The sequence below is a fragment of the Haemorhous mexicanus genome, chromosome 14 (genome assembly GCF_027477595.1).
Source record: "Haemorhous mexicanus isolate bHaeMex1 chromosome 14, bHaeMex1.pri, whole genome shotgun sequence".
In the NCBI taxonomy this organism is placed as follows: Eukaryota; Metazoa; Chordata; class Aves; order Passeriformes; family Fringillidae; genus Haemorhous; species Haemorhous mexicanus.
Genome location: NC_082354.1, coordinates 3,850,030 through 3,956,047, shown reverse-complemented (window position 1 = coordinate 3,956,047; position 106,018 = coordinate 3,850,030). Strand labels below are relative to the sequence as shown.

At 47.5% G+C, this 106,018-nt stretch overlaps 1 protein-coding gene across 3 annotated transcripts; it reads right to left on the bottom strand.

Annotated features, from left to right (window-relative positions):
- Positions 1-50,248: 50,248 nt before the first annotated feature.
- Positions 50,249-102,135, bottom strand: AMOT (angiomotin). Of its 3 annotated transcripts, none has more exons than XM_059858927.1 (13): positions 102,029-102,135; positions 85,374-85,539; positions 83,054-83,972; positions 76,011-76,464; positions 74,454-74,598; positions 73,030-73,122; positions 70,366-70,511; positions 60,730-60,879; positions 59,039-59,229; positions 57,058-57,180; positions 56,194-56,426; positions 55,195-55,419; positions 50,249-54,220 (listed from the first exon to the last, which is right to left on the bottom strand). In XM_059858927.1, the coding sequence occupies exons 3-13, from the start codon at positions 83,923-83,925 to the stop codon at positions 54,120-54,122; spliced, it is 2,733 nt and encodes a 910-aa protein (XP_059714910.1). In that variant the 5' UTR covers positions 83,926-83,972; positions 85,374-85,539; positions 102,029-102,135; the 3' UTR covers positions 50,249-54,119. The 3 variants fall into 3 exon arrangements, with proteins under 3 accessions (XP_059714910.1, XP_059714908.1, XP_059714909.1); XM_059858925.1 differs by lacking the exon at positions 102,029-102,135 and adding an exon at positions 98,670-99,459; XM_059858926.1 differs by lacking the exon at positions 102,029-102,135 and adding an exon at positions 90,280-90,450.
- Between the last annotated feature and the right edge of the window lie 3,883 nt (positions 102,136-106,018).

The following is a 106,018-nucleotide window of genomic DNA, read 5'->3' as shown; positions in this document are numbered from 1 at the left end:
AGAATAATCTCCCATCCACAATATAATTTCTGTGGGAGGGAGACGTCTGCACTGTTAGTTCCATTGAACATCTTCTGCTTTGCCTGCACTCTGCTTTCCAGACTTGAGTCTCAGGAAGATTCCCCTTGGAGAGCATTGAAATGAAAGGCTGAATCAAGAATGAATTAATTGTGCTCAGTAATTGCAGTGCTCACGTTCCCAGGTCCTTGGGAGCAGGGGGAAGAGCAGCTGCTGCTCTGCCCTGGCAGGTGCTGCTCCCTGCAGCCAGGCAAGAGCTGAATGTTGGATTTTATTCCTTACTCCAGCCCCAGCACCTTGGGCAGCACGTTTTGGTGATGCCAAAGTGGGCTCTGCCCTGGGATGAGCCTGGGCAAAATGCAAGGTCCTGCTGAGCTTTGCCAAGGTCTTCTCTGCTGCAGAGGCACTTCACGTTGAGCCAGGAAGGTTCTGGTGAAGGAGCTTCACATACAAACTGGTATTTCAGCATTGACATGCCAGCTTTCAGCCCTTTTCAGCTCTCCAAGTCCCTTCACAGACTGGAGGTCACCCTGGCAGGTTGACCAGGGCTGCCACCTGTGACCTGTTCTACCTTCCCTCTGGTGCCCCTCCCATGCCAGCCTCCCATGGCAGTGAAAGTGGCTTTAATTAAAGGCCCAAGTTGTGCTGTGACAGCTCCACTCTCCCACTGACTATCATCCTGCCCAAGCCCAAGGCTCTTGCCACCAACTGGGGCAATGATTCACCTTTGTTGGACACTTTGGTGTGACCCTTTGGTGTGAGGCAGGCAGCTTCTCCTCTTGAAGCACCATTTGGCTTCCCACACAGCATCCTCTGGGCCTGGTTTGTGGCCAAGAAGCCAGTGGGAATGTCCTGAGTGCATGGTGAGCCCTCCGTGTGCCTTGTGCTGGGGAGAGACTGCAGCGTCCCCTGTCATCAGATGTGGCAGGGAGCACTCTGTAAAACTGGATGGGAAAATAAGAATAGTCCCAAAAGGCATGTGTCAGTGTTCTTGCCCACAGAACCTGCCTGCTTTCACTTTTGGAAGTGTTTCTGCTGTGCTGCTCTGAGCTGATCAGATCTTTCATTCAGCTCTCTGTGACCAGTCCAGAGGTTACTGAGCACTCGGGATGTGCAGTGGGGGAGAAGCCAAGAGAAAAGACATCTGGAACTTGAGTATTCCCTGCACAGAGGTGCTCTTTCTCACCCACAAATCCAGTGCTCTTTGAATCTCCAAGGCTCACCTCCTCTTCCAAAGTGGCACAGAAAATCCCCAAGCCCTCAGAGGAGCCCTATGCCCATGGACCTTACAGCACATTGAGAACAATCCATAAAGAACACAGATTATCCAAAAAGCCTGGGTGAACATTTTTGGCTCTGGATGCAGCAGTGCCAAGTCAGAAGACAAGCAGACACACACAGTTTAACTTTTTTCATAAGAGCACACTTTAAATGGATGTCATCCCTATATATTTTTAGCTATTAATGTGAAATTTCACTACTTTAAAATTAACTTCACTTCTGACATATAATGATGTGATTGTTCATCACATCTTTGATTCTGCATTAGCTGTTGGAATTCAAGACTCTTTTTTCCACTTTTTTGAGTGTGTCTGAAGAACAAAGTTCAGTTTAAAAAAAATAAATAAATTTAAGGTTGTCCTCATATGCATTTCCCATGCGTGTGTAAAACTCACAGGCAGCTTCAGAGCTGCCTCCTGATCTGAAAGCCCTCCATGAGCTTTTATAAACTCCAATCTATTGCTGTCATTTGGTATCTAACAGCAGGTGCTATTAAAGGACATAAAACATGTCAGTGTAACCCTGGAGGAAATGGGAGAGGAGCGTGGTGGTTGCAGAGCTTTGTGTGCAGCAGCAGAGTGACAAGTGGTGGGTGTTTGGTTCTGGCACGTTCCCCTGGCAGGCTCCTTGCCTGGAGGGGTGCAGAGTTACAGCACCACCCATGTGGCACCAGATCTTTACATATGAATTGCAAATTTAGATCCTCCCTCTTTTGGGGGGGAGTTTTTCTCGAGGAAGAAGGCAGGGCACTACTTCTTGTTTAGCAAACAGATCTCCTGATGTTCCCAAAGGGGGAGGGAAAGGAAATCCCTAATGACACAGGAGTCATCAGTCATTGTCACACGGCATCAGCTGGGGTGTCAAGGCATCATTACCATGTCAGTGACACCCCTGGGCTCTGGGGACAGGGTGCTGACACACTCTGGGACAAAGCCAGAGAATCCCAGAGTGGTTTGGGTTGGAAGGGACCTTAAATCTCACCCCATTCCAGCCCCCCTGCCATGGGCAGGCTCTCCTTCCACTAGACCAGGTGGAAGGCCTTGGAAATCACACCAATGGCTTTTACTGCAACCTGGGAAACTTTTCCCAAACTTGGAACAGATAGGAGCAGGAAAGATTCTGAATTTAGATCCCATCTCTGAATTTCACTGGAGCTGATATATCCCCGAGGCTCTGAGCTTGGCAGAGAAGAGGGTGCTGGTATTACCTGCATTTCCTAAGTGCAGGATCTCTCCTCCACAGTTGCACTTCAGACATTCAATGAAAAATATAAAAAACCCATAAAAAACATTTAAAAATTCTCAGTGGTTCTCTACACATGTATGTGTGCTTATACAGATATATATATATAAATATATATTCATATGTGTATATTCATCCCCAGTATGAATCTAGAGCACAATGTCCCTCTAGCCCAAACTGATATAGAGGGCAAAAACCTGGGTTTGGGTTGGAAGAGACCTGAAAGATCTTCTACTTCCAAACCCCCTGCCTTCCCCAAGACCAGGTTGCTCAGAACTCCATCCAGCCTGGCTTTGAACACTTCCAGGGATGGGGAAGTGTTCAAGTGCTCATTTCATCCTGGCAGCATCCAACAACAGAGGCTTTGTGCCTTTAGGAATTTTCTGCTACAGCTGGGCTCTTGCTTGTAAAGCACATGGAATGTGAGCTACAACCTAAAACGCTCGGGGGAATTAAAAGCATAAAGGCTGTGGAGTTGTAAGGTGAAGGAAGGAAAACATTGGTTCACTGGTAAAAAGAAAGGAGGATTTTTTTCCTGTTTCATTCTTATCACATTGTGGATAGTGTCAGTGAAAGCAAAATGCAAATGGCACCAGGGAGAGCAGGAAGCTCCCCTAAATCAGGGTTTCTCACTCATTAGGGGAGAGCAGCCCCCTAAGTGAAACCTGTCATGATTTTAGTACAAGAACAAGGAAGCACAAAGGATGGCAGGAGGTGCTGTGAGCTGCAGAGGGGATGTATGCTCTGAGCCAGAAGGTTGGCAGGAGGCAGGGGTGGGGCCCAGAGGGGCTGCAAACTGCCCAGGGCTGGCAGGAGAACACCTTCCCACCTGCAGGAGAACACCTTCCCACCAGCAGGAGAACACCTTCCCACCAGCAGGAGAGCACCTTCCTGCCTGCAGGAGAACACCTTCCTACCTGCAGGAGAACACCTTCCTGTCTGCAGGAGAACACCTTCCCGCCTGCAGGAGAACACCTTCCTGCCTGCAGGAGAACACCTTCCCACCAGCAGGAGAACACCTTCCCACCAGCAGGAGAGCACCTTCCCACCAGCAGGAGAGCACCTTCCCACCTGCAGGAGAGCACCTTCCCACCTGCAGGAGAGCACCTTCCTGTCTGCAGGAGAACACCTTCCTACCTGCAGGAGAACATCTTCCTGTCTGCAGGAGAACACCTTCCCACCTGCTGTGCATCCTGTCTCCTGTGCCCAGCTTGGAGTGACACTAAGCAGGCTCTGGGGGAGATAAATCACATTATTAGCTGCTTCTCAGCTGCTGCCTCTCTCTGCCTGGAGATTGCTCTCTCCCAAGGACAGGGACTGGGAAGCTGCACCCTGAAAGTGTTGGGACCACAGAGGGTCTGGGGGGTGTGGGTGGCAAAACCCAGCCAGCCTCAATGGCACAACAGTTTAAATGTAAACACACACACACACCGAGGTATTTATGTGCACTTGGGCCTGATAAAATGCAAAAACTAAAAGCTGTTACAGAGCCACCTTTTTGTGGTCTTATGTTCTCAGCATTTTATCGAGGACAACAAAAACAGGGAAGGAATGAACAGTGATTTTTTTGCTCCAAGCAAAATAACTGCAGCTTTTGACATATATTTAGCTGGTAAAAGGCAAAATTATATTAAAGAAAATAATAAGAACAGAAAAGCAAAAGCTCATTTTTCAAGTTAATTAAAGAACCACAGCAGCCCAACTTTTGGTAGACTCCTTTGAGCAGTTATCACTCTGGCTTTAAAGCTGACTGCAAAGCACATCCTTTATCTTTGCTCTCCCAGCCACCTGCTCCCTGCAGATGAGTCCAGCTGCAGTCCAAGGAATTGCAATAAAATGCTGCAAGAGGAGCCAGGCAGAGGAGAGGATGGCTCCATGCACACGTCCAGGGATCTCCTGGCTCAGTGGAAGGAGTCACTCACAGGGTACTGCCACTGACATATTTCAGGAAAAATCCCTTCACCAGGATTTTCCTCCTGAGAAGCTGAGAGGCCTCAGAAATGAAATGTAAGCAATAATGATCTGATTGCTTGGAATGTGGTCTGGAGGTTGCTCACCAACAGGTGCAGCTTGGATTGGTTCCATGTGGATTGTTTTAACTTAATGACCAATCCCAGGCCAGCTGTGTCACTCTCTGGTCAGTCACAAGATTTTATTATTCATTCCTTTCTACCCTTCTGATGTCTCCTTTCTCTTTCTTTAGTATAGTTCTAATATATCATTTTCTTTTAATACAATACATATCATAAAATAATAAATCAGCCTTCTGAAGCATGGAGTCAAGATTCTCATCTCTTCCCTCATCCTGGGGACCCTCAAACACCACCACAGGGTACCCTGGCTGCAGCTGTGTCCTCTGAAAGCCCCAAACATCCCCAGTGAATGTGGCCCTCCAGTAAAAGTTGCCCCGCTGTGCTGGGATGGCTCCAGAGCCTGCTGGGGTGTTCACAAGGGGGAAAAATGGCATTTTCACTGTCATTTACCAAAGCAATCCTGCAGCCTGCTTCATCTGAGGCTCTGCAGCTGCTCCTGCTGTGCATTAATCACTGACAGAAAGCCTGGGGATGGCTGGAGGAGCTGTGTGCTGCTGAGGCAGCCAGAGAGAAGGAGCTGCTGCACTCAGCTGGGAGGGTTTTGGTTTTGCAGCACGGCTTGACTGCAGCCAGGCTGCAATTTTTAATGTGCCTGTCATGGAAGGGCACAGAATTACAGATGGTCTGGGTTGGGAGAGATCTTCAAGATCATCTAGTTTCACCCCAAATAATCTTAGTTCCATGGGCAGGGACACCTCCCACTGTCCCAGGCTGCTCCCAGCCCTGTCCAGCCTGGCCTTGGGCACTGCCAGGGATCCAGGGGCAGCCCCAGCTGCTCTGGGCACCCTGTGCCAGGGCCTGCCCACCCTGCCAGGGGAAAATCTCTTCCTAATATCCAGTGTAACCCTGCTGTTGGTTTGTTTGCAGCAGCTTGCCTCAGGGGGCACTGGGTGACACTGAGATGAGGGTTGGTGGGTGCCCAGCATGTCTGGGGCAGCAGGTTTTGGGGTCCCAAAGGGAGCAGGGGAGCCCCTTTCTCCTCACTGGGAAACAAGACATCTTCATCAAGAGAGAGATTTCTTCCTTTTACTCACAACTTGCAACAGCACTGACAGCCAGGGCAGGGGGCTGGGAGCAGGGAATCATTTGGAGGAGCTCAGGGAAAGCCTGGCAAGGTTGGGGTGCATGCTCTGGCAGGGCTCAGGGCACCCTTGCAAACCCTGCCCTTTGTCCAGGTGGCTGAAACTGCAGCTTGGCAAGACAAAACCTGCATCATCCCACCCCACCAGTTCCATGGAAGGAGGCCAGAGGCTTTCTGGCTGAGTGGATGCACATTGCTGGCCCAGAAAATGTTTTGGGGGAATATGGGCTTTGAGAGTGGTTTTTATCCATGCTGGCAACAGGGTTTTTTTAATAGGGTCACTCCCCAGAATGGCTGTGAGGGTATTTATATTGTAATGTATATTCTGAAGGTGTAATTTGCTGGAATTGTCACATTTATGAGAAAATCAATAACCTTTTGAAAAGCCTTTAATGTTTTATGTCACATGTACTGCTTAAGTGAAATAATGGGCTTCATTCTCATTTAGCAAGAATGATACCTTCATAATGAAAACCAATGTTTTAAAAAATTCATTTCCACATCAGATTTGAAGCTGGGTATTTAATATATAGATATTGGGGGTTTTGATTAATGTCTGAGCTCCCCTGTTCACAGAGCAGTGTTATTAATAATGACAAGCAAAGTGGAAGCATTTCTCATGCAGGTTTTTAATGGAAAATTTCATTTGAAAGTTTATCTTGGAACAACAGGCATTTCATAGGAGAGAAAAAAAACCCCATATTGGTTAGTTTGCAGCCAGTTATCCTACCAAAAATCTCTTGCTCAGAAAAGTCTTGCTGAGCTAAGGGCTATTTCCTTCATCATTTCTCCAAGGAGGCAAGGGCATCTCAGCAAATCCTGCTGAACAGAGCAGTGACAAGAGATGCAGACTGACATCACAGTCGACAAGCAGCTGTCACAGCATGCTCCTCTTATCAAATCTCACCTTTCATTGTCACCAAAACCGAGATGAATTCCTTATGGCCCTCCCTGACACCACTTCTGTATCAAATGGGAGGTTCCTGTTCCCACACCTAATGAGCCCTGGAACCTGCCCATGGCCCCAGGCAGAACAGGGCCCAAGCTGGATTTCAACAACACTGAATTCTGATAGAAATTTTGCTTTTTAAGTGGCAAGAAGGGCACATTTCTGTGAAAAGTGACTTGGCAAAGCTGGGGAGGGAGCTGGGGGCGCTGCTCTGGTGGTCAGAGGAGCATCAGGCACACGTGGCTGTTTAACTGACTGCATAAATAACAAAACAGAGGCTCTGGGAATGCAAACAGCCCAGCTGGGATCTGTGCCTCCCACGGAGCCCATCCCCTCCCAGCCACCCCTCCCCAGACTCCTCCTTCAAAGGTGGCAGAGCCCAAAACCCTCACTTGCCAAAAAAACTTTGAAACTGGCAGGAGCCTCTCTCAAATCCCTTCTCCACAGCTGAATTCCCATCTCCTCCTGCAAGTGCCTCATGTGCTGTGAACATTTTATTGGCTCATTCCCTGGAGCAACCTACACAGGCTCCTGCCCATCCCTGCTGGCTCCTGCCCTGGGGAAATGAGCCTGGGAACTCAGGAGAGCCCTCCCAGGCTCTCAGCCCAGCCACAACAGCAGTGTCCTGTCCACTTCAAGAGAGGAAGGTGAACTTCCATGAGAGTAGAATGGGAAAACAACAGAAAATTGCAAGGAAATTCTAATTTTTCTCTCTCTCTCTCTCTCTCTCTTTTTTTTTTTTTTTTTTTTTTTTTTTTTTTTTTTTTTGTAATTTTTTATTTTGCTTAAAACACATTTCCAGGTCATACTGATTTCTTAAAATGTTTCTATCTCAGATTTTCTCTTGCTGGACCATCCTGGCTTGCTGGACATGCTGCTTGAGCAGCTTCTTCTCAGGGCTGATGCAAGCCCAAACCCCCCCAGCCCATCCTCTCCCTCCTTGGGAGGGATTGAGCAAAATGAGGATTTTCAGCAGCAGGATTGAGTAAAATGAGGATTTTCAGCCACACCAAGGTGATTGCAGCCAGAAGGACCAGAGCAGAGATTTAATCAGGGCAATGTGCTTTTAATTTGGGGTTTTTTTTTCCCTCTTTTTAACAGGCCCACTGAACAGCTTGGCAAGAGGAATAATTAATACATGAGGCCTGAGAGCAGCCTGGGTAGCAACTGCAAAAATTTCATGGAAAGCCAGGTTTAATTGTGCCTGCCAGCTCCCTTCCAGCAAAGTGCTGCCACTCCAAGTGCTTTGCAGGGGAAAGGGGACATTTGCTGAGCAGCTTTGATGTCCTGGCCTCGCTCAGGCTGCCCTGGAGGGCATTTCAGGGAATCACAGGATGGTTTGGGTCGGAAGGAACCTTGAAGATCATCTCATCCTGCCCTCTGCCATGGCAGGGACACCTCCCACTGTCCCAGGCTGCTCCAAGCCCTGTCCAGCCTGGCCTGGGATCCAGGGGCAGCCACAGCTGCTCTGGGAACCTGTGCCAGGGCCTCACCTCCTCCCAGGGAGGGATTTCTTGCTGATATCTGATCTAATTGATGGATTTTTCTCTGCTGGGGAGCCACAGAGAGCTCCAGCTTCTGTGTCTCAGTGTCTGAGATGAAAACTGGGATGAGATGCTGGGGAAGCATCCATGTGAGCTGAACCCAGGGCAGCTCAGAGCTTTAAAGCACAAAGGAAATCATGACCCAAGGCCTAGGGGACAAAGCTGATGCTGCTCTCTTCAGACTTTTTGAAAACTAAACAGGTTTTGTTTTGTTTTCTTTTCTTTTCTGTAGAACAGTGGGATTCTTTTTTGTTGATGAAAATCCAGGAGGTTCTCAACTCCTTCAAAAAACCACAAAATTCTCCTTCTCCCTTTTTGCAAGCCAAAGTTGCTGGATGCACTAAAATGAGATTCACCAACATCAGTCCTCTAATCTGTATTTTATGAAGAATAAACTCACCTTCAAAACTCTCCTGGCTCTAGGCAAACCTGTAGGAAGAAAACCAATGAGAAATTTTTGCCTTCTGATGATTATGCCATCATTGGCACGATATTTTATTAAAATTCTGACCTGCCACAGGTACAGATTGCCCTCCCCCTGCCCCAACAGTGCCTTTCCAGAGCGTGGTGTCAGAGCCCTTAGAAGGGATCTCCCTTTGCCCTGCAAATTCTGCAAGTCTCTGGAGCAGGTAAATGATGAAAGAGAAGAGGGAGGCCAGGGGCTTGTCGTGCTGCACAGAGGATATTGCTTTTCTTTGCACCATTTTCTTCAGATGCCAGGGAAGGCAGTTTTGCTGCCCCTCCACTCCTCGTGTTTCATAAACTCTCTGCAGCTCTGCTGGAACAGAAATCAGCTCCCAGGAGACATTTTGAGAGTAAATGGTCCCAAATTTCCTGGCAGGAGCCTGTTCCCAGCAGCAGAGCAGCTTCTGAGGCCGCAGTGCAGGGTTGCAGCTGTAGCTCGGGTGCAGCAGTGGCTGTGGGTGAGCCCTGGCAGGAGGCACTGCAGGAGCTGCACTCCCCTCTGATCCCACAGGAGAAGCAGAAGCTCCCCCAGGTCCTTAATTAACGCCTGGGTAATGAGAAATCTCAGCGTGGAGACATTGCAGGAGCACAGGGCAGAGCTCACACTCATCTCCCAGTGCTGGATCCTCCAGCCCCAGCCCTGCCTGCTCCTCGGGCACCACAGGAATTGGCACCAAGGAATTCCCAGCCAGGGCATCCCCAGGGCCCTGCTGGTGCCTGGCTCAGGCTCCAGAACTCCCACTGGGAGGGGAAGAGCAGGGCAGAGAGCACCAAGTGTGCTGGCAGCCTGGAGGCAGAGGCAGCATCCAGGGAGGAAACAACCCCCAGTGCTCAGTCTGGGGACATTGTCACTGCAGGACACAAACTGACACGGCATGGACACGCTGCTCTCTCAAGGTAAAAAGAAGCTTTTTAATTTCTGCCTCCAACATTTAGAGATTTCCAAAAGTGACAGTGACAGTGCCACCTCTCCAATGACACTGGACAAACCAGCAGTCCAGCAAATTTCTCCTCCTCCATAAAAGAATGCAAAACAATGAGTTATTTACAGAAAGTGTGTGAGAAAGTTTGCTACAAGAATGTAAACATCAGAAGGCTTAGAAAATCTTAAAAAATCAGGGTGACAGACATGGGTCCAAATTTCTCTGAGCTGCCTGAGCTCAGTAACTGACTGTGACAAATTCCTGGGGGAGCATCAGTTTTTCCCAATTTTGTGAAGCATGCCCTGCTTCAGAGAGAGTGCCCTCATCACTCTGAACAGCTCCTGAGAGGTGCCTGTGCTCAGCTGGGGCTGGGCTCTTCCTCCAGGGACTGACAGACCCAGAGCTCACAGCCTCGAGCTGTGCCCAGGGAAATACAGGCTGGATAGCAGGGAAAGCTTTTCACAGAAAGGTTATAAAGGTCTGGAATGTTCTGCCCGGGGAGGTGGTGGAGTCCCCATCCCTGGGTGTGTTTAACAAAGCCTGGATGTGGCACTGGGGGCCAGGGTTTGGCTGAGGGGCTGGGGCTGGGCTGGACTTGATGGTCTTGGAGGTCTCTTCCAACCCAGGGATTCTGTGATTCTGTGTGAGATGGGCATCAAAACCCAGAGCAGGGCTGGCTATTGGAGGATTCTTCTCTGGAGAGCTGGGAAATTGTAACAGCAAAGGAAGTCACAGCAGAGCCAAAAAAATGCAATTTTTGAGTTGTGACCTGCAAAGCCCAGGTGGGCCCTTCCCTCCCCAGCACTCCCAGTGCAGTGAGCAGCCTCCTGCTGTAGCAGTGCTGTGATTCTGTGTTCAAAGAGACCTTTTTAAAGGAGGAAATCGCTGCTTTCCTCCTTCAGGAGAAGAGGGAGGTCACTTGTGACACGGTGAGGCTTGGCAGGGACAGCAGCAGCTGAGGGCAGTGGGCTGCCAGCTCCCCAGCCAGGCTCTGGGCTCTCCCAGCCAAATTGCTGGTGACTCAGGAATTGTTTTCCATTTCCTTCTGAACCTCCAGCAGTGTGAGCTCTGGGGCTACGGGCAGTGTGACCCCCAGACCCAGAGCCCAAGCAGGTTTCTCAGTTCCTAAATTCTCAGGCAGATTAGAAAGTCATTTCTGTTGTCATATTTAGGTTCATTAGTAGCCTGTCAGATAAATTAGCTCTGATCTGCTGATGGCACTTGGTTGGGCTCCAGCCCCAAGCAAACCACAGCACTGCTGGTGGCTGAGTCTGTTATTCCCAGCCAGTTGTCAGCAGGAGGAGGAAAATCATTACAAATGTTGTCACTTTCATTTGGTCCAGATTGGACAGACTAGGATGGAAACTTTAATGTCTCAGGAAGACAGAGCCACTGACTGTAAGTGGCATTTGCTGGCTTTCCCTCCCTGTGCTCTTTGGATCCATCTCTGACTCGTTTCTGAGCAGCAAGGGATGGAGTTGGAAGGGCAAACGTGATCACCCCTGATCTGGCTGGGGGGGTTCCTGTGAGAAACTGGATTTAAACTACAAGAAAAGAGATTTAGATGGGGAAGGAATTGTTCCCTGTGAGGGTGGGGAGGCCCTGGGACAGCTGTGGCAGGAATTGTGGCTGCCCCTGGATCCCTGGCAGTGCCCAAGGCCAGGCTGGATGGGGTTTGGGACAGTGGGAGGTGTCCCTGCCATGGCAGGGGTGGCACTGGGTGGGCTTTAGAGCCCCTGCCAACCCAAAGCATTCCATGGCTCTGTGATTTAACCATCGATGTGTGCTTGCAGGGAGACAAAATGAGAGTCAGAAATGATCAGCCCCAAAGCCTTCTGCCTTTTAATTTATTTGTGCCCAACGAGTGACTCGTTGTTACAGCCCACTCCCATTTTAAAGAGCATTTTGGCAGATTTCCACCCCCTGATACCATATAGATAATTCTCTCACAATGTACCATAGATAATGCAATTAGCCTAGAGTTTCCATAGACATGTTTTATATTATCTACTTAAAATAATCCTGTTTCCTTGCTGTAATCTAATCCAGCTGTGACTGGGTGTGCCCTAAATAAGATGTATGCTTGAAGACAAGATAGAAATAATTAACAAGGGGAGGACAGGTGCTGTACCCTTGTTTTCCAATTGAGACACCATGGATTCAGAGAAGAGTCAATGCTACATCTGCCTTGGGTGGTACATTTGTGTGGCAGTGAATATTTTAAAGGCATTGCTGATCACAGAACCATAGAAATATGGTTTCTGTGATATTGCAGAGGTTGGAAAAGCCCTCTGTGGTCATCGAGTCCAACCTCTGCCAGCCCAGCACTCAGTCCTGTTCCTGAGCACCACATCCACACATTGAACACTTCCAGGACAGGGATTCAACCACCCCCTGAGCATCCTGCTCCAGTGCCTCACACCCTTTGCTTCTCCAAGCTCAGAAGGATCAGAGCAGGCTGCTGGAGGAGTGTGCCTGAGCCCTTCAGCCAGTGCAGCAGCTCATGGCACTGGAACCTCTGCATCCTGTGAGGAACACTACTCACTTCCAAAAAAAATTAAAGGTTTATTAAAGCCTTATCAAAAATACAACAGAAGGCTGAATAAAGAAAATATTACAGAGCTGGGAGCAGAGAATTTTTCCCACCATGAGCTCATCACCTTTTAACCCTTTAGCGCCTCCCAAAGTTCTGTCCATTGACTCCTTCACTGCCCAGTGGTGGAGATCACTTCTTTAAATCTTGATTGGAGCTCAGGTACTGCCACAGTAACAATCCCACCCTCCCAAATGTCCCAAACCCAGGCCACCCCCTGATAACAACACAAGGGGGCTAAAACACAACTATAAACCTATAAAACTTCTCTTAACTTAAATATCCATGATATTTACCTTTTAATTGTGAGAGTGCACCATCCCATTACTCATCCATCACAGCCTGAAGGGTTATTCCTGCCTCAGAGGACCTGCCAAAATCCATGAGAAAAGGTGGTGAAGCACTGTTCATGGCCCCAGCCATCACTTCTGCCTTCCCCTGGCATCCAGCTGATCCTGCTGGTGCCCAGGGCCTGCAGAGGGGTGAGCACCCTGGGGAGCATCCCTCAGCAGCCCCTTGGCACTGCCAGAACACAGCTTTCCCTTCAGCTCAGCTGGCACCAGGATGAGCCCAGCTCCACTGCCCCCAGAGCACAGGGAGGGCCCAGTGCAAAGCACAACATTAGCAGCTCTTAGTACTGGAATAAGATTTGATTTGATGGTGGCAGGTTGAATAAGGGATTGGTGGGGTTTAGCTGCCAAGCTGGATGTGTTTGCTGTGGGAAACACACATTCCCCCAAATTTCATGTGCTGGAAGTCTGAGTGATCATGTGAAATGTCCTGTGCCATACCCAGGAGTTCCCAAAAATGTGAAGAATTCCCCCATCTGCACCCACAAAATAGGTTTGAGGGGTTTTGTTCCCATATCACCCTCTAATGATCTCTGTGCTGCAAAATTAATTTATGTTTGGCTGAAAACATGGATGGGCCTTCAGTATCCATCAAAACTTCCCAGTCCAACATCTGCCCTCTGCAAGCACAGGCATCCACCCACTTTTTTCCCTCCCTGTCTTCAAAGCATGGGCAGGAAGTGTGGGAAATTCAGATGGTTTATATGGAAAGGAGGAGAAGGAGAAGGAGAAGGAGAGGAGAAGGAGAAGGAGAAGGAGAAGGAGAAGGAGAAGGAGAAGGAGAAGGAGAAGGAGAAGGAGAAGGAGAAGGAGAAGGAGAAGGAGAAGGAGGGAAGGAGAAGGAGAAGGAGAAGGAGAAGGAGAAGGAGAAGGAGGAGAAGGAGAAGGAGAAGGAGAAGGAGAAGGAGAAGGAGAAGGAGAAGGAAAGGAAAGGAAAAGGAAAGGAAAGGAAAGGAAAGGAAAGGAAAGGAAAAGGAAAGGAAAGGAAAGGAAAGGAAAGGAAAGGAAAGGAAAGGAAAGGAAAGGAAAGGAAAGGAAAGGAAAGGAAAGGGAAAGGAAAGGAAAGGAAAGGAAAGGAAAGGAAAGGAAAGGAAAGGAAAGGAAAGGAAAGGAAAGGAAAGGAAAGGAAAGGAAAGGAAAGGAAAGGAAAGGAAAGGAAAGGAAAGGAAAGGAAAGGAAAGGAAAGGAAAGGAAAGGAAAGGAAAGGAAAGGAAAGGAAAGGAAAGAAAGGAAAGGAAAGGAAAGGAAAGGAAAGGAAAGGAAAGGAAAGGAAAGGAAAGGAAAGGAAAGGAAAGGAAAGGAAAGGAAAGGAAAGGGGAAAGGAAAGGAAAGGAAAGGAAAGGAAAGGAAAGGAAAGAAAGGAAAGGAAAGGAAAGGAAGGGAAAGGAAAGGAAAGGAAAGGAAAGGAAAGGAAAGGAAAGGAAAGGAAAGGAAAGGAAAGGAAAGGAAAGGAAAGGAAAGGAAAGGAAAGGAAAGGAAAGGAAAGGAAAGGAAAGGAAAGGAAAGGAAAGGAAAGGAAAGGAGGGAGAGAAAGAAAGAAAAAGAAAGAAAGAAAGAAAGAAAGAAAGAAAGAAAGAAAGAAAGAAAGAGAAAGAAAGAAAGACCCTTGTTAAGATGTCAGAGCAGATTCTGCCTCACATTTTCCTGCACCCTGTGCACCCACTGGGTTACATCAGGCAGGGTCAGTGCCACAGCTCCTGTCCCCAGGGCAGGGACTCCTTTTTGTGCCCAGGGCACTGAGTTCTGTCAGTGAAAATCCTGGGAATGGGCACTCATTCCTCCTGCCCTGAGCCACACCACCTACAAATGAGCTTTCCTTGTAGACATGTATATTTTATAGGCAAACATTCAGCCTGCACACTCCAAACATCCTTTGGAGCTGTTGTTACAGCTGAAAATTCTGATGGATGTGGGAGGGCTTGCAGGTGTAGTACAAGCAGTGGTTTTGCCACAGTTTAAAGTCAGATTAGTCAATATAAATGGAGGGCCTGGTTGTGCTTGTAGCATCAGAGATGCATCATCTGGTCGGGCTTCTGAGGGCCCTGTTCAGCAAGGCACTGGTGTGGGAACCCAGGAAATTCCTCTGGCTGCCCTGCAGGACTCAAGCCCCTGCCCAGGGGCTCAGACACCTCGGCACAGAGCCCAGGACCCCTGTGCCTTTGATGTAGCCCTTGGAAAAAACAATTCCCAACCTTATATGAAAGATTACAAGCCACAAAAGTTTAAGTAGAATGATAGTGAATTTATCACAGGGTGAAAAATAGATTTTTTGGGGTTTTTAGAATGGGGGGTCAGGGGGCAAGATGGAGGAATCTGGGTGTGTCCAGCCTTTCTCCTTCTTCTTCTTCTTCTTGGCCTCCATCTTCTGCTGTGATGGTGGCACTTTTGGGTTGGTTCAGAGTACAAGCTCACTGTCTAACATAGGTGACAGGTATTGGGAAGTTATGGTAAATAATGTACATGTAGTTTTTAGTATAAAAAGATAACACCACCCCGGGGGCAGGCAGAGTGCCTTGGACTGCCCTGCTGAGCAGACCTCGGCTGGACAGGAGAAAAACTTTTATAGATAAGAAACAATAAACAACCTTGAGACTGAGAAATTAGGAGCTCTGACTCCTTCTTCCAGTGCCAGGCTGGGAAAAGAGACTTCCTAACTCATCTTGGGGTCACTCTGAGCAGCTAGAGACCCTGAGACACTGGAGCATGTGCTCAGCTGTGGGAACATGAATCCCATCCCTGCACCCTGTGGGATCCCTGGCTGTGCTTAGAGATAAAATAAAAACACCTCCAGGGTGGCTTCAATACTCCATGAGCAGGGGTGGACTGGCTCTTTAAACAGGCTTGACTTGGGAAATCATACCAGCAAAGGAACATTTCAAGATGTTGTGTTTGAGTAGAGGAGGCTGAGCACCCAGCCCTGCTGTCACCTCAGCGTCTCCAAAAGCCACATTTGTCCCCCTCAGTCTGAGCAGGCTGAGCACCCAGCCCTGCTGTCACCTCAGCATCTCCAAAAGCCACATTTGTCCCCCTCAGTCTGAGCAGGTGACACCTGACAGTGATTTCCACCTGAACCCATTCACTTTGGCTTCCCTGGGCTGCCTGGTCCCAGTCCAAGGGCACAATTCATTCAACTCCCCTCTATTAGAAAGCTGGTTTATCTAGCTCATGGAGATAAAATAATATATACCATAAAAATATTTCCAGATTTAAACTCCTGCATTTATAACATTTCCCATCTCCCTCTCTTTTTTTTTCTTTTTTTTTATTTTTTTTTTTTTCTTTTTTTTTTCTTTCTTTTTGGTTTGTTTTTTCTTTAGAATTACTCCATCACCACTGAACTGCAGTGTGTCTAATCCCTGTGTGGATGAGGATGCAGGAAATCCAAAGCACCTTATTAACACACAGTCATTTCCAAAGCAATCAAAGCAGACAGGTGTTATGGCAGATGCTGTAAAGCAGCAGAAAAACCTAATAGCATGTAAAGGAAGAGAAAACAACTCCAGAAAGCTTTTTCTGAGTTGAAGAACTGTCAGGAAAATTAATCCACAAACACCAGAGGTTTATGTCCAGAAAGGAGACAGAGTCCTTTGGCTTTATTTGAATAAAGGGAGAGGCCATGGGGCATTCCCCTGGGATCTCTCCAATTTTTGGAGGATGCAGCCTCCTTTTTATTCCAATTTCCCAGCCACATTTCCCTTCTCTCTTTCCCCATTTCTGAGGTACTTGAGAGGTACAGACTCCCCAAAACACCTGATCCCAGAGATTCCCCTCTAATGTATAACCCTCCCTTTTCATTTTTAATTCTTACAAAATGTAGGGGTTTTTCTTCCCCATTGTTTCTTTCAATGTCTAATTTCATTTATCAACCAACCTAAAGTTTTTTTGTAAAAGCAAATATCTTTTACCATCCATCAATCAGTGGAACCCTTCCCATTGTTTCTTTTACCTCCCAGTGCTGGTTTTATCCACCAGCAGACCCACAGCTGGTTTGGAAAGGCAAATCCTCTATTCCTCTCAGAAGGATGATGTAAAAGCCAGTGGGCAGCAGCATCTGGAGATGAAAGGGCACACGGAGAGGCTGTGGGGAAACACTGAGAGCATCCCTGTGTGAAAAACACCAGTCACTTGTTTTTAAATTTGAAAAGTTTAATAGTAATAAAATGGTTATAAAAATAGTAATATAATTAGAGTAATATTAATTTGGACAATTTGAATTAGGACAATACGAGACAATAAAAACAAAGAGTTACAGGCAGTCCAGGTACCTTTTCTGGGCAAAATAAGCCTCAAAATGGACACACATTAACAGAGGATTAACCCTTAAAAGCAACAGCCTGTTGCATATTCACACACCTCATGCATGATGCATAAATTCCGTTCAAACACAGGATTCTGTCTGGTCAGTGTCAGCTTCTTCCTCTGAATCCTGACGGCACCTTCGAGGCAGGAAGAAGTTCGTTTCTTCTGATAATGGAGCAATAAATTCTCTTTGTCTGAAAGATTCAGGTGTCCTGTGGCTGCTATCTCGCTGCGAGTCTTTTCCTTAGAAAAAAGTATCCCACATACATAGTTTCTATTTTAACATTTTTTTATAACCTAAAACTATACTTAACACACTACTCAAGAGAATTAATACAGCATACCTTTCTAGCACAACACACATAATATTCATTTTAATATTTGCGAAAAGCCAACATAAAATACACATTTTTCACACCTGGCACGGCTCAGCCACCACTTAATTCCCGGGGAGGGGTGGCTGTGTTCTGGGCTGGGAGAGGGTCCGGGCAGCGCTGATGTCCCGAAGGCAGGCGCTAATGGCAGGATTCATCACTGCCAGCACGCTTCATTTCCCACTGCGGGTGAGTGTTCAGTGGAGCCAGCAGAGCCTCGGCCCCCGGCTGCTGCTCCTGGGCGCTGGGATGGCGCTTTAAGGGTTAATTTAATGAGCCCGGCAGTGCGACAGCGCTGCTTGGCCTCACTCGTCGGGAAAGCAGAGCTGGGGCAGCCCCAGGTGGGATGTGCTGAGCCCCAGAGGGGTGACAGAACCTCAGGTGGGATGGGCAGAACCTCAGAGAAATGGCAACCGCAAGTGGGATGCCCAGAACATGTGATGGCAGAACCCAGGTGGGATGAGCACAGCCCAGGTGGGACGTGCAGAACCTCAGGTGGGATGTGCAGAACCTCAGGTGGGATGTGCAGAACCCAGGTGGGATGTGCAAAACCTCAGGTGGGACGTGCAGAACCTCAGGTGGGATGAGCAGAACCCAGGTGGGATGTGCAGAACCTCAGGTGGGATGAGCAGAACCCAGGTGGGATGTGCAAAACCTCAGGTGGGATGAGCAGAACCGAGGTGGGATGAGCACAGCCCAGGTGGGATGTGCAGAACCTCAGGTGGGATGAGCACAGCCCAGGTGGGATGAGCACAGCCCAGGTGGGACATGCAAAACCTCAGGTGGGATGTGCAAAGCCTCAGGTGGGATGTGCAAAACCTCAGGTGGGATGAGCAGGACCCCAGGTTAGATGAGCAGAACCTCAGCTGGGATGTGAGGTGGGATGAGCACAGCCCCAGGGCAATGACAGCCCCAGGTGGGACATGAAGAACTCTGCAGCAAAGGCAGCAGCCCAGGTGGGATGTGCAGAACCTCAGGTGGGATGTGCAGAACCCAGGTTGGATGAGCAGAACCCAAGTGGGATGTGAGGTTGGATGAACAGAACCTCAGGTGGGATGAGCAGAACCTCAGCTGGGATGTGAGGTGGGATGAGCAGAGCCCCAGAGCAATGACAGCCCCAGGTGGGACATGAAGAACTCTGCAGCAAAGGCAGCAGCCCAGGTGGGATGAGCAGAATCCCCCAGAAATGACAGAATCCCAGCCCAGGATGGGATGCCCAGAGCTCCAGAATGATGGCAGAACCCAGGTGGGATGTGCAGAACCTCAGGTGGGATGTGCAGAACCTCAGGTTGGATGAGCAGAACCTCAGCTGGGATGTGAGGTGGGATGAGCACAGCCCCAGGGCAATGACAGCCCCAGGTGGGACATGAAGAACCCTGCAGCAAAGGCAGCAGCCCAGGTGGGATGAGCAGAATCCCCCAGAAATGACAGAATCCCAGCCCAGGATGGGATGCCCAGAGCTCCAGAGTGATGCAGAACCCAGGTGAGATGTGCAGAACCCCAGGTGGGATGTGCAGAACCTCAGGTGGGATGAGCAGAGCCCCACTGTGATGTCTCATGGCACAAAGGAGGTGAACTCTGGCCCAAAAAGGAGGGAGCAGGAGGCAGACACGGCACCCAGAGCCCCAAGGGACCAGCACAGGGCTCATCCTGCAGGTCCCTCTGCCCCAGCACAAGGGACTGGAGGATTTGTGGCTTCTGCAAGTTCTCTCTGCTCAGGGCAGGTGTATAAGAGTGTGGATAAACATGAGCACTCTGTGATGAGCAAATAATGGAAGTATCTCTGTGAAAAAGGAGAGCAATGTACAAATGGTTGAGCAAGCAATGAGCAGTCTGAAAAAGTAAAGGGTTCAGCCAAAACTCCTGCTGCATGATGGTGTTTCAGATGCTGGTTGTCACACAAGCAACCCAGCCAGGTAATTTGCTGCCTTTAGAACTGAAACAACTTCATTTTTCTTGCTTGAAATGTTTCCTTGGTGCCAACTGCTCTTGTACTGCCTCTGTTGTGCACTGCCTCCCATCAACCATGCTGCTCTGCTGTGGGGAAATGTCAGTTTGAGAGACCCCACCATCTATTACTGCCCCAATTCATCCAAATTCTTCCAGCTACTTCAGTTATGTTATCAAAAAGGGCATAGAGAGCCTCAAATTTAGTATCCAAGTCACATAACACATGTTAAAGAGCTTGGAGAGTTAAGCTTTAGCTACTCTGCTTTAATTTTTTAAATGCCAGAGCTCCCCAGAAAGCATCTTTCAGAGGAGGATACCTACTTAAATCCTAAACACTCTGATAAAAACGTTATTTAAAACATTAGGATATGTGAAAAAGAGGCACTTGAAAGTGAATAAAACATTCAGCAAAGTAATTGTGCACACACATAAAACACTCACCCCTGCACACTCTGCTGGTTTTGCATTCTAAGCTTCAAATGATGGCCCATGAATTAATGCTGGATATAGTGGGAAGGTTGTGGAATGAAATAAAGCACAGTAGCAAAAAACCAAAAAAAACAAACTCTATAAAAAAGCTCTGCCTGCTGTCCTGAGCTGTCCAAACACACGTTCTTGTTCCACCCATGAATTGTATTGCCTGTACACCATCCATCAGGGATTTAATTTCATTATTTCATCAAGAGAAGATCATAAAACCTGATTTTACAGCTACTGTAGAGAGGCTGAAAAGTGCCCAGAGAGGAGATGGAGCACACAGTTATTCCTGATTGACTCGAGCACTCGGATTGATTTCACCATGAGGGGATGGTTATTAATGTCTCCTCAGCCACCAAATAACCAGAGTGATTTAGAGGCTGTGCCTGAGGTACAGGAAGTCACCCCCAGGCCAGCAGCATCCCCTGGACAGGCCTGGGGAGCCTGGGGAGTCCATGTCCCCCTGCAAGGGAGAGATTTTCATCTGGAGCACATTTAGCATTAAATGCTGCTCTATTTCCTGCCCCATCTTTACACTCAGCCTCTTTCAGAGACCACCTTGTGCATAAAATTAACTTCTATTGATGCCTCAGGTTTCAGCTTTTATATTTTTCAGGTTCTGTGCTGTTTTAATGTGTGGGTCTGAGCTTCATATTATGGGATGGTGAGCTCTGTGTACAGAGCAGGGAGACAAAACAATTCCTGCTCCAGCTGGGACCAAGGACAAATGATCCAAATCTGGGCCCAGAAGCACAAACCCCGTGGGCTGGAGAGAGAAAAACAAGGATGGGACTGCCTGGGCTGGAGCTGTAATTGGGCAATGAACTCCAACATGCAAATGGAGCAGAACTGACCAAAGTGAGAGACCCTGTGAGCAGTCAGGGATTTTGGGACCATTTTGGTTCATCCTGGGTGCAGCCCTGGCTGGGCTCTTGTGCTGCCCGAGGTGCATCCATGGAGGAGATCCTTTTAATAAATCCCTACCTTATTCTTTAGCTTTGCCCAGCCTCTGCTCCAGGGCAGCCTTCTCAAGGCATCAGTTCTGGTGACCCAGATGGGACCCAAGGCTCCTGGGAATCCCCTGGAGCAGAGCCAGAGGAACATCCCAGCTGCACCTTCAAACTGGGTGAGTCACCTGGATGGCCTCAGCTCTCATTCCAAAGGCATCTTCATAGAGATACTGAAATAGATGATGAAGAAAAGCCAGCCCAAACCAGCTCTAAATCCAGCTGCTGTCAAACTGCTTGGGAAATGTAACTCAGGAACCTTTATTTTAAAATAAAATCAGACATCTGATTTCTCTCTTCTGAATTTCAGCCTCATGGCCATCCCTTGTGCCTTCCTGCAGGTCCCAGCTCAGATCCCAGAGGTGATGGATTGTCTGTCCCTGCTGAGAAGGGCAGCTCTGCTGCTCTAAACTAGAGCTGTCCAACAGGTTTAAGCTGAACCTTTTTTCCTTTCACCTTTGAAAATATTAAGTCTAATATTAATACAAGGTCTGGTTTTTAGGCTTCTTTTCCCTGCTCCCCAGGTGCAGACTGGGCTGGACCCCATCAGGGGTCAGAGGGGCAGAGCTCAGCTCCCTCTCTTCTCTCAGCCTCCAACACCTCTCCATCTTTGCAGTCTGGATTTTATTCCATGCCAGCTGGCACCTGGCAGCCTGGCTCCTGCAGGGAAGCAGTGAGGAATGTCTGCCCCAGGCCCACAGGGGGTTTTGCCCTGCCCAGCCCTGTCAGTGCCTCAGCTCTGTCCTGGGCTCCTGCCCTGAGCTGAAGGAGGAGTTTCTCTGCTGGAATGGCAGGAGAGGGTTACAGAGACCTCTGATTTCCTTAAGGCCCTCTTTGGGGTGACACTGAGAAGGCAGCAGGGCCACCCCAAGCCCTTTGGTCCAAGCCAAGCCCAGGCACTGCCAGTCCCAGGGATTTCTGTGATGGTTTGTTTGACTCACAGACAGAAACTCTGCCAGGAATCCTGTGGAAAATCCCAACTTTTGTGTCAGAGGTGGAAGCTCAGGGCAGTGTTACCAACCCGACTTTACTTTAGAGCCTCCTGATAAGCTGGTGCCACTTCAGTGACTGAGCTGGAGCTCTGAGGAGGTTCCAGTGCTGCCTGCCCCTGCAGTTCATGTTTGCAAATATTTCTGTATTTCCATCAATCACTGCAAGACTTCTTGTTTCTCTCAGCCTGCCACGTGCTGGAAGCAGCCCCTCAAGGGCTGCCAGGGCCAATTCAGAACCTAATCTTGTAAAGAAAAAGCTTCAAAAGGGCCTCGGCTTTGAATACATTAAAAATGAAGTTAAAATTCCTGTTGGCATTTCAAGGTGCTGAGTTGATCCCTGAGCCACGCTGTGCCCACAGCTCGTCCTGGAACTTCTCCTTTACTTATGGAATCATGGAATGCTTTGGGTTGGAGGGACCTCAAAGCCCACCCAGTGCCACCCCTGCCATGGCAGGGACACCTCCCACTGTCCCAGGCTGCTCCAAGCCCTGTCCAACCTGGCCTTGGATACTTCAGGGATCCAGGGGCAGCCCCAGCTGCTCTGGGCACCTGTGCCAGGGCCTGCCTACCCTGCCAGGGAAGGATTTCTTCTTAAAATCTAATCTAAACCTGCCCTTTTTCATTCCTCCTTGTCCTGTGCCTCCATGCCTTGTCCCAAATCCCTCTCCAGCTCTCCTGGAGCCCTTTACACTCTGGAAGGGGCTCTGGGGTCTCCCTGGAGCCTCCTCCTCTCCAGGGGAGCAGCCCAGAGCAGGGGGGCTCCAGCCCTGGCAGCAGCTCAGTGGAGGTGCAGACCATGGGCTGTAACACTCAAATGAACCCTGAGCTCCAAACATGGACCAGGACCCCCAAGCAAAGTTTCTTATCTGGCTTTGGTGGCTGGCAGCCCAAAGTGCCTCTGCTCTGAAGAGACCACAGCTGGAACTAAGCTGTCAAAGCAGGAAACCAGCTCAGGCTTTCTCTCAGGTTTCCAGCCCTGTCCATCCCAGCCCTGCTGTGGATTCTCCTGGAGGAGGAGATGTATTTTTTTCAGGAATGAACAGTGTTTAGGGACTAGTATCTGGCACAGCCCTTCCCTTGGCAGCAGCACTACACAAAGAAGAGGGATCTGAGGAGAGCTATCAAACCCACGAGGTCAGGGGGGAAGCAGAAGAGCTCAGGTACCCAAAAGCAGCCCAGGGCATGGCTTGCATTGCTGCTAAGATTAAACTGTTCAGAGGAGAACAGCAAAAGCTTGTCTTGTCTTTTTTGTTGTTTTCCCCCCAGTGCTATTCTAATCAGTTTGGCAGGAGAAATGTCTGCAAGGCATCTCTCACCAGTTTCCTTCTTTTACAGGTAAACATGTATGAAATGACAGATTTTCCCGTGGAAACTTCAATCCTGTGGCCACTTGACAAGCTGTAGAAAATGAGGCCAGGGGCTTGTAACAAGTGATGTGCTCATCCTGTGCTGAGAGAGCAGGAAATACCCCCCTGGCTCTGAGAGAGAATCTCTGAGGACAGATGTGCTGGAGCCTGCAAAGCCCCCAGAGATCCAGCAGCAGTGCCAGTGTGTTGTTTGGAGCTGGGCCCTGTTCCCCCTGAGGGAACAGCAGCAAAGCTGGGGCCCAAAGGTGCTTTTCAAGATTTCCAAGCTCCTGACCTTCCTATTTCAGCAATGTTTAGCATTGCACTCACATACACACCCATATAGAAGATTTAATCATTTTTTCCTGGTACTCATGCAGCTGCACTATTCTGGGAATGGCTTTATTGCAGCATTCAGGGGCAAATTAGTCTTGCCAATAACTGCTGAGTGATAAGTGTGTTGTGTTTTCTCCTCCTGGATGTTTCCATCTCTCCCTCCCCTGTATTTAAGCACAGAGCAGCACTTCTCACTTGCTGTGACTCTTGTGTGGCACTGCCAAGGGAGATGGACACCCAGGCTCTCTTCCCCAGTGGGTTTCTGCCAGATTAAAGGATTCCATGACTTGGGATTTGCTTGCTCTGAGATGAGCCTGGTGCCACCTGTTGGAACCCAGGAAACTCCTCTAGCTGCCCTGGAGGACTCCAGACCCTGGCAGGGGGTTCAGAGACCTTGGCACCGAGTCAAAACCACCTGTGCCTTTGATTTTAGCCCTTGGAAACAATTACCAACTTCGTGTGAGGAGTTACAAGCCACAAGAGTTTGAGTAGGATGACAGTGAATTTGTCACAGGGTGAAAAAGTAGAATTTTGGGGATTTAGAATGGGGGTTCAAGAGGCAAGATGGAGGAATCTGGGCGTGTCCTGTCCTGCTTCTCCTTCTCCTTCTCCTTCTCCTTCTCCTTTCTCCTTTCTCCTTTCTCCTTCTCCTTCTCCTTTCTCCTTTCTCCTTTCTCCTTTCTCCTTCTCCTTCTCCTTTCTCCTTTCTCCTTCTCCTTCTCCTTCTCCTCCTTCTCCTTCTCCTTCTCCTTCTCCTTCTCCTTCTCCTTCTCCTTCTCCTTCTCCTTCTCCTTCTCCTTCTCCTTCTCTTTCTCCTTTCTCCTTTCTCCTTCTCCTTCTCCTTCCTCCTTTCTCCTTCTCCTTCTCCTCCTTCTCCTTCTCCTTTCTCCTTCTCCTTCTCCTTCTCCTTCTCCTTCTCCTTCTCCTTCTCCTTCTCCTTCTCCTTCTCCTTCTCCTTCTCCTTCTCCTTCTCCTTCTCCTTTCTCCTTTCTCCTTCTCCTTTCTCCTTCTCCTTCTCCTTCTCCTTCTCCTTCTCCTTCTCCTTGTCCTCCCTCTCCTGCTGTGATGGTGGCACTTCTGGATTGGTTTAGAGTAGAGACAGACTGTCTAACACAGGTGACAGCTATTGGGAAGTTATTGTAAATAAAGCACAGGTAGTTCTTAGTATGAAAAGCCAACACCACCCCAAGGGCAGGGACTGTGCCTCAGCCCGACCTGCTGGACAGAGCTCAGCAGGGCAGAGAAAGAATGGAATAGATAAGGAAAAATAAACAACCTTGAAAAGCAGAACCCACGAATCTCGACCCTTCCCATCGCTCCTAACAGCCAAAAAACTTCCAAAAAGGACTTTAGTGCTTCCTGGAACAGAGCTGGAGCTGTAGTTCTGTGTCATCTTCCCTGGTAATTGTCACTTGTTTGGGCCTGTGGCGGCTTGGCAGCCAGGATGGGTAGGCAATAATGTAGCAGGTTATTAATTATGCTGCTTTATAAACTCTCTATCTTATCTACAAGCAGATCTTTATCTGACAAGGAGCCTGTGCACAGGCACAGCCAGCTACAAGGTGTTATTAATTGTAGCACATGGCTGTTTACAGAGATACAGCCCCACTCCCCCCCTCCAGAGGGATTAAACGAGACCTCGCCCAGAAACGGGGGTGAAAAATGGACCCAAAATGAAATTCTTCACCACGATGCTATTTTTAAGCCGGAATTGCATTTTCACTCTACAGGCACATCAGCCCCGCAGCAGGGGCGTTAGATTAAACTGCAAAATTTAAATAAATGACACTTTAAAAATGCCCTGGAGCCAGGCAGCTCCTGGAGAGGAGATGTCTGCAGGGAGGGAGCAGCAGTGGCTGGGATGGGGGGATCTCTGCTGCTCCTGCTCTGCCCAGCCCAGCTCCCAGAGCCCCCCCAGCCTGGCCAAAGCCTCTCCTGCCCCTCTGCTGTATTTGTGGCGTGCCCTGTGGCAGGGAGGAATGATGAATCTGACTCCATGTTCTCAGAAGGGTAATTTCTTATTTTATGATACTATATTATATTAAAGAATACTATACTAAAGAATGCAGAAAGGATACTTACAGAATGCTAAAAAGATAATAATGAAAACTCGTGACAATAGTGAATAAAAAGATAATAATGGAAGGTAAAAAGATAAATAAATAAAAACATAATAATGAAAACTCTCTCCAGGGTCCAACACAGCTTGGCCCTGGTTGGCCAAAGAGTGAAAACAACTCCCAGCAGAATGCAATGGAACAATCACCTGTGGGTGAACAATCTCCAAACACATTCCACATGAGCACAGCACAGGAGAAGCAAATGAGATCAGAATTGTTTTCCTTTTCTCTGAGGCCTCTCAGCTTCCCAGGAGAAAATCCTGGGCGAAGGGATTTTTCAGAGAATGTGAATGTGACACCCCTGAGCACTGCCCAGGTAACCCTGGCAGGTCACAGAGCACCTGGAAGGGTTGGAAATTCACTTTGAGGTGACCATGGCTCGGTGTGTGCCTGTGGTCAGAAATGCCCCAGCCCAGGAGCTGGCACAGCCCCCTCGGGGCCATTCCCAACCCACTGCCATCGTTTTCCCAACATAAATCCATCTGGGGTTTGACTTCTCCTCTCTTCCACCTGCTGGGTCTTGCACAGGCTCAGAAATTTGGCTGAATACGGGAAAGTCCTTGAGACTCAGAGAATACAACACTGATAAACTTTGTTTATATTAGCATTTTCCCAAGCCATGTTTTGTCCTCTCTGGCACGACAAGTGTCCCCATTTCCCCAAAATACCCAGGCTGTCCTCAGCCCATCCTCCCCTCCTCGAGCTGTTGCGACAACACACACACCCATTTTTACAGAACAGCTCACCCTCACTGATGTCAAATGTTGTTAAAATAATCTTCTTAGAAAGCTGCTTGATTTATGGTTACTCTATACTGCTGGGCTTTTTTTTTTTTTTTTAAGAAAATCAATCCTTTTGTACTTTCCCCTTTGAAAAATTCCTCCAGTAAATTTGCTCCTCGGAACTGCTCTGACAGAAATCACTTCCCTGCCCTTTCTGCTTTTTAAGAAATGGGAAAATCAGAGGCAATAAATGACAAACCCCTGACTCTCATAGACAGAAATGGGATGGTTCTGAAAAACAAACATTATTTATAGTTATCACTATTTCCTAGTTTGTTCCCGTGTTTCTGCTGTGCCTCCTGAGCTGTGCTGCATCTCTGGAGTGGCATTTTTGTCCTTTTTTCTCATGGTATTGGCAGTGACACAGGATGACATCCTTGTGATGGTGTGGCAGCTCAAATCCCTGTGTTTACTGGAGTGCTCCACGGGCTGCTGAAGAATTCCCTGGCTGGGGGATCAGGCAGGTGGAGAACTGGGATCCCCAGCTGCTCCAGGGGCTGCAGGGTGACTCAGTGCCTGCACCAGGCTGTGACAGTTCCATTACCTCTGTCCCTGCAGGAGCCAGCACTCCCAGCCTGGCTGCTGCACGTGACGAGCAGCCCTCAATCCTTTCATGCAAAAGTTCACAGCAGGACACTTTTATTTTTGGACATGGCGATGAGTGGAAGTTTGGCAGAAGGAGGCAGGGTTTGGATGGAGGAAATCAGACAGGGCTCCACCCCACATCTCTCCAGCTTGGGGAATTTGGGGTTTGAGCACTGTGTTTTCTTTGCACACAGCAGAGCTTTGGGACTGGAGCTCCAAAGGAGACATTGGGGAAAAGAACACTTGGGAGGCTTTTGGGAGAGCCATATTTTTTCCAAATCCCCCTCTAACATGTCACTGGGAAGGGACACCAAGTGACCCCTCCTGGAGGAGCACCAAGGACCCCTCTCTGTCTCTCCCAGCTCACACCAAGCCTGAGGTCACCCCAAACCCCACCAACAAAACACCCCTGCAGGAAAAGATTGCAGAACCTCAATCCAGCCAGGAGCTCTGCTGTCATCTCTGCATCCATCAGATGCACCTTGTAGGAGGGGAGGAGGCCTGGGATTAGATTGCACTGCAATCTTCAAGAAAAACTGGTTTTTGATGACAAAAGTGATGAATTGCTGTCTGTTTTGGGAAGATCACATCCGTGTGTGGCACTCAGAGCTGTTCAGTGCTCTGAGGCTGAGGGTGATGAATCAGTGGAGTGGGGCCTGGAACTCATCCAAGGGAGGAAAAAATCTCTGTTTTATATATCTATCTATATATACACCCACATACCTCCACACATGGGGATCTTGGGTCTGAAACCCATTTTCTGCTGCCCAAAGAGCAGGGCTGTTTTCCATTAAACAGCCCAAGATTTCACCCACTGCTGCTCACACCTTTGATTGCAGCCAGGACAGGATGTTATGAGGATGAGGAGGGAAGTTAATGATGCCCCATATAATGAGGTTTCATTAATAAACTCTTTATCTCAGTGACACATTTTTCCCCAGTCTGTGACTGGTCTGGGCTGGACAGGGCTTGGAGCCACCTGGTCTGGTGCCATGTGCCCATGGCAGGGGCTTGGAACACCAGGGGCTTTAAGGCCCTTTGTGATTCTGTGATTCTGTCACTCTGTAATTGTATGAGTTCACAAAAGCAGGTATAAAGCACACAACCCCTTCCCCAGACAGAGCTGTGGTTCAGACAATAATGGAGAAGAAATTGCCAATCTATTAAAAGACATCTGCTTTTAAAGATAAACCCAGCTCACTTTGCTATTTCCAAGGGGACTCTTTTATTCCCAAGCCACCAGCTGAAAACTGCTTGGAGGGAGGCTGGGGGGAAGCAGGGGAGATCATTCCTCCTCTGCCCCTGCCCTGTGGAGCTGCTCCCTGGCCTGGGAGGAAAAGCTGCTGCTCTGGCATCTGCCAAAGCCTGGTGTAGCAGGGTTTAGTGCTGCTCCTCATTTATGGTGGCAAGTCCAGGAGTGGCTCTGGCCACGTGGGAAGGGGTCAGGATGTGCAAAATCTCCTCCAGCACTGCTGCAACAGGTTGTAAAATACTTAGAGCACCTGCAAGCCTGAGATCTGACACGACACCAGCTTTTCTCTTCCCCAAACAGAGGAAAAAAACAACATTTAAAACACTCAGAGCCTGCTAAGGTCTGCTGTCAGGGCCAGATGTCAGGTTTCTAAACATCTTTACAATGGCTTTGAGTGTTGCCTGGAAGTTTTGGGGTTTTTTGAAGCCTGTCTGTGATCCCTTGCACAGAAGTGATCAGGAACATCTCCTGGGGGCACGCTGCAGCCCCACTGGTGGAGGAATCTCCTTCTCTGAACAGCATCCTACAGTGGTTTGTGCTTGGAGGGACCTTAAAGATCATCTTGTTCCACCCCTGCCGTGGCAGGGACACCTCCCACTGTCCCAGGCTGCTCCAAGCCCTGCCCAGCCTGGCCTTGGGCACTGCCAGGGATGGGACAGCCATTCCCTGCCCTGCACCAGGAAATTCAGAGCCTTTGGAATGCAGTAAATCTGGGTACAGGCTGTCTGCAGAAGACGGAGGTTTGGGTGGATAATTTATAAAGGATGGTAATAAAACAGACTGCACAGTTTAGATCTTAATAAAACTGTGATGCCTTTTGTCTGATTTTATGGACAAATTTTATTAACTTAGTACCTTTGTACCAGAGAGGTCTGACAGGTTTCTTATGGCTGAGAGCTTGCCTGAGCAGCAGAAGAAAATCAGAAACCTTTAGTACCCAACAGCAGGAGATCACCAACCCACCCTCCTTGCAAATCCATCCTCCTCAGGTGGGTCAGGGCTGGGAGGGAGCTGCAGGAGAGGGGGAACCACAGAATTATGGAATGGTTTGGGTTGGGATGGAGCTGCAGGAGAGGGGGAACCACAGAATTATGGAATGGTTTGGGTTGAGATGGAGCTGCAGGAGAGGGGGAACCACAGAATTATGGAATGAGTTGGGCTGGGAGGAACCTTCAAGACCATCCTGTTCTACCCCTGCCATGGCAGGGACACCTCTCACTGTCCCAGGCTGCTCCAAGCCCTGTCCAGCCTGGCCTTGGACACTTGACAGATCCAGGGGCAGCCACAGCTCCTCTGGAGGAGCCCCTGGCCTGGAGCCACCCCAGCTGGCAGCCAGGGCTGGCAGCACTCAGGGACAGCTGGTGCCTGGGAGCACCAGGAATTAGGAATGGTTTGCTAACAAATCTCATTCCCAGGCATAATCAGCAGTGCTCAAGCACCCATCCACAGCCTCCCCCACAGCTCACACTGCAGAGGGGTGCCCAGAAATGTGGCTGTGTGCTTGTGACACAGGGATGTCCCTGCTGGAGGGTTCATGGGGATGGGTGTGGGATGAGACCCTGGCAGCCGTGGCTGGGAGGTCCTTGGGGACACCCCAAAACCAGCTCTGCTTGCCCTCCCTGTCCCAGCTCTTCCCTCCAAGGAACAGAGTCCAGTGAGAGCAACAGGTCCCAGTGCACTGCCCTTCCTCATCCCAGTTGGGTCATGGATTGTTTATCTGCTACTAATTATCCACATGATTTGCATCTTCTCTAGGCCTGACCCAGCTCACCTTGGTGAGTGATCCACCAGCCCTTTGTGCCTGCTTCATTAAGTTAATTTAGGTAGATTTCTGAGCTGCTGATTCTAACACTTGTGTGCAAGACTTTGCACCTCCACCATGGCCATGGGATGGGGGGAAATGGCCTTGGGGAGCTTCCCCACCAGGAACAGCCGTGGGATTGATGGTGTTTTCCCTGGAGAGCTTCATCCCCACACATGACACAGCCCTTACAGAGATCATCTGAGTGTTTTTTCTCTGCTCTGCTCTGGCAGGACAATGCCAGCAGACATGGGAGGGTGGTGGGGTTTGATTGGGATCCAGCCCCATCCCAAGGCATCCATGTGCTGAAGGACACAGCCAGCATCCTCCTCCCTTGTACTCCAGGGTTAAAAAAAGGGGTGAAGAAGGGAAGAGAGAGCAGCAGCATTCTCGTTTTGTTGCCATAGCAGCCTTCTGGATTATTTAGACTGATAGCATTTGTAAAAATTCAACAAAGGGTAAAGGATCACTTGGAAATGGGAGCAGATGTAACAGTGCGTGCCATATGCCACTGGGAAAAAAATCCATTGGCAAAGGCAGCATCATCAGAACGAGAGCCTAACCCACATTGTGCCACGGAAAATGTCACTTTCTCTAGATTACAGGGTAGGGTATGAGGCAGAGAAAATTCTGTTCACAGGGATAATTGCTGCAAGGCGTCCCCAGCGCAGAGCCGCGGGGAGCGGGGCTCGCCTCCCCTGCAGCCCTGATCAGCCTCCACGGGACACAAAGGAAAGGTTGTTAACATTAAAAATTAATTAACCCTCACACACAGCCTAATGGCAGTCACTCCTGAGAAAGCCTGTCTGCGCAAGGGGAGAGTTACCAGGGGCTCTGTGAGGAGCAGAACCCGTGGAAAGGCGCTGCCTTTGCAGCCTGAGCTCTGCTGCAGCAGCCCTGCAATGCTGACGGAGCCTCTCAGGGCTCCAGATCAAACCAAGAGCTGCTAAAGGCTCCAGAACACCTGGAGGTGCTCAGGGCTCTTACCTGAGCAGGGGCAGGGTAAAAGCCCCCAGCTCCAGAGAGAGAGCTGGTGAGGAGTGGGAGGCTGTGGGTCAGGGGGAGCTGCTCCCCAGCATCAGCCTTATCCCACTGCTCCTGGAAGGCACAGCCAGAGCTCCTCAGGAACCCAGGTAGCACCAGAGTCCTGCCAGAAAGGCCCTGAGGGATGAACAGAGGCCAGCACATCCAGGATGTGGATGGATGAGGGTGGACAGGGCTTGGAGCAACCTGGAGTAGCGGAAAGTGTCCCACAGAGGGATGGAATGAGTTTAAAGGTTCTTCCCAGCCCAAACTACTCTGTGATTCTCTGGTAATACTTGGCAATGATGAAGCCTGGCAGGGGAAAGCTCAGGTCTCACCCCCAAACTCTTCTGTGGAGTTCCCTACAGTGGGAGGCAGATTGGCAAGAGCTCCCATTACCACTCACCCGGGACTGCATGGGGCTTAAAAGGCTCTTATTTGTCAGATCCTCATGATGAGAGGGGTTATTAAATGCCCAGACCTTCCTACAGCAGCCTGGGCATCAATCCTGGCCATGCCCCCTTGCTTGCTTCTGCTGCTGCAATTTTAAAATAAATAAATAAATCAGAATGGCCGCATAATTATAGGAAATGGAGACACACATTAGGCTGGAGCAGCAGGGAATAATTATTTGCTGTCCTTCAGCAGCCCAAAGCAGACAGGAGGGGAGGGGAGGCTTGCTGTGGGTAGGAGCTCCGTGTTGCCCAGCCTGGCACTGGCACAGGACCAAGCCCTGGCAGCCAGGAGGGGGAAGCAGGCACCAGGGATGGTGTTGGGCACAACCAGGAGAGCCAAAAGCACGTGCAGAAGGGAGGGAAGGACATGGCCAGAGGCACAGCAGGGGTGGGGAGGGGGAATGGAGCAAAACATTCCAAAGTGGAGCACACAGAGCCCCTGAGCCATCCCGAGCAGGGAGCCCCCAGCCCAAGGGCAGTGGGACACAGGGGCCAGCCCCACAGCTCCTGGGTGCCCATGGGAGTGGGACATCACCACAGCCAGCCTTGGGGCCAGCAAAAATCACCTCATCCGCAATTTGCAAGGAAAAAAGTTGCTTTATTACATTACCAGCCTGTGGAAAATGTATATCCTGTTCCTCTCCAGAGGAGAGAGACACATAAAATTTGGGCTGGTTTTGACAAGATACCTTCAGTGAGTGTAAATCACTCATGGGTTGATTAACTCCTCTTCTTAGGCAATTCTGCAAGTTAAATGACAAAGCTTCCTCTCCTCCTGAAGGCCTTCACTGAACTTGTAATGAATCCAGGTACACTAATGTCTTCCTTTTTTATTATTATTACTCTTCCAGAGCCCAGGCAGCGCGGCAGCGTTTCTGCCTGGGAGCTGTTTGTCATTGCACAGGACACCACTCGCTGTTTACCTTGTTTTCTCCTCAAATACCAGCAAATTAAAAACAAAAAGGAAAAAAAAAACAAAAAGGGAAGAGAATTTTGTCAACCATGACAAATGATACCATTTTTTGATGCATATGCAAAACAGCAAATGAGGCATTTGCTGATGCTCTTCCATTTACGACGCAAAAGGGAGTGGATGCTGGATGTGGCCTCTGGGAGCAGCACAGGAGGGAGGGGTGGATGGGGTTGCCAGAACCAAAATATGATAAAAATATTGTAAATCCCCAGAAAACTCAGAAATTCCCCAGTCTGGCCACAGACAGTTTGTATCTGTGATAGCAGTGGCAGAGCAATCCCTCAGGGCTGGGAGCCAGGCAGCCCCTGCCCATGGGATCTTCATCTCCAGGCCCTGTCACGGCTTCTCCCTGCTGAGCTGTTGAGGCACTGAAGGTGAAGGGTTCAGGTTTTCAGGCTGCTCAGGAACTGTTTTAATTCAAAGCAAAATTATGTGAAAGAGCAATTTTGTGCTTGGTGAAGCTCAGAGACACCTCCCAAGTCGTGTCAGGGAGCACTGAGCACCCCGGGTGGCTCCTGTGGCATTGGTGACCACCCCGGTGGCTGGGGGAGTTTTGTTCCCCTCGTGACTGGAGGAGGAGGATGAACACCCCTGTTCCTGGCTCTGCACTCCTTCATCCCCACTGCTGCACCAGGGCTCTCCCCTGGGAAGCTGCCTCCAGGCTGGAGGAACTCATTTCATCTCTCGGCTTCACCTGCAGCATTCTGGCTGTGAAACCACCGCGGCACAACAAAAAACCGTCTTGATGTGTGAGCTCTGCTCATGTCTCAAAGTCTGCACTGTAAAATAGAATCGTTTTTAAGCCCGCTTGCAGCAACATTTCTCTCATGCAGGGCAAAGAGCTGGGGCTGGGGCTGCTCCCCTGCTCCTCCTCCCTGCAGAAATTCAGACAAAAGAGGGAAAAACATCCTGCAGCTTCCTACACCGGGCTCAGGCAGAGCAGGGATGTGCTGTTAACACAAAGGAGCAATCCTGTGAGCTGCTGGAATGTTTTCTTGGATTGACAAATAATAAATACTGATTTCTCTGGGCTCTAATAAGAGCAGGGACTGCGGTGAGGAGGGATGGATGAGCACCACCCCGACAAGGGCAGCTCCTCAGCGAGCCTGCCAAAGCCTCTCACACCTCAGGCAGAAAGTCCAAGTATCTCTGTGATGAGTTTGATAAATGATGGAATACATCCTCAAAAATAAACTCTGTCAAGGAAAGCTGATAGCAATAAAGGAGTTATGAGAGGAGGGGAAATTTGCCATTCAGAGAGAGATAACCTTGCAAATACTCTGTATTCCTGCCACAGAGAGAACGGAGCCGACACGCTCCCTGCTCTCCCGCCTATCCCGAAGAATCCGAGCTTTTCCACAAGCTGTGAAAAGGATCGTGCTTTATCTGCTCCTTCCCAGGTTCAGCTGAGGTTTCAGCAGGAGCTTGCTGAACCATCAGTGCCTGCAATTAACACTTGCAACTATTTTTAAGCGGGATCTGGGCTGGGTGTTGGAGAGCCCCCGGAGAGAGGCTGAGGCTCAGGCGCTGCTGCGGGAGGAGCATCACCCTGACCCCGCAGCTGCTCCCTCCCTTCCCTCCGCACAGCGCTCATGGAAACCTCTAACCTCAGCCTAACCCTTGGGGGGACCCTGCTGGGGACCCTCTGTGTGGTCCCCACTCCCTGCCGGGAGCACGGCCAAGCGCTGCTGCCCCTGAACCTCATCTCCAAACACAGCCTGGGACGTCCAGAGGGTGGGAAATTGCCCCAAAAAGGCTTCCAGTGTTTTTTGGGCTGCGAGGCAGCCAGGCTGGAAGGAAGGGGCTGGAGCCTGAGGGCTCTGCTGCAGGCTGGGGTGGGGGAAGGCTTTGGGCTGTGCAGAGCTGAGCTCTCCTAGCAGGGAGATTGTGGGCAGGATTGCTGAGGGAGGCGAGGAGAACCTGTCCCAGGGTGAGATGCTGGGTGATTTTGCAGCAGAGCAAACCCAGTGTGGCTCCAGGGAGCTCTCCAGCTTTACTCCAGGTCCCTCAGCCAGGACATGCTGCCCACTGCAGGTACAATGGCCTGGCAGACCCTTTCCCTAAGCAGGAACAGCAGCAGGACCTGGAAGCTGTGGATTGTTAAATCTGGAAGTGAATACACAACCCGAGGCCATCCCTGGGGTACCCCAAGGTGCCACGGGGCCGATGGTGAGCACAAAACCAGAGGTGATGTCCAGTGCTGCACCCAGGCTGAGCATGTGAAGAACATTTTATTATTCAGTTCCTGCAGTGACCCAAGTGTAGATGGCAGGTCATGCTGGGGATCACTCACAGCCACAACAATGACATTTTTTGCCTCTTCTTTTGCAGGCTCTGCAGAGCCAGTGGGCACTCACCCTGCCTCAAAGGGCACTTGCTGGAAAGCCATAGGCCTAGCAGGAATAAGTAAAAAAGCTTTCAATACAGTTTTCTTTTTGGTATAAACCCAAGGGAAGCTCCACTGTGAGTGGAAGGAGGCAGGATGGGAGGCACAGAATGGGAGGAAGGTCTCAGAGCTGCCATGGGCATCACTGTCCCACAAGAAAGCTGCAGGCACCACCTCCAACTGATTTAATTTGGGGAGGGAAGGGGCTATATTTGTATTTGTGGCAGTATTTCACACCCCTTTGGTGGCAAGAAGGGGCTCCCTCTCCTCCCTCAGCAGCCTCATTCCCTGGCAGCCACAATCCAATGATTCTCCTTCTTAATCTGCCTGGGAGAAGGGGGATAATTAGTAACGAAGCACACGTGCTAAGAACATGCAATTATAACCATTGGGTTATAATTTATGTCTTATCCTTCTCTGCAAAGTAATTAATATAGTAAAAGATTATTTATACCTAAGTGAGTAGAAGGCAAAGTGAGATCTGCTCAGCAATGGACCCAGCTGAACAGCCTTGCTCAAAAGTGGCTGGGGACTGGAAACCCAGGGAGAGGCAGAGAAGTTCCTGAAGGAAGAGGAACCTTTTGGGAAAGCCTCCTCTTCTGGGCACCTTACAGTGGAGGAAAAGAGAGACCTGGCTCTGCCTTTCCTCTGCTCCCACTGCAGCTCCTCTGTGGGGTGGGTCTGACCCTGATGAGGTTTTGGGCTTTATTTTGGGTTGAGATTTACTAAAGAATAGTTCAGAGTCTTTGCTCCCCACCCAGTAGCCAGCTTTCCTTGTTTTCTGGCCACGAGCCTGGAGCAAGCAAGGCGAGAGCTGGCCCTTCCAGCAGGGAGGGGACAGCAGGGACAGGGGGTCCCAGCCAGCCACCAGTGCCACTGGGAAAGGCAGCTGGGGCCAGGAACCCGCTCTGAATGCAGTCATGCCCCTGCAGCAGTGTCAGCCAGTTAGCAGGGACTGATTTGTGATTGGTTTCTGACCATGCCCAAGCAGTCAGAACTCACTTTGATGAGTTTCTCCCCTCAGCTCTGGCCTGCAGCTGGTCCCCACCAGCATCAGTTCAACATTTTTATTAAAAACCACTGCAAACTCCTGCCAGGTCACAGCAATAGGGAACCATTAACCCTCAGAGTCCCAGGGAAAGCTGGAACATGCCCAGGGAGCCCTGGGATGAGTTTCCCTGCCCTGTCCCTGCTGCCTCTGGAGCTCCAAGCCCCAGGGGCAGAGGGTGCAGGCAGCAGGGGTGAACAAAGCCCCTCTCCTGGCAGGAGCCCTCTGCCCAGGCTCAGAGGCAGATTCTGTGTGCCTTGGCTCTGTTTCCATGGCAATTTGCTTGGGAGCACCTCTGCAGAGGGAGCATCCCCAGGGGATGGGAGCAGAATGGGCTGCAGGGCTGGGTGGTGCTGCTGGGGCACTTGGGCATGGAGAATGTGGGGAAGGAGCAGGCTCTTGGACTTCCACTTCAGTTCTTTACTTCCATTCAACTTCCAAACTGCTGCTTTTCTCCTGTGCTGGTGGGATTTACAGCCCCCTGGCCACCCCACTCCCCCCCAGCTGCTCTCTCCTGTGCCCCACCTGGCTGTGGAGGAGCTCTTTCAGCCAGTAGGTCCCAAAATAAAGGAGCAAACACTGCTGCCAGCCCATGACAGGGACAAACCAGCCAGGCAGGAGCGTGGGGACATTGGCTTGGCCACCAAACCAGCTGAGGGGGTTCACCACTGTCATAACCCATGCCTGTGCAAGGCAAAACCTGCATGCAAATCAAGGTGTGCCAGCAAGCAAAGCTCAGCAGCAGAGCCAGGCTTTAGAGCCAGCAGAGCACCCAGCAGTGATGCAGCTGTGAGGACAGAGCTGAACTGCACTCAGGTGAGCTCCCTCAGCCCAGGGGGTGGTGGGTGTAAGAGCCTGGATGAGGGATGTGGGACTCCAAGCAGCTCTCCAAAATGCAGTTTTTTGTACCCAAGAGTTACAGCAGTCCAGGGCTGTGGGTGACAGAGCTGTGCCCACAGCTGTCAGCTCCAGCTGCAGGCAGGCCTGGAGACCCTTTGGTTTTGGTTACAGTGCATTCTAGACTTTTCTTTGCTGAGCACCTTAATACAGTAGAACCAATCTATACCTCAACTTTTACCTATAGCCTGTCATAACTACTCTAATTACCCAATTCATGTTTCTGTTCTCCAGTCACTCACAGTCAGTACATCACAGTTCAAGCCAGAAGTTGTTTTTCAGTTTTCTTGCAGTAGAAAATTCTGAGACCTTTTTTCTACTTGCCACATGGGCAGGCTTGTCTGCCTGTGCTCTCTTTCTGCTTGGTAAAAACATCTTCTTGTCTGGGGTGGGTTTATCCTTTGCTCTAAGCCATAAAACCCCTTCTAACTAACAGACCCTTTGCCTCCTTGGTTACCCAGTAACACTGGCTCAGCAATTCTTTTCTTCTATATCAAAACTTGCTTCCATCTCTATTCCTTCTTCAGATTCTGCTTTCAAAAATCTTTCTGACAAGCACACATATCTGTGAGACTTTCTTGTCAAACTTTCATCCTTCCCCATCTGGGGTTTAGCCTGGTTTGGGAAAGGCTGGAGGTTTGGGAGTGGCTCAGGCGCTCCTGTCCTGCCCTCCAGCAGCTCCAGCTGCTTCCTGACCCCCCCAGGCCCCTCTGGCACAGAGGTTCTGCCAGCCCAGGTGGGATAAGGAGAGAAGAGGGACCCAAGGCTGTGCTGAGGCAGCTGGATCTGCGCTGGGGGATCAGGGGAGGTCAGGCTCCCATGCAGGCAGCAGGTCCCTCATGGCCTGGCTGTGCAGGAGCCTCTCCAGCCTCCCCAGCCATGGGATGCTGCTGCTGGGCAGAGGTCAGAGCCTGAGCCCTGCTTTCTGCTGCTGGACCAGGGCTGAGCATTTCACCCCAGAGAAAAACCAGGTGTGAGAAAGCAAAGCATAACTCGGGGCAGGAGGCTGAGGAGCAGATAGGCTTTGCTTTCTCTTTTTCTGTCCCAGCTTCCAGAGCAATTTGCAAGAACCCTTTGACAGTCATTCTCCCTGCAAGAAAAACTGGCATTTTTACAGATGATTAAAGGATTATTGCTCTTAGACAGTGCTGTAGACACACAGGTGGTGTGGGGGTAGTGCAGATCAGCAGCCCTGTCCATCTGGCTGTGGCTCTGCCTTGGCTTGACCAGCCCTGGGGTGGGACATTGGGCTGATGATGATGAGTGTGAGCATCATCACCTCCTGGAACAGCACTTGCCCCTCAGCTTTGTCCCTCTCTGCAGCTCATCAGCACCATGGTGGCCCTCAGTTGGTGCCCTTGGCACCAAGTCCTCACACACACAGCTCACCTGGGCCACTCGAGCTTCTCCTGAAGGTCACTGCCATGACTCAGGGGGATTTCTTCTCCCTCCAGGCCTCCTGAAATCCATGAAGCTCATTCAGCAGGGAGAGGTGAGCATTAAGGATGTGCCAAACACCAGCAGAGAGTATTTTGAATTCCTTCCAGCACTGTAAAGATGGGGGGCTCAGCAGCAGGCTCTCGGGGCCCTGGCTGCTGCTGGCCTTTGCTGCTCTGGGGTGCCCTGGGATTTGCAGAGACACAGCCACCCCCTTCTGCCCCTTCAATGAGGAAGGATGAGGCACTGAAAGCCACCCAGCTCTGGGCAGTGCCTCTGCTCAGCTGCTGCCCTGGCTCCAGTGCCTCTCACCAGTCCTGGTGGCCATGGGAGGTTCTTGTCAGCAGATGCTCCTCTCTGCTGCTTCCAGAAATGTGCTGTAAAGCACTGTAATGAAAAATGGATAGAGAGAGGCCTCCAAACACTGCTCTGCCAGCAAATACCTGCTCTGGGTCTCCTTCCTGCAGCCTCCTTTCAGAGGAGGCACGAGAGGCAGAGAGCATCAGGCCCTTGAAGGTCCCTCCAGTGCCCCGGGAGCAGACCTGGGCTGGGTTCTGCTGCTTTACAGCTGAGCTCAGCACAGGGCAAGGTGCAACCTGTGGTGTGAAGCCCCATTTTCATTCACAGCCCTGCCAGGAAGCTTGTTAATCTGCTTTGCCCTGCAACAGCCCCGTGGTGCAGCCTGTGGGTGCCCCAGGGATGAGTGGGGGGGTAAATAACTCAGTGGTGCTCCTGCTGAGCAGCATCTTCCTGCCCATCATCCCCAGCTGGGCTTCTCCCACGTGGAAACTGGGCCAGAGCAGTCAGCAAGCCTGGGGTGAAGGGAGGGGAAGCAGGAGCAGCTGATGTGCCCAGGACAGCCTGTCCCTCCTGATGATCAGCACCGTCGGTAAACATTCGGTGCATGGATGCAGAGGGAGCCCCCTGAGGTCTGTGCTGGAAGAGCCCTGTTCTCACAGCTCTGCTGAGGCTGCTCGGGGCCCCGTGGAGCTGCTCCCCTCTGCAGAGCCCCCCGAGCCCCTGCAGGACCCAGAGCCAGCAGCTGTGGGCTGGTGCTGGGCAGAGTAGCCCATCTCAGACAGGGCTTGGTGCCCAGCCGCAGCCTCTGCTCCTGCATCCTCTGCTCTGACCAACACATCCCTGTGCCCAAACATCCAGAAAACACCAGGAAGGGAAGGATTTGGGACCACAGCCCTGGCTGGGAGCGCTGGTGGCACGGTGCCCTTGCAGCACTGCTGTTTGTCCTCCTGCCAGAGGCACCGAGAGCCTCCAGGAGGATTCTCCAAGGCCAGTGGCTGCAGATGGGAGGGCAAAAGCCAAGCAGCACTCAGAGCTGACAGCTCTGCATCTGGCTCCTGCTCTGAAGGAAGTAATTAACAGGAATAATCACCCAGGAGCAGCAGCACACCCGGGAGGGGAGCAGGGTTCGTCATCACTGGACAGGGGGTGGTACCACCTTCTCCAGGGGCAGAACAGCAAAAGGCAGATTAGTGCAAAAAACCCAAAAAAGGGAGAGAAAAGGAGGTTCCAGGCAGAGCCTGGGGAGTTTCCCTCCATACCAGGCACCAGGCAGATTTTTCAGAAGAGATTAAATAATTCAGTGGTGGCCTGGCAGGGAAGCAGCACCATCATGTTCTGAATCTTTCGTCTTGCCGAGCAGGGATCAACTGCCCCAGCTCCTGATGAGTGAGATAAGGGGCACAAAAAGTTCCCCTGTGGGATTGCTGGCTGCCTCCATCACTGGGACCCCTGAGAGGGAGCAGGGCCAGACCTGGCACTGTTACCTCCTGTGCATGGGCTCTGCAGCACGGGGGCACCTCCCACTGCACCAGCCTTGCTGTGTGGTCTCAAAACTCCTCCTCACCCGGCTGCCACCTGCAACACCCATTAGGGAGCAGAAAAATCCTAATAAAATTAAATGAAAGCATTGCTGGGAGCTTGCAGGCACCCTTCTTCCTTGCACCCCCAGCAGGGTGTGCTCCCCAAATGCCACCCCATGGGGGGACAGCATCAGGCAGGTACCAGCAGCAGGATCCAGGATCCTGAGTGGGGACGTGGAGCCTCTCAAGGCCCAGTGGGGAGTGGCAGCCACTCTGCCTCCTCAGCCGTGCCAGCAGACTTGCAGATGGATGTTAAAGGCATTTAAGGTTTAATTTTTTATGGTGTCTGACAGTTTATTTTTTAATTAAAGCTGTGCCCATGTGGGAATAGCTGGAGCTGTTGCTCCTGTGGCTGCGCTGCCCTGGCAGATGCTCGTGGTTGTGTTTCACCCACAGGTTTGGGAGAAGAGCAGGACGGCCTCTGGGGGCACAGCCCTTTCCTGCTTATTTCAATAAAAATGCTCAGGATGCCATCTGTGCCTCCTAAGAAAGAAGAACTGAAGAAACTCCTCCAGGCTCCATCACCTCCAAGATACCAGGCACAAGAAGTCACTAAAACCCATCCTTACAAATCCTTACAAATGACATTGCACACACTGCACCCTGCAGTGGCCTTTCTAGTGCTTCTGGGGCAAAGGAGGATGAAAAATCAGTCCAGGATGAAAAATGCTGCCCATTTCTGGGAAAGAGGAACAGAAGAGCTCCTGGTTGGGGTGCTCAGCACAAGGCAGTGGGCACTGCTGGAGCAGTCACCCCTTGCTTTGCCGTTCACACCAGCCCTGCTCTCAGCCAGTCGCTAAAACCTGGCATGAAAGAGACTTAATTATGTTAGCAAATGGCTCCCAGGAAATAATTAACTCTTTTATGGGAGTGACCTCATTAGGCACCATTAAACCGGGCAGAAAAGGAGCCATCTGGTGCCTCTGACATCACTGCTCCAGCCGGGGCTGGGATGCGGCCACGTCCGCCCGCTCCTCCCGGGGTCACCCAGGGGTGACTTTCCTGTCCCTACAGCCTGGTCCCAACACACGGCCCCACATCTGTGCCGAAGGACACCCGGGTGACAGCACAGGCACAGGACAGCCCGTGCCAGGGGAGCCCAGGAGCAGTTCCTGGTGCGGGAGATGCGATCCCTGCACGGACCTGCCACGCAGCAGTGAAGGTGGAGGAATGCAGATCCTGAAATCCTGAAGGAGTCAAGGCTGGGAACACATCTAAATCAATAACCAGGCAGCCCAGCACAAATGGAGATAATTAATTACCTCTTAGTGCATTGTTTATTATTGCAGGGATTTATCATTTTCTATCATGATTCATTATTTTCTGCTTGCTCCCTTCTGCAGCTCCTCATCCCTGGTGCTGAGTCAACTCCAGCCCTGGGCAAATGTCTCAGCAGGGAAAAGCAGCCCTGCAAAGCTGCTTGGTGTCCAGCATGCCTGCAGCTCCTCCTGCTCCTGAGGCAGGGAAAATGAGCAGCTCCTTTGGCTGGATATGCTGCACCCTTGTCACTGTTAGGTCGGATGTGACGTCCACACGTGACCAGGGTCCAAGAAGAAAAATGTATTTTATTCTGCATGTTCTCCAGCTTATATACTCTTAAGAAAGCATGATCTTAAATCATTAACTACATCACAATAACTTATTGTATTCATTGGTGCAAAGCAATTAATGTCAGTATCATTGGCAAAAGTTCTACAAAAATTTTGAGAAGCACGTATACACATCTACCGAGGCACGCAGTCTGGCTTGCAGACATTCTCATGTGTCTTTTCTAATCTGTTTCCATGCTGACAGCCTTGTCTTCTTCCTTGCTATGGATACACTCAAAAATCACCAGTTGTTATTTCTTCTATTAACTCAGCTTTGCTTGCAGGCCAGCTGTCAGGCCCCTCCATGCACCCTCACCTGCCCATGGCTCTGGTGGGGGTGGGAAGAGGGGCTGCACCCAGGGCAGAAAGAGCCCAGGCACCTTCCCCACAAAATCTGAATTTGTGGAAAAGTTGTTGAAACTGAAGGACAGTGGGTATTGGTTTTCTTAGCTTTTACAGAGATGGGGTAACTGAGAGGCATTTTAAAAGATTTTATTTTAATTCTCAAAACCTACACAAAAAGCTCACACAACCTTATACATCCAGATCCGAACACTAAAATAAAATGTACTAACTTTAAAAAAACCCATACAATAAAAATAACATTATTTTTTTAAAATTAAAAGAAAACCAAATTTCAACAAATTTCAAAATAGAACCTTGCAAAAAACCTAAATATTTTAAAAATTAAAACTATAAAAATACATTATAATAAAACCATATAAAGAAAACATATTAATTAAATATTAAAATAATAACATTATATTATTAATAACAAAAAATTAATGAACTAAAACATTTATAAAATATTATAACCAAAAAATAAGTTAACTTCAGATGGAATGGCATCGAGTTTTACATTTCTTGTGTCTCACTATTCATTGAGACTCATCACAGAATAAAATCTTTTAAAACACCTCTCAGTTGCCCCGTCTCTGTAAAAGCTGAGAAAAGCAAGAGGTGGGGATGGGATGGGATGGGATGGGATGGGATGGGATGGGATGGGATGGGATGGGATGGGATGGGATGGGATGGGATGGGATGGGATGGGATGGAGCAGTGGGATGGGATGGGATGGAGCAGTGGGATGGGATGGGATGGGATGGGATGGGATGGGATGGGATGGGATGGGATGGGATGGGATGGGATGGGATGGGATGGGATGGGATGGGATGGGATGGGATGGGATGGGATGGGATGGAGCAGTGGGATGGGATGGGATGGAGCAGTGGGATGGGATGGGATGAGATGGGATGGGATGGGATGGGATGGGATGGGATGGGATGGGATGGGATGGGATGGGATGGGATGGGATGGGATGGGATGGAGCAGTGGGATGGGATGGGATGGGATGGGATGGGATGGGATGGGATGGGATGGAGCAGTGGGATGAGCCAGGGCTGGTGCTCGGCTGGAGGCAGGATGAGGGATGAGGCAGCAGATGGAGCAAACCCCAGGCCTTGGTGCCCCTGCCCGGCTCCCCCAGCATTCCAGGAGCCCGCAGGTGGAAATTAGGCAGCAGCAGTGCCTAAGTGTGAGCATGAGGAAACACAGCTGGAAAGTGACTCTTGTTTCTCCCCACCTCCCACCAGTGAGGCTGCAGTCTGTGATTGTGTTTTACCAGAGAAAGCAGCAATATTTGCCCTGTTAGCTGCCCGGCACTGCAGTGGGCGGCCCGGGGCTGGGAGCTCTCCTTTGAGCGCAGTAATTCCATTTACTGCACCCATCGCCGGGGACAGCCCGGGACAGGTGAGATCTGCAGTTTCCCGGCTGGAAGCTGCTCCAGTCTCAGGTTCCACAGCAGGACCCCGCTGGTCCCTGTTCCCCACGGCTCCACAGGTGGGGTTGGCCAAATCTGGGGTGCCCTGGGCTTAGCCCTCTTTGGCACCCACGGCAGCAAGGCAGCCTGCAAAGTCCGCCTTGCCTGCCAGTCTCTCTGCACTTAAAAATGCACTTTAAAGTTTCGTTACAATGAGAAAATCCTTTCTACCAGCTGGGAATAAACTGGGTGACTCGATTGTTTTCTCCAGGTGTGTTGGTCCCCCGTGAGACACAGGAGCTGATGTCAGGGCTGGTGGCTCGTCCTGCTTGTCGCTCCCAAAGCCCCGTGTCGGGAGCAGGGACAGAGCCCCGGGGAGCCAGCAGGGAGCAGGACACGAGGGCTGCTGACAAATGGCACGGGGCTCAGAGCACGGGGCTCAGAGCATCGCTCCTGCAGGCGGCAGGAGCCGGGCTGGCTCCGCGCTCGCAGCGAGCTGCGGGAGGAGGCTCGGCAGGGCTGAGAGCGATTGCCATCTAGGGGTTTTGGGGAAAGCGGTGCCCTGACCCTACAGACACAGCCCGAGCCGTCAGCACCGGCCCGGGTGACACGGGGGTGCTCCACGCGATGGGTGACACGGGGATGCTCCGGGACCGGGGGGCCCGTGATGTCCCCGGAGCCCCCCGGCCCTGCACGGCGGCGCTGGGATGGCTGCGCCCGGCCAGAGCACGGAGGAAAAGCTGATGGTGGCTGGGATAGAGCCATGGAGGTAAAGGGTGGAAGGGGACCTTGAAGATCATCTCGTCCCAAGCCCCCCTGCCATGGCAAGGACACCTTCCACTGTCCCAGGCTGCTCCAAGCCCTGTCCAGCCTGGCCTTGGACACTTCAGGGATCCAGGGACAGCCACAGCTGCTCTGGGCACCCTGGGCCAGGGCCTGCCCACCCTCACTGGACAATTTTCTTCCTAACATCTAAGCTAAATTTCTTCTCTTTAATTTTTACCCATTCCTCGTTGTCCTGTCACTGCAGGACCATGGGGCCCCAGAGGCTGCCTGGAGAAAGGACAAGATGTGGGCACAGCCTGGGGCACGCACAGGGCTGTTCTGTGCCTGTTCCCAGGCCGTGGGCACCTGCCCAGTTCTGACCTCTCTGCCCAGGGACAGCTGTGGGCTCTGCCTCGTGAGATGGTGAAGTGCAAAGCTACTCCCAAAAGGATCAGCTCCCAAAGATGCTGCCCCTAGATCCGTATCATTCAGTATGGCATTGCTCCTAAGGGGTTTTTAGTGGCACAGTGGCAAAACTCATCTGTCCTCTGGCAGTGTGTGCAGCCTCCCTCCTCTGGTTTTGTTGTGCTCAGCAAGAGCCGGGTGCGGGGTGGGTTTGATTTGATTTTTTTTTTTTTAGATTAGATTTTTTTATTAGATTTTTTTCTAGATTAGATTTTTTTTTTAATTTTTTTAGATTCCTAAAGTCTTTTAGAAAAGGACATTTGAGGCTTCCCTGCTCCTTGGTGTCCTCACAGAGCCTTTCCTGCCTCTTCCAGAGCAGCGTTTTGCAGCTGTGGAACCAAGGGGGCACCGGCTGCTTTCAGGAGCACGGATGAATTTAATAAAGGTCTGGGCGAGTCTGTGAAGCCGCGGCTGCCTTGTGGCACCTGCAGCCCCGGGGCTGGTTCCCTTATCGCTCCCTCATCGCTCCCTCATCGCTCCCTCATCGCTCCCTCATCGCTCTGTTTGTCTGCGGGCCGGGGCTGTCCAGGACCCGCTCTTTGGGTGGGAAATGGGACTTGCCTCTCTCCTCCTGCTCTCTGAAGCATGAAATGCTCATTTTTTATAAAGCACGGATGTCGGGAGAGTCGGTTCCTTTATGTTCCATGCTGTGCTGAGCTGCGTGTGGAAATGTTCCCAAAAGCCCAAATCCTGCTGTTAAACTTCTGTGTTTTGCTTGAAACTCTCGAGGAAAATTGCTGCTTTCCAAAATCCCGTTCTTGCCTCCCTTCGTGTTAAAAAACCAAAGTGAGAAAGGTGCATTTGGCACAGGCTCCAGCCCTGCCCCGTGGCTGGGGGGCTCAGGGTGACCTGTCCTGGCTCACTCAGGTCTCCCTGAAGGGCTGCACTCTGGACAATGTGATTTATTTTTTTGCCAGTCCAGTGCCTGAGGGCTCGGTGGTGCCCTAACTACCCTAACTCAATTGAGAAATTTAGGTTTTTAGAGAAGAATTAAAAATCTCTCATGCAATATATGTGTTTTAAGAATCCATTAGCAAAGGGAGGATTTTATGCACATTTCTATCAAAGTAAACCATGGTTGAAATTTGCTGTTCCTCTTTTCTGTGTCCTGCTGGGTGTTGAGTTATCTTTGGTAGCACATCCTTACCTGTCAGTCCCTTGCCCAGGCAGAGCTGAGTCAGACCTCAGCTCACAAGTGTTTAGAGTTGTCCCCAGCATCCCTGTCCTGCCGAGGAGGACCAGGAGCAGCATTTTGTGTGGCTGCAGTGAGGGCTGCAGGGAGCATCACTGTGTTGGTGATGCCTCGTGGCACCAGCACCCCAAGCCCCTGGTTTAGAATTATCACAAATAAATACATATGTTAGCACCAAAATATAAATCTGGTTTGCTCAGCCACTCCATAAAGGCTTTGTTTTCCCATCCAGCCATGGGGTAACTTTTTATTTTTCTGAGACTCAGCAGCAGCATTTGAGGGTTAAACCACCAAAACCACCGTGAGTGGAGCTGGAACAGCTGCTTATCCTCACTCCTCCTGGAGCTTGAAATGGAACAGAAATCTAGGTTTCATTGTCACAACGGGCTGTGGGAAGGGTCAAATCTGGATTTTTGTGATGTGGGGTGTCACTCAGCAGCCTTGGTTTGGGCTGTGAGAGGGGGAGAGCAGCCCCTGCCCACTGTGTCTGTGCAGGCAAAACTGTTTCACTCTGCAGGTCAAACTGAGTTTGATTTGCAGCACATGGCAGTGCCAGCTGGGCATCTCCAACTCCTGATGTTTATTTTCTCAGCTTTAACCTCCATTTTCTCCTCACAAGTTGTTCACAGTTGCCACTAATGCAATTACTTTAATTTAAATTGATATGAGGAAGAAATTCTCTCCTGTGAGGGTGGGCAGGCCCTGGCACAGGGTGCCCAGAGCAGCTGAGGCTGCCCCTGGATCCCTGGCAGTGCCCAAGGCTGGGTTGGACAGGGCTTGGAGCAGCCTGGGACAGTGGGAGGTGTCCCTGCCATGGCAGAGGGATTTGGAACATTGATTCCTTCTAACCCAAACCATTCTGTGATTTTATGATTTGGGCACCGGTGGAAGTTTCAGGTTCTCCTTCCAAGGGCTGTTCCCATCAGAAATTGTTTAGAGTGCAGGATTCTGGCTTGTCCAGACTTTGGAGTTTTAAGTGCTGAAGAGTTCCAGGAATGTCACTTCTTAGCAGCAGGGACAGCAATTTCTGCCCCACTACACATCCCATCTCTGAGCCAGGCAAGCCCCACACTGGGATGGCTGAGAGGGCACCAGAGGCTCAGAAAAAAGGGAAAACAGAAGGATTGGGAATTGCTTAATTAGGAACAGTTTTCTCCTTTAGTGTTCTGCAATTACTTTGAGGTCAGGAGAATTATTAGTAATATTAATGGCTGTATTTCCAGAGAACTAAAGGTAATAGTACCCTAATTGGGCTGTACTGTCCAGCACTAATTGCTGAGGGCCAGCAGGCAGCTCATTAAGTCTTCCAGCCCTTCTCCCTTGGCAAATCTCATTTCTCCTGAGTCCACATCCCAGGTAATGTGGCTGCAGAGGGTTAAAGGGTGGGGATGAGCACACCAGACCAAGGAGGCTGAGGCTCTCAAGGACTCTGCCTCTGCTTTCAGCCTTCCAGCCATGCCAGTGACATCTCAGGCCTCCTGCCTTTGGTTTGTGTCCCCCGTGGGCAGGGAGAGCTGGTTGCTGCTGGAGGTGGGCCCAGGTGCAGGTGGTTTGGCTCTGAACAGGCTGGGATCTTGTTCCAAACCCCTCTGCCCTGGGCAGGGACAGCTCCCACCATCCCACTGCTCCAAGCCCCATCCAACCCAGCCTTGGGCACTGCCAGGGACCCAGGGGCAGCCCCAGCTGCTCTGGGCACCCTGTGCCAGGGCCTCACACCCTCACAGGGGAGAATTTCTTCCCAATATCCCCTCTAAACCTACCCTCTGTCACTTTGAAGCCATTTCCCTGGGTTCTGTCACCACATTCCCTGTTCCAAAGTCCCTCTCCAGCTCTTTTGGTCTCTTTTAGGTACTGGAGGGCTGGGTGCTGCAGCAGGGAAGTGCTGGTGGTTCCCACAGGAGGACAAGACAGGGATTTTCCTCCTGCCAAAGGGAATGGATGTGCAGACAGGGATATTGTGGCTGTCAATGAACATGACCCAGGCATCATCCTGTCCTTTGGGGTGACCAGCAAAGGAAGAGCCACCAAAATGCACTCAAAATACTGAAATAAAGAACTGAAAAGCTGCAGACAGGAGGGGTTCTTTCTTATTTTTGAGTTCTGAAATGCAGCAACAGGAAACACAAGGGTAGAGAGACACAATGAAGTTCCCAACCCGCCCATTTATGTTTGAAAAAAAATGACAAGGGAGGAAAAGAAAATTTCATCAGGTACAATTAGGTTCTCAAAATTACCAGTTTTTATAAATTGCATGTATTTATGTGTGTGTGTATATATATAAAAGCCTTATATTTAAAAGATTATTGCTCCTTCTGGCAAGGCATCAATGACAATTTTCCTCTCCTGTTTACCTCCACAGTACAAAGTGAAGATTATCTCATTCCAACGTCACTCTATATAAATAGCACTGTAAAAGCACCTTTACAGGGCCAGTGTTTTGCTGCCATTTTATATTATTCTTCCTTACAGAATCCAGATAAATGCTCCAAAATACATAAAATGCTCCAGTTTTGCCTTGGGGAGCAGGAAGGGGAGGCACAGAGTTGTCACTGGTAAAGGTCCTGTGGCACTATGGAATTTTGCTTTTCTCTGGAGGTGTTTAACAGCAACAACAGGCAAGACTTTACAATAAATAGAATAATGCAGCCCTTGGGAATGTGCTGTACTCACTGTGCACTGTTTCAGCTTCTAACTCCCTCCTCCCACCCATGGGGCTGGCGTGGAATCAACCACTACACTTAGTGAGGATCTGGAGCAAAGGAGCTTTTTCACCTAAAGGCTGGAGCCAACTGAGAGGGGGAAAAAAACCCCAAGCAACCAAAGCAAAACCACCAGCCTTTTCATTTTTATCCCCTTTTAAGCCCCAGCTCTTGGCAGGCTGAGTAGCAGATAATGGGATGGAAGGAGGTGCCTTTCCCTTGCAGGTGTTCAGCAGATGCAGCAGCAGAACAGGGATGGCCTCTGGGAGGTGTTTAAGTCCAAGTGGGCTGGTCAGCAGCAAAGGTGAGGGCACGTGGAATCCCAGTGAAATCCCAAATCCTCCCTGCATGGCTCCTGGCTGCTCCCCACAGAGCAGGGGCTGGATCTTTGCTGTGAAATGCCCAACTCCTCCTCTCACACCCCTGTGCAGATGGGTCACACTTGTGTTATTAAGTAAAGCAGCTATTAGCCAGCTCCTGGAGCTGGGGGGTTTTGTCTGGCCAGGTTGGGGGTTTTGGGGGTTTTTTTGGTGGTGGTTGTTGGTTGGGTTTTTTTGTTTTCTTTGGTTTGGGTTTTTTTCGGTTTGGTTTTTGTTTGTTTTTCGTTTTTGTTTTGAGTTTTTTTGGGGTTTTTTGTCTTCTTGTTTCTGCTCTGGCACGCCAGAGAGATTTATAGAAACAACATCAAAAGGCCTGAGAGTGGAGGGGATGGATGTGCTGAGCTGACCACTGGCCCCAGGATTTGTCAGGCTGGTATTTATTACAGCAGGGGAGGTGACAGCTATGTTAAGATCAAACTCAAAAGTCAACAGTGAAATTGCATCAAGGCTGGCCACTTTCAAGCAGCTTCCCAGTAATCCCTGCTCCCTCCCTCCGACAGCACCAGGAGAGGGGAGAGATAAATGAGGAGGCAGCAAAATGCACCAAGAATACAGGAACAAAAAGCACAAGGGTCTAGTGCAGGCTGTGATGTGGAAAAGACTCCCAGGGCTGAAGGCTGCTCGTGTGCTGATGCCCTCAGATGTCCGGGAAAGGGAGCAGGCATCAAAGGAGAGGTGGCTGTCACCGCAGCTCAAAGTGCTGCGAATCTGCTGTTAAAAGGTGGGAGCTGCGGGCAGCTGCAGGGCCGGCCAGAGGGAAAAGTAAACCGGGATGCTTAAGGGAAGAGACTGGAATGACAATTAGTTTATCCTGTAAAATCTCCGATTAGGAGTTGAAAACCCAAAGACAAAGGCCAAGCAGTAGTGAGGAGGAGGGAAGGTGAGGATTGGTTTTGATTTGTATTCCATAAGCTTCTCATACCAAACAAATTTACTGCAAAACAAGAAAATCAGTGGAAAAAAGCTGAAAACACAGGGTCCATTCTTTAAAAATACACGGATACACAACATTTACAAGACTTCTTAGTGCATATTTACACTGACCATTTCGTTTTCTTTCTAGAATTAAAGCTGCCATAAACCTTCAAAGACTTAAGGGCTGTTTCAACAGCTGAACTACAAAACAGCCCAGTCACAAATTACAAAATAAACTTGGATGGTTTAAATAAAGGGGGAAAAAAATAAACCACGTGACTCACTTCAATATAGATTTATATAGGAAAGATCATTCTCTTGACACACTGTCTGGTTGTGAAATGGTAAACTTTAGTATTTTAATTCATGCTTTGATATTTTGGGTCCCCAAGAGAAGCAGCTGAGTGGGCCCCTGTTAGACCACAACCCTGCTGGGAGGGAAACTGCTCAAAGCCATTTGCTCCCCAAAAACCCTGCAAGATGATGGAGGTGGAAACCAAACTCTAAAACCAACTTAGAAGAAGATCTTTTTGAAAAGAAATGTATTTTCTTCATAAATACAGTACAATTACATTTTACAATGTCTTTTTACTTCCTAGACATAAAACCACTAACTTTTACAAAAGAGTTCCTATACAAATACATGAAAAGAGAGCCTCCCCCCTCCCCAGCCCCTGGCAGGGAGCACAGCCAGGGCAGCAGGTGAATCCAGGACAAGCTGGGCCAGCCCTGGGGAGGGGAAGCTCAGCTACCCCGGGCTGCTCCTGCCCTGGGCACTCTGGGTTTGGGTTTGTCTGGGTGAATTTGGGTTTGTCTGGGGTGCAGAGCCTGGCTCCGGGGGTGTCACACGTGTCCCACACGCTGCCGGCCCCTGGAGCAGGAGGTGGCCTTGGAAATGGGCCTGGCATAAAACTCTGTGAGCCACCCCAACTCAGGCAGCCCCAAAAACCAAAGCAAAGGCCATGCTCAGCTTTCAGCACAGCCCACACGGGCAGAACTTCAGCCCCAGCACACGTGGTGACCTCAGTGTCCCCCTGCAGACCCCTGACACATCCCCTTGAGTCTCCAGACACTAAACCCCTGCTCTAACCCCCCAGGAGCTGCCAGGTAGGAGCTGTTTAATTTAATAACCACATTGGGCCAGGTGGAACAGAAGTCTCTGGATCTCAGGCAGTTCCCCAGCCGTGAAACCACAAAGGAACTGCCCAAGGGAAGGACTTGGGAGTTTGGCCTTTCTGTAAGCAGTGAAAGGAAAGAGGAAAAATAACTAAACTTCATTTTCTTGTTTTGCTCTACAAAGAATATGTGGCTTTCTTTATAAAAGCTACAATTCTGCTTCTAATACCCGAGTTTAAGAAAAACTCTTAGTCTAAAATTTTGGTTTGCAAAGGTCGTTGCAGTCATTGTTAAAAACCACTTTCTACTAGAAATAAGCTCTACAGAAGGCAAAGGAACTAGGTGTGCAGTTTGTCTCCTTAAAGAAGTTTCCATTTTAAAAACAAAATAACAATCTGTACAGAGACTGAAGACTATAGTACACATCTTCCTCAAAGCAAGCAGCTCGTTTACATTCACATCAGGATGGCTCTGAGGAAGCTCCAGGGGAAGAATACATTCCTGATGGCTCCCAGTTTGTCAGCACAGGAAAACAACCTCTAGCTTCCACAGCAAAGTTTTGGGGGTTTGCTTTTTTGGAAGAGACTGAAATTACAAAATAGGGCAAAGAGCCCGACCTAAGCAGGGTGAAACTGCATCATCTTCCAAAATTACTTCAAAGGGTAAGGAACTGCCAAGGCTCCTGCAATCCTGATGGTTCAGGCTGTCAGAGACAGCCTGGCTTCCATTTCTGAAAGAGACAGTTGCTGTATTTTATTCACAAAAAGCTACTGTGTCCTTTTTGATTTGTAAAAACAAAATGCAGTGGCCCTCCATTTGAAAACAGTGAGCTGCAGGGAGGATAAACCAATTATTTTCACCTGAACAGCCAATACTGATTGGGGAAAATCAGTTTTCTGAAAGAGTTTTTATCTGTAAAAGATCCAAATTTTCCCAGACATTTTAGAATTTATGTGAATCAAGTGAGTTGTAACTGTTTATTTAGAGCCCTACAGTCATAAAACTTCTTTCCAGATGCTGAAATGTATTTGTAAGGATGGAATATTACTTTTCCTGACTCTAAATGAAGAGAAAAGCATTCAAACAGTTCTCCCCCCCACCCTCACACTCAATGGCATTTGATTTCCCTTGCTCATTTTAAGCCAAACTCACAGAATATAATATAGATACTTATGCTGGAATGGCAAAAGGTGAACACCTTGAGCTAATGAGAAAAGCTGCATTTTCAACAACTGTGGAGGAGGAAGAGAAATCAAATCATCCAGGGTGGGCATTACTTCATAAAGTGGGATGGAATTAAACCAAGAGAAATAAAAGCAAGACATTCTCAGGGATGAGAATGAAGTGGTGGTGAAGAGAGTGCCTGGAGAAGAGTGGGGAATGGCTCAGAGGGAAGGGAGGTCTGGAACTGTCTGGACAGACATTGTGCCACAGGACAGGCAGAGCCTGGCAGTGCCTGGCTGATGGAAGGGCTTTGGGCCTGGCCACAGCATCTCCAGCCCACCCTTGGCCACCTCTGCCTTCTGCAGGACTGGGAATATGGCCTGAAGGTCCCTAACCAGCAGCAAAGCTGCCAGAGATGGTGGGAAGTGTTTTCCTTGGATTTGAAGTGATTATTATCAGGAGGAAAGCTCAGGGCTGAGCTTTAGGCACCACCTGTGCAGAGAGAGGCACCTCCTCTCCTGGGATCCCTGGGGATCTGGTGAGGCCATTTCATTTGAACACCACAGCAGTAGGGTCAAACAGGAATGAAAGCCATTCACTAACTCTGTGATAATGAATTGCTGGATTTTCTTATTTCTGGGGTGAAATGATCTGTAATGAAAATTTTGCTACTCTAATGCTGCACAGAAAGCTGAAACTAGCCAGGTTCCCAGTGTGTGACCACTGGCTAATGAAATATTTTAATTTTCAAGTACAAAAAAAGAGTAGGTTTTAACAGAAATTAATATTGAAGTGTTTTAATAAAATGCAAAGACAGTAACAAAAAATACTCATGTACTTCTATTGGCCTTAATATCTCCTTAGAGTTTCTGTAACCAAAGCACTGCTGCATCTGTGCTAGTTCCCAAAAATCTGGAAGTGAACCTCATGACTTAAATATGTAACTTTTTTCTGTAATGCCTCTGGGACTTTCTTTAAACTGCTCTCTCCACTCAGATGAGTTAAAGAAGTATTTTGAAAGGAGAGAATCTGCCATCTGAACCTTTGCACAGAGCTTCTCTTTAAAGCTCTACCTCTGAGGCTTTGCTATGTGAAAAAGAATCCAGTCTCTCCAGAAAGGAGGGATATACAAAGTTGAAGGGCATTTGAAATATAGAAAAGTTTGCTACAGAGAAAGATCCCCACAGATGCAGTGGATTAAGTTGTTACATCTATAACAGGGCTTCCCACTTGAGCTATGGTAAATTTGAAGCAGTTTCACTAAAGCCAATGGAATTATGATGTCAGAAATCTGATCTAACAGATCAGGGCTGGGCCTGTAAATTCTCCTTATTAATTTATGTAAAACATCAATGCAATATATTATTTACTATCCACTGTAAAAATTATTGAAAAAGTACTTAAGTATAAAAGTGTGGCAAATCTCATAAAAGGAACTACAAATATGAAATGTGACATTAATCACCAGAGTAGTTTGTTTTAATAACGAAATAATTAAAAAAGGAATTTGGGAAGTAAAAAAAAATGTTACCACACTGAAAATGGACATCTTTTCAGCCTATGAACATGAAACACCTACTCTGAGTTCTTACACTGAGAGGAAAGAGGAAGTGAAAGGGAAATGTCCCTTGATCACAGCTCAGATTTGTCAAAGCTCCCCAGAACACCTGTGTTCCAACACCATTAAGTGGTGCTCACAACCATGTCCCTGGTTCTGACCATTTTAAGGCCATTAAGCTCACCTCACTACATTCAAGCTAGACGTGTATCAGCACCTGGGAGAGCAGGTACTTCTGCTTAAGAGACTTTAAAAACACTGAAATGAAATATCAGATGTAGTGCACCTAAGGTCTTCTTTTTTTCTCCAGATGTTACCAGACCCAGTATTTAAAAAATAAAGGGGGAAACTTTCAAAGAACAAGTGTTACGGGTTTTTTATAATTTAGAACAAATTATAAATTAACCTGTCCAAACTTTTGAGACATAATATACAAGAGCAAACAGCTGAGTGTTCTTTTATTACTCAGGTACTACATTTTTTTTTTTTCCCCCAATAAAAACGTCTTTTAAAATTTTCTTGCTACTGTTATCCCAGCTCAGATCCTGGTACAGCCTTTCAGATGAGGTATTCTACCATCTCTCCATCTGGGAGGTCCTGCCCCACAGTCTGAACAGGGGCTTTTCTTTCAAGAGTGCTGGAGTGGAAGAGTGGCCCATCTATGTGATGAGGAAAAACAAGAGACAATTAAAGGTGTAACTTCAATGAGGTTAGAAATATGACATTAACATTTTAAGTCATCTTGTATCATTGGCCGAAGACAGCTAATAACTTATTTAGTTTTTAAAAATTCAATTCCCACGTATGCAGCCAGACAAATAAAGCTGTTTTATCAAATTCCCTTTGGGTACCTCCCACTGATACACAAATCCACACAAAACTGGAGTGACTGCATGTAAACCAATGCAGTCAGGGTGGATTTTCACCACCAGACCTGTTCTCCCTCAATACCCATTAAACAGCACAGCATGGGCAGGAGGCAGAGCCCAGCCAAACACTCTCTGCCATGAAGAACAACAGCATTGTAACGTGTCTGTAAGGAGAAGAGGCAAGGTTGTGTAATCTGCATTGATTTGGCAGAGTGGGCTGGAAAATGAGCAGCTCTTGCCAGCTGGGAGCTCTGTGGGAAGCAAATTCAGCTCCTGGGACAGTCACTGTCAACTGGATCTCCAAGGCTGAAGTTGCTCCTGTGACTGGGATGGTACCAAGACAGCTTTATTGTGATAGCTCTCTCTCCTCCTTCTCCCTCCCCCTCTCTGAGTCCACCTGGCTTTGGATGCCCCCTCAATGCAATAGCCAGTTTGAAGAGCCCATTTTCATGTGTTTAAACCCCACATCCTACTCACAACTGACTTCAGAGCAGACACTGACTCAGACTGCCCAGGGATTTGCATCTCCCTGTTCTCAATTCTCAAATCTTGCTGCACCTCCCTGCCCAGTGTGCCCACGCTTGTGCTGCCACTCCTCAGGCTTTTCTTTTATTCCTTCAGAGTGTTTGAGACCACTCAATCACACTTGTCCTCACAAAAACTAACCCCAGTTTGCCTGGAGGGAGGAAGGGACATCAGGGCTGCCCCAGAGATGGTGAGTGGGTGGCAGGGTGCCCCCTGGCACTGGGGCTGAGCTCTGTTACCTGTTTTCTCTGCACTGTAGGTCAGGTTGGTGCTGGGGAGTCGTGCTGGGGTGGGAGCTGCAGGGGCAGGAGCAGCTTTGCCCTGCTCACTGCCCCTGTCTGTCTGGGTGCTGCAGTCTCTGCTGCCTGTCTTGGAGTGGGCTGACAGCAATGGTGTGGAGGGCAGGACAGGAGAGGGGGTGGAGGGGATGGATTCAGAGCGATATTCTGTTCCCAGCAGAACACCTGTGTGGGAAAAAGGAAGGAAATGTCACAGTCACAGAAAACTAACTGGTATCAGCTCTGCACTGATTGCTCCAGGAGCTGGAAAGTGCTCCCTCCCTCAAGAGGCAGCACTGGTTTGCCTTTGCACAGCACCTTCCTGCCCCGGGTGCTGAAGTACCTGAGCAATAGCAGTGTCCCTGTTGCTGCTTGCAACATGGTGGGCATTAATCTGCACTCTCTGAAATCACCTGCAACAGGTCCTCATTTACATTTCAGGAGTTTTTACTTTCAGTTCTGGGCCTAACTTCTCCCAGGGTAAAAAAAAAATCACCTGGGATTTGCTTTGTTACAACTCCATTTCTCAGAACCATGCTGTTGAGCCATTCCAGATAGGAGTCATGTTGGTGCAGGCACAACACTACAGGACAGAAATCCTGATTAAAATCTCTGCTCCAATTCAAGGAGACTTTACACCATCATCCAGCTGTAATAGCCAGCTGAAAGCAAGTGCTTGGTAGCCCTGGAACCTGTATCCCAGACATCCCTAAAGTCAGGTGGCAAGTTAGGAATAAAAGCTTACATATTTAATGGCAGAGCCTAAGTATCAGAAGTCACTCATTCCCAGAAGTGATTAAAATAAGCAGCTATTTCAAATGTCTCCCATCTTACAGCCAGCTTTACTGCAGGCCAGGCCAGATGCTCTATCTGTCCAACACACCCTCCTCTGCTGCTCCTGCCTCCCCCCCTCCAGGCACTGGCTCTGATTCAGAAGTGCCACTGGTATCTGGAAATTACCCAGGCTGCCCTTCCAGCTCTTGTCCTCCCTCTTCTCCTCCAGGATGGGGGTGCTGCTCAGGGTTGAGGAGTGGGACAGCAAGCCTGAGCCAGCGTTGGAGATGGACATGAGGGACTTGGCAGGTCTCATGGAGGAGAGCTGCTCTGTCTTGCCAGGCTCCTTGCGGGAGCGCTGCTGCAGCACTTTGATCATGGCATCCTTCTCGATGATCTGGGCGTGCAGGGTCTTAATCCTTTGGGGCAGAGAAAAAGAACAGTTTGAGTATCTCCATCTCCCTGCACTGAGGCCTCAGTGTCCCCATGGCTGTGATTAGGGCTCCCTAGGCACTTGGAGAGGTGAAGGGAGGATGCCAGGAGATTGTCCTGGGCACTGGCTGCCCTCTGGCCCACAGAGCAGATCATGTGAGAGAGTGGGATATACCCACCCTCCTGGCTACTGGAAACTGCTCTAAACAGCCACGGAAGGAGCTCTGAAACAAACCTGAGAATAATGGGCAGGACATGAGACCAAAAGAAAGAATGAACACACTTTGGGGAATCTGCACTGTGGGCCTAACCCCAGGGAAAACAGCACTGTGAGCCTGTTAAAGGGTGGCTGGAGTCTGGGGTCTGATGAAAATGCCCTGAAGAGAGAAGAGGAACAACTAGATGCAAAAAATCTAAGACTTTTTTGCATTAGCCCTCAGTATCAAGACAGGTTTTGGATTGTTGTGTTTATACTTCCTTGGCCAAATGAGTGTCTGGTATTTGACAGGGCTGCTGCTGGTGACGACACAAGAATTTCTGGTTCTGAGGCATCTACCCAGGCAGTTCATCTCAAATCCCTGTCCCAAGGAAGCCAGACAGGACCAAAGTGCACTTCACCTTCCCTCCATGTCGAGACATCTCCTGTTGGCCAGCAGGATCTCCTCCTCCTCCTTCTGGATGCGAGCTTCCAGGGAGGTGTCGTAGCTGGGGTTGGGCGAGTGGCTGATCACCGTGGTGTCCCTGGAACAAGGGACACAACACATGAAGGACCTGCTAAGTTTGCTGCTTTCCCCCCAGCAGCACAAAAGTACTGCTCAAATGGAACAAACAAGGATATCTACTTTTTTGTTTTGAGTTTGAGCTGGCTCAGTGTCTTTCAAAAATCCAACTCCTAATTTCATTTGTGTCCTAGTGAAAAGGGATTACAAAAACATGGAGATCGTTACAACAACAACCTCCTGTCCATTTTGGGACAGTGACTCACCTAAACTGAGTCCCTGCACTACTCTAAAGTGACCAAGGAGGCAATCCAAGGACACAAGGAGGGGAAAGGAACACCAGGCACTTTTCTTCAACTTGAGATTAAAAGCCTTTTCCCTTCCCCTTCCAACAGGGGATGTGAATACCAAAGGGAACAAGGCATGGAAGTTTCTTAAGCAATCCTAAGCAGCTTCGTCCAAAAAATCTGGAATAAGGTGAAAAGAATTTCAGACTGATTCCATATAAGGCCTAATGTCAACACTGTGATAGTTGGTCAGTCCACTAACCAAATAATGAGTATTTCATTCTACTTATGAATGTGGCAGGGCATGAGAAGATCATTCACCAAAGAAACCCAACCTGACCCAGTTCCTGCCTGGGCTCTAAAGCATCCTTCCTGCAACCTCAGCTTCCCAGGGGATGCCAGCTTCCACTGTTAAAGGAAAGGGAAAGAAATCTGGACAGTGTCGAGGAGGCTGCCACTGGAATTGGTGGAATCTAGATGGAAATGGAAAAGCAGAGGCTCTTTCCTGACTGGACAACATTCTTGTTCATTTAGTGAAACCTGAGCAGGCCTAACACAGCCCCTCCCAGTCCATGATAAACAATAGACCAGGCCCCAACTTATCAGCCCACGCTGAAAATATAACATGGCCTCTAAGCACAAGCAGCAGCTGGAGCCTTTAGGGAATCTCTGGGGAGGTGGAAAACAGTGCACAAGAAGCATCGATACCCTAAAATAACAGCTTCCTTCTGCAGCAAGATAAGATAAGTCTTTAAACACTAACACAGCAGATCTGCAGCTTCACCCCTGTAATTCCAGTGTGATCTTAGAAGCTGGGAAGCCAGTTGTGATAACATCCCTAGCTGGATTTGGCTCATGAAACAATCTACAATAAAATCTGCTGTCCAGAACCATAAACTAGTGAGCACTGAAATTACATGCAAGCAAGGCCTAATGCTAAGGAGTTGCACTCCAGTAACATTTCTTGTTTACCAACCAGGTGAGGTACCTGGGCCTATTCACAGCCATAATAAGTGTTTCTGTACAGTTGTCTTGGAATGGGAGCTTGTTACCAAATTTCAGACACCCTTCCCACCCCCACAAGCAGTGCTTTCCATACACAGCAGAATGTTTTGAGCAGAATTTCCTAGTAGATGCTTCTGGTTAGTAACCAGACAATACCACAAAGTAATTTGCAAAAACATTCTGGAGAACAAGGAAGCCATTCAGGGTGAATGATGTGAATCACCAAGCTCACCCCATCTCTCATGACTTCAGCAAGGACTGATTCCTGTTTTAAAAATAAAAAAACCCCAAGCCTCTTTCTCCTTTGAATCAACAGCATCTAGGAATGGCTCAGAACAATTCTGAGTCTGGAAAATGGATCCTGCATGTGGAGGAATCTTCCCCTGGAAAAGCATTTCTAATTGCTGGCAATTGCACAGCTCCCAGGAAGAGCAGCCAAGCTCCACTTGCTTGCAGAGTTCTGAGAAGCTGTTCAGACCACAGGATGAGCAATCACAGGAGGATGGCATGACAACATTCCTGGGTGGGAAATATGACATTCAACTGGAAAAAGAAAATAATCCCAGCCCTGTGAAAAGTCCCATTTACCTCTGAGCAGCCACAGTCGCAGCTGCATCCAAAGCAAACTGTCTCATCACACTTTCCTCCAGGTACTTCTGTTCCCACTTGGTCATGTCAGCTTCCAGAGCAAGGATCCTCTCCTCCTTCTCACGCAGGAGCTCCATCAGTGCTGTGGCGTTGTACTCCGAGACGTTGGCAGCCTGAGATGTGCCCTGACGCTGATCCCCAGGAGCAAAAGAACAAAGCAAACAAAAACAGGACTCTCAGGATGCAGCTGTAAGGCTCAGGGTTGGCTGCTTTGCTTTTTGTCACTGGTTTGACACAAGAACCCCCCAGAGGGAAATAAAGTGGCTTTATGCTGTGTTGGGCAGGCTAACAAGAAAATACCTGAGATGCAAAATACTCCTCCCAAGGCCTTTCTTCCCAAAAGTATCTTTTTTTCCAAAGATGGATATTTGGGCCTTCCCAAAGTCCCAAACATGCATCTCAGAGCTGGACTGTGCTATAGAGGTGTGATGTGCACAGCCCTTCCATAATGCCTGGTGTAACACAGACTGACTCCCAAGTGTTCAACAAGGCACTGACTAGTATCATCCCTTCAAAAAAATAGATCCAAAATATTTTAAAGCATTTGATTACTAAATTTATATGATCAGTGTATAGCTGGGGACTGAAATAATTCAGTTCTAAAGCAAGATTTGGAAGGCAGGCAGTGTTCCCTTTTAAAGTAAGGAAGCATGGAGATCTGCTCAGATAATAGTTCAATGAATAAAACCTGCAGTTTTATATGGAAGTCTCATGTGGGATTAGCAAGACATTTGACTTTAAAAATAAAATAAATAGTTTAAAGGAATAGGGCAGACTAACTATTATATGCTGAGCTCAGAATTTTTAACCATGACAGGAAAGCAATTTTTTGTGTTGACTCAGGCTCGATGTAAAAAGTTGTGGGGTTTTGAGTACCTGATCTTCCAAAAGTGTAACAGAAAAGTTTAGCAAATTACTGTAACTCCTACTAAAACCCATGCAAACCCCCAATATTTAAATATCTATTCCTATGCAGAGATGGAAGTTAGGGGATAAAAGTAAGCTGAAAATAAATGTGATTTAGAACACAGGCCTGCATCCTATTTCCAGTAAAATTTAGACATTTGACAATTCATCTGTATTTAAGATAAGCTGAAGTTAATGCAGTTCTTAACACATCTGCACAATCTACTTCTCATTCCTTCTTTTCACTGAAAAAGACTCATAATAATATTGCAATACAGTCTATGTGAAACTCCCACCTATTTCCATCAACTGCATTTATAGAATTGGCTTTGAGAGTTTAGTCTTGTGTGCTTTTTTAAATTCAAAAGGTTTTTGAAGGGCCTCTTTCCAGGCCACTGTTAATGAATTTTATGTAAAATCACAAACTGTGAACAAGAATTTTTAAATAATTTCAAATAACATAACCATGGTATTTAAAGGTACAGCAGCATGTAGCCATGAGGCTGTTTCTGATCTTGTCACAGGATGGATCCCCTATTGCTCCTTATCTAAATTCTCAGGTTGAAACAGAATTAAATTGGGTAAAAGCAATACAATAGCCAGGAAATCCATGAATCTAACTAGTGAAAAAGAAGGTTTTTAAGAACACAAGATAAAAGATGCAGTGCCTTTCTGCTGGGTGTGGGGCAGGGTGCAATCCAGGAGCCCAGCAGGGCCAGGGGTACCTGCTGCATGCGCAGAGATTCCAGCTCCCTCTCCAGCCGGGTGCGCAGCCGGTGCTCCAGCTGCTCCCTCTTCTCACACGCTGCCTGCAGCTGAACCAAGGCCTGCTGCATCTTCTCCACCTTCTCAACATAGACCTGCTTCTTCTTCAGCTGAAACAAAGCAAGAAAAGGCAGCATAAACAATGGGAATGAGCGAGTGAACTTCGGGCTTTGCCACCAGCCGGGAAGAAAATGTCCAGGTGACTTCCAGCACCTGAAGGGAGCCCACAGGAGAGATGGAGAGAGACAGGACAAGGGGGGATGGCTTCACATGGCCAGAGCACAGGCTTAGGGGGGATATTGGGAGGAATTCTCCCCTCTGAGGGTTTGAGGTCCTGGCACAGGGTGCCCAGAGCAGCTGTGGCTGCCCCTGGATCCCTAGAAGTGTCCAAGGCCAGGCTGGAGAGGACTTGGAGCACTTTGGGACAGTGGAAGTTGTCCCTATGGCAGAGGGTTGGAATTGGAGGTTCCTGAAGGTCCCTTCCAGCCCAAACCATACCATGAGTCATGACAGATACCATGCTGTCAGTGGGCCCTGGCCTCCTGCCCTGGCCTGGCCACTCAGGATGTCACAGCTCTGTCCCAGCTCTGCTTTCCTGCTGGGTGGTTTTGTCCTTCCTGTCCTCAGTGACCCCATAGTAACGATGGGGAAACAGAAGAAATTATCTGTGGCAAATGTCTGAGAGCAGCAATGGACTAGAAAGGGCACCAGGGACTGAAACAGAGTTTGAGTGACTTGACACACGTTTCCAAGGTAACTGCAGCAGTGTTTAGAGCTGATCCCCAAGTTGGGCACACTCTCAGTGCACTATTGAAAATTGCTGGCAGCATTTTTACAAGATTAAGCAGAAACTGAATCAAAATTTGTAGCATCCTATTGCTTTCCAATCACAATAAAATAATGGGAACAAAGCACACACCAGCCATGGCCCAGGCTCTCCCCATGCCAGGTTTATCCAGATTTATCCCAGCAGTCTGGACATTCTTCTTGGCCTGAGAGGTCCTGCTCTGTTCCTGCCACTGCCCTTCCATCCTCCTCCACTGTTCATCCTGCAAACCAAGCTGCCACCCTGCCTCACAAGAAGCAAGAAAAACTACCACACTGAGCCCCCCAGTAACTGTCTTAGCAAGGTTAATCCACAGTTCATACAGAATAAAAATGAACTAAAATATGACTTAAAAAATAAAATAAAATAAAACATATCCAGGGCCCAGCTCTATTCAAATATAAGGAATACTGCACACCTGTGGGCATTATTTTCTGTTTAGGAAAAGATTAACAATTGCAATTAGCTGGCTCTGTGCAGCAAATCTGGGGCACTGCTTTTGTAGCTCTGATTGTCATAAACCCTGAAATACAAAAATAGCAGGAAGAAGGCAACTTTTCCCAACAGTCAGAGCCAAAGTTCTAGACAAGCACCACAATGCAAAACACAGACGCCCTTATGTGAGTTCAAAGAGCTGCTCTACAGCCTGATGGAAGAAAAGTCCACTGAGGGATATTAAAGACAAAAGACACCACTTTTGGCTCAGGAAGTCCTTCTTGGAAGTGGAAAGTATTCTGGGAAAGTATCAGGGCTGGCTGGCCCCATGCTGACAGTGCTCCCTAGGAATCTGCTCTCAGCTTCAGCACACACAGGATGCTTTGATCTGAACAACACGAGCTGTTCTTACATCACACCTTTGCTCCAAAAAGGTCTTATCGTGTGTTTCTTAAAAAATTTCCCCTTTTCTCACTCCTGTTCCTTCAGGCAATGCAAAGAGCAGAGACAGAAAAATCTCCCAACAATATTAAACTCAGACATAGTATCCTTTTCTTCTCTCCATAAAGTCAGCAGGCAAATAATCTCACAGCGTGAATGTTGCTGCCTTGGAGGATTTTCCCCAACTGAGAATTTTATAATAAAAGTTACAACAAACAGTGAGCAATCCAGCCAAAGGACTTCCCACCAGTGCATGTACAGTTGAAAGGTATTTTTATTCTTTGATTGCTCAAGATTTCAAGCTTGTTTGGAATGGGAGGGATGAGAACATTTAAATGTAACTTAATAGTCCACTGCTGCGCTGCAGAAAATCAATATATGTGTTATACTTAATAAATCTTTTTATTCCAGATCATAGTACTTGATAACACCAATTGAAAGTTTGTCAGACTCCACTGAAGTGTGGATTAATGCACCAGTTTTAAACCTAGATTAACAGCAGCTCAAAGTAGCCAAAAGTGATAAATATAGGGTCAGCAGCAGAACCCAGAAATGGAGAGCACTCAGTATCTTGGGTTTTGACCTAGACAAGGGTGAGGAACAACTTGATAAACTCACTAGCAGTGAAATACCATACATTGAGCTGAAAAATAATCTCTTCAAAACCAGCTCTCCTCCCTCTCTCTTCTTTATAAAAGAAGTTAAGGATGAGGTGATGGATATTGGGTCTCATTACCTACTCCAAAGCATTTCAATTCCTGAGCAGTTTTTTAACACACAGGTACAATCCTGCAAAAGCAGCCACCGACAACGTTTTACAGTTTCGCAATTAACAAACCTGAGTATGCACATGTGTAGATTAACACTCTGGCCTGCATTCAAAGAATACCAAGAGCCCAGCCAAAAAGCAGAATTAGGACACAGAAATTCCACTGAAACATCCACTTTGAACGTTCTCCCATCAGCCAAACCTGCAGGTGAAAAGTTGCAACACATGCTGTTGCCCAAGCTCCCAGCACTGCCTGCACACGCCTGACTCGGGCACCAGCCCCAGTGTACAGGCACAGCTTGTTCAGTGGCTTTGCAGAAAGACAACTTTTTTTTTTTCCTCCCTTCACAAGATGCACTTCATCTTCCAGCATCAGGAAGAATTAGGAATGTTGGAAGATTTAGGGTTGTTGAGTGTGTTCTTTTCGACAGCTTAAAACCGGAATTAATTCACAAATTCTTCAAATAATTTTCAGGTTTTTGGAACCCAGGTGTTCAGTAAGCTTTAACCATGGAAATGTGCTCGAGACAACTCAACTTTCCTAATGTCTTTTGTCAGAATTATCCTTTCTCTATAAGATAATCTCATTTCATGCACTTGCTGCCCTCAGTTAAGTCACTGCACATTCTGGCACTCTTGTTCATTTCCAGCTCTGCCACTCTGCTACTGCAAGTATTTGTGACAAAAATTTTCTTTTCTGTGAACCAGGATTCTCCAGAAGTGCTAGAAGGGAAATCTAAATTTATACATTTTTGGTTTTCACCTCTCTGACCAGACCTAACTCTCACTGTAAAGAGGATCAGGAATGATTCTTCTAAGCACAGAGGGATTTCATTACCAGAAATCAAGAGTATGATCTTGTTTTCCTAAGACAAGAATTGGAAACAATTTCCTGAGTATTGCCAAGGTGCTGAAGACATAACTAAGATGGGAAGAAGGAAAAAAGGCAGCGAGCTGAGGCTTGTTCTTGGTCATTTGCCATGGATTCCCCACCCTCCCTCTCCCAGCAAAGAACCAAAATTGGCTGCTCAGTGCCAAGGGCCACAGCAGCATCTACCAGGGCAGGGATGGCATCAAAGGACACAGGAATTCTCTCCTCTGCATCAGGCCTTGCAGAGAACACGTGCTCTAGATAAGAGTTCATTCCTGAAGCTTTACAAGGATGCAGTCACACCCTTTGGGATGTAATTTTAAATAAATTTGACAAGATAGTAATTTTCCTTTTGATGGTACAGCATTTAACTAAGAAGCAAGCTCATGTTCACTTAATGTATCATAACTGCTTTGCCTCCAAGGGTGCTCTGAAAATGCAGAGCATTTTGCTAATGAGAATATCTTTATTTTAACACCTATTTACCATGTCAGATCTCAAATAACCTCAGTGCATGTCTGGAAGCACAGCAGGATGACTGTATCCACTCCCAGCATTTCCTACAGCACAATTTCAATAATGTCCTTATCATCTCCAGGTCAATCTCTGACTGCTTTGGAAAATGTCCTAACCAAGCATCAGAGGTCAGGCTGTAATTCTAACTAAACCAGTGTAAACAGGAGCAGCCACTCTCCAGCTGCCATTTACTACAAAGTTTATGTAAATTCTGCAACAGGACTCAGGACAAGAAAAATAAAGATGGCCATGAATGACCTGGGCTCTGCAGAAATCCAGGGCACAAAGAGCAAAGCAGTGCAGGGAATATCCCTGAAAGATTCCCTGGCTGCCTGATCAAGTATTTCCAGCTTCATTTAACTTCCCCTCTCCCTAGGCATGTCCTTGCATGGTCTAAAATCAAGGGCCAAAGACCACTTTTCCTCTCAGAGACAGGGGATATTTGATTATTACTACAACTGCCCAGCAGAAAGGGAATAACAACATTCTAAAAGCCAAACAAATCCTGTTCCTCTTTATTTAGGCTTTGACAAACCATGCAATGCTTTCAGGGATCCCAGGTCCTTGCAGAAGGAAGGCTCTGAGGAGGGCACAGAGGTTCATGTAAAGGGAGCAGGGGCACACAGGAATGAGGAATTTTCAGTCAAGGCCCAAGGGAGGCTGTAACATCCTCCAACTGGAGCTGTCTGTGCAGGACAAACACAGCCCAGGACACAGCAGGTGAGGGGGAAGGATCTTCTCTGAGCAAAGAGATTCATTGCTTCCAGATGAGTTACTCAGCAAAGAATTTTATTTTTTTTTATTCTGGGGAAGAAGAGAAGACTTCCTGCACTGATTCAGAATTCTCCCAGGCATTTTGTCAAACCCAGCCATTAACCTCTTCATCTTGGACAGCTCCTATTTCAGAAATTGGTAACACTCATCAGCATCTGCTTGTCTCCCACCCACTATTTCTGATGTCTTCAAAGTCCTTGGTTTAATATATTCAGGGTGTTTTCATAACATTCTGGGTTTATCCTAAAGCTGAATCCATTCAGATGCAGCTGAAAATGTGTTTCCCCACAAGAATTTGCCTGCTATGGCAGAAATGTAGTTAAAAAAAAAAAAAAAAAAAAAAAAGCCAGCAAGCACGTTTACATCACCTCACCCTCTTGCAGTTGGAATATATTCCTCTAGGATGCCTTTGAACCCTCAGTTTGTTTGAATTCAGGCCCAACAAGGCGCCAGTGGCCTCAGCAAGAATTCCTGCTGAAACAATCTGGTAACACTATTCCGTGTAGGGAGCAGAGCTTGTGGCATGGCAATGTCACAATGTCGTCGCCCCGTTTGTTTGTGTTAAAATAAAGTTCTAACTCTCAAAGCCACCACTGGAAAATCACTAACAGGCAGAACATGTGAGACAGTGACATGGCAATAAAAAGGCAGCTCTGTCACAAGAATGCAGCTCATTAGAGGGAAGCAGTTACAGGGAAAACAGGGAGGTTTCTCTCCTTGGCACCCAATCCATCCAGGAGTGACAAGCCATCCAAAACTTGTCCCTTTTAGAAGCAACTCTTTCCTGAAAGGAGTATTAGGTAGCTCTCAGTCTACGTGAAACAAATCTGTAGAGACCAGGAATATCTTTTTATAGACCCAGGGAAGTGACTGGAAAAAAACTAGAGCAGGCATCAAGCAGACAGCTCTCCTTTGGGTCTTCTCCCTACAAACCAAGGCTCTGTTCTGAAAGTATCTCAGGCACAGCATAAAAAGTACAATAGATGTCATTGGGAAATGTATTTTTGCATTTCCCCCAGACAGACCCCTCAGTGTTATCAGAAATAGAGCAATTTTTCTCTCCACAACAGCACAGTGAGAGATGAACACATTATCTCAGCTGGTATCTGCTACATTTGGAATTGTGATGGCTGAAGGATCTTAGAACTTCTAAGCACAAGCAATTTTAGAAAAGATATTTCATTCAAACTTGTCCCCTGCCTTATCCCCCAGTTTCTACCCATTAGAGAGGTGGTCTGTCTCCTCTTCCCACTGCAAGGTGTGTGTGTGTGAGGATGGCAAAGAGCAGATGTTTTTATCTTCCTGGTGCTTGTCATTATTCTTCAAAGCTGTCTCCTTGAGGCGCTTGGTAAAACAGTGATTTGTAAAGCAATGGAGCAAAGGAGTACAAGTTACACTACCATAAAAAACCCACAAACTTTTCTTAAGTTGAAGTGTGGTCTTCCATGGTATCAATTAAATAGGATAAGCAGAAATGACCAAGTCTGAGGGGAAAAAAAAAAAGTAAAACCAGTAGCACTTGTAGCCTCTGCACTCAGCAGTTGTGGTTAGATAAAGTATTTGGCACCAAACTCCCTCCTGCAACATTCCAAGTCTGGTGAGGACTGGCAGCAAGTCAGCATTTACTCAGAGTCAGGTGGGTCAGGATGGTCCTTTCTGCAAAGCCAGCAGTTCTGGCCCTGGCCCAAAGCAAAGCCCAGCTCAACTGCTCCATCTGCTTCAGGCTCTCAAGGTGGATGTGAGCAGATGGGGTTAAATCCTGTGGGAGCAGCCACAACCCTGCTGCCATCCCACCTGAGACCCTCACAGCAATCCATGCAATGAGAATTTTTCATTGCTTTAGCTCCAAATATTATCGCTGTTTCTGACTGTGATGTACATTTTTAAGCCAAAATACATTTTACCTCAAATATGTTCAATTTATGTTAAACGCATTACATGTAATGAAAATAATCTGAAGTTTTGATTTCAGAAACCACAGACCAAAACTTCACTAGAAGCCATTTTAGTAAGCTGCTGATTTATGCAAAACTGTGGAACATTTACTAAAGGCAAGAACAAAAATAGGGCAGTGAAAATAGAGGTTAATAACTGTGTATCTTTAGGGAGAGTAGAGAAGTAGTAAAGTTTAAATATTGTATATAAAACATATATACATACTTAACAATTCTGTTCGTAGACACATTTAAGTTTGCTTTAAATATTTATGATCACTCACCCTATTTTGCACTTTGCAGAAACAAACCCCACACTATCAAAAACTTAAATGGCAGCTTGTTCTAAATTTGAAGAGCCATTTCACCCCTGCTAACAGGAGAAGCATTCTGTCAATGTCTACTTTTGCATCCAACTGCTTCACACTGTACTTCAGTATCTCCAAGATCATTCCTTTCTCCATCACATTTAACATCCCATGATCTCTTTCACTCTAACTTGCATGCTAAAATCAGCATATATAAAAACCCTCAAAGCTCCACAGGTGCAGACAAGTGTCTACATTTCACAGATTTTGTCCAGACTGGCAATTCAAGCCAAGGGTTTGAAAAGAACCTAAAGCTCCAATTCCAATGCAACATTTAAAACCAGTTACAGTCATATATGGCTTATAGCTCTCCCTAGAATGGAAATATTAATTTATAAAGGATCTGGTGCACAAAAGGCAAGGTTACTTTGCTTAATAGGAAGTCAAAATGGAAAGGGTAAAAAGAAAAGCTGAAAACTTACATTACAGGAGGCAACAACTGAAATTTGCAGCCCCCCCCTCAGGCCCTGAGCCAGAGTAGCTGCCAAACCTGAGCCTAAGAAACTCCACCCTCTGCTGCAGGACCAGTTTGGAAATTCCTGACACTCACAGGGACTAGTCACTCAGATTACCCTGGCCAGAATAAAGAAATAGTCCACTAATTGTTCATATCTCTTGGCCACTGAATGCCACTAACTCAGAATGGTGTTCCCAGCCCCTTCTAAAGGTGTCCTGAGCTCTGAGCAGCTCCTTGGCTGCCTTTGGGAATTACCAAACCGCCTGGGGATTGGAGAACTTTCCACAGTTCAACACTAATGAGGCAACAAATACTGTAATCCTAAGTATTTCATTAAAAAGTGATTTGGGAAACCTGCAAAAGTGACTCTACCATTTGTTTCCCCTTATTCTCTCTCACCTCTAGGAAAAAGCAGAGTTAATTCCTGCTCCCTCACTGAGACACTTCCATATTTATCTACAGCAGGAAGGGTGGCACTTCCTGCACACCCTGGGATTCGAGCAAAGGTTGGATGCATGTGACCAAGCCCTCATGCAGATCATTTCACCCTGGATCAGCCTGTGTGTGCTTTTTAAGCTATCATGCAATTTAGCCCAGAGTGACTTACCTATTTCACTATTCTACCTAGGCAGAAATGCTTTGCCACAGCACTGAACTCAATTCTTCTAGAGGAACAAGAGCAGTCTTTTGTCTTTTGAAAATAAAACATACAATTATTATTATCCCTCAAGGCTTCAACTTTAGTGTGAAGGAGCCAAAAAGAGTGCCTACACAGAGGTTCAACCCAGCCAAGTGCTGTGAGTGCTGGCCCAGCTGATCAGAGCACCTCACCCACATTGACTCCAAGCATCTTCCAGGGAAACCACAAGGATGTCCCATGTCCTTGGAGTTAGTGAGCCACCAGACTTTTAAATAAGGTGCTGAAATTTGCATGAAAGCCAGAGAGCTCCAATACATTGCAGAATCCATGAGAGAATAGTTTGAGAGCCAAAGAGAGCCATGTCAGATGCAAATTACCCTATAACCTAATGCTCCCTGTCCCCTGAGTGAGTGCAAGTCAGCCGTGGCAGGCTAGAAGAGGTTATGACAGCAGGTAAACCCACAAGAACATCCTGAATGAGCAGAGCAGGTCCAGGGGAGATCCAGAGGGATTGAGGAAAGGCTTCCATGAAGAGATTAAAAGAAGGGCAAAAAATAAGGATACCAGCAAGAGACATAGGAAGATTCAGGGGAGGGCTATTGAGGCAAATTCAGAGCTCAGAGAAGAGCAGGCTAAAACTCAGAAATGAGCTACACCTGTACCTGGGAGAGGAGGATATTCACTTAGTATTTGATCATTTCTCCTCTGTTGGCACAATGGGATCCTGAAGGGAGAGAGAACAAAAAGCAGACAAGGGGGAGGGTTTGAGGAATGTCTCTGAAAGCAGCAAAATTCAGGTGGACATAGGCACAGTGCCCAGCCGAGGGTGACGCTGAGCGCTGGTAGCCAGGGAGATGGCAGGGTTGGAGAACAAATCTGCAGGGAGGAAGTGTGCTTGGTCAGGAGATTTCCTCCTGAGACTCTCCATGGAGGAAGAGTAGGAGTAAAGGAAGCAGAGGCTGGAGTGGGAAATGGGGCCTTTGAGAGGAGAGCAGAAGGCAGGAGGAAAGGACGGACACCGTGACGCAGAAGGGACAAAGGTGAGAGCCATGAGTGGCAGGGACAAGGCTACAAAAGAAACTGCTGTGAAAGCTGCCCAGCTAAGCAGCTCAAATGTATAATTCCTTCTTGGGAGGAAAGGGAGAGAAAACAACTGAGGTCATGTACAGCTTATTACAAATGCTGGGCACACATGGTGATCTGCTGGGCACTGTCCCCACACCTGGCAAAGGGACAAACCACATTCATCTGATATTACCTTTAAGTCCATCCAGATCTGAATTTCTGCCAAGCTTAGCAAGTTTCCAGGGCTGAGAATCCACTTCCAGCCCACTTTTACCAGTTGAAACAAAAAGAAAATAAAATATGGCTGCTTAGACAAAAGCATTTCCAAGGAAATAGAGATTTGTGGCTTATCTGTTTAGCTAGTCAACACAAAGCTAAGCCGATAGAAACAGCTTTGAAGAAAGCAGATTTCCTTCTAACTTCCACAAGACAAACTCATTCCCACAGCCACTTTTGCTGGAACACAAGCTACCCTGACTCCTCTTTCTCAGCATTCTTACCTCCTCCTCCAGTTTCACCACCTTGGCCTGAGCGTTGTTCAGGGCCTGGTCTCGGATCTCGATGTGTCTCCGCTGGTCCTCGTTGGTGGAGCGGGCAGCAGCCAGCTCTATTTCCAGTTTCTCTTTTTCCCTCTGTGTTTCCTTGTCTATGGATAAAAAAGTGATAGTTATCAATGCACAGCACTTGTCTCTGTCCAGTTTTCAGGAGCCTTTCACTCCAGAGGTGAGGGGAAGATTGCACTGGGACTTCTCAGAAGAAAGAGAATGCAAATCTAGTGCTAAGAGGGAAAAGAAAAGGACATGGCTTTCAAGGAAGAGAAGGACCTGTAATCCTGAAAAACAAGTATGGTACCTTCAAGCAGCAATGTGCCACAAAGATAGTGAGAAGGAACAGAAGGTGCATCACTCAGTACAGTTACCCAGGTAATTTGCTGTGATTATGCAGATGGTTAGTGAAACTTGGCACCTCCTCACCTCCGAGCTTTCAGCAGTGGAAAACAAACAGAATAATTTTAATATCTCAGGCTGGGGAGAGAGATAGCAGACTAGTATCTGCTGAAAAACTGTTTCCTGAAAAACTTGTGTTCCTTTTTTCCACATTGACCCCCCAAACTGGAAGGGAATTCTGTCCTTTCTCAGAGGACCCCCCAGCAATATCTTCAGAGGAATCAGAAAACAAATCAGCAGTGAGAACTCCTCAGTCTTCTTCTATGGCCTGTAAAATTGACCCCCTGGGCCAGAAGTGAGGCACATACATCTGTTCTGTCCCTTCCCAGAGCAGACCTGCCACTCCAAACACAGCAGCTCATCCTTTTCTGCTGCTCTCCAGGAAGAGCTGGAGCAGCAACGCTGAGTGTTGCAGGAACAGGGCACTGCCTTCATAAAAACACAGATAGGATAAAAATAATTGGAGACAGGAGGAATTATCACAAAGGGTGTAAGGCAAAGCCACAACACAGAGCTGATGTCCTCTGTGTATGTTGCCATTCCCAGCTCAAGCCAACCAGCTCCAAAGATAACATTAACCCACTTGCTGCAAACACAACCACAGAATACTCCCTGGAGTGATCTACACCCAGCACTGATGACACCAGAGAAACTGCATTCCAGAAACCAATATCCCACGACAAAGGAATGAGGACAAGGAGTGGAAGGCTTGAAAAACAGGAACGAGGTGCTGGGTGTTAGGACAGACTGCATATGGAGCACACAGGCCCATTTGTGCAAGCATGTGCATAACTATATTTACAGGACCACAATTACTCCCTTTCTTCTGCCAGCAAAGAGCCAGGAGCAAAGCTTTAGCAACACAGAGTAGCTAAAGATTCCCTTCTGCCAGGGAATCAACACAGCCCACACACAGGTTGCAAAACAAACCTGTCCACCAACAGCACCCAGAGCTCTGCAGAGCAAACCCAGAGCCAGCCCAGGACATAAGGACAAATGTCATCACATGATTATTTTTTTTGCCCATCTTTTCCCAGCATTTCTCCTCCACCCAGGAATGAGTTGCTGCCAGTGTGAGCACATTACACTGAGCTGCATTGAGACAGGGTGGCATTGTGCCAGCAGGTATCAGTCAGTGCTACCAGTCTGTTTGTTAATCTGGAAATGCTTGCAGAGAGACTTTTGGAGGTTTTGTTGCACACTTTTTTTCCAAATGAGAACTGCTTCACTTGACAAGTGCCTGCAGCACCCCTAGAAATGCTGAGACTGATTAAATGCAGGACTGTGGCTTCCATGCTCATCCAAAAGGAGAGGCCACACAGCTTTGACCTCTCCAGTTTTTGGGTGCACCTATGAACCTCAATGTCTACCCAGCAGAAGGAGAGACTAAACTCCCAGACTTCCCAGTACCACCAGGAGTTTGGAATTCACTCCCTGACAGCCATTTGCTTGCAAGGCAAACCACAAGGAATAAGCTAAAGATGACACAAGAGAGGGACACCAGAATCTGTCAGGGTAGTTGCAGCGTCTATTACACCACAGAAAAACTCTGTTTTGCAATTTTATTGCACTACCTTTTTATATAACAATTGGAGAAAAGTGAGCATTGTCAGAAGGGTGGAGCACGCTGTGGGATGAGAGAAAAGTTGGCCCGACGCCGTCAGCCTCGAGACATTTCAGAACAAAGGAAAAGCAGCATTTCACACCCGTCATTTTGGTTTGCCTTGTGATAAATCCACTGCTGTGGACAGAATTCCTGACCCTCACCCAGCCCAGCAGACTGCAGGAGTGTTCATCCCCTTTATTTTTGCTCAACAGGATAGGGCAGTGGCAAATTAAAGAGGAAGGAGATAGGAGACCTAGCAGGCTCCTCTCCTACTGGCCTTAACTCATGCCAGGACTCCTGTTGGCCTGGGGAAGGTTTCAGTTCAAAGCTTTCAAGGAATAAAATAGATGGATAAAATATGTAAATTATGGGGTAAACACTAATTTTACGGTTTAACTGAAAATTACTTTTGCTCCAATATCTCTAATAAATCCCATCAGATGGACTTTAGATAGTGACAGAAAAGGGATTCTTGGATCCCTCCTCCTTTCTCCACTGCCAGCTTTGGCTGCCACTGCCCTGGTTTCTGTGCTGCTCATTAACCTGCTGCACTGTCCTCCCTCCCAGGTGACTGGAGCTTTCCACTGACCCACAAAGGCTGTGAAACTCACTTTGTGCAAAGAGCTGGGAGATGGTTTTCCGATTGTCTTCAGACCCCTCAAACTCCTTCTCTGCCAGCTGCTTGTTGGCTGTCTCCATGCGTTCTGCAAAACAATTCAATAAAAGCAGAAGAAATAATTAACAACTTTCAAGCATTAAGTTTCATCTGCTCAGGGCATTCCTGATGCTGGGGGAATGGATCTGCTGATTCTACAGCTAATTTCTATCAGAAACTGGCACTCACTTTTGAAATGTTTTTAATTATGTCCTTAAGGAAATACACTCAATGAGTCAAAACAGGTTAAAGTTCCAAAGAAATTATTTTAAACATCTATAACACAGAAGTTTATTTTTTCAATTTATACTTTTATTTTTTCCACACAAATCCCACCATGCAATTAAAAGATCTCTTATAACTCTCCACTAAATCTTAACAGGAGATTAAATTACTGTTGTCCAATTACCTGACTTGAGGGAATAGTGTAAAACCCTAAAAACAGCTTAACAGCTCTGCTGGCTCCAAGCTGCTAAAAACTTGTATCAGTCTGTGAAAATTAGAATGAAATGTTTATGCTGTGTTTTATTAAGAATAAGATTATTTAATGCAGGCCTTTGTGGACAGTACTGGGAAATGTATGGCTTTACTCCCTGGATGCAAAACAATTTCTGGGAGTCTTAGTAAAAGACATGAGGCAGTGAGAGCATGCAGGACAATCAGAAGGCTTTCTTAAAAATATTAAACTTACAGTTTAAACAACTGTTTGTGCACCTTCAAAAATGTCACATTGCAGATGATTTCCACCTTCCAAACTAATGCTTAAACTTTTCCCCCCAGTAAGGTCAAATACCACTCAACACCACTCTGCTGCCAGCCATGGGGCTGCCTCAGCCTCTTAGCAAGAACCAGACACCAATAACATCTCACTCTGGAAAAGGAAGGGAGATCCAAAAAACCAGATGCCTACACTGATAAGGAATGACAAGACCTTCAGGAAGAACAGACACTCTGCAGTTTGTATGTCAGTGCAAAAAGGGTCACTGGACAGGAAATAAAGTGAACGTGCCTGGTGTGGGATTAGGCAGTCAGCAAAACCTCTTTCCATTTGTGTAAACTGAACAAATTGTACAAATTGTCTCTAGGATATAAGACATGAGAGAATTCCAGGCTTGCATCTGGTTTATGGTATTTGGCTTATCACATGTTTCTTGTCAATGAGAAACAGGCTGGAAATGAAAGACTGCAGCCCTCTCCTTAACCTGTCTCTTCCATTCCTCCAGCAAGTGCTTAAAATCTCTGACTACTGACTGCACCTGAGTATCCTGTCATATTCCAGTCATGTCAGACACTGAATTCTGCAGCAAAACCCTGTCCTGCCAAGTGAGCATAGCAATAAAAACCCCCAGCACTGAAGAACAGAAGTTTTACTTCATTTACCTCTTAGATCCCTGTTGAAATCATGAAGCCTACGAATTTCTCCTTCCAGTTTGTTTCTCATGGCTTTTTCCAGGGCATCCCGCTTAGAGGATGATTTCTCCAGGTTTTTGTAGGCCTCTGAAACTTGCTGAATTTCTGTTTCCAGCTGCAGTGGAAGTGAAAACAAGCACTTACTATTTTCCACTAAGAAATTTCATTGTCTCAGACAGGACATTACTTTGTCTCAAGTGTTCTTTATTGAGGAAAACCTACACTTATACACTAAGTAAAAGAAAGTCTCAGGTCTGTGATGAATCTCTCTGTAGAAAGAATACCAGTGGCTGAATAATTTTGCAATGAAATATGCTTTATCCTTCCTTTTAGGATATGCTTTATCCTTCAGTGAAAAGTTTCTCTGATCATCCAGAGCAGGAGATTCTCTCCTAACTCTCCTTGCTGAGCATTATTTGCTATGGAAGTGTGGATCCCCACCACAGCAAACCCCATCAGCACTGTCTACAGCAAGTGATCAACAGGGAGGTGGAGGGAAGTGCATTTGTATCCTTCTCTCACTATCAGGAAGCTGTCAAACAATTCTCTCAAGTATTTCCTGGCCAGAAACATTCCAAAAAAATATAACCAAACGAACATATGTCCCTGGTAAGAGGTAACATGGGCAAAAATGAGTGTGGAAAGCCACACTGGTCACCTGAAGGACAAGCAGCCACACATTTTTCTGGCCCCAAACACAGCCCAGTGCAAAGAGCACAGCAAGGCCCACAAAGTCCCAAATTGCTAAGTAGCATCAGCCTTTCCACAGCTGCAAGGCAAAAGCAAAGCTGACCTGCTGCCCAGCTTTAAACCACTGATCATCAAGAAGCTATTTCTGTGAGGCAGCACAAAAATACCTCCACACATGCACATTAATGATGGGTCTCACTGGGATATTTCCTTTTAAATGTCTTAGCATCATTTATTCTGTTTGCTCCATAAAGCCAAAGGTGGCAAATAGCTGGGTCCAAATCAAGACATTAAGTTTTCATGGAAATTGTGTGGTGTTGAGAGAGGGACAAAAGGAGTGTTAGTCCCAGTCCTGCAGTCCAAATGTCTTTAGTGTAGCCATAGCAGCACTACTTGCCCTGCACACTGTGGTGCCAGCCAGTTTTGTAGCAATGTCCCCTGTGCCTCCTTGAGTGGCTGCGGTCTCATGCCACCCCCAAGCAGGCCCTTCCTGCAGCTCTGAAGTCTTTTTGGGAAAATGAAATTGCTGCTATCCTGGACAAGCCTTAACTTAGCCAAGCAAGCCAAGCAGTCAGGCTCTTCAGCAGCTGAGGAGGATGTGCTTTTGAGCATGGTCAATGAACTGTTAGCAGAAAACCGAAGGCTTTGATTCCATCTTCTGCCAAAGTTAAGCTGATGTCCAAAGGCACAGGACACAGACTAATCAATCTGCATACAAAAGACTCTAAAATACATCATCAATCCCTTCAGCAGAGGAATCCAACACTTGCAGGTCAAATGATTCAATTAGGGACTAGACCAGAGACAGGAGAATGCCTGAATTGCACAACCACCCACCTTCTGCAGCCGGGCCACTTTCTCATAGCACCCATCCAGCTCCTGCCGTAGGGACCGGTTCTCCTCGGACAGGATTTCCACCATTTGCTGGGCCCTGGACACGATGGCAAAAGGATCCACTTGCACCTGCTGGTAGGGGGAAGGGATCTGCTGGGCCCGGGGCATCATGGAGTAGGAGTCGCCTTGCTGCTGCTGCGGGCCCAGGAAGGGCTGGCATAGTCGGTACAGATCCCCCTGCTGGACTGGGTTGGACAAGAAAGGCTGCTGGGGCCGTGGCAGAACGCCAGGATCTGCCTGGCTGGGAGTCAGAGGTTGCTGGTGCTGGGAAGGGGACAGCCTAGAGGGTGGTGGAGACTGGAGCAAAGTCAAAGATCCCAGGGATGTCAAGGAAGAAGTTGGGCTATGGTGGTGAGGTGGTCTCTGTTGTAACTGCAGCTGCACATCTGGGTTCTGCCTGGAAAACAGAGAGCACAGGCTCCATCACAGTCATGCAGAGGAAGGTGCACAAACCAGGGACAAGGTGTGTAGCCCCTGTGCACAGGTCTTCCCACACAAAATACTCAGGTGAGGCTTTCTTCCATTTTAGAAGTCTATTTTTAAAAAGCATTTCAAAATCAAATCTTTAGCAGAAAATTTATTCTAAGGGCACGAAGGTGTTTCCTAGAAACTATTTTTTTACAGAAGTACTAAGAGAAAGTGCATCAACAACTACTGGCCAAAATTATTTTTGTAACTTTTTTCCACACTTCATGGATAAAACTGTTCAACTAAGGAATGCTAGGAACAGGCTCTTTTGTTCTGGCCTTAAATGTGCCATCTGTCATCGAGAAAACAATTTTCTTCTGCAAGCCAGGATAGAGAGTTGAAAGCATTGGCTAAGCTTGATGCTACTATTCCAGCATCACTAATCTGAGCTTTCTGAAATATCAATCAATAAACTGCAGCCTGGTTAAATGAGACAATTAAAGGATTTGAAAACCAGCCTAAGAATCAGAAGCAGCATTTCATTCCAATCTGCCCTGTCCTATGCAGTAGGTGTGTTTACTGCTCCTAACAGTAACCTCTGCAGGCTATCACAGACACATCTAACAATCTAAAACATGCCTGAGTCCACCACAGAACTAAATCCAAGCTACACCCTCTCACATTTCCCAGGCTCTGGAGATCCCCAGCTCAACTCCTGCTGCATTAGCCAAGTAAGAAATCTCCCTGAGAAGACTGTGTGGATTTATCATGCTTGGATGACCTCAGGAGGCAGGATTTGCTTTCTCCTCCAAAAACATTCAACCTTTCACTTCTCTGGATGTTCTTTATTCTAACAGTTGAAGTCCCTCCTTCTTCATGCTGCAGCCAGTCTCTTCTTGAGCATGGAGCCCAGGCCAGAGCAGACCCAGCCTGGCAGCTCAGCATGTCCTGCTGCTCTGACAAAATTCCCACCCTCTGGGATGCACTTCAGCCCTGCAGCTGGAAAAGCACACACTGTTGTTCCACCTGGCCAGAGCTGCTACAGAATACCCCTGTGCTCCCAGGAGGGACTCCTGCCCTGCAGAGGATGGACAAGGCAGCTCACAGCATTCCCACAGCACCAGGAGCCTTGGAGGAACTCACAGCAGTGAGCAGGAAGCTGAGCTGGGAGCTCAAGGGTTACACACAACGCCTCTGAGCCCAAGTACAAACACACAGCACCATCCTTCCTGCTCTCCAAGAAAGAAGGAATCACTCCTTGCACTCACCACTCACATCTGGCAGCAGCACAGGGGAGTTCAGCAGCTCTCAGCCCAGCACAGGGTTCACTATTTCAGCATCATGCCCTTCATGTCTTATTGCCCTGCTTCCCTGCAGAGAAACCTCCAAGCTCCCGCTCAAATTCCTTAATGGGGAAACAAATCTAGCCTTTGTTAACTAAGAAAAAACAAAGAATCACTGCTCCAGCTACTGTTTCTCTCCTCCTCACATTCAGGTGACTGTGGTGCCTGCCAGCAGCATCATTTCAGGAGCTGTATTTCCCCAGAAATGATCATTTGCAGCATGAGGATTTCAGGGGTCATGCAGAAGAGTGATGTGCAATTAATTTCCTCAGGAATGTTCAGTTTAGTAGCAGCAATTTTGTTCTTCTCCTCCCAGGGGGGCAGCTCTACTTATTGTTGCACTGATTTCATTAACTTCATTTGCCAGTTCTCATAATGAAGAATGAGGCAAAACCATCACAGGCCATGCTCAAGGTCACCTGGTTTGTCTCAGGTGGTTTCCAGCTGCTTTCTTAGCTCACCCAGTTGTGTGCAGAGTTAAAACTTTGCATCCTCACAAACCACTCACCTCCCTGAGTTTATTCTTTACCTATCACCACAGCTCTGCTTTGATGTTGTAATCAATTAGGGAATAACCTTGCTGTGACATTTCATCTGTGATGACCCTCAGAGTCAGATCAAAAAGAAATACATTGCCAGTCTGCCTCATGGGTGCAAAAAAACCAATTTTCAACCTACAAAACATTATTTTCCAGTCTGAAAACAACCTGGAGCAGTTACTCAGGGAGACTGGTGTCAGTGAGTTAATCTTAAAAGCCTTGTGAGGATGATTTAGATGCCAATGTTAACATTTTGAGCTATTTGACTAAAAACATCTTGTTATTCTGTCAACAGAGACCCAGTGGCAGAACCTTGCCATCCTAAGCACCAATGAGATGAACAAAATGATGGCCAAAGAAAAACAACAGCAGCACTTTAATTCTGAAGGGCCAGTGGAACTGACATGCCTTGTAATGATCCTTTCTTTTTAAACCTATTGTAAAGAACAACTCTAGGAAATCATGGCTGAGTATTTCTAAACAGGATACATTTCCAAGAATTCCAGCATCTTGGCACTCACATCCAAAGCCTCTCATAGTCTTGAAATTATACCAATCTTGTGGGCTCAAGCTAGAACATGAGAGCTTGGAGCCTCTAGTTCTGTGGCATTACCAACAGCATTAGGGCTTCCAAAATGCCACAAATGCATTTAAATTCCCTGCAGAATGAGACAGCACAGCTGGATCAATACATCCTAAAAATTATATTTTAAAAAAATAATCTTTAAAAAAATTGTATTTTAAAATCCTAGTAACTTCACAGTGACACCAGACTTTTTAAGATTTGGCATGCAGACTTTTACATACACATTTAAAGAACTTTTTGGCATGCCCACTGCTTACAATTTTGTCTTATAAAATACTTACATACATTTTGTGGGTAACAAATACCTGGCTCTGGGATTTCTTCATATTAACAAGAGAAATGAAGAATTTATTTCTCTGGTAAAGCAATTTTGGGTGGAGAGAGTCAGAAAGGTAAACAAACACAACTTGGATTTTTCAGTATTTTTATGCTACACTGCAAAATGTAAAGGTAAAAATGGCTATTGGTGTCACTTAACAGTATTGCTGATAAAATGGTAGCAGAAAATTCCCTCCACGAGAGAATGAGTCCTCAGGTAACCCTGCAATAGCAATCACAATTTTATCTGAACCAACCACTTTAGAAAAAATGCAGACTCTCAAAACACATACACAACAAAATTACACAATCTCCTTCCATTTGCCTCAGTGTCACAGAGACCTGAATAAACCAAACGCAGGGGGAGAGCAAAACTCAGAGCAATTATCCCCACAAGTGTTTGGGTTTGAAAGCATAACTTTGATGGCCACTTCTCTGTGCACCACGCAGGAATTTCTGCTCTCTGGCATGGAGCAGGGGAACTCCAGAGAGGCCAAGTACAAAGCTGGATTTATGGCTCTGCAACCACCAGGGTGAGCTGAGCTCTTGGGGCAGGAAGGCAGAGCCAGGGAGTGAGGGCAGCTCTGCAGCCATGGGGTGCTCGGGCTGCCAGGACACAGGGTCACACACAAGGCTTGTGGCACAGCAGCACAGTGGGGAAGGCCCAAGAATGAAGGGACCAGGAAAGGTCTCTGGCTCCTTAGGGTTTTTCCTAATGCCTTCCCAGCTTCTCCTGCCTGTTTCATGTTCAAGAAGCTCCAGTTCCCCTCCTGCACAAACCAGGAAATGCTGCCCGCGGGAGGGAGCAGGCTCCACTCCATTACACAGCCGAAATCAAACCCAGGAATTTTTGTTCTGCTGCCCAGTCACACCTGATTAGCCCCCACTTTGATGCTGCTCAGGGGAACGAAGTGCACACAGTGATTTACTAATTATGGGACAAATTCTGCAGACCTCCCTCTCAAAAACTTTCTGTGAAGTTCGATGGGATTAATCACCACAGCAGGAGCTCAGTCACTTGGGCTCCAGACAGAGGATGGCGCTTGAATCAGAGACAAGGAGCTTCCTCTGCACCCAAACCTGCACCAGACAGGAGCTTCCTCTGCACCCAAAAAGGCATCGGACAGGGGCTTTTTCTGCACCCAAAAACGAATCAGACAGGGGCTTTTTCTGCACCCAAACCTGCACCAGACAGGAGCTTCCTCTGCACCCAAAAAGGCATCAGACGGTAGCTTCCTCTGGACCTAGAAATGCACCAGACAGTACCTTCCTCTGCACCCCAAAATGCATCAGACAGGGCCTTCCTCTGCACCCCAAAATGCATCAGACAGGGCCTTCCTCTGCATTTAAAAATGCATCAGACAGGGCCTTCCTCTGCATTTAAAAATGCATCAGACAGGAGCTTCCTCTGCACCCAAAGCTGCTCCAGCTCTCGTTGTGCTGCCTCAGGAGCCTTTGCAGCCCCAGGACACGGAGCCCAAGGCACCCATGCTCTGCTCTTAGACTGGAGAGTTGTTTTCACTACCAATGCTCAAGTGCAGCTGAAGTATTAGGGAGAGAACTCAACTCTGGAGCTTCACATGTGGCCAGCCCTCTTCTAAACTTTCTGTAAAATTTCCAAACAACAGCAGAGATGCCTCCGGCATGCGCGGTATTTACATTAAACCAACATCATTACCAACATGCACTGTTCCCAAACTTACACCGCCCAGGAGCAGGTGAGGCAAACTGTTTGCAGACTGGTTTAAACTTACCACACAGCCCATTCCTTTCCCAGACTGGGGAGGGTGAAGCATGAGAATGCTGTGAATTCCCCAATGTTTATCTTGCTCAACGAGTTTTATTTAACCGCATCATTAGGTCACCCTCAAATTCCCCCGAACAATGAGGGGAAAAACCCGCAGAAAAGGGTGTGGCTTCGGGAGCAGAGAGAAGGGGCTTTGTTTCCTTGACGCACAATTCAAAAAATGCACACATTTACCAATGCCAATGAATCCCGAGAAAGGCCGAGCCGCGGTGCAGGAAAACTGGAGACTGCAAGGACGCTCCTGGTGAGAGGCAAAAGCTCTCCCCGGAGCTGTTTGCCTTTTAAAATCCCCACACCATCACCCAGCTGCACCTTTAGCAACACAGAAGGTTTCTTGTCTAAATGACAGTTTCTCTTACAGCATGTGGGAGAGGGAGGGGAACAGAGGACTCGCTGCCTTCCTTTGCTATGCTGCTCTGTAATTTATGGATTAGTCTTGCAATTGTTCTACTGCTCCAGCATTTGCCTGCAAAGGAAACCTCTCCTCTGTGCAGCTATTTAGGTTAAAAAGTAACCTCATTAGATTCCCAGTGCTTTGAAGACAAATTTCAGTTGCTTCCCCTACTGGAAACCTTGCCAGCTGAACCTTTCTCCTCCCCCTCCTTCCCCCCACCATGTTCTTTCAAAGCAGCCAGGATCCATCCAATACAGACAAAAATCACCCTGTCTAGAGGAGCTGACTGTTGGCGTGTTTTCAAATACCTCTCCCTTGAACAGCAAGCAGGCTACATCTCACTGCATATAACATAAGGAGTATTTCTGATGCAGCAGAACCACTGAGGAGCTGTTTCCCTGTCCAGTATGCACAGAGGTTTGAAGCCTTTGAATTTGCCAAAACATTTGCAACGAGCTTCTACTATCATTACCCCCCCTAAACCCTTTACTTCCCCTTTTCCTGGCCTCTTTATTATTTATTTAGCCAGATCAAAGGGCCTTTTCATCAGGCTTGTATGCTGCTGAAGTCATTTCAGATCACAAACAATGGTGGACAAACTCTGAAAATAGCTCCTCATAGGGCTAGGAAGGTTCTGAGCAGATTCAAATTCCCTAAAGCTCAGACTCTGCTCCCAAATACTGACCGGTTTCTTCATGTTCCCCTCAAAATGTGCAAACACAAACTCACAGAGACCTCTCCATTTACATCCTCCCGTTGCTCCTTTGAATTACCCTTTTAGCTTCAAAATGAGGCCACAATCGTTACAGCAGATCCCAGCTGGTGTCAGGCAGAGATGAGATGGTATGGGAACAGTAAAGTGAAGCTGGGGTTTTAGCCCACCTTCATAAAACTTCATCTTCCCACACATACATCAGTGTTTGACTCAAGCCAAATCCAGCTCCTTATCTAGAGGGAACCAGAACAGGCTGAGATTTCAAATGAAGCAAGAAAAATGAGCTAAAGCTGAACAAGCAAGCCTGGGATGAGGCACAAAGCATATTCCATTTTCCTCTCCTACACTTCAGGCCACTGAAAATAAAATTCTAAAAACTCTACAGGACGCTCAGAGGTGATTTTTGCTACCTGCACTATTATTGCTTTCATTCACTTTCTCCTTTCCTACATGATGCAGTTTGAAGAAAAACCTTTTTCTGGAGGATGTAATTAAAGAACAACTTAAGTCTTGCAAGAAATAACTGCAAGTTTCTACAATGAATCACACCATAACTTTGGCTTTTGCAGCAAAGCTTTTGTGAGCCTCTGGAGCCTCAGCATTGAACTACCCCATACCATAAAAACAAGTTGGCTTGTTTTGGATTTTTTTTTTTTGTTTTTTTGTAAAAAAGCATCGTGCCTCTCTAGTCAGCTACTGAAGCAGGTAACAGTCCTTCCAGACAGACTGCAGCTGAACACAACATGTCACCTCACATAATGAAAATGGGGTCTTTGCTGAAGGAAAACCTGCCTCAGGAGTGAGGGTGACGGACTGAGTTTTATGTTGTCATTCCCTACGTGGCTGTCACAGGGCTTGTTTTAAAGTCTTTCTTACCTGACTGAGCCATATTCAGGAGGATGCTGATACCTCATCATAGGCCCATCAGATCTTCCCTGCTGGCTCATGCGATGGTCACTATAGAAATGCCCCGAGTCCTGAGGCTTGCAGTTCATAGACGGGGTGGACACGTTTTTGTAAGGGTACTCTGGGGGAGGCCCCCGCTGCTCCATTCCTTTGATGCTGGGCTGGGAAGGGGGCTGCACCGAGTTCTTGTAGAACTCATTGGAGCCAGAATTTTTGTAAGGGTCGCTGGACTGCTGGGGAGAGAGCGGGGACAGCGGGGAGAGCGGCGCGCTGGTGACGGGCGCGTGGGCCTTGACCCCGCTGGTGGCCAGGGACAGCTGCATCAGCCGCTCGCTCAGGGAGCGCACGTGGCCCTGCTTGAGGTCCTTCAGTCCCTCGTCCTGGTGCACCTTCCCCGGGCTCACCCGCTGCACCGTGGGCCGCCCCTCAGTCCTCATCTTCTGGTTGGTGACGCCCGTGACGTAGAAGGCGGCCCCGACGCTGGCGTGCGGCTGGCCCCGGAAATACTGCGACTGCACCTTGGCCTCCTCGTAGGTCGGGAGGTCCTCGCTGTTCTGGAGCCGCGGCGAGAGCTGCTTCTCCATGATGCTGTTGTCCACCTGTATCTCCTGGCCCTGGGGCTCCTGGCGGGCAGCATGAGTCACAAGCTGGTGGTCCTGGGAGCTCAGCCCTTCGTTCTGAGAGGCCGGGCTGCCGGTGCTGCTGAAAGGGGGGGCATTGCCTGTGGCTTGCTGGTGTAAGGCCAGAAGGTTGCGGTTGTCATTTGGGTTCCCGTATCGGAGCTGCTCCTGCAGCAGGCGCTGTAAAACTGTCGTAGCTGCTTGCTCTTCTGAATTCCTCATCTCAAAGTGTGGTGCCTTTTGGGTGGAATGTAAAAGCTGCCCTTGACCTGAGGAAAGGAGACACGGTTATTAGCGCCTGAGTGGATCGAGAGGGAGAGACATTCAGGAGCGAGGCTTGAAATACAGAAAAAAAGCAGGTTAGATTACCAAAGGTTCCCATAACAATGGGGGTCATCAAGGCCCATGGAGACCTAAGAAAGACGTGCATGCCCGGGGGGCAAAGCCTCAGAAAGGTGATGAAAGGTGACTTGAAAGTTTATAGGCAAATCAATCCACTGCAAGCTGTAGGGATGCGTGCCAAATACCTCAGACAGCATCTCGGGTGAAAAAAGGAGACGTGGAATTCGCAGGATGATGGTAAAAATGCCTGAAACCTGTTTGCTTTATACTTGGAGTTACCAACAGTGAAATACACTTCCCATATTTGTAGGCAGACAAGGATAGAAGTGTGAAAACAGCAACTTGTCACTTTTAAGGGAAAGAGAAAAAAACAAGAAAGAGGCCCATTGAGATAGCGTATGGTTCAAAAGAAGTAAAGAAATCTCTCGGCTTGGATAAAGCAATTAATGAATACCTAGTTAGCCAGCAGGTTTTCAGAGTTATGAAATGCCCAGAGTGAGATCAGCACCTCTTCTCCCCGCTGCAGAAAACCCCAGGCACGGTGCAAGTGAGGACTCGGGAACTTCCTGCTGTACAAAGGCAACCAAATCCTCACACATCTAAATACCCTCAGCGGAATGCATGCAAATGCAAGGGGAGGAAAAAGAGTTGTCTAATCTAAGGAACAGAAAAAGACCTCTGAGTGGCAGGAAAAACACCGCGTCCCAATGAGAGAAACACAAAGAGCCAATGTCAGGCACATCCTAAGTACAGATTAAACCAGTGACCAACAGCAATTACATTTTGCTCGGTCTCCCAGTGGAGTCAGGAGTGTGTCATGGAAACTCAGGCCCATTGGCCTTGCCTGAGTTGAAATATCAAAAATTAATGATACCTTTGAGACATGTAACTGAAAGCAGAGCTACTTTTGAGCTAGAACAGCTCAGAACAGAGAGTAAGCCTCACTCGCTGGCCAAGCTGCAGCTCTGCCCTGACAGCAGAACATGTGTTGGTGTTTTAGCATTTTCTTTTGTGACCTTTTTTCTGTATTACACTGTCCCTTAGCAGAAGGTAACTCGTTCCCAACAGTTTGTTCTGTGGCAGAACCGGGATGTCTGAAGGGTCTGCTTTGTGCTGCATCTCCACAACCGCCTCGTTTGCTCCCTCAGACCAGCCAACCCCTGCAACACAAGGACTCCCACTGGGCACACAAAAGCCTTCTGCAAATCTTAATGAAGAGAAAGTTAAAATCCACCTCATTCCAGGCTGCCCACCACGGCAGGAATTCAGGCCCTGTTAGCTGACCTGGAATGTGAGTCCTTTGAAATGCTGTTTGAAGTGGCACATACCTTTGTCCTTCACTTGGAGTTCCCTGGTGAGGAGGAGCAGTTCTGCCACATGGGGGGACACACTCAGCCTTCCTCCTGCAAACCCAAGATCTCCACTCAGAGACGGCTTCAGGCTCCTCTTCAGCAGGCCAGATCACTTGATACTCTCCTCGCTCCCAAAATAATTCTGAGGAAAGCATTGAAAACATCATTTTAATCAGCAGATGAGACCCTCAAAATAATAAACCTTGGCCCATATTTCAGATTTTCCTTTTGTAGCTTCTTGTTTTCTCCCAGAGCCCAACAATTTTGATCCCTTTAGGATGAATGAACCCCCGTGTCCCCAGCAATCTACTCCAGCTGCTGCTTTAATCATGACCATTTCTGCTCCAAGATTAAATGTTGCCAAGTAATGCTTTGTCCCATCTGTGCCTCCAAGTGAAACAGTGATTAAAACCCGCTAATTCTTTAACTCCATTGTTTTATTTTTTGCTCAGAATGAAAGCTGCAGCACAGATGAGGATGCCCTGTGCTTATGGATCCTTTGCCAGTGGTGCTGAGTATTTCCAACCGTGTCAGCAGAAATCCTCTGCTGGACTGTGACACTGTGAAATGCTTGATAAACTTCAACACACTGTGCCTCAGAAATGACTGTGAGAATGATCAGTTTGTGAATATTAGCTTCATTTTACAGACTGGGAAAGTCAGGGGAAGAAAAGGACACTGACAAGAGCTAATGCCAGAAATACATTGCAGAGCACAGCTCTAATTCCCAAAACACTCTTTAATTACGTTACTTTTTTCCTTCAGAATATGAAGCAGTAAAGAAACTTTAACCATTGAGAGGAGAAGCAGGAGAATACAGAACAATGTGTATTTAGGCATGTTACAAGAAGCAGTTACTGAAGGTGTCCTAAAGAAAAAGACAAGCAATGCAAAAGATATGGAATGTATTTGTGCACTCAGTGTGTTCATACTTTAAGGAAAGGCAATGAAAACAGAACTAGCAAAACTAAAAATATTCATTGATACGTATAATTTAGCTTAATTTCCTGGAATGTTGCAAAAAATAAAGTGAGCAGATGTAGTGAAGGAATGCAGACGTGGATACTTCTGTCTCTGACTTATTACAGCACAAATCCACACCCAACAAAAACTATCTCAGATCTGCAAGTTAAATACTTGAGGTGTCAACAGCAATTTCAAGGCACATGAACAATATCTAAGGAGAGAACAAGGCAGTGTTGTGTGGTGTGGTACTTCAAGATGGTGGTTGAAAAAAGCAGCTAATGTCAAATTCTTAACTGGTGACTTAGCTCAAGAGGGATATATTGAAAACAGCTGCCAGCAAATATGCAGTAAGAACCTTTAAACCAGGCATTAAAGATAGCAGATAACTAGAGCAATTTCTAGCCTCTTTTCCCAGTGTTGCACAACAGAAGTTAAGGATTCTTCATCCCCCTCACACCAGAATCATCACTGACTCTTTCTTTTTATAATTTTTTTAAACCAAGCTGCCCTGAGCAACCCTTTTTATTAGAGTATAAAAAGGCTTTTATTATGCAATATGATGCTGCCTTTCCACCCAAAGATTTCTTTTGTCTCAACTGGAAAAATCTAAGGAGGTGGGGGGGGGAATTGTTTATTTTTTTAATACAAAGATACAATCCAGCTTGAGATTCTGCCTTAAAGATTTTTTTTGAACAGACAAATCCAATCTGTGCATGTTTAACTCCTTCAAATGCTCCAGGAACCATTTCACACGCAGAGCTTCACTCCTCAGCACTACCAGCTCATTCTGCTGAGCTGATGGAGGGAGGGCACAGTTCACACTGAAAACATTTGCTGGAACTGAATACTACTAATTTTAGTGTGGGTGTAAACTAGAAATCAACCTGGAAACCCAAAGCAAAAGGTGGGCTGAGATACAATATGAAGATATTCTGGCCAACAAATCCACTTTCTTTAAATACCAACTGGTAGCCTATTTTTTCCAGTTTTATCCCATTATTTTTAATTAACAAAGAAAATCTTGTGCAACTAACTTGGGTGGCAGCATTCCTGGAATCTGCTTTCTGAGCAGGCTGGAAACTCCTGGCAGAGCCAGTGAGTTAACTTTTCTATTAACAAAACACAAAAATGAACAGTACAATTGGTGCTGAAGCCCATGTGTTATTTATTTGGACACCAAACTCTATTTTTTTGTCAGGCTCTTCCAGCAATTTCGGTTTTCTCTGTGCCAGAGGAGGAAATCAGTGAGGTGCACTGGAAAAGTTATGATAGAGCTGGAAGGAAATTGGGAAGGTTCTGTAGATACTTTAAACAAACATATTTGGGGGTTTAGCCTACATCTATTATAATTGATAGGGCTGAAATCAGACTGCCAACAACTCTGCCAAACTGTATGGACTGGATGGTGCACTCTCCACAGCCACAAAGCCTAGAAACACCTTTTCCAGGGGAAAATTCAGGTTTAGATCAAATCTCATCCAAGCAACCACAGTGAGATTTCCCATGCTGAATCAATTTTGCAATTTGCTCCCAAGCATTGCAGCTTTATCATCCTACACCTCATTTTAAACTTTGGTCTGAAATTACTGCAGGTAATTTGAGGGAAAAGTTCTGGAGGAAACATCACAACCTAGAACTGGTAGAACTAAGACAGGAATTGCAAATAATGCTTCACCATGCTGAGATCAAGAATGGACAGAAAATGGGTATAATGTAGGTACTATTTAAGGAAGAAAAGCCTCATGTTTGCAGGGCATTGTGTAAAAACCCAGTAGCTGAGGCTTCTGACTTAAACATCATGTAATTATGCACAGGAACCTTGCCAGTCCCTCGTGAGGAAGGAAGATTAATGAAGAATTTAAAATGATAATACTGCCAGGCTGTAGGGAACCAAAGCAGCACATTTCTGTACAGCATGCAAATATTTTCCAGCATTATAAAAATAAACAAGCTTAGACAAGTGAGCGACTCACCACTGTTTGATGAGTGGCTCTAATGCTATAGCTCAATTAACCTGCATGGAGCAATAATAACCTCACAAGCAAAGAGAAGCATCTTTCTGTAGCTTGTGAAACGAAGAGGAATGCAAGAGTCCCTGTGAGGACAGCCTGTGCATACTTGCCCAGAATTACTGCTTAGCCAAGGAGCTAATTAGCTTACACATCAGGTGGGATGGGAACAGGTTCACCACCTCATCAGGGCTGCACTACAGTTAGACACTTTCAGTTTTACTCCTAAGTTTTGTGTCACTCACACCTGAAACAATCCAGTGTCAGACTTCCAACTCCACCAGTAAATTCTGTAAAGCAATTCTGTGGTTTCTTAAAGGATATGCTCGTGATACTGCCCATCCTGGCTGGCAGCAGGGGATGGGATGCTACCAGGCAGATGAAGTTTTTGGCTGGTTTTTAGGTGCTGGGCTTTCTTCAGACAGACCTGCACTCTGTAATAGAGGAGGGGACAGGAAACAGTGTGGAAAGGACCAGCTGTGAGGTCCCTGGGCAATACTCCCATGCTGAGTCACCCCTGGGTAATGGAAACGCTCTGCTGCTCCATGGCCCGCACAAAGCCCAGCAGGCTGATCCCTGATCCTGCAGAAATCACTCAACCTGTGTCGTTGGAAGGGTGGCTCCTGCACAAAGGCTCACTGTGGAGTGGCTGGGAGCATCAGGGACTCAGAGGCAAGGTCCCAAATTATTTAATGAACAGCGGAGGTTACCACTGAATGCTCTTTGCTTCCTTCCAGTCCTACCCAAAAGGAGGAGGAGGAGAAGGGAGAGAATACACACCAGGCTAGTCCTGGAGAATAAAGATTCCCAACGTCTGGCGCCAACACCCAGACCTGCAAGGCAGCACTCAACAAGTCCCAGCGTTGTGAGATCACTTTAGCACCTGCTCCTCACCAGGAGGAGGTTCCAGACTCCAACCATAAACACCTCCACAGCTCCCATTCAACCCTCCCGGCCCTGCCTGCCTCCATCTGCTGCCCGTGGCTCAGGTGATCCCGGAGGGTGGCAGCCAGCAGGTGCATGGAGTGCTGCCAGCATTACTCATCTTCATTCCAGAAGGGCAGAGTCACCGGGCAAACAAGAAAAACTTCCTTCTTTTAACGAAAAACAAGAACAATGTCACCCGGAGGGGGGCAAATAAGATGCATACCCATTGTATTAGATCATCGTGCTACAGCAAGGAAAGGCCAGGAGGACAACCAAAGACTGGTCCTGGTTTTACCAACTCTCCCAGCCAAACTGAGTCCACCTGAGCAAGGATTAGACTGTCCCTAATCCTGCCCCTCAAACAGTCGTGTCACTGGCACCAGGCACAGGGAAGCCTGGCAGGCTGAAGAAAAGGCAGCAAGTTGCTTGGCCTGGCTGGAGATAAATAAGTCGAGACATCACCAGGGGAAGATCCCCTCTAAATTACATCTGAAAGGAAAAAACTGACAAGACCTTACTTGACCTTTGAATTACTGCTCCCCTCACTAAAAAGTATCAATTTCTTCACAGGGAAGTTCCTATAATCTTCACCAACTTAATTTAGGCTTTATATTACAAAGGGAAAAAAGAATAAATACTTACAAAGCCCAGTATAAATAGGAATGTGTAGTGGCTTTCAAGCACTTTGAAAAGAATGCTTTGGGATTTCAAGTTCCTCCCTAAAATTTTAAAAGTGACAGGAGCAGGATGATTTATTCTGAATATACCAGTCTAATAGGAAAACTAGATGTTTTTATTCAGAATATTTCTACATTAAAACACCACACCACTCAATTAAACTGCCTAACACTGCTCACACATCTGCAGAGTCACAACCCTTTAGGGGCAGGTACTGCCATTTCTGCATAATTAATGAAACACAAATTCCAGCACAGGCAATGGAAGCTCTGCTACCAACTCCAGAAAGGCCAAGATCTCACCTTTTAGATGTCTTCTTGCTAAAACCAGCTCAAGCTCACGCAGCTTCAGCCACACCAGGTCTCATTTCAGAGGGCTGCCTCCCAGCACAGAGCAAGCAAGATTCATCTGCCTCAAAATTCAGCAATTTCCAGTTATTATCCCTGCAGAACTGGGGAATTGCTGCAAGCCCAAGCTGCAGTTTGAATTCAACATCAAGCTTTGTTTTGTGTTTTGAGAATGCTCCACTTCTGGCTGCTGCTGGCACTCAGGCAGCGCCCTGCTTCTGTCGTCAGCAGCCCCTGTCCCACAACTATCCCAACTATGCCTCAGCACCAGTTTCATTGCATTGTGTGGTTTCTCCATTCCTTCCCTGATTTAGTCCAGGCCTCTCCTCGGGGCTCTCAGATAATGAAAACCATGTGAGAGTAAAATGTAATCTTCAAACACGCAAACCAGTTTCATGTGCATTATCAGAAGGGAGCAAAATGTTGACAGTGCATCATTTGTCCCAACAGATAGGATCAGACTCTTTTAATTGCTGCTGAGATTAAAAAAAAAAAAAAAAATTGGAATCACCATCTACATTAAAAATAAAGTCAAAATTCGAAGCTAAAAGCTTAAGCAGCCCTGAGAACAATGGGAAAATGATCCTCAAAGAGATATATCCACTTTGTGCCACCTTAAGGTAGCTTTTCCTCATACGTCAGCTGTGACATCCTGAAAATTTATATCATAAATTGACACAAATGAAAAAAAAGGTAGGTGGAGGAGGATGCAGAGAAGAAAACAACCACTATGGCCTAACTTTAGCATGGAATTTTCTGGCTTTTTCTAGCAATACCACAATTTAAACTATTTTAAGCCCCCATATGGAGGAGCTCTTCTTATTTCAGAATGCTGTTTCACAGAATCCAGAAAGCAGGCAGTAATGCCCCTCCTTTGGTCTCAGGTCTGCTTTTTGTTTCCTTGAGAAAAAGAAACAGCTAAAATACAGGTAAATTGCCAGTTATCAGCCAGAGATGTTGTGGCCCAAGGAAGGGCACAAACCCAGTGCAGTACTGGGACAGCCCAACACCACTGAGAGATCTCAGCGGGTGCCATGGGTTAAAAATATGAATGAAAACTGAAACCCTTCAGAAGATCCAGCCCACTGCACTTTTAGACAGCAAGGATGTTATAAGAGTGGTTTTGGTGTTGTTCTTTTATCATAACCACCTGGGCTTTTCATATGCACCTTGTAAAAAAACCTTTAATTACCTATAAGATGATTAATTGAGCCTCACCACCACACTGGGAGGAAGATATTACTCCATTCATTTTAGCACAGTGGTGACTGGCTAAGTCTTGGCCTATACTGATGTTTTTTGTTGCCACAACTATGTCACTCAAGGAATTGATTTCTTTCAATGTGAGTATTCCAGCAACCACTCTAAAACAGATGCAGTTACAGTAGGAAATAATTGGGTTTAGGTGTATTGCTTAGGAAACCTCGTGTAAACCACACCAGCACGACTTCTGCCTTCCTAACAGAAACTTCTTCACTGCTAGGAAGATTTTCTGTAGTAACAGCAAGCACAGATCCTGCCTAAATGGATCAGGGATGCTGGCACCCCAGGACTTGTGCAAGCAGAAGGCAAAAGAACCTTCTGAGTGTTTTCTACAGCTGGAGAAGATACTTCTGCAAAGGATCCTCAGCAGCTGCAGAAAAATAGTTAAAGATTCAGAGCCCTAATGAACAAAATGAACTTCACTGAGTGCACAGAAAGCAGAGGTAACACACAGCTCCTGGAGCACAAATCCAAGGTGATTAACTTTCCCTGCTCCCCCTGAGAGCTCAGTCAATGCCAGCAGGGCTTGTGCAGGAAATGCACTCAGCTCTCCCCTGCCTGAGGAATGCAGTGCCAGAGCCTCTCCAGGCAGGAAAAGCTGCTGTCCTGGGCTCCCAAGGGAACACATCCTGCAGTTTGCCTCCCCCTGCACCACCCTGGGCCCTGACTCCATCCCAGCCTTTTGAGACTGCTCCATGGAAGCTCCCTTCAAACCCCCTGAGCAGCAGGGGATGGGGCCAGCAGTGTCCCACGCACAGTTCCTACTGCCATCCCTGCTCCCCCAAATCAGAAATCCACTGGGCTTTCAGCACATGCTAAATCCACTCTATCCCCAGCAGTGCTAAGCTCTTTTTATAACTTTTTCTTTTCTAAAGAATATCCAAGTGTTCCACACCCAATCCCAACTCGATGAGAGCAAAAGCTGCTCTTTCTCATCTAACTTTGGAGTGTTCTTTTGTGTCTGCTCTCCACAGATCCCTGATCTTACCCAAAGGAAGGGTGGAACAGGCTATGTAATGGCTCTTGGTCTCTTCAGCCTTCTTCACTTACAGTAAAAAGTGTTCCAAATTTGTTTTTACCCAACACAAATATCAGCATTCAGCTGTGATGACTCCAGAAAATTCCAGATTACTACCTCCTTGTGCACCTCCACAGGCTATCCCAGGATCCCAGACTGGTCTGGGTTGGAAGGAACATTAAAACCCATCTCATTCCAACCCCCCAGCACAGGAAGGGATGCCATCTCACACTGGTTTTAAGTTCTGGCCCTCCAAAAATACAGAGGAGGTTTCAGCTTTGTTTCTTTTCCAAAAGACAATGGGAAAAACAAGGAAAATATATTTTCCCAAGCCCCACAACAAGACAGGCTAGCCCCAGTATGAAGCAATCAAATTTGTTTCAGCTGAACACAGAACCACCCAAATTAGAACAGCAAGAAAAGTCCACCAAACCCTGATGGGAACTAAGTCACTGAAATGTGGAATTACTTTCCTTGAGGGTTACAGTAAATAATCCTAATATATTAAGTAATTCTTTCAAAAAACAAGTTGTGTAGAGACACAAAACATTTTAAAGAAAATATTACCGTGACACAGCTCTTAGACGAGGTCTTACAAATGCTAATTAACTCATTAAACAAAATCCTAAACTGCCTTAATTCATAAACATCCATATAAGAGAACTGTTCAACAACATCTTGGTCTACAATTGGACACTGTAAGTGCTTTGCTAATACAAATAAGCCTTTAAAAACCAATTTTATTGGATCAGCAAACTTCTTTGTCATTTACACAAAGTCTGGTTCTATACTGTGACCAATACTGATGAGCCTTAGCCCAACAGTGGTTACCAAGGAAAATGATCAAGACCTCTCCAAACTCCCAAAGAATTTCAAATATTTAGTATTTAAAAAAAAAAAAGTTATTTTAAGCTGATACACAACCAAACTAGACAAGAGTCATTCTCAGAGAGGACGAGAAAGTAAAAAAGCAGCAAGTCTGAATGGCAGCATTTATCTCTGAAGCCCTTCTGCAGGACCAAGAATGCAGAGTGCCTGCCAGGACCAGAGGAGACACTCAGCTCTTGGGAACAGGAGGGAGCCCTCACTTTTCCAGGGCCAGCCAAGCCCTGTGGGAGCTGCCCAGGACAAGCATGACACATCCAACAACCACCAGCAGGGACCCACAGCTCCATCCCAGGGAGACTCCAACACACGTTCCTCCTGCACCTAGGCTGAGCTCCTCACACAAACCTCTCCACTCTACTAAGACAGTATTTTAAAGCTTTGAAGGGTTTGTTTCCACAGGTCTTTGAATTCTGCTCTCAGGGGGTTTTTTTAATTCATATTTCATTTTCTATTCCTATTCACTTCTCATGCACCAAGCTCCTGCTGACATCAAATGCCTGGTTTGCCCTGAATGGCCATTTATACACAGGTATGTTTTAAATCTATTCTTACTTTTAAAATTACATCCAAGTGTCCATGTAAACACAAATTCCATCAACCATGAAAAATTCCTTTCATTTACAGGCACAGTAGGCAAGTAAGAAAAGACTATATTGCATGTTAAAAAAATTATTGCTCCTAGGAACAACTTCACACTACTTTCCCCCAAAGCTGTTGGATCTTTTTCCTGTCCTGAAGACAACATTTCAAGGCTACTCTGGAGAGTAGGTAATATGCAAGATTTGGATATTTGCTGACCTTAGAGTTCTCCATACAGCCCATTACTTTCACATGGACACAGCTCCAGTGTCAGATCTGTCCAAAGCATGGACCAAATGCTTTTGGAAAGGCTGAAGTTATGGCCATGGAGGCTGCAGCACGAAGCTCTTCCTGTGGCCAGCACTGCATTCCAGAGCTGCTTGGGAATACACTCTCTCCTGTATAAAAGGGTTTAACAACTCCTGCAGCCAGACTGGACTCACAGGGCACACAGGTGCCTGCTCTTTCATAAAAGACAATGATTTAAGTCTACAATATGATGCTGCTGCCACATACGGGGCACGTGCAGAGAGAAGATCAGGTGCCAGGGTATGTGGAAGCCTAACCTAGAAAGTACCTACTCATCAGAAAGCAAGAAAAGCAAAGAATTCCTGAAAGGAATGAGCTTAGAGAAATGGGTTGTGGCCCAGATTCAACACAATGGACTAAATCACTTTGACAAATCCTCTAGTGCTTCCTGCAAGTGTATAACCCCAGCAACAGGCAGCTTGGAACACTTCTATGAGGAACCAAGTCCTCTCTTGTATTTCAGTGGACAGAAGAGGAGAAAGAGAGCCTGGACCTTATTGCCAATCCCCAAGAATGGCTGTTCTCACACTTTTATAAACACTTGGTCTCCATGGAAGGGGGATACCTAGCAGCAAACATTGGCAACCAAGGACATTCCACTCCCACTAGATCGTCCACAATAGCAAGAAGAAGAAAAAAAATCCATAAGGCTGCTTTGAACCCTTTGAGAGGACTTCTTCAAAAGTGAGTGTCTGAAAATACCTTGAAATGTGGGAATGTGCAACAACAGCCAGATAGAAGAAAACAGGCATCTTACTTTATTCTGAAAGCCTTTACACTTCAGCCCAAAGTGGGAACATCCATTAATCCAAGAATTTTTTGCCAAGAACAAGGTCATCATTTTCCTTTTAATTCACAACAGAGCCCAGCACACAACATATTCTGCACCAAAGAGAGAATCTCATCATTTACAGGTGTTTGGAGCCAGGTTTTAGTTTAATGCATACTCTGAACTTGTAAGAACTTTATTATACTGGGTTTTGTCTTCCCTGCAGGTCAGAGCTCTGCAGCTCTTTAAAAGCCACTAGTAAGAATGAAACAAAAAGTGCACAAGGAGTTCTGCCCCACAAGGGGGGTATAAACAGACAAATTCTTTCACTGCCAGAAGTATTTATACATTAACACACTCTTGGACTGTTGATAATTCAAAAATTGAAGACCTATTCCTGTGTATACATTACTACAACAATCTAAACCAAGCTCATATTTTACTCCACATTAAGAAAATTAAGCTTTAATGAGCTCAAATTTTCCTTGAGCTGTTTGCTCATTGCAGTGACAGTGAGCCCCAGCCATGGAGCAAGGCATCATTGTGCTGAGCCCTAGGAAGAATTAAATGGTGCGAGTTGTTCTATCAAAACAACCACCAAAAAAAAAAAAAAATCACATTACACTCAACTGGAAACAAAAGGAAGGGCTAGAAGTGGGAGAAGCATTTATGCTCTGAGAACTTGGGGATTGCAAATTCTGAATTTCACTGTCGTTAGGAAAATGCAGCAGCAAAGCAATGCAACCTTATTTCTAAATAAACAAAAAGATTGGTCAGTCTGCTGATGCAAGACAGACTAAAGAGAACAAGAGAACTATTAAATTATCTCCACTTCTGGGATTCTGGCTATTCTTTTGCAAAGTGAATGGCTTATGCTAATCAGGATGCATCTGAAATGCATCATTCAAGCCTTCTTGTGCAAATACAGTTCTTATTTATCCCAAAAGATCCCCACCAGCTGGCAATGTTTGCATACAATGTTAAACCCAACCTCAAGAGCCCATGCATTATGAGTCATTTTACACTTAAAAACATTAGTTCCCTTCAGAGTTCTCCAAGACCGTGTATCCCACGAGAAGAATTTTAGTGGAATTCAGCAATAATACACTATGTTACCATCCAACTTCCTGCAGCACAAAGAAGTTACAAGTTTTCTGTTGTTCAGTGGGTTTGGGTTTTTTTTCCCTCCTAACAGTGCTTTTCCTCCAGAACATCTTTGGGGAAGGAACAAAAGGATTTGCACCAATCCCTTCTACATGAATCAAATATTTATGCTATACCCTCTTGAAGCACTTTCATCTAGTAACCTATGGAATGTGATCTCCTGACCTCAACACTCAGGCACGTCTAAATCAGCTGCCCTTTGAGCTGTATTAGAGGCCACAGAATTTTTATACATTTCTATCAGGCATATGAAAACCCTGTGGCCCAGCTGTGGCATTCTCTGCCGCAAAGCATTAGTCCAAAGTGTGCTCTGGGAAAGGGGAATGCTTTGCTTGTCCCACGTTTATGGCACAATCTGATGTTGTGTGTCACCAGGAGCAGGCAGGATGATGAACCATCCTATCAGCACATTAACCAGCCAGCACAATGTAAATTCAAGTGTCATGGCAAACTCCAAGATCACATCCCACCACATGGCCACTCTGCCTCCAGCCCCCTCCCCAGGGCAGTTGGCACTGCCTGCAAAAACCTCCAGAATCCAAAAGGCAAAGCACTTATGGGATGAGCAGGCACCCACTCCCTCCATCTGGAAATCCAACCCTTTCCTCAAGAAAAATAAATCATTCTACATTGTCTTTCTGGCTCCCAGGAATCTTTGAAGGATGGGGTTATGTTGCAAATAAGTGTCCTGGAAATAAAAGAGAGGGAGACCAGGTGTCCCAGATGAACCTGCAACTTCAACTACAGCACAAATTTTTCCAGGGTCAGCTCGTGACCCTGCTCCCTCGAGGAGCAGTCACTGAGGTAACCCTGGTGAAAGTCTGACCCAGAGATTTAACAGGGTCATGGGCCTGATGGGAGAGTTCATGCTTTCACAGCAGCCCTGAAAAACCGAGGTGATGCTGCCCATGGCTCACATGGGAGCAGCACGAGGCCGTAGGGAAAGCTCGAGAACACAGCTCTTGTGTTCCCAACCTGACGTGGTAGAAAAGGCTCAGTGCCCTGAAACAGTCAAGCAGAAAAACGTGAGACAGCAGCCAAAACCAAGACCCTGTCCTCTGCCCCAGGAGGGATCCTGGCCAGTCACTTGCCCCAGTCCCCTCGCAAGGTGCCCCAGTGGCTGCCGCACCTCAGCAGAGACTGGGGCACCCCCAGGTCTCCGAGGGTCCAGCAGCTCACAGCACGCTGCCTTGCTGCCCCACCTATTCCACCTTCTCTTCCCACACAAATCCCTCCAGGGAAGGGGAAAAAAAAAAAAAAAACTTAAAAAAGAAAGAGGAACAGGGAGCAGGACAGACCAATATGTAGCATTTCCTGTATCATCCACAGGAAAAACCCACGCAGCGGGGAAGAGCTCAATGTCAAGGCTGGTTTCACCACATGAACAGGCAGTTCCTCCTGCTGGGGGATGCTGTGTGATTCCACAGGGAACAATACAATCCTCCCTGACACAAGGAGTCCCACTAGCAGCCACACAAAATTCCACAGGTCCTTCCCTTGAAGAAATGCCTGCTAGCAAAGAAGGAAGGAGGAATGGGCACAGAGCTGGGGGAGAAGGAAAATGAGACATTCACTGTGGTATTATCACTTGTAAACCAGGACACACTCAGCACTTGGCCCCTACAGAAAGGAGTATTCTGCAAAATATGTTTCCCTGCACAGAGACTGGGCCTCCATCCAGTTATTATGTGCACATGTCCCTGCTGCGTTTTCAGTCTTACTTCGGGAAGAAAAAATCTCAAAACAAAGAAAACATCCCCTCATTTTCACTGTGCACTGTGCCAAGCGTGCTCCTGACCCTGTTCAATAATCTGTTAAGGCGTGCTAATTAGGGGTGCAACACTTTTGCACCTTGTGACACAGCAGTAAAGCACTTAATGTAAAACAAATTCCAGTGTGAAACAAGAAATCAGCCGATGGTGGCAGCCCTGTTTGCACGTGTGATACAGAAATGCACATAGATGCTCCTCTGTGCAGCACGACCAGCAAAGACAATCTCAACACGTGGATTACAAGCACAATGACTGCAATTATTTTCTCAAAAGAAAAGAGCACCACAAGAAACGGCTGCTTTCAAACACAGCCTGACACAAACCCACTTCAGCGACTTCCACCGAGTTTTACTCAATCCAATTACACACAAGTACATCACTATTCGTTTTGGCAATTTACTACTACTGGTGAAATAGGTGGATGAGCATATTTCGTTCTTTTTTTCTTTTGCAAGATAAACAGCAAACTTTACAGGAGAGATAAGTGATGGACAAAAGCTGACAGAGAAGAGAGCCAGTCTAACTCCAGGTTAAGGCCGGAGAAAGAATGCAGAGTCCCTTGCAGCATGAGCACATCTCTTACCTACTGATCTGCTGAAGACAAAAGGGTTTTCTTCTTTTCAGAAACTGGACACTTGTAGCTCGTTGGGTCAGTCACACAAAGCTTCCCTGCTGCCAAAGGTATTCTTTTTCCCCTCGGGTTTTTGTTGTTGTTGTTTGGTTTTTTACCCCAGAGAGTAAAGGGCAGAACAGTGGATTCAGCAGGGGCAAAGGGTGGAATTCGAGATTTAACGGGCTGGAGAACTGCAGAGCTCTCTCCAAAAGATGCTGTATTTCAAGGCGCTTTCATTTGCAAATCCTTCTTCATCCTCAGTGTCAATAAAACTGGAGGAGGGGGAGTAAACTTTTTTTAAACGCAGAAGTAAACCGGACTCCACAGTACGGGGAATATGATACAAACTGGATTTACAGCTCGACTTTTTCTTTTATTAAAAATAAATATACTTTCAGAACAGGCAATCGAGCTGGAAGGGGGGGTAAAAAAAAAAATCCCAGAGTCAGCCAGGACCTGCCCGCGGTCGCTGGGAGGAGGATAGCGGTACCTCGAGAGCGGCAGAATAAACACAAAGAGGGGAAAGTCCGCGTCCCGGCGGTGGCAGCTCGGCTGTCAGTGGCAGCGCCGCCCGGGGCAGTGGCAGCGCCCGCGGCCCCGGCAGCGAAGGGCGGCCCGCGGCATCGCGCCCGGGCGGGCTCGGCTGCGCTCGCTGCTCCTCCGGTTACCTGTGCGCGGCGGCGGAGCGGCACCGGGCGGGCTGGGCGGCACGGAGCGCAGCGGAGCGGGCGGCACGGGCGGCTGGGCTCCCTCCTCCGCCTCCTTCCGCTGCTGAGGGCGCGGGCGGCCCGCGGGAGCGCTGGGCCGGGGCGGGCAGGAAGCGCCGCCGCCCCCGGGCCCGCCCCGCCCGCGGCACCGCCCCCGCTCCGCTCCGCTCCGCCCGCCGCCGCTATTGTGTGCGGACACACGGACACACGGACACACGGACACACGGACCTGCCCGAGCCGCGGGGAGCAGCGCTGCGGATCCCGGCCCCGCGCACGCACCCCAACAACCCCACCCTGTGCCCGGAGCGGTGTCCAACGCTCCCGGAGCGCTGGCAGTCTTGGGGCTGTGCCCTTTCTCTGGGGAGCCTGGGCAGTGCCCAGCACCCACCGGGGCAAGAACCTTTCCCGAATACCCAACCTAAGCCTCCCTGACACAGCTCCAGCCGCTCCCTTGGCTCCTGCCCGTGCTCACAGAGATCGGAGCTGCCCCTCCACTGCGCCTCGGGAGGATGTTGAAGACACAACGAGGTCTCCTCCAGGCTGAACACACCAAGTGCCCTCAGCCACTCCTCATAAGAGTTTCCATCTAGACTTTTCCCCATCCTCGTAGCCTCCTTTGTACACTCTTCTAAAAGCTTCGTATCTTTTTTAGACTGTGGTGCCCAAAACGGCTCAAAACATTCGAGGTGAGAACACCCCAGTGCAGAGCGCAGCACAGCAGGACAATCCCCCCCCGGCCTGGCTGGTGATGCTGTGCCCAGTGCCCCCCAGGACAGCCCTGGTCCCTCTGCAGTAGGAGCCACCTGGGCAGCTGTGGAAGCACCGACAGGAGTCAGCCCCACCCAACCAACCTGCCAAGCCACTGGACTGAAATGGGTTTATAGCAATGTACACCAGCCCAGGACTCACCCCCATTTTTGCTGGCCAAATGCTGAAAATAAATGAAAGCAAGGCAAGGACTGATCATGCCTAACTGCATATAGACAGGGTATTAAAGAAGATCCCTGTATATAATGTTCTACTTAAAACCAAAATGTACATCATGTGATCTTCCAAAGCTTAGGCTATCCTAATAGGCAATATCCACAGCCCTCTATTACTCTGGCACAGCTGGAAATAATGGTCACAGTGGAAAGATGAGACTGAAGGCACTTCAGTTCTTCCCAAATACAATTCTGATTTTGCTATGTTTCAGCACTTTATCACAAGATAAAAGATGGTGGCCACACTCAGAAGTGGCATTTGCTGAAGGCTTTAGTGCCTGGAATCAGAGTGTGGAATTTCAACTCCTAAAACAGTTTATCTTTAAACATTCCACAACCTTTACAGCAAAGCATGGACTCACCGCCTTTGTGCATGTGACCCCATTCAAAAGCCTGTAAAAGGATCCCAAAATGCTGCTAAAAAGAAATACTTAGGGCAGTCTTGTTTAGGAAGATCTAATAGAGGATTAGTAGTGGCAGTAACATAGTCAGCTCTGCAGTCTTTGCACCAGAGAGGCAAAGTTCTTGTTCTGAAATGGGCTAAGCAACACCAACTTCTCCTCACCCCATCCCTGTAATCAGGGCAAAGCCCCAGTCTAAACAAGGCTGAGAGATAACAAACTGGTCCTTCTGTAGGGACTTATTTGTGTACAAACAATCTACCCTGCCTTTCTCACAATCCACCTCCTCCTCCAGCTTTTGCATAGGGAGCACTGGAATCCTCCCCCAGCGAGGCCGTTCCTGTCCTGCACTCCAGAGGAGGACAATCTCCCAGTGACAGCTTCCACTTGGCTCCTGGTCATTACCTTGCAATTTCAAAAAAAAGAGCGAAACAGAAAACTGAATGCAGCTGTCACGGTGTCCACAGCTGATTTAATGCATAAAGGCCTGATCATGCAAATATGAAGCCCACTAAGCAGTACCAATTTGGCAAGGTTTGAGGCTAAGATGCCACCAGTTTCCAAAAAAAGCCCTGAAAGTGCAAAAACTGGCCACATGTCAAATCCTTGCACTGTGAAATTTGGCCTTCGTGTGAGGAAAGAAGGCATGATTCAGCCATTTACCTTTTAATCACTCTGAGCAAATAAATCCTTTCCGACATTCCCAAATGTTAGCACTGAAAAGAAAGACTTGGCCAAAAATTCAGGAAGTCAAATTACAGAAATCCCAAATGCAGCATCTATAAACAACTATTTTTTTCCCCCCTCATAACCAACATTCATTCACTGGAATGTTTTAATGGAAGAAATGCAGAAACACATGTAAACAGCTCATTAACATCCCATAACCTTACAGTTTGAAACGCCAAAGGAAAAAAAACAGGCAGTGGAGAAGCAGCTACTGAAGGCGGCATTTGCTGGATGCAGTGGGGCAGCGTTGTAAGGGAAATTAGCACAGCTAGAGCAAGGGAAAGAGTTATAAACTGTGCTTCAGTCACACATCCTGTCTCCCTCCCACATGCTCAAAGAAAATATGGGAGTAAAGAGAGGAGGCAGAGTCATCAGGAAAGCACAAGCATTGCTTCATGCAGGCACTGGGGAGCAGCGAGCCTTGCCCGAGGCGTGTTAACCTCGGCTCCTCTGCCGCCTATTCCAGGAGCACTGCTCGTGTTCAACCCACACAACTGGAGATACCAACCTTATCGGGACTGCAAAAGAACAAAGCTGCATGAAATCCAAACTCTCTTCCTTGAAGCACTCTCCCCCTGTATCCTCCCTTCACCCAGCTCCCCGCCCAGGCCGGTGCTCAGGAGCTCCAGCACACATCTGAACGGCTGCCAGCGGAGGAAGCGAGCAGTTTCCATACACACATCACGCCACAATGTGGGAATTCAGGAAACAACACAAGAAAGGGGTTCCTAATAACTGTTCCAGCGTGCTCGGGCCAATTTATGCAATCACACAAAGGTCACGGTGGTTGTGCTGAAAAGCACAAAAGATAAGCGCTACAACGGCAACTAATTCAAAGTAGGAGAATAAATCTCGGGCTTAGGAAAACCTGGAGCTGCTCCACCTACAATTTTTAAAGAGGTTGTCCTTCACATTCTTTAAAATTCCTCCATCTTAAAGTTCCTCGCTCCAGGAATGGCTGTAACTCAGGCGCCCTTTGTCCGCAGCAGCTGGAGCTCAGGAAGCTGCTGATATTATCCCTCCTGTACAGACACAGCTCAGCTCAGCTCAGCATCCACTCAGCACACTGCACAGGGCCCTGAATTCATTTCCCTGCATCTCTGATCTCGGGCCAGCCTAACAGAGCTTTTCTTCTTGCGCATAAAAATAAAGTGTTAGCAGGGCTCAGAAGTGGCATTTAGCTCTTGGGGCCAGACAGAACGTCCCCACCAAAGTGAGGGGCTCTTTGTCTATAAAATACATTATTGGGCAAAATGACCCTACAGTGAACAGACAGTAATACAAAGAAACAGGAAAAACCTAAGAAGAGGAACTGAGGACGTTTGCCAGGAATGTGAGCAGGAGCAAGGAACAGGAATTTCTGAAAAGGGAGAGTGTATTTCTTGTCATAGAGGACAAAGTCAGCATGCCAGAATGGTTTAAAGCTCATCTCATTCCACCCCCTGCCTTGGGCAGGGACACCTTCCACCATCCCAGGTTGTCCCAAGCCTTGTCCAACCTGGCCTTGGACACTTCCAGGTGTGTTTGACAGACACTCATCAAATAAAAGGAAGTGAGTGAACCAATACCACATGTTTGGGAACACAGATCAAACCAAGACAAAAAGATTTCAAAGCCTCGTAAAAATCACAAGAAATGTGTGGAGAAAGCACCAAGGTACCAGAAGGTTGAGTGGTTGGTCCAAAGTCAGGCTGGGAGTTCAGTCTGCACTTGCAGAGGCCCTGCCTTGCTGCCCACATGTACAGTGAGCTCAGACATGCAGTACTGCAGCTTGTGCTGCTCTTTCACCACCTGGTTTTAGCACCCAGCACCTTCAGGCTGGCCATGGCCATCTTTGAGTCATTTGCAGAGGATTTGGTGTTGCTGCTACATCCAGCCCTGAGCTGTAACAAGGCCTGGAAGGCACCCTCGGGTCCTGGGCTGGGTATGGCTGGAGAGCAACTATGATTTCTGAATGGAAAGGGAATCAGACAGATGAGAGATTGAGGCATGAACTACATGAGTTGTTATTCACCAAGATGGCAAGAACAGCTATTCACAGATCAAGAGCACCAGAAATTACCACCATCAAACTTGACATGCGTGGAATTGCTAGAAAAATTCTATTCTCAAAACACACGAGCAGGAACAGTTACACTCTACTTATTCCTCTGGCCTTCAATTAGTAACTGCTGTGTCTTTCTATACAAGTGTATTATTTTACCAATTCTACACAATAAAACTTTGATGACCACATAACTTCTGGGAGGGAAGTAACTGATACAGAAACCTCTGCAAAGCCAACTTCATGTCCTGTCTCTACTTTGATTTACACTGTAACACAGCCCCAGCTCATCTAAGATTTTTCATGCTGCTTCCTGTGAAGAGTTTTAAAAGTCTGTCAGTCTGGGAGGTGCCTCTAATGGATTGTAACTCAAGTGCAGCGTGGTTCCTGGGGTGAAGAAAAGGCCTGCAAGGAAGGGGGAGAAAAGGAACAGCTTACCACAGTGAAATGTAATATAGAGGTCAGCAGTGACATGCCACCCGTGAGGTGATTGATCAGGTACCACCTGTAAGGAGAATTATTCTAACTGCTGAACCTTGGCCCCTCTCTGTGCAGAACTGCAGAAGAGAGCTGTGTATCCAAGAGAGGGGTAAACAACTGCCAACTATGGAAAAACAAATGTTGAAGCTTTGCCCTAAACACATTCACACCTCAGTGCCCTGCAGTTAAATGTAGTTTGGGCAGAATAAGGTTAGTCTGGACAAAGTGATTTCCTTACAAAACACTCTTCTTCTCCCTAAGATGGACCTGTAAGCCTTTAGCTGATGTCTATTATATGTTAACAGCTTTAATGTAGGAAAGGTGACCACTCCCTTGCTTCTCTGCACTCTTACCTCTCAAGTCTCTTTAAAAAGAGATGTGTCTTTAAAATCTGCTGGAATTCATTGAAAGATTCCCTCAACTTCCAAGGGATTTGGACCAGAGTGAACTGTAAGAGTAAGGCATGGAGGCACTGAACTTCAGCAGAGTATTTGTTTGCTCTCAAGGACTAAAGATTGTGTGAAATTACAAGTGAACAAGATGAACAGCAGGTTCTGCAGCAAAAACCAGACTTGCTAATCCTGATATTTCAATGACCATAAAGCCTAAGAGGGGACAACCATGGCTGATTTGATACCAAAAAACCCAATCTCTTCAAAGCCTCCAGGCCTTCAAATGGTGCAGCTGTATTGATAAATACCACGGGGATGGGGGACAGGGGGTGCTCTTTGATTTCTTCCAACTCATTTTTAATGCTGATATCAGAAGCAGACTCAAAAGTGAGAAATGAGAGAGGTCCAGCCAACAGCAACCTCTGTCTGGGAGCAACCTTGCAGTGCCTGGGAAGGGTAAAGGCATGGGCTCAGTGAAACACTGAGTGCCATTTGCATGCAGGAGTTCTGATAATTGCAGGAGCAGAACCACCTTCTCCTGCTACAGAGAAAAGCTGTACTGTAACCAGCTTGTTCTGAACATGAAATTGAAAAAGAGAAATGAAAGGAGAAAAAACTGTTGGGTACAAAAAACGTATTGAAATAGTTTAATTTCTCTTAAATAACTTCTTCAAAAAGTGCCAATTAGAATTTTTATGAATACACAGATATGCTCCTAAAAGCAGTCTTTTCCCTGTAGTAAGCTACAAAAGACTGATAATTAGAGAAAGCAAGATATCAAGTTACAGGTAATTGATTAACATTTCATTTTCATGTAAATGAAAAACTAAAAATAGAATTATGGAAAAAGTCTGATTAGATTTTACAATCATTTTCAAAAGCTGCTGCTACATTCTGGAAGAGCACCAGCACTCTCTGCTGGTGATCTTTGTTCAACAGTTATCAAGAGAAAAATGAGGGATGAAAGTGCATTATGTTCTTGATATGAAATGCCATTTTTGTTTTAAACTGATGATTAATTAGGTCCCTAACAATTTAGCAAACAGCATCTCTAGGAGCTAGCTATGCTTTTGGAAACAACACAGTCATTACTAAGAACTGCATTTACTCTGGGCAATCATCACTCACTGGAATAAATTTCACTGTCTCAAATAAACATCTGATGTAAATGCTTCTCTCAGCAGAAAGCACTTCTGTGGTGCTGCCACACAAAGACAAGCTGGTGTGAGAATTCCCATAATGCCAAATCCCTTGGCTCCACCCTGACTTTCCATCAATTTTTGGGCTATGCCAAGACAAACAGCTCTCCTTAAAAAAGTCCTAGCCCAGCTCCAACACCTTCCCCAGCGGGAGCCACAGTGGGAATGCTGCTGTGTTTTCATCAAAGCAAACCTGCTCCCAGCCCTGTCTCTGTTCCACCCTTTGCCAGGAAGCTGGAAAAGCTTTGATTCTCTCTCCCCAGGATGCACCCAAGCCATGTCTCCTGGGCTGCCTTACACACCTGAGCCAGAGCTTGCACAGGAACAAAGAGGCAGCAAAAACAAACCCCAAGCCAAGCACCTCAGTGCCAGCTGTCCCAGCT

Coding starts and splice junctions, on each gene's coding strand:
- AMOT (XM_059858927.1), bottom strand. CDS start 83,925: ATGAGGAATTCAGAAGAGCAAGCAGCTACGACAGTTTTACAGCGCCTG. Junction 59,230..60,729: donor AATCTCTGCGCATGCAGCAG/GTACCCCTGGCC, acceptor CCTGGGGATCAG/CGTCAGGGCACATCTCAGGC. Junction 56,427..57,057: donor TGTCTCGACATGGAGGGAAG/GTGAAGTGCACT, acceptor TCTGCCCCAAAG/GATTAAGACCCTGCACGCCC.